Genomic DNA, 144,179 nt, shown 5'->3' on the forward strand with positions numbered 1-144,179 from the left:
TAAATGGAACTAAAGGTCATTATTCTCAATAAAATAACTCAGACACAGACAATGAAATACTACATGTTCTCACTTACAAGTGAGAGACAAACAATGGGTACACACTGACATACAGTGTGGAATAGTAGACATAAAAGACCACAAAAGTAGGAGGGTGAAGGAGGGGAAAAGATTTAAAAACTATAGGGCAGAAAGTTCACTATTCAGGTGGTAGGTGCACTAAAACCCCAGACTGCATCACTCTGCAATACATGCATAGGAGAAACTTGTGCTTGTACTCCCTGAGTACGTTGAAATGAATTCATTTTTAAAAACATTCTGTAATAAAACATATAAAATGACAGCTGATAAAAGTTGATTTACATGTTAACTCTTAAGATCTTGGTTACCTTTGGGGAGGAGGAAAGCAGAAAATGGTTGTTAGAGGCATCACAGTGCACAAAGAGGCTGGCAAATAACAAAAAGAGAAGAATTCTTACTCCACTATAGAGATTTAGTGGCAGCAGTAATAACTGCTTAATTTGCTCCCAACTGCACCCCTATTTCATCCTACCTGGACACATACATAAGACAGCTGCCTCTGTGAGAGACTAGCAGATAGACAACATCAGAATCCTGCCAGTAAGTTTTGGGATGAATATATGCACTAATGTGCAGATACTGCCATAAGATTGCTGCAGGTTTTCTCTTGCAAAAGGGCAAAGCAAACAGTCACCATTAATGGCTTGGAGTAAGTCAGCATCATGTATGAATACCCAAGATGTATTGATAGTGAGTAAGATACATTTCTTTGGACATAATATCCAAGGTTAAGCCATATAATCCCCAAGTAGGAAAATTTATTGAAAGAAAATAAATAGTATATTGAAGGCACAGTTGCAAGCAACCTCATTATGGAACACCTTGCATGAGTGGGTGAGATTTTTCAGTCAAGTCATTAGAAAATGTAATTTGGTTCAAAAAAATATAGAGCTGGCACCATACCAGTAACTGAGGACCACCATAGAGAAGGGCCTGTTCATCTTAGTGGTAAAGTTCAAACAGACACATTTCTACTGAAGCTGCTAAAAGGTTACTGGCAAAAGTTATTTAGAATTCCCCAAGATCTCAAGCCAGAGAAGGGGACATTTGAATGGGGGCTGTCCTGACAACTTCTCCCAGGTTAGATAAGTTATTTCTTGCCAGAGACTGAGGAACTGCCTGGCCAGAAAAAGTATTCTCCATTAATCCTGTTGGAGTTTGGGCCAAGATGCTCCACATATCAACACACTGGAACATGGTCCCTTTTAAATGGCACTCTGGTTGGCCATTTGATATAGTCCTTTTTAGTCCCTGTAACTTTACAAATATTACTAATACCTTCAGCCCCAAGGCAACATGTTTGCTATGCACCTTCCAACCCACAATCCTTGGGCTGCCTATGCCATAACAAAGATGAAACTACCACAGTAATTTCACTTGATGGAGAAGAATTGCTACAAGTCCCTACTTGCATTTTTAGTCTTTTTTTCTTCTGTGGCTCTGACTTACAAAAGGCTTCTCAGTTTGGATCCTGGGAAACATGGTGTCCAAAGACATTATTAATTTTGTGTCTTATACTTAATAAATATTACTGCCTTTTGATGTTTGTATTGTTGCTTTGACCTCTGTTTACAAGTAGAAAACAAATTGATGCAATGTGTCGCCCACACCATCAAAATAACTGCAGCACCTCTGCCCCTAGAGGCTCAGGAACCATCACTGAGTAGGTGGGTATGTGAGACTGCAAAAGCTTGATTAAAGAGGTGGAGTGGGCCGGGCGCGGTGGCTCACGCCTGTAATCCCAGTACTTTGGGAGGCTGAGACGGGTGGCTCACGAGGTCAAGAGATCGAGACCATCTTGGTCAACATGGTGAAACCCCGTCTCTACTAAAAATACAAAAAATTAGTTGTGCATGGTGGCGCGTGCCTGTAATCCCAGCTACTCGGGAGGCTGAGGCAGGAGAATTGCCTGAACCCAGGAGGCGGAGGTTGCCGTGAGCCGAGATCGCGCCATTGCCTCCACCCTGGGTAACAAGACCGAAACTCCGTCTCGGGAAAAAAAAAAAAAAAAAAAAAGAAAAAAAAAAAAGAGGTGGAGTCTGAACAGAAAAATGACTTTACCTACACAATGTTAACGTCTGGTTAGCCCAATCCTGTGAATGTCTCCTGATTTCTAGTGTCCCTAGTGTAAGAACATGTACTCCTGCTTGTGGACCAAAGCAAACGATGTTGTTGCATGAATTATAGGCTATGACACATAAAGCATTATTGCCAGTTCTGAATGGTTGACTTTGTCTTGCACAGAGCACACATATTTTTTAAATTATTGCATATATGCCTTTGGTCTGGAAAGTAATAGTGCAGAGATTTACCTGTCTTGTAATCAACAAAGACCATGCTTACGTATTTAACTTTTGTCAATAAATCCACAAACACTGACACAACAGATGTTCTGCCTCCTTTGGTTTCTTGGCATTTGGGGACCATTTTTGCATATATGTCCATTTCATGGAACATACAGTTAAGATAAATATGTTTCTTTACAGATACAGTTTTGTAGAAAGAGTAATAACCATTTAATCAACTATACAATGCTTTCATTATACAATCAGATGTATCAGATAGTTGATAACATATTTTACTCAGAAGAATCTGAGTAAATATAGTAGTTTTCAATTTTTCTTGAAAAATTGTGGCAACATAAATGGAAGTGAAGGTCATTATTCTCAGTGAAATAACTCAGACACAGAAGTGCTTCTGGATGTTTCCACTGTGTAGACAGAAAATTTTAACAGACCAGTACCAACAAGTTAAGTTACATCCCTTATTGCTGGGGGTGATGAGCTTTCCACCCAAAGCAGTGATGTTAAACCTAACAGGTTTCTTTCTTTCTTTTTTTTTTTTTTTTGAGATAGAGTCTCACCAAGGCTGAAGTGCAGTGATGCAATCTCAGCTCACTGCAACCTCTGCCTCCTGGGTTCAAGCGATTCTCCTGCCTCAGCCTTCCAAGTAGCTGGGACTACAGGCATGTGCCCCCACACTCGGCTAACTTTTGTATTTTTTTTTTAGTATAGTTGGGGGTTCAACATGTTGGCTAGGCTTATCTCGAACTCCTTACCTCAAGTGATCCACCCACTTCAGCCTCCTAAAGTGCTAGGATTACAGGCATGAGCCACCACACCAGGCCAACCTAAAAGGTTTTCGAAACAATCATCACCTTTAGGTTGATTTTTGGAGGCCTAGTCCCTTACATGTTTTGGTGAAAATGTCCCATCAGACACATGCCTGGGAATACTGGGGCTTTTCTCTCTGTTCTAAGCAGATCTTGGGCAGCTCAATGATTCTCCCTCAGGTCTCAGTTTCTACTTCCACCAGAAAGGAGCTGGTCAGGTTGACGTTTTTCAGGAAACCACAGCCCACGATACCCCCCCGGCAGAGCTGAAGTTCTGCATGGGGTGCCCAGGCAGCACATTTCTCCCAAAGGCTGTTGAACTGGCGCTCTGTCTGGAGTAAGCAGAGGCCAGTGGCACAATGTGCAGTGTCTCAGACAGACATCAGGCCAGTTTCTGTAGCAGTTTAGAAAAGCAGGTGTCTCCCTGGGCTGGCGGAGGCGCGAGGCTCAGGAAAGACCCTAAGGTAAGGGTAGAAGGGAAAACCAAGCTGCGCAGCCGGAAGTGGGAGACGCCAGACTTGAGCGAGGTGTACTTTGCGGGGAACACCATATGCACTGTCCAGCCCAGACTTTTCCCTCTTGTCCCTCACCCAACTCACTCCCATGGAGAGGGGACAGCAGGGGGTCAGCGGGCAGAATTAGTTTGCGAGGTGCATATTGCCCTGGCTCAGGAAACCCAGTGCCTGCTGGAATTGTAGTCTTACAGCCTTGTGACCAAAGCGGCAGAAGTCGTTAAGAGACTACAACTCCCAGCATGCGCGGCGAGGAGCGCAGCTCCCTACCCTACCCACCAGGGCTGTGCCCCGACCCCAAGCCCGGAGCATGCTGGGATTGCAGTCCTGTAGCTATGCAAACATGTGGCTGGGAGCGGCTAAGAGACTACAGATTCCAGCATGCGACTCTGCAGCGAGGCGCGATGTTTCGTCCCTCCCCCAAGGGTTCGCCCTGCCCCCTAACCCTGAGCATTCTGGGGTTGTAGTCCTGTAGCCCTGCCACCAACCGGCTAGGAGCGGTTAAGAGACTACAGCTCCCAGAATGCACGGTGAAGGCACCGATTAGGCTCTGCCTCTCTGCCCATCACAATCAGTTCCCCAGTGCCCAGGGTATCCTGGTTGTTTCCAAGTCTTTCCTGCCTGAGGGAAGTGAGTGTGGCCAGGGCAGCAGATCTCAACTTATGATTGTGACAAAGCCTTTCCCCGAAATGCCGGCTTCCTGACTTATGTGGAAGCTTCATTTCTCAAAAATCTGCAAGGGACCACGAGCCTCTCACAGCCTGCTCAAGGTTGCCATAGTTAGGTTTACCTCCGGCAGCTGGGCACACCCCTCCACTTCCCTCACCCCGTCATTTCCCTCATCCTTGCCCCTTCTCGCCCCTTCTTCTGTCCTACACCCCTTCAGACATGAGTAGTGTAGCCCCTCTGCATAGATGTGGCTAATGGCCCGTGGGCTTTGCACTTGGCATTTTGGGAGCCCAAGATGGAAGCCCCCTGGTGAGTGTCTGAAACCGTCTGTTTGATGCCTAAAATGAAAATACCCCATCTCTGGTAAATTTGCACTTGCCTTTTCAAAACCACATTTCCCTTCTCTCTGGGCTGTCACAAATCTTCCCCTGCACCCTAGCAACAACCCTTGGACCACCCCAGGCTGGCTGGATGCCCCACACCTGGGTCAGGTCTCTCACAGGGACTCTCCTGCCACGGTAATAAAGAGGAGAAAACCTCACTCTTAGGAACAAGCTGCCTCAGAAAACCTCCTCCGCGCAAGCTGACCCATTTCCCCTACTCTGATTGCTCTGCAGCTGCATTCCTGAACCCCTACCTAGGCGCCACATCAAGGCTGCCAGACTTACTACAATTAAGCACAGCCTGATTACAGACATCCAGGCAGCTCGAGGGAGGACGGAAAACGTGTGTTATCCATACTTGTAAATTCCTGTTTGACACATATCTGTAAAAAATCCTCGTTTCTCTCTTGTTTTAAAAAAAACTGCCGCCATAAAAGTCAAGGAATGATGTATCGTAGGTCTGTTATAAGTTGACAAACTATCTCTGTGCCTGTTACCAGCATATAGATTACCTCAGTCCTCAAACTCCCTTATGCCTCTCTCACTCCATATAAACCCCTCGTTTTGTAAGCTCGAGACTGCCTCCTCTGATTGTTATGGAGCAGCCCGGCAGGTTAATAAAACTTGCTTGCCTGACTTTGGGTCTATTCTCCTTTCTCTCAGCCACCCTTACACTCACAGGGGCAAGGCCTGACCCCTACTGCATCTACTCAGCAAACATAGCTGCACAGAGAAAAAACCGCCCAAGCCACTTTGGGGGCCACATCCACCATTTCTCTAACTCCCCACAGGCTTTTTCCCAGGACTTCGGTGTCCTAGTGTTAACACAGGCCAATAGGTCCAAACGTGACCCTTGGTCTTTCCCAAAACATTAGGAAAGTTGGTGTACTGAGGTAATGGACAATGCCTTTATGCCCTTAATAGGGATTCCTTGGAAACTCTTAATAACCCTTCAAAAATATCCCTTTGGAACCACTTTTAGTAATTTGCTGGTCAAGCACAACAGTAACAATTATCCTAATTCATATATATATATATACACATTTTTTGAAACAGTTTTACTCTTATCACCCAGGCTGGAATGCAATGGTGTGATCTCGGCTCACTGCAACCTCTGTCTCATAGGTTCAAGTGATTCTCCTGCCTCAGCCTCAGCCTCACCAGTACCTGAGATTACAGGCACCCACCAACACGCCCGCTAATTTTTATATTTTCAGTAGAAATGGTATTTCACCATGTTGGTCAGGCTGGTCTCGAACCCCTGACCTCAAGTGATCTGTCTGATTCGGCATCCCAAAGTGCTGGGATTACAGGCGTGAGCCACTGCACCTGGCCCCATATTTTCTTTCAGTTTTTCAGATTCACTCCAAGTAATTTATACTGTACATTTCTGAAGCTGGAGTAGGCACAGCTTCAATTCTGTGCAGGGAGGATGCAGGACAGAACATCCTGGATACATCTTTCCGGAGAATCAATTTTACCACAAGACTTGGAAGAAACAAATTTAAGTTATGTCCAAGATAAGAATATTGAACTTTAAGACAAGGCTAGAAAGTCATCTGCCTTCATTAACTGTCAGTCATCTGTGCCTGATATGTGAGACTTTCTCCAACATAAAAACTCTAAGGATAACCTATTTTCCCTTATTATAAATAGTAAAAATTAGAAATCACAGCAAGTCAATCAAAAGCCCTGTGGTACCAGTTTCCTAAATCACAATAGTCTTGGTATGGTTTTACTTCTGTTTTCTTTTTGGGGTTTGTTGACTGTTTGGATATATAGTTTGGGGTTTTGCCCGATTTTTTGCAAGTTTTTAGCTCTTAGTTGTTGATTTACTTTTCTATCCCATTTAATTTTTTTGTCTCTTCACTCTCTTTCTGGAATGCAATCTTTACACAGATCGCTAAGGCTCTGTTTATTATCTTCAAATTTCATTTACTTTTTTCTTAAGATTGAACTGCAATCTCTGCCTCCTGCGCTCTAGCAATTCTCCCACCTCAGCCTGCCGGGTAGCTGAGATTACAGACATGTGCCACCATGCCTGGCTAATTTTTTTTAATTTTAGTAGAGATGGGGTTTCATCATGTTGGCCAGGCTGGTTTCAAACTCCTGACCTTAGGTGATCCACCTGCCGTATCCTCCTAATGTACTGTAATTACAGGCATGAGCCACCACACCCAGCCTGGATTACCTTTTTGTGTTTTTTCATATGTCTCACAAATTTTAAAATTATATAATAGAAACTATAAATAATACTTATAGGGTATCTTAATTCTGTTGTATTCCTCTGAAGAGTGTTGTTATTTTTTGAAGAGGAAGTTAATTTGGCTGCATTAAAACTCAAATACCTGTCTCCCTTACAGTGGGCACAGCCAAAATTCTCATTCAGTTCTTATAACCATATATATAATATATTTATTATATATAGATGTGTGTTTCTATGTAACAATCTATAATATTGTATCCAGATTTTACCAGTATCTGTAAGAGTATTAGTTCAACAAGCTACTCCACCAATACTGAAAACTAAAACCTTTTTTTTTCTTTTTGGATTATATATAAATAAAATTATATAGTATGTATACTTTTACATCTACTTTCTTTTGTACATTGTATTTGTAATATTCATCCATGCTGCTACAGATAGCTATAGTTTGTTCATTCGAAAAAATATTTTTAGGCTGAACATGGTGGCTGCTGCCTATAAGCTCAATGCTTTTAGGGGCTGAGGTGGGATGATTACTCAAGGCCAGGAATTTGAGACCAGCCTGGGCAATGCAGTAAAACCTGTCTTTAAAAAATTAGTTAGGCATGGTGGCATATGCCTGTAGTCCCACCTATTCAGAGGGCTGAGTCAGAAAAATCAGTTGATCCCAGGAGTTCAAGGCCACAGGGAGCTATGATGGTACCCCTTCACTCCAGTCTAGAAAACAGAGCTAGACTCTTTCTCATCTATAGATATATATGTATGATATTTAAAATAATTTTAAACATCATGTTCAAATACACATAAAATTAACTATTTCAACCATGTTTACATGTGCAATTGAGATGAATTACATATACTCATTGTTTTGCTACCATGATTCCTATATATAGGGAATATTTGATATTTGGTAAAACTGAAACTCTATTCATTAACAACAGCTCCTTGTTATTCTCCCTCAAGCCCCTAGGAAACACTCTTTTATTTTGTGTTTCTATGAATTTCTATGAATTTTGTGTTTCTATGAATTTGTGTTTCTACTCTTAAGTACCATACATGAATGGAATCATATGGTTTAATCATGAGGAAGAATGATAAAAATGTATAGCATGTTTATTAATTTGAATAAACACACCAACAGAGATTAGAAGTACATGATGATTATAAATAAACAAATGAACAAGAAAAAGAAATTGGGAGGGTGCATTAAATTTATGACAATGGGGCCTCAATTGCCATGGCAGTGAGTCCTCTGCCCCAGTAAATACTGGTCAGCCGGGAGCCCGTGTAGCTGTTTGACACCCAGAGCCCATGCCTAGCCCAAATGTCACTAAGAGCTGAGGCATTCCACTCCTGCTGGTCCAGGCACTCAGTGTCATCATGGTATGCTCACCATGGCCTTGAGGGTGGTGTTGCTGGCCTACTGGTATGGGAGGGTCTTGCTGGCCTACTGGTATGGGAGACCCAGCTGGCAGGATAGGTTGTAGCAACAGGTCGAAGAGGCAGATATGCAGCTAGTAGAAGCCATACCCTAGGTTTCCCTCCCAGTGCCTGCCCAGCTCGAGTCCTGGGCCCCAGTCATGACAGTGCAGCAGGGTCTGACACTGACCAGGGAGCCATGGCCATAGGCTCTTGACACCTGACCCAAAATAAATACTCTCTGTGCCCCTCCACCAGTCTGCTAGGCCTTCACCTCTCAGTCTTACTGAGCCACTCTATTAACTGGAAGCAGACTCAAAAGTGTGTCATAGGCTGAATGTGATCATTGTCTGCAGCCAGCGGGAGCAGCTGCATCTCCTGGAGGACTTTAATCTCCTGCAGCTAAAGGGAAGGACAGGATGCTGACAGAGCCTGAGTGAAAGATGTTAAAGGGGTATTGTGGGAAAAAGAAGGGGCTGGTTTGGGGGGCTTTTCCCTCAAGGGGCCTCTTCCTCTTCTACAATCTCACACAGTTCCAACACGTCCTCAGAGTCAGATACAAACAGCTCCTCCCAGAACTGGTTCTTGATTTTAGTCCCCTACTCACATCCTCCATTGTGATGGGTCTCCTCCTTCTCTGTGTATCAAACCTTCTCGATAAATCTAAGATGGAGAGGATGGAGCCAGAGAGTGTCCTCCCCATGGGCATCTCTGTCTTTTATGTCCTTACCCTCCCCCATTGTTGGCCTATCCCCTGAAATCTTATAAGTCCCTGTCTCCTGGATCCCCACTACCCGGATTTCCTACTTGGAAGACACAAAGGCATTCAGCTGCCTCTTTTCAACTCTCTCCTCACTCATAGCTGGCCTCCAAGGACACCAAGCACCTCCTCCAAGCACCAAATTTATGCAGCTGCTTACCTTCCTCCTTCTGGGTGTCGATCATATTTCCCTTAAAGGCAAAGAGCCAAAATCCATCAGAAAGGCCTCTGGACCCTGACTAGGTCCCCTCCCCACTTCCTGTGTACTGCATTACTGCTAGGTTCACCAAGGTCAGGGGATGTTCGCAAAATAGGACTTGCGCCTGCATCAAGCTCTTGGGTATAGAGGAGGGGGCAGTGGGAGCTGAGCCTCAGGGACTTTCTGCCCCAACTCTCTGTGATGACAGGTGAGATACTCCTATCCACATAGGAGCTGCCTGCCCTTGGAGAGGCCTAAGTTTACTCTCACCTGAGGGAGAGTCTGAGTCTAGCTCAGGCCAAAGTTCACTGAGCTTTGCAAGCAGGCAGCTCTGCAGCTTCACCACTTGGTGAACAGGAAATGGTGGCTGATACACAGTCATAGGTGAGATGAGCCTGATGCTGCAGCTCACAGGGACAGCTGTGAGGCTCTCATGAGAGAAGGTCTGCCAAGTGCTAAGATCTAAGGGAGCAGTTCAGGGCTTCCTCTTCCCAAGCTTCAGTATCCTAGACCCAGCCCTGCCTGTCCCAGGCTCATTCCCATCCACATAATCCTTCCTGGCAGGGTCTACCATCACTAGATCACTGGAAAATGTGCCCAGGAGGGGGCAACACCCTGTGCCACTGAGGTGGTAATGATGAACACTCACTTTTGGGTGCCAATTCAAGGCCTATCCCCTGAAATCTTATAAGTCCCTGTCTCCTGGATCCCCACTACCCGGATTTCCTACTTGGAAGACACAAAGGCATTCAGCTGCCTCTTTTCAACTCTCTCCTCACTCATAGCTGGCCTCCAAGGACACCAAGCACCTCCTCCAAGCACCAAGCACCTCTGCGATTTTAACATGTCACAATGTTATGTGATCCCTGGCTTTAGAATTTCCCAAGTCCACTCTGAGCCCAACTCTTCCAGGCCTTTTCTTTGATTTCTCTTATAGAGGCATTTCAGGGACTGTGGCCATAGGAAAGAAGGGCTAGGGGAGGAAGGACCCCAGCTAGGAGGGAGGAGCTCTGTCCTTTGGCTCCCTGGAGTCCCTCCCCATCGCAGGGACACTGCCATTTTGTTGCATTTGCCACATTTGGGATTTTTGTGTTCTTCTCCAGAATGGCCAATTTAGAGGTCCCCACCTGCCAGGGTCAGGACAAGGTCAGTGAGACTATGCTCTCCTCAAGCAGTTACATCCCAGTCACACTGATCCTGGATAACTGGTGTGCATCAGCTGGTACAATGCTCCCACCACCTCCAATAAACTCAGATGCTAGGTTCACTTTCAGCTCCAACATTCACTGGGTGTGTAACCTTGGGCATGCAGCAGGGCCTCCCTGAGACTGTCTTTGCAGCTAAAGAGTATGATGGCGTATTAGTTCATTCTCATGCTGCTGATAAAGACATACCCAAGACTGGGCAATTTACAAAAGAAAGAGGTTTAATTGGACTTACAGTTCCACTTGGCTGGGGAGGTCTCAGAATCATGGTCAGAGGCAAATGGCGTTTCTTACATGGCGGTGGCAAGAGAAATAAGGAAGAAGCAAAAGTGGAAACCCCTGATAAACCCATCAGATCTTGTGAGATTTATTCTCTATCATGAGAATAGCATGAGAAGGACCGGCCCCCATGATTCAATTACCTACCCCTGGGTCCCTCTCACAACCCATGGGAATTCTGGGAGATACAATTGAGATCTTGGTGGCAACACACCAAGGCATATCATTCCACCCCTGCTTCCTCCACATCTCGTGTCCTCACATTTCAAAACCAATTATGCCTTCTCAACAGTCCCCCAAAGTCTTAAGTCATTTCATCATTAACCCAAAATTCCACAGTGTAAAGTCTCATCCGAGACAAGGCAAGTCCCTCCTGCCTATAAGCCTGTACAATCAAAAGCAAGCTAGTTACTTTCTAGATACAATGGGGGTACAGGTACTGGTAAACACAACCATTTCAAATGGGAAAAATTGGTCAAAACAAGGGTTACAAGCCCCATACATGTCCAAAATCCAGCAAGGCAGTCAAATTTTAAGTTCCAAAATGGTCTCCTTTGACTCCAGGTCTCATATTCAGGTCATGCTGATGCAACGCGTCAGTTCTAATAGTCTTGGGCAGCTCCACCCCTGTGGCTTTGCAGGGTACAGCCTCCCTCCCAGGTGCTTTCATGGGCTGGCATTGAGTGTCAGTGGCATTTCCAGGTGACTGGTGCAAGCTGTCGGTGAATCTACCATTCTAGGGTCTGGAGGATGGTGGCCCTCTTCTCATAGCTCCACTGGGCAGTGCCCTAGTAGGGACTCTGTGTGGGGGCTCCCACCTCACCTTTCCCTTCCACACTGCCCTGGCAGGGATTCTCCATGAGGGTCCTGCCTCTGCAGCAAACTTTTGCCTGGTCATCCATACATCTTCTGAAATCTAGACAGAGGTTCCCAAACCTCAGTTTTTGACTTCTGTGCACCCACAGGCTCAACACCACATGGAAGCTGCCAAGGTTTGGGAAGCCATAGCCTGAGATTTATGTTGGCCCCTTTCAGCCATAGCTGGAGCTGCTGGGACACAGGGCACCAAGTCTTCAGGCTGCACACAACACAGGGACTCTGGGCCCAGGCCACAAAACCACTTTTGCTCCTGGGCCTCAGCCATGTGATGGAAGGGGCAGCCATGAAGGCCTCTGACATGGCCTAGAGACATTTTCTTCATGGTCTGGGGGATTAACATTAGGCTCCTTGCTAGTTATGCAAATTTATGCAGCCTGCTTGAATTTCTCCGTTAAAAAAATGGATTTTTCTTTTCTACTGCATCATCAGGCTGCAAATTATCTGAATTTGTATGTTTTGTTTCTCTTTTAAAACTGAATGCCTTAACAGAACCCAAGTTACTTCTTGAATGCTTTGCTGCTTAGAAATTTCTTCTGCCATATACCCTAAATCATCTCAAGTTCAAAGTTCCACAAATCTCTAGGTCAGGGGCAAAATGACGCCAGTCTCTTTGCTAAAACATAATGAGAGTCACCTTTACTCCAGTTCCCAACAAGTTCCTCATCTCCATCTGAGAGACCACCTCAGCCTGAATTTTATTATCCCTATCGTTATAACCATTTTGGGCAAAGCCATTCAACAAATCTTTGAGAAGTTCTAAAGTTTCCCACATTTTCCTGTCTTCTTCTGAACCCTCCAAACTGTTCCAGCCTCCGCCTGTTACCCAGTTCCAATGTCACATCTACATTTTCAGGTATCTTTTAAGCAACACCCCACTCTACTGGTACTAATTAGTCCATTTTAATGCTGCTGATAAAGACATACCCAAGACTGGGCAATTTAAAAAAAAAAAAAAGGTTTAATTGGACTTACAGTTCCACAAGAGAAAATGAGAAAGAAGCAAAAGCAGAAACCCCTGATAAACCCATCAGATCTTGTGAGAGTTATTCACTATCACCAGAATAGCATAGGAAAGACCTGCCCCCATGATTCAATTACCTCCCCCTGGATTCTTCCCACAACACATGGAAATTCTGGGAGATACAATTCAAGTTGAGATTTTGGTGGAGAAACAGCCAAACCATATCAGACAGAGATCCCACCTACTTACTGGGCCTCTTGAGGACTCAGTTTCATGTAGCTGTCATCATTGCTGTCACCATCATCCCTCTCAGGAAGAGTCAGACATAAGCATTCTTAATTTTTTTTCTTTTTTGGAGAAAGAAATTCGAGTCTCTCATCCCCGTCTCTAGTGCAGGCAGGGTGCCCTTTAATGTGGAGGAGCAGGAGCAGTGCAGACAGAAGCAGCAGTAGGGGCCTGGCTTCCTGGGGACCTCCTGGACTAGTCTGGAGAAGAAAGGAAGCCCCATCTATCACATTCACTCAAAGCCACTTGGAAGCAGAATGGACCAGCATGGGATCCAGAACCCTACTAATTCTACAGCTTACTGTAACCTTTGTTCAACAGCCTAGCTGCTGTCAACACATCCCGTTACCAGGGCCTCCTGTTTCCACACCCACTGCCTGCCCATGATGAAACAAATCACTTTTCCTATTGGTCCAGACTAGATATTTTTCTTTTTCTAATCGCTGATATATTTTTTTCTTTTTCTTTTTTTTCTTTTTTGAGAGGGCGTTTTGCTCTTGTTGCCCAGGCTGGAGTGCAGTGGTGTGATCTTGGCTCACCACAACCTCTGCCTCCCGGGTTCAAGTGATTCTCCTGCCTCAGCCTCCAGAGTAGCTGAGATTACAGGCATGCAACACTACGCCAGGCTAATTTTGTATTTTTAGTAGAGAGGGTGTTTCTTCATGTTGGTCAGGCTGGTCTCGAAATCCAGACCTCAGGTGATCCTCCCACCTCAGCCTCCCAAAGTGCTGGGATTGTGTGAACCACTGTGCCTGGCATTGCTGATATTTTAAAACTGAAACACACACACACACACACACACACACACTGTGGCCCAGTATTCCTTTAAACCTCACCCCTGCCTGCCTCCCCAAACATTTGGCTTACCATCTCCCAGCCTCTAGATCATGCTCAGTGTGTTGTCTTGTTGACAGCCAGCTCCCTCACAAAAACAGAGCCACCTCATCAACTAATGACTGCCTACACATGCCTGATGGAGCCTAGCTGAGCCAAGCCTAAATAGCTGACCAACTTAATCATGAACTAGTAAGTTTGGGGTGGTTTGTTTTGCAGTGATAGCTAATTAACACATACACCCATTACAGAGAGAGTGCCAGGATTCAAGGAAAGTGTGGTAATTCTGAAAGGCCTCAGAAAAAAACCTGTCATGTTCACCTCATTCTCCCCAGTGTCTGATTGCATCTCCTGTCATTCAAGGACAGTTTGATGGCAAGTTACCTGACAAACAGTAGGCAATCTGAGGTACTAATTTTCTTTATCCCTTAGTTAAAGTTATATCTTTTGTTAGATGTTGTTGAGTTATTCAGAAATACATGCAGACATGTATCCATGTAATTGGTGCTTAAATGGAGAAAGTTCTTCACAGGAGGAAATACAACCACAGCCTGATGATTAGGGTTAAAACTAAATTACAAAATAAGAATTTTGCCTTTAATATATTTTCTCCACGTCTAAATTTTGGAGGGCAAAGTTGTGAACAGATCTAAAGACATGGTGTTTTTCTCTCACTGGAGCTCCACTATTCTATGTTCACTGTCTGCTTTCTGGAAAGTGAACAGGTCCCCACGAAGTAGCAGGTGGACACCTGTGGACATTTTCTGCTTGCAGCATTCTGCTCTATCTTGGGGCACAACCTTCCTCACCCTTGGGCCTTAAAGGAGAGATATTAATAGAGAGGGGGTGTTTTCTCATGTCTGGTAAAAAAAGGGGTTCAGGTCCTTTACCTTACTAAGTTCAGGGTATTTAGACACCTCAGAGTGACTGAGTACCTGAGACCCACCTCAGAGTGACTGAGTACCTGAGATACAGTTATTCGGAACCAAAGTACTGGAAGCTTAAAATATAGGGTGAATTTTGAAGACAGAGTACCAAAATTACTTCAGTAATAATTTTATATTGATTACATATTAAAATAATATTTTGGTTATATTGGGATAAATTATTCCTATCAATTTTATATATTTCTCTTTTGTTAGTTTTATGCAGCTCCTAGAAAACTTTATTTTATTTTCATTTTTATTTTAATTTTTTTGAGATGGAGTTTTGCTCCGTCACCCAGGCTGGAGTGCAGTGGTGTGAACTCAGCCTACTGCAACCTCTACCTCCCAGGTTCAAATAATTCTCCTGCCTCAGTCTCCCGAGTAGCTGGGATTGCAGGTGTGCGCCACCTCATCCTGCTAATTTTGGTATTTTTAGTAGAGATGGGGTTTCACCATATTGGCCTGGCTGATCTTGAACTCCTGACTTTGTGATCTACTCATCTCGGCCTCTCAAAGTGCTGGAATTACAGGCATGAAGCACCGTGTTGTTAGAAACAAAGTGCTTGTTCCTTGGTGCCACAAAGAAAAATTATTATTCAGACAAAAAGTTTTATCACCAAGGCAATTTTACTTTCTGCAGAAAGGGCACTGCTTGTCAGCAATCTTGCCATGAGAGCACACGGAACAAAGAAAGGCAGGAATATTTATCCCTTACACATTGGGGTCTTACTGCTGTGTCCTATCTCCATTGGTTGGAGCTGGACCTCACAGTCTAAGATAAACCCAATTGGCTAACAACTTAAAACTTTCCTAAATAGGTAAAGGCAATGGAGAACCAAAGGAAAAGAGAAAGTTACTTGCAAAAGGACTTAGAAAAGTAATAACATTTCCAAATAAGGAAGGGGCATAGGCTGAGAGTTAGTATGTCCAGCAAAAATATCTTGGTTAAAGTACAAGGACAAAGAATGCACTTACTCCCTTATATCTAACAGCTACATAGGACAGGGCTTAACAAGGAGTTATTAGCAAAAAGCAAGAAGGCTTTGAAGTAAGTTAGTCTTTAAAGGAAACTATTGTTTATAAGATTTATTATTTATTCTTTAACAAGAAGGGAATCTTTGAAGAGGAACTCTTTACTTTCTACATGTGCCCAGCCTAGAAAATTTTAAATGACACACGTGACTCACGTTTTATTTATAATGAATGTTGCTGCCTTAGGAGACTGCTTCCTTTTTATTTTTATTTATTTTTAATTTTTCTCTTTTTGTTTTCAAACACTTAGTCTTTTATTCAGTACACTCTCAAAAAAAATCTGTGTATCTAGTCCCAAGCTGGGTAATCCTGGGGCCCCAAAGGTACTAATGACTCTGACTGCTAGGAGAAAACACAGACCTCCCAGTTTGGTGGATCCTGGGTGAGCCAGACGTGAGGCTGGAAGCAGCAGGAGCCCCAAGGGATGTAGATTCTTTTTGAAAGATCAGAAATGGCTGCACGAAGAAGAAGGCATTGAAGCCAGCGCTCTGAAGGATGAACAGGAGCTTGTCAAACAGAGAAGGTGGGACACACACACCAAGTGGAGGGACTGTGGCCAGAATGCAGGGACACGTGGATGGAGGAGGAGAAAGAGATTGGAAGAGCAGGAAGCATCAGTGTGAGGCTTCTCCAGATACAAGATTAGCTGCCTGTCATTCAAGGCCAAGAAATGCAATAGTTCCACTTGGCCCTGTCAAGCCCTGTCAGGCCTGGAGCCTCCTCAAAGCATCTCTGACTACTTCAACGACTGTCATCTCTCCTCTTTGGGTCACAGGGACCATGCTGTTTGGTGCACAATGACACTCTGTTGGGGGTGCTTTCCACGGTGTGGCTGTGGGACTGCAGGCTCAGGCCTGAGTCTCCCAGTCTGAAGAATGGGCTGCTGGAAGCCACTTTTTCTGCTTATGTTCATCTCAAGCCAGGGAGGCCTTCAACAAATGATATGAAAGAGGAAAAGAGAAAAAAAATGGAAGATAGGGAGGGAGAGGGAAAGAAGCGGGGAAAGGAAGGGAAGAAGGAAGAAGAGATGGAGTAGGAAGAGAGGAGGGAGTAAGGAAAAGGCTGTGCACCTCCCCACTTAGGCCATCACCAAGGGATAGGTCCAATATTATTATTTCAGAGCAAGCCAGACCTGTTGAGACTTAAGAAATGGATGATGGTTTGCACACAATTTGTATGCGATTTGCCCACCGTTTGTTAAATATCAAATCGCCCTGAAAATGCTTTCTCTCACCTCCACCTAGAGTTGAGAAGCTGGAAACCCTCCCCTTTCCTCTACCAGCTCCCCACATGGGCTGGGACCCATCAGTTCAGAGGCTGCTGTGGCACTAGCTCAGAGGGCGGTCGCCTTTAAGCTGAAAGCTATTTGTGAAATGGGCTGTAATCCCAGCCTCTGAGCAGCAAAGCTGTCAATTTTGAGTTTGACAGGGCTCCCCAAAGATGTGCGCAGGGGCTGGCATGGAGAAGGGATGAAGGAATGGAATTCGGGTGATTATAAAATGCCCCATTTTCTTGCCAAACCCTGGCAGAGGCAGGTCCCCAAATGTTCACAGGGGAATGTGGTGGAGGGGACCCAGACTCAAGACATAAGCGTGTGACCCTGCTGTTGGCAGAGGCCCAAGCTACACATTTGCAGGGATCTGGGCTGCCTATCCTGTTCTGTGTCCCTGACAACCTTCTTGGGCCTCAATTTACCTACTGAAGAATAGGGGCTAGAAGACTCTGCTCTAGGAGGAGCCCCTTGGGCACACAGTGGGGTCTTTGGGGACAGGGTCCTGGGCTGGGCACCTATAGGGAGGGGTGGGGGGTACAGAAAGACTCCCCTTCAGGCACACCTTGGGGTAGGCGAGACTCGAGTCACTCTGCATAGCAGCTCCAGCAGGTCTGCCTGCAGGAGTGAAGTGTCGGGGGAGGGGGTCCCTCTCTGTCTTCCCCTCCATCTTTCCCTCCCCTCAGCCAAGTGGGAGTTGGAAGGCAGATGCCTGCAGTTCAGCGGATGCTCTGACGGGAGGCCAGAGGGAGCCTGGAGGACCTGGTGCTAACTACGAGATAAGCAAGTGCATTATCTGGGCGCGGCTGTCCCCGTGGTGGTAATTTACTATTTACCTGTCCACGCCCTGGGCCCTCTGGCCAACACTCTTAATTAAAACGTTATTTCTTCCCAGGCTCCAGTGCCTGTGCATCTGGAGTGCTTGGGGCGTGAACGTGGCCCTCGAGGACCTGCATAACCCCCGCCCTCCTCTCAAAAGACCCTCCCCGGGGGCTGCGCAACAGACCCGAGGTGACGTGGCTGCAGGTCAGAGGTGCAACAGAGGACCGGCATACTGCCCTGAAAGTCTCTACCCGAAATTTCTACAACACACGCCCCTGCAACGCCTCAGCCCAGTTCCCTTCTCCCAGATCTGCAGCCGCTTGGCCAGAGCCCTTCAGACCCCCTCCCTCGATGCCTCAAGATCCCATGCAGGTGGCGAGGCATCTGGATGTAAGAGGAAGCAGGAAGCCCCCCGGGGGGGGGCGGGGGACGAGTCCCTCCTGAGAAGGTATTTGGAGGTGAAGATGGGGCACAGTTGGAGAGCTAAGAGGGCGCTGGGATGACCATCGCCACCCTTAGTCATTTGAGAGTTGGGGCAGTAGTAGCTGCACCCCCAGCCAGGGCTGTTCACTGCACAAAGGGCTTGTGGGGGCCTCAAAGAGGGCTAGGTGCTCTCAGGCTGGGAAGGAGGAAGTTCTAGAAGACTTCCTGAAAGAGGCTGCAATTCCAAGTGGATTGGAGCTGCAGAGAAGAGATTGAAAAGTGCACCAGGGAGGGGGCATGGGTTGGACAAACGTGTGGCTGGGAGAATATCCCGGGCAAAGAAAAGGTGCCCAAGAGCTTCTCTCCCGTCCCCTCTGTATGTGATGCCTTCTGGTTGCCCATGAGAGCCTTCCAAGATGGCGTAGTGCTTCCCAATGAAGACAGGTCAATGGTGCCCCAAGAGGGGAGCGACAGCCTCAAAGTCACACAGTAGAGCTGGAAGGCTCAATGCTCCCTCCTGAAAGGCTAGGCAGAAGCATCATTGTCCTAGGTCAGTGTCAGGGGCTGGGGCTCCAGCAGGAATGTCCGAGGCAGTGTGCATCAGCCAGTCAGGCCAGTGTTCCACCGTCCACCTGGGACCTCAGACCCTGGAGTGATGTCTAGGCTCCCAGGAGGTGGGAGAAGTGCCTTCTCAAAGTGTCCCCTACCCCCAACTAGTCCTTCAGCCAGTACCCGGGTCCCCTCCGTCATGGATCTACGTCCTCCAGCCCAGACTACCTGGGGTCGCTGACGAACAGCACCAGCCTTCCTGCAAGCACGGGCGCACTGTCGGGTGGTCATCCAGCCGCGCGTGGTAGTAGTAGGCGCGCTCCCGGTAGCGCCAAGTTAAACGCAAATGTCCCTCAGGCAGGCCAGGTCCCAGGACCGGAAGAAATCTCAGTCTGAAAACACTGCAGCCGAAAACCTGCCACTCTCACTTTACTCAGCTCGGGGTCTGGTTACATCTCCTGTCACTCAGGGCCTGAAGGGGTGGGGCCTGGAGCTCTAGCCAATCACTGGTCCAGTGTAAAAACTGTCCAATCAGGAGCGCAGCCAGAGAGGAAGAGGCGGCCTCTACAAGCTGGACGGGTCTTTGTCTCCTAGCGACCAGGCTCTGGGTTCAGTCCATGTCTCCATTGTTTCGTCTCCTGTGCTCCAAGATCTCCTAGGTGACTCTACCACAGCCCCCGTTATCCTGTGACCTGCGAGTACTGGGAGATCCCTAGGGAGGACGCTGAAACATCCAGAGGCTGGAAAATGGTGAGTTCGAGGGGTTGGCGTCCGGAGAAGGGGGAAGAGGCTGTATGAATCCGGCGGGAACCGGCTGCGGTGGGATCTGGTCTTCGTGGTAAGCTCTGGAGTTTGCAGACCCAGGTTTGCTCCGGCACAGCTCGGCCCTCCGTTCCCTCCGTCTCAGATTAGGGACTCAGCCAGCAGCCAGATCCCGAGCGTCTTGCCCCGTCCATGAGCGTGAATTGCTCCCCAGCCTAGAGCCCTTTGTGGGCAGCTCTGTGCGCAACCTCGAGTCTCCTTCAGATTGTGCGGACATGATTGGAGGGAATAAGGGGAAGGAATCCCCATTTGGGGTCCGGAGTTTTTTCTTGAAAAAAGTAGTGGGCCCCGGGGCCCCCTAGTTCCTTCTTTCTCCTCTTAAAAATTAAATTGAGGATTTCTTTTTGAGATGGTGTCTCACTCTGCCGTTCACGCGGGAGTGCAGTGGCACTTTCACGGTTCACTGCAACCCCCAACTCCCGGGCCTAGGTGATCCTTTCACCCCAGGCCCCAAGTACGTGGGACTACAGGCGTGCATCACCACTCCCAGCTAAGTTTTGTATTTCTTGTAGAGACAGACTTTGCTTTGTTGCCCAGGCTGGTCTCGAACTCTTGAGCTCAAGTGATCCACCCGCTTCAGGCATCCTAAAGTGCTGGGATTACAGGCCTGAGCCACTGCCCTGGCCTAAATTGAGATATCTTTAAAATGTTAAGCAGTGATATAGTTTGGATGTGTTTCTGAGCCAAAATCTCAGGTTGAAATGTGATCCTCAGTGTTGGAGGTGGGACTTGGTGGGAGGTGATTGGATTATTGGGGCAGATTTATCATGAATAGTTTAGCACCACCCATCTTGATACTGTCTCTCCAATAGTAAGTTTTTGGGAGATCTCGTCATTTAAAAGTGTATACCACACCTCATCTCCCTTATCCTCTTTGCCACCTCCTACTTTGCCTTCCACCATGATTTTAAGCTTCCTATGGCCTCCCAGGAAGCAGATGCTAGTGTTTGCTCTCTGTACAGCCTGTGGAACCATGAGCCAATTAAACTACTTTTCTTACAGATTACCTAGTTCTGAGGTATTTCTTTATATCAATGCAGGAATTAATACAAACCGTTTATTTGCCCAAACAGCAGTTTATGAATCAGAGAGCATCCAATTATGGTTTGTTTGTGGGCTCAAAGGTGGGACTTGAAGAAAAGGCTTTTGTAAGAAGCATGAGAAAGCAAAGCGTATTAAATAATTGATTGGGTACAGTTGATATTGCATTTGCATGCATCAGGTGGAAATGTCCTGACTATGTAGTCAGAGTTTTATTGGCAGTTTGTGGTTGGTTAAGCATAACTTTTGTTTTTCTCTAAGTTAGTAATTCACAAGAAATGTCTTTGACATAGTTAGGTTTCCTCAGGTAGAATCCCAGGGCACCATGGCCATTTCAGTCAAATTGAGCTCCACAGCGGGGGTGATTTTCCTTGCATTTTTCAAATGTATAGCAAGCAGGGTCTCCAAATCCATACCTGTTCTCCCAGCCTAACTGTTGCAGAGCCTGTAGAAAATTCTAAATTTCCAATTTCTTTCCCAAATTCTCAATTGCCAACTGTCTCTCTCCAAATTACAGCATTATCAACTATTAGTTCTCTAGTTTTAAGACAACAGTATTTTAATTGTTCATTTCATTTCACAGAGCGGTGGTTGGGTCTTATTTTTCCATCTGTGAACATTTCACACAAAGAAAAGCAAAGAATAATTGCCTGACACTCTACTGTAACAAATCTTTGCACCCTCTTACCTTGCCATGGCACACACACCTTAACACAATGTCTTTGGGTTGAGTTTGCTTTTTTGGAACCTTTGCAGGGTGACGCGTCCTCAGCTACTTCTAACTGGTTCTGGGTTTTACGACTGTCTGGGGTTGACCTAAGATGCTCCCAGTGGCTCTGTCTCTTGGACTGTCTAGTGAGTATCAGCCCTTGGGTCTTCCCCTCCCAGAAGAAAGCCTGAGGTATTGGATGGAGCCACTTAAGGGAGCAGCTAGATGCCCTGGAGCTGAGAGCAGTTTCCTGATATATACTTCCTCTAAAAAGCTAACTGCTTGCATATTAAGATATTTTTCCCCCTCAGCCCCAGCTTCCATTCCTGTCAGACACATTGGTTCTGGTACTGAGGAGAAAAGGCACACATGCATCTTATCCTCTGGTTTCTCTCAGGCTTGTGAAGGGAGAATAACTATCCCAAAGTGCAAAGAAAACCCACCCTAATGAGGTAGTGTATGAACTTGCAAAACAAAATACTCATCAGGCACAGGAAGCAAGCAAGGACAGTGGCTCCTGAGAGGGTGGTGATTAATTACCTTAGCAGGATGGGGGTGGGAGAATCTCTCAAATGATTGACACACAAGTCCAATATGCCTGTGTTGCAGTCAGTACCACCTCTCCTTGTGTTTGTCACCTTGAATATATTTGTTCACTTATTACAGATTTTATTAACTGTATAATGTAGTTTATCATTAGAGCTTGAAAGACGAAAGACACAATTGTTTTCTAAGAGGAGGGAAAGGGACAGATTTCAGAGAAAATATCTCGTTTTATATTCCATTGGTTAAAAATTTTCAGCCGGTCACAGGTGGCTCACACCTGTAATCCCAGCACTTTGGTAGACCGAGGAGGGCAGATCACCTGAGGTTAGGAATTCAAGACCAGCCTGGCCAACATGGCCAAAACCCATCTCTACTAAAAATGCAAAAAAATTAGCCAGATGTGGTGACATGCACCTGAAATTCCAGCTACGCTGGAGGCTGAGGCAAGAGAATTGCTTGAACCCGGGAAGAGGAGGTTGCCGTGAGATAGTGCCACTGCACTCCAGCCTGGGAGACAGAATGGGACTCTGTTTAAAAAAAAAAAAAAAAAAAAAAAATTACCATTTTTATTTTGCAGAAAGAATGTAGACAGATTCTGAGGTCTGTTCTATTTTAGCATGATTTCAAACAGAATCCCAGGGCTTAGCTTTGGAAATGCTACCTGAGAAAAAAATAGAAAAAATGTTTCTCATTATGGCTGAGGGAAAATAAATACATTTCTGAAAAAAAATAGATTAACATATGAATTACAAACATTTATGAAAGCATCAGTTTCTCTCTTGTGCATGGGTAGAGAATTTTTGACAGTGGGTACCTCAGTTCTGTTGTCTGGGTTTCAGTTTAATGCTAAATTTGGAATGAAACTTGACAGCTACTAGAAGTTTCACATATTAATTGTTTACTATATGATTTGTTATTAAAAAAATTTGTTATAAAAATAATAATTAAATGACATGTTTACCTGGGAAAAGATAGGTACTTTTGTTTTTTTGTTGAGGTATAAAATATAAGTGCATCACAATTTCCTGCCCTTCTGTAACAAATACTGAGTTGGAGTACTTTTGCTGGATTTACTTATCACTAGGTATTTTTTTTTTTTTTTTTTTTTTTTGAGACGGAGTCTTGCTCTGTCACCAGACTAGAGTGCAGTGGCGTGATCCTAGCTCACTGCAATCTCCGCCTCCTGGGTTTGAGCGATTCTCCTGCCTCAGCATCCCAAGTAGCTGGGACTACAGGCAGGTGCCAACACACCCAACTGCTTTTTGTATTTTTAGTAGAGACGGGGTTTCAACATGTTGACCAGGATGGTCTCAATCTCTTGACCTTGTGATCCGCCCACCTCGGCTTCCCAAGGTGTTGGAATTACAGGCGTGAGCCACCATTGCAAGCAGTATTTTCTTCATTAAAACCAAGTGAATATTCTTGACTTGAAAGCAGAGACACGAGGTTAGAGAATCCAAGCAAATGTCCATCCTAATTCTGCAAAAGTTGGTCATTGAAAACCAAGTTCTTTTTTCCTCGGGAAGTCTTCAGTGCACGTGTTCCAATCTGTTTATGTCAAACATGGAAGGAGCTTTTTATGCAGAGTCCTGGAAAAATTGGGATCCACAGGGAAACTGGTGAGATTTAGGATGGAAGTAGTGAGTGTGATGCTTTTCCTGAGGGTGTAATTGTCATTGTCCTGGGCTATTTCTAGATAATGTCAAATAAAGTTAAGGTTAGAGGTAAGTATTCTAAAGGAGTATTGCAGTAGGAGAAAGCACCAAGTATGAGGTCTGCCAGCATCTCAGAGTTTAGGTAGAGAAGCTTTTTTTTTACCCTAGAGTAAAACAAACAAGATTAGAAAGAAGGTGGGAGGGAGAGGCCAGGATGGAGGGTGGCAATGTCAGCTTTGAAATCAGAATATGTTGCCCTGAAGTCAGCCTGTTCTTAGGAGGAGCAGAAAGGGGTTGTATTTTGATTCAGGCTAAGGTGAGTCAGAGTCCAGGAGCCTGGGGTAAGGAGAGAAACTTAAGCAAAGTTTGATTAATAAGTGTTTTGTTCTGACCAGTGAAGAGAAAACTGTTCAGCTAATTGTTCATGAGGCAAAAATAAAAATTTGTAGTGTCTGTGTCTGGTTTTGTCATAGGTAAATAAGGGAGCATCATCTACGTCATAATGGAAAGGGTGTGTTTTTCAGTAAGTTGCTCTTGCTGAACACAAATGATGGGGGATTTCCTTTGTTACATCTTTCTACTAGGGTCACTTACTTGTCCCATCTTTCCCCCACCACTCTCCCTTGGTTTATGCATCTCTTTCATTGGGCTGTTCCTGAGTTGTGTCCTTCATAATCAGCTGGCAAACAAGTAAAATGTTTTACTCAGTAAGTACTGTGAGTAGTTCTAACAAGTTACTGGACTGGATGAGTTACAGGAACCCCTGATTTATAGATAGTTGCTCACAAGTATAGGTGGCCCCTCGGACTGGCACCTGTAGTGCGGGTAGTTTGTGGGACTGAGCTCTGAACTTGTGTGGTCTGTGCTAACTCTGGGTGATAACAGAATTGAACTGCTGGACAAATTGTTGGAGAATTGTTTTGTGTTCAGCAAGCTCCACACATTTACTGCCAGAAGTATTTTCAGAAAAAAGCCATCAAAGGTTAGCACATTAAAGTGACTCCAGGTGGGTTTTGTCGCTGCTTAGAACTGATATCCTGAAGGAGAGAGCATTTTCACGCTGTGAGAAGGGGACAGTAGGGAGTGTGGAGCTCCCAGAATTTCGTTTCCCAGCTGCTCAGTTTTTCTCCACTCACCATCTAGGAGTGAGCCGCCCTGGGCTACCTTCACAGCGAGAGTGGACATCAAGCTCAGAAACATGTTTAACCTACTATGTGGTTTCTTGTGAAATGTGAATACAAGAGGCTGCTTCCCTGAGCTCTTGTATTCACATTTCCTTTTTTACAAGAATAAAATCTTGCTGCCATATAATTCCAGTGTGTCCAAGTATTTAAAAATTTTATTTTATGATTAGAGTGTAAGATTTTTATTTCATTGGTTGAAAATCTGCGTGGATTGTGTGATATGTGAAAAAGCAAAGATAATCCTTGGAATAAGTTATTTGTTTTGAGTTTAAATAGGAATGTAACCTTTTATAGAATCACTAGGGGAATAAACAGGGCTCCTGCAGTTCTGGTGTTTTCCTGATCTCATCTACCTTCTGCACCCAAAGGTGACCGTGACCACAGTTCTGACATTTTTTTGTTGCTTAACTATTTTTCATAAGCAGGGATTTGCTTGCTTTTACCTTTTTTGAGTTTTCAGTAACTTAATGTTATCTTTAACATTTCATTAATATTATGCTGAAGAGGTTTTTTTTGTTGTTGTTGTTTCTTTGCCTCAGTCTGTTGCGCATATGTTTCTGTTTAGGCCTTAGCTCACTCCCGTTGGCTTCCTGTTTAACCCATTTAGGATTTGAGTTGTTTTAATTTAATTTTTTGATGTTGGCAATGTTATTTTTAGTTTTATCCCTAAGTGCTAATGCTTTATACATTTGTTGACCCAAAGAAAGAAACTAAAGCATAAAATAGAATTTTAAAGGATTTACTTTAGCCAAGGTGATGACAGGTGCCTGGAATGCTTTAGCCAGGGTGATGACAGGTGCCTGGAAGTAACCTGGATATGAGCCCCATTTGATCTTTGTTACATGCAGGTTTTTAAAGACAAAAAGAGTGGGCCAATGCAAAGTTGTTTGTCAGGAATTTTTATTGGTTCACAGAAATAGTGCTCATTAGTGGTTTACTCTACATGGCTGAACTGTAGGTTATGAGTTATGGTGTACAGCATGTAGCATTGTTAGGTTCATTTATAACTACTTTTTGTGTCAGTCTGGAATTCACATAGCAAGCAGTTGCAAGAAATGATAATTTAGCTCAGCGGTCTGGAGGGGGAGTGGGACATGACTGCTTTCTTATTCCTTTGCTTCATTGGGCCTGATAATTTAGAGGGGCTTGCTTTCTTCAAATAAAATAGATTTTTATTTCTTATTTTTCTGTTTTTGATCAAAATCTTTCTTTTTGAAAGCATCAGTGATCAAAGTCTAAGTGTTAGGGTGTCTCTCTGACTGGGAAGGCTCCTTCCCTGATAGTCCTGACTCACATTGGGTGGGGAGGAAGAGCAGACGTCTCAGTGAGAAATGTTAAAAGTGTCCAAAAAGCCAAATTGTGATGGCATCACAGAGTGGCAAAAATAAAACTACAGTCAACTCGTTGATTTACAGAGCTGCTGTGGCTTGTTTTTATCTTCTCTAGTCTTTGTAATATCATGATTTAAATTTTTTTGGAACAAGTTAAACATGAAGAAATAAATAGCATTATAAAAGGAGAACTTTGTATGCCAGAATAATGACAACAACAAAGCTATTTCATTACGGAGCAAACTAAGTGCATTGGGGAGAAAACAAAATCCAGATTCTTCAGATATGTGGCAGCCAAATGGCTTCTTTCCTAATTTTTTTTTTAGGTGAGTTTCTACTTCATAGGAAGCATTATGTATACACTATAAAGAGGTATTTGCAACCATTCATACACCTCTTTGCCCACCTAATATGTAACCTAAAGCAGTATGATTGTCTAGTACAGTCTCACCTAGTGAATCAGTAGCCTTTTTGTTGAGTTGCAATGAATGCACCAGTTTCATCAGTGATTTTTTTCTAAGGTTATAGAAATATTCTTAATTATGTGTTCATGGGAAGTGACCACCTCACCAAAGGAAAGGCATTTTCCCAGTAAAATAAAACTGTTTTCCTGTAAGCCAGGCAGATAATTAGCAGATTTCTTCAAAATAGAATCCCCATCTAAAAGAGATAGGTGGCCATCCCTGGGGAAATGTTTGAGAGAATGTGTCCAGTGCTGGGTTTCTTCAGAGCTATTCATAGATAGAGGGGTGACCAAATACTCTAAAAGACATTGCCCTTCAATTTAGCAGCACAGATATTGGACAACAATATCTAATATTCCTTCCAACAGGTTTGGAGAGAGTCTTTTATGACATTTCCAATAAAATTTGTAGGTGGGAAGTCAACAAGAGAAAATGCAGAGGGAGAACATAGAGTTAGTAGGAGTTTAGGGTGAGAGAAATTCAGTCAACTAAGAAGCTTATATGGAAAAACAACAGGCCTCAAGCTAACCTACATATACAGTCTGAATATCGGTTTTAAGCTTATGGACTTTGCCAGAACTCTTACATTTCTTAAAATTAGATTTTAGCCACATAAATAGGAAACATTTATTTATGAGTCTTTTTCTTTCTAAAATTTACATCAAGAAGAAATTTTGAAGATGGGACATTTTTGTTTACTGGAGATCTAGGTTAATCACTATTTAAAGCTTTTTGTCTGAAATTTTTTAGTAAATGACTTTCTTTCTTCCAAACCACAGTGTATGATTTTACTTAGCACAGGAGAGAAGGCTAAGCAAACAAAACAATAGTTTCCATCACACTCTAAATATAAACCAAAATTTTAAATTGAAGGCATACCTGAACTAGTGATTCAAAACCAACAGAAATAAATATGCATCAGACTAATTCCGAGAAATCCTGTATGGCTTTAACTAAAGCTCCAAAGAGAGAACCAAAAATTGAAGCTCTTTCATAATCAAAACTTCTTCCAAGAACTGCTTGCTGCTAGTGGGTTGCAATCTGTATTTTCAGACCATATTTTCCAGTGTCTCAGCTTCTCAGCTTACCATCTACCCACAAAGGCCAGTCAGAAAATTAAAAGAAATGGTGGTAAAACAGGAGAAAAACAGCTGTTTATGGGCATGGAAAAGGTTACAGATATGTACTCCAAAAGGTTAAGAGTCACTCAAATAATAGAAAACAATTGTTATAAATGTTTCTTGCCTAAGATGGAAGTATTAACTGAAAAATAAAATTCTGAGGGTCTAAAAACCTTCAATTCATTTTCCAATTTTAACTCAGCTAGAATACTGTTTCGCTAATTCTCTGGATGTTAACATTTCAAATACATGGTAAGATTTACATCTCTGTGAGACTGAGAAAGGCCTGGGAAAGTTTAAAGTATGTGTTATAAATCTTGCAGCAATGTCAAACAAGCAGTTTGAGCATTGAAAGGGTTTTCTTGAGAAAGTAAAAGAAAAACCCTCTAAAAATATGCTTTCAATTTTTTTTTATAAGGATTTAGCCAGGCAGAAGAGAAAGTAGATGTTCCATTAAATTTCATTCTAAAACCTGCCTTTTCCAATTGTGCGTGCAAATATAGTAATTTAGAAATGTCAAAAGATCTCCATTTTTGCCATTGCGTTTTGGGGTCATCTCAAGTCAGTTTGGTTTCTTTACCTAGGCATTTGCAAGATGGAGCTCCATAGGTATTATACATAGATTTAGCTCATGTTTTTAAGGAATGTTACCCAGAAGGGAAAGCACAGTTGTGATGATCAGTTTTTTTTAAATTTAAAAAATTTTCAAAGGGGATCACGGCCAGAATAATGTACCAGATCTAAGTGTGCTGTGTATGAGCATCACTTCTCAAGGAGTCACCTGGGAGTTGCTAATCACAGTGCTGGGTGACCAGTGCTTATGTATCTTCCAGCTTAGCTAAAAGTCTCTGCAGGTGTTTTTCTTTTGGGGAGGCCCTGTGAGACTGGTATACACTACTGAAAAACATTCTAACACCTCTACAAAGTCTCTAGTTGCCTAGAGCAGCTAGATGAGTCAGATGGAGAAATTACCTTTTCTCTTTGGGGTGAGAGAGTACACTGTCATACACTATTTGGTTTGAAACTAATGAGAGCTGGTCACAAATAAAAAGATAAGTTCAAATTAGAATCAAAAGAAGCCACATTTTAAAAGCATGTTAGGTAATTTTATGTCACAAGAAGTGAAACCACCAGTGCTAGTCTACTAATATTATGACCCAGACCTCCTGTCTTGAGGTGGAAGTAGAGAAACCACCCCCCTTTTTTTTTTAATTTTGAAACCTAAATCTGACTGTAGCCAAAAATGGAAACCGTTTTTTTTTTTTTTTTTTTTTCTAGAAAGCAAGGGTTGAAAAGAACAACTCAACCAAAGTCTAGACCTCTCAAAATAGTCCAGAGATCTGAGTTTAGGAATACTTTAACCCTTACACTTGACAATGTACTAGAAGCCAAAAGAATACAAAGGGTTTTTATTGGTGAGTTGCTGAGTCCAGGAGGGGTGCTGGATGGTTGGAAGTGTCTCTCTGAATCCTGCTCACAGCACCAAAAATAATCTAAAAAAAGAAGCTGGGGCAAAACATAGAATTTTAAAGAATTTACTTGAGCCAAGGTGAGGACAGCTGCCTGGAAGACTCAGATACAAGTTACCTCAGATATGAACTTGGCCCTTTTTAATAAGATTTATAAAGTCAAAAGCAGGACAGGGAGTGGGCCAGTGTTGTCAGGAATTCTCATTGATTTGTAGAAATAACATTGATTGGTGATTGGCTGTATGTTGTTGAACTACTAATCTATAAATTACATTGTCTAATATGCAGAATAGTAAGGTTAATATATAGCTATCCATGGCATCAGTTAGATTCCAAACAGCAAGTAATCAAGAAATAATTATTTGGCTCAAGGATGTAGATGAGGAGTGGGTGGGACATGACCTGTTGCCTCATTTCTCTACCTCTTTGGGCCTAATAATTTAGAGGTTGCTCGCATTTCTCAGGTAAAAGAGTTTTTATTTATTACATTGTTAAGAGATCATGTGTTCCCAGCACAGAGGTGAGAGGGGTAATCATAGTGATTAAGAGTGAGGGCACAGGGCCAGATCATCGTGTTCAAATCTTGACTCCAACTCTGATTTCTCTGAATGTCTTTGGTTGAAGCTCTTAGGCTTTCCACCCATCAACTGCTTCAGGAAGGGCTGTTGATTTTTATATCAACAAGATATAAAAATATGTTGGGATTATGTGAAAAATAAGCATGTAAAGTGCTTAGAACAATGCCTAGCCCATCAGAGGCACTCAGTGATCCTATAATTACTATTATCATTTAATCTCTGCCAGATTCAGACATTTAAGAGTAGAGACCACAAGTAAAAATTTCACACCCGAAGAGATCCGATAGGCACATTGCATGATTGCATGACTGGCTGGCTGATCTAAGGAGAGGGAAGTGCCTAGCTAGCCAATTTGCAGCACTGTCACTAAATTAACAGTGCTTAAAAAACAATAGTTATTAATTAGCAAGTGCTTGTAATAGATGTAAAAGTGCTCTGTAAACTGTTAAGTGGCCTACAGATAGTAGGTATTATTATTAATACTACATGCTACAGTTGAGGGTATATGTTGGGGGGCAGGAGTGTTGAAATTCACCTAAGCTCATTTAATGAGAAAGCACTCCCCATTTTGGGAGGAATAGATCTTTATAAAACTTCCCACTTTTTTTTTTTTTAGACAGAGCTTTCAGGTTGGAGTGCAGTGGCGTGATCTCAGCTCACTGAAACCTCTGCCTCCTGGGTTGAAGTGATTCTCCTTGAGGGGCAGTAGGAAGCTGTCTCAGGCTCCTGAGAAGCTGGAACTACAGGTGTGCACCACCATGCCCAGCTGATTTTTGTATCTTTTTAGTAGCGATGGGGTTTTGCCATGTTGGCCAGGCTGGTCTTGAACTCCTGATCTCAGGTGATCCACCCGCCTCGACCTTCCAAAGTGCTGGGATTACAAGGCTGAGCCACTGCATCTGGGCTGGTGTTAGTGTTTGGATTTTTTTTTTTTTTTGATACCACAGGTTATCCAGCATGTTTATTATGAATTATTTCTCCTCCTTCAATTTCAATTTGCTCATACAGCCACTTGCGGTCACAGCGGCATTCAGCTCCACATTTGGTAGAACCACAGGCAGGACAAGCATAGAAACATTCTAAGCAGTCTTCATCTAGGCAGTCACAGAGGTCCATCCCACTAAAAATGAGGAGCCCCTGGCTATCATAGACTTTACTCTTCACTGGTATCACCTGTCTGTCTAGGCCTTGGGGCCATGGGGAAGGGAGGGAGGAGTGGCCTTTCACCCTGAGGCAAAGTGGACTCAGCCATAGTTGAGAGGCTGTAGGTCTAGCTCAGGGGTCTGAAACATGGGGCTGGGGCTTTGGGGTTTATGTTCTTTCTTTAGTTAAGGCAATTCAGGGATAAAAGGGGAAGGTATTTTGGTAAATAGAGTGTGGGAGTCTCAGTCTGGTTTGCAAATTGGCCCAAGACAAAAGTGACCGACCGGATGTCTGCCTGCCCAGAGAGTGGCCTGTGGCTGATGGGAGCAGGGGAGCTGAGACCTGTCCACTGTTTTTCACTCTGGGCTGGGCTTTACCACCATTCGAGTGGTGACCTTGAGGGTTGGCCAGACTCCTGCATGGAGTTGAGACCATTAGCTCTTAAAGCCTATTTGGGCTTTTTCCCTTATAAAAGTCTGAGTTCTTGGTACCACAAGCTGTTGGGTGGAAATAGTGGTTACAGATGACCGCAGACATTTGTCTCGGATTTCCATCTGCACTGCCTGTGGTGTGGAATGTAGACTTCGTAGCAGAATCTATTTAATGATTGTGTGTAGGTTAGGCTAACATAAAGTCACTTCTCTTGTGCACACTGATAGGAAGGCACTGCTCCAGGCAGCTGGCAGCAAACCTGCTCCCCATGCCTCCCAGGCCTGCACTCCCCATTCCCTCTGCCCAGTGGCCCCTTGGCGCTTCTTTCTGTCATCTGCACAGGCGATACATTATCTTGCCTCAGGGCCTTTTCATCTGCTGTTCCCTCTGTCTGGAATGCTCTTTCCAAATCCTTCATCCTCTGATGAATCCTTGTACCTCTTCATATCTCAGCTGGGGCATTACTTCCTCCGAGAAGCCTTTCCTGACAAAGCAGCTCAGCTTCTCTGTTACCGCTGGCAGGGATGGACACCTCTTCCACTTAGCCTTTTGTAGTTTTCTCTTTGATTTTGTAGTTTTCGCTTTGATTATGGTCTGTCTTCCCTAACTACTTAGAGTAGGTCAGCAAGGGCAGAGACTGTGCCTGTTTTATTTATCCTTGTTTCCCAGGGTGCAGCTGAGGAGCAGGTTCTCAGTAATCACTGTTGAAGGTAGAGTAGGGTGAGGTACTTGTGGAAGCGTGTGGGCAGGAGAGACTTGCTTTAATTCGGGAAACCTAGGAGCATCTTAGAGCAGGGGGGTTGGCCTGCAAAGGGCAGAGGCCCCATGCACGGGGAATACAGTCATGCACTGCATAACCACAATGAACTGCATGTAGTACAGTGGTCCCTTAAGATTAGAATGCTGTATTTTTCCTGCACCTTTTCTGTTTAGATGTGTTTAGATACACAGATGCTTAGCACTGTGTTATAGTTGCCTGCAATATTCAGTACCATGCATACTGCCCAGATTTGTAGCCTGGGGACAATAGGCTAGACTGTGGTTGATTGGTGGTCAGAGTGGTGGGAAAAACTAGTGAAAGGACGCAAACTTTCTGAAAAGTTGGAAGGTTCTGCAGAGCCCCTGGGGGGAGAATAGCTGAAGGCAGCTGTTCTATAACCCTGAGACTGAGTGGAAGGAGTAGGTCCAAGGGAATGTAGGGGAATATATCATAAACAGGCTTGTTTACTTATGTTGACTGGGAACTGACCTTTGATCATCTGTGTGCCTGAAGTTCCTTAAAAAGGGAACAATTAATGTTAATTACCTACAGGTCGTGTTTGCTCCAGACTTTTGGCATTATGCCTGCACTGAATAAAAACTAGCAGCTCCAGCTTCTCCGGGCTGCTCTCTGGCCACTAGAGCCAGGAAGTCACCTAGCTGCTCTTATACTGCATACTTGTGTCTGAGTACTTATTTCATCCGTCGGCCAGGATCTGCGGGACAGACCTGGCACTAGACCACATAGCCCAGATGTGGAGCAGAGCTGTTGTCTAGGTGTGTGTAAGTTCACTTTAGGATGTACTCACCACGATGAAGTCACCTGCTGATTACTTAGTGCCAAGACAAGGGGGGAAAGGTGCCTAGTATGTTCAGTAGAGCTCTGCCAGCTGGGAGAAGGTGAGGCTTGAGTGAAGTATGTGTGAGTGTGAGTGTATTTGGGAGAGTCTGAATGTATGTGAGAGTGTGAGTGTGTGTGTGTATGTGTAGTGAAATCTTCCAGCCCAGCAAGGGAGGAGATGGCCAGGGAGCACTTTCAGGACTGGGCCAATGGCTGGGACCTTAGCCTACATTGCACGCCCCAAACAGCCTTTCTGAACAGAGGAGTGGCCGTGGGCGTGGTGCAGTAGGGAAGTGGGTAAAGGCAGGGCCATTTGCGAGAAGACTTGGCCAGGCTCTGCAGAGGCAAGTGCGGGGCAAGCAGGGGGCTGGGAGCCTCGGGTGGAAGCTGGCCTCCCATCAGGACAGAGATCTGGCCCCTGTCCTAGTCCTTGCCACCCCTGCCCAGGGGTTTGCTCTTCTGTGCTGGTACATGTGCCAGCTCACTGGCGTTGGTGCCCAGACCAGACTGTGATGCTCCGTGGTGGCAGCAGTCATCTTTCTGCTCACTGTGGGATCTGGGAGTCTCAAGGGGTGCCTGATGTTTAGAGGGGCCAGAAAAAAAATGGCGTGCTGGGAGGCTGACGCTGCCACCTGCAGCGATGAGGAGGAAGGTGGCGTGGCACTGACCTGGCCCAGTGCGAAGGATCTTAGCGTCCTTGGCAGGGACCCACCACCCATGGCAAGGACCAAACCAGCAGGAGGCCAGACCCATCCTGACCTGAGTCCCAGGCAGCATGCTTCGTTAGGGGATGGCGGGCCAGGCCACAGAAGATGGCAGGAACATTGGAGTCAAAGAGTGGCTGATGCAGCAAAGAAATGTTGGGAAGGCTCAGGGTACAATTTGGAAAGTTAGGAGACTGCGGGAAGTGGACCCTCCTGTGAGGTGGTGGGTACTCCTTCCATGCAAGAGGCACTTACTGCTGAGTCATTGAGCCCCTTTCGGTTCCCTGAGTCTCGGATGACTGCTCTCCCATGCTCTCCAGGGAGATCGCTGATGGGTCTGAGAGAGGAAACAGATGGAACAGGATGGGACTGTTCTTTGAGATGCCCGGGAGAAGTGATCAGGGGACACAGGTCAGCAGCTGGGAGGGCTGCTTGAAGGCAGGGGCTGCTTTTGCTCTTAAGCAGCATTTTCAGGAGGAAGGGCTGGGATCAGCTCCCTTTCCACCTGGGCCCTGTTCCAGTTCCACCCCACCTGTCCTCTACGTGGCTGCATACGACCTTCCTGGAACCCTTTCCTACGCGCATACCCCTCGTTCCCTCCAGGACCCAGCTCCCCTGGTGTTACCTCTGGTGGAGCCTCCTCTTTTACTCTCCTTTGCAGCCTGCAGGGTTGCACAGCATTCTAGTGGTGGGGCAGAACTCAAATCCATATCCGCCTCGCAGTGCTGTTGACCTCCACATGGGACAGTTTCTCTTAGTGAAGCAAGATAGGAGAACAGAACCAATAGGCGTAGGTGGAGCCGGGCAGTCTCTCCTGGAGACCTTTGGGGTCAGCATAGTCATGCATCCTCCCCAGGCCTGTGGATCAGGATGGGAAGCCTGCTGTAGTGACCTTTATTCTTCCGCAGTTTCATTTCTGGAATGGTGAGCTCAGTGGCTCACACCTGTAAAGGGCTGGTCAGGGTGGTCCATATTCACATTCAGCAGAAGAAATTGCTGGCGTCTCTGGCAGAGAAGAACATCTAAGTGTTGGAAAGGGGAAGCTAGCTCATATTTTGGGTTTTATAAGAGTTTATTGTTTGTGAACCGCTCCTGTGATAAAGGACAGAAAAAGGTAGACTTGATCTGCAATTCTCGGTCATTCTGCCTTTGGGTTTGGTGATATAGGGGAAGGATTTTTGCTGATGCTTCAAAGCCGTATTTTCAAGATGTAGGTGTAATTTGTGAAGATTATCACACATGGCAAGGTATTACACAGAAGGAGGGAAAGAATGAAGAACTGGCTTATTCTGAGGTGAATGTGTCTCAGGTCAGGGACGGTGTCCACTTTTACTTCTGAAATGTCATGTCTGAAGAACTTGCAAATGTTTACTTCTCTACTTGTGATGTTCCTGCCTAATCAGTTTGTTTCAACTGTTTTCTCCTCTTTTTTTTTTCTTGTGATATTGAAGGGGCTCTGAAAAATACTTCTTTTTTATATATCAGAGCCTTCTCTTCATTCTCTACATCTCAGTGTCTAATTAGCCAAGAAAAGTTGTCACCATGAATTTATGAACCTGCAACATTACAGATGTTTCTTTTGAGGCTATTGAACATGAGAAGTTGTAGATGCCCAAAATCCCTGTTAGAGGTGGGATCAGGTCCTTGGATATCAGTGAGGAAAGAGACAATATACTGTTTAGTTTCCGTTACCTCTATGCAAAGCAAATTATAAAAATACGACTTTAATGAGAATGGCCTTTATAGCCCAGGAAAACTCAGTGCTGAATAAGAAATAATTGGAGGCCAGGTGTGGTGGCTCACACCTGTAATCCCAGCACTTTGGGAGGCTGAGGTGGGCGGATCACCTGAGGTCAGGCGTTCAAGACCAACCTGGCCAATATGGTGAAACCTCATCTCTACAAAAGTACAAAAATTAGCCAGTCATGATGGTGAGTGCCTGTACTCCCAGCTGCTCAGGAGGCTGAGGTAGGAGAATCTTGAACTCAGGAAGTGGAAGTTGCAGTGAGCCGAGATCGCACCATTGCACTCCAGCCTGGATGACAGAGTGAGATTCCATCTCAAAAAACAAAAATAATTAGAAGAGGCTGCCTCTCTAGGATGCTAAAAATAAACTTATTTATAGATACCACTAGAGATTACAGAACATGTGAAATATCTGTAGCTTAAACTTTGCTTAAAACTGATGTTTCTTTATGACTAGACTGAGACGACGTTGACTCTTTGGGTTAATAATAACACAGCAGTGTTGTATCCTCCTGTGAGAATCAGCATGTGACACAAATCTCTTTTTTTATAGTGATGTGAATTGTATTCACTTGGTGAACATACTCTCTGACAGATTTTTTTTCCACTCGAGTTACTTATTTTTTTATTATTAATAAATACCTTGGGAGATTTATCAACTAATGTGCAAAAAAAAAAAAAAGCCAGATTAAACCAAATTTAATCTGATAGCTCTTCTTCTTAGATTCTCTTGGCATATATCTTACTATAAAAAATAAAGGCTCTCATCTTTTTTTTACTGGTCCAATAAACTGAAAACCTAGGCTATACCACTTACTAGATTTTTGACCAGAAGCAATGACACCACTGGCAAACTTGTTAGAAATTCAGAAACTCAAGCTTCATTCTAAATCTCCAGAGTCAAAGTCTGCATTTTAACAAGAGTGCCTGTTCATTGTTGTACTCAATAAGATTTGAGAAGTATGTTTCTAAATAACAATGAAGTTTTCATTAATTAACTATAGACAACCTATCTTGTATTAGATAAATACAGCATTCAAAAATGTACATGTCTGTGTTGGTGCCCTTCATTTTATACTATACTATCAAGAAAAGTACTTGTATATACACTGGTTTTGTGAATGTTATATATCAGAGTTAAAGAATACATTAGAGAATATTTCTGTGCAAAAAAAGTATCTTATTGGGCTGGGCACGGTGGTTCACACCTGTAATCCCAGCACTTTGGGAGGCCAAGGTGGGTGGATCATTTGAGATCAGAAGTTCGAGACTAGCCAGACCAACATAGTAAAACCCCATCTCTAATTAAAATACAAAATTAGCCAGGTGTGGTGGTGCATGCCTGTACTCCCAGCTAGTTGAGAGGCTGAGGCAGGAGAATCACTTGAACCCAGGAGGCAGAGGTTGCGGTGAGCTGAGATCATGCCATTGCACTCCAGCCTGGGCAACAAGAACAAAATTCTGTCTCGAAAGAAAGAAAGAAACTATCTTATTGGATAATTCCAGTCACTCACGTAAGTCAGAACCAGTTCTCTTTACTCTCAGTTTACATAATGTAAAATCGAGAATTCTTTCTATGACCACTTGCTAAATATGTTATGTTTTTCAGGGAGTGTTGACATTCAGGGATGTGGCCATAAAATTCTCTCCAGAAGAGTGGGAATGCCTTGATTCTGCTCAGCAGTGTTTGTATAGGGATGTGATGTTAGAGAACTACAGAAACCTGGTGTTCCTGGGTGAGAATAACTTCAATATACAATTCACCTTCCACACAATTTGTTTTCTTCTGTTTTCTGGGGGTTTCTGCTTTGCATGAATGAGTTTCAGAATACTACTTAAGAAAAAAAAGAAAGAAAACAGGTATCTGTTGAGGTAGAAGATAAATTTTTCAAGATGTTTCATCTTAATAATCTTTCCCTTTTTTGAGCTGATCTGTATACGTCAGTGTAAATTAGTGGTAATACCAGAAATTTAGTGGCATAAAGTATTGTTGCCCACACCTTAAAATCAAATTTCACCACCAATTTGTCATTAAGTATTACTGAGTAGTAGAGCTATGAACCCAAAAATTCAAAACACTTTCTAAATATTCTAAAGTTCCGGTTAGGAAACAGTATATTGAGATTAATTTTCTAGAATCTTCTATAATATTCTGTCTTGTATACTGAGCACAGTACTAGATTGGTAATTAGATTGTTCTAGCAAGAGTCATGTTCTTTTTTTAATAAAACAGGTCTTGCTGTCACCAAGCCAGACTTGATCACCCATCTGGAGCAAGAAAAAGAGCTCTGGAATGTGAAGAGACAGGAAACAGTAGCCAAATACCCAGGTAAGTGGGAGCGAATGAGGCAAATGACACAAATGAGAGTTCCCTGTGTCAAGGAGGGAGCCAGACTTTGAAACATGGTTTGAGAGGCTCTCCACCAATGAAATAGCTTCTGAGTAACCTGCATTTCTTTCTCTTGCTTTCATATCAGGGCATCTCATGATGTGATTGTCTCATTCTCATTAACTTTCTAAGCACTGTACTTCCCCTTCAGTTATGGTTTTTGTTTGTTTGCTTGTTTTTTAGTTTATAGTGATAGTTTTACTCATGACTTAAAAGAATGTGTGATCTGAATACCCTTCCATTGCTTTGGGAGAAATAGTAATATCTGTTTTTTGAGAAACTATGTTAAACAATTTTTAAGGTTGGTTTTGGATAATGTCTAAAATGTATGAGAGTTTTGGTGATATTGGGATTTGGTTCAGAAATCCCAGGAACACCACAAAAAGATGAATGTTTCTGCTTTATAATTTGCTCTCCTACAGGGGTTTCAAATGGGATTTTATAGAAATTTATAATCAGTAATTTTACAAAACACTAAGCATCTCCCTAAATATAAGAAAGTATAAAATTATGTTACTTGAAAATGTTATACTTTTTATATAAACTAATATTGGTAAATTAAACTGTGTCCCCAAAATGCCTCAAATGTAATATAGTTCAGTGTATCAGCTTCATACATTTGTCAAACAGACTATGCCATTGAGGAGCTTAAAATATTGCTGAGCGTATATTAAACTCTCAATTTTAACTTTATTTTTAAATGACTGTAATTTTACAATATTGTTTTTGGATGAGGCTTACTGGGACTGTGTCATTCATATGTATATGTGTGTGTGTATAATACAAGTACATATATGTACAAGTGTATATATGTAGGTATTTGTAACGTGGATCTTTTCACAAATAATAACTGAATATATTTATTGTATACAATGTATTGATTTTATATGTATATACATAGTGAGATGGTTAATACAATCAAATTAATGAACAAACATATCTATCACCTTACATAGTTACCTTTTGTGTAGTGAGAACAAATATGATCTATAAGCAAATTTTCAGCATACATAAACTATAGTGATAAAGCTGTATATTAGGTCACAATAACTTGTTTTATAATTAGTAATTCGTACCATTTGAACAACATCTCTCATTTTCCCTGCCTCCAGCCAGGCCCTACCACCCATCTTTATACTCTCTGCTTCTAGGAGTTCAACATTTTTATATTCTTCATAAAAGTAGATCATATAGTATTTGTCTTTCTGTGTCTGGCATATTTCACTTAGCATAATGTTATCTGGGTCCATACATGTTGTCAAAATGGTAAGGTTTTATTATTTTTTAAGGATGAATAATAATCTATTTAGTGTATATAGCATGTTTTCTTTACTCAGTATCCAGAAACATTTTAGGTTTGTTTCATATCTTGGCAATTGTAAATAATGATTCAAGGAACATGGAGGTGTAGATGTTTATTTGAGATACTAAATTTATTGTATATGCAGAAATGAGATAGCTGGATTGTATAGTAGTACTGTTAAATTTTTTTTTAAGAACCTTTTTAGTGGTTTTCATCATGACACTAAAACATTACAAGTCACCAGTAATGTACAGCATTTAAAAAAATATACTTGTTAATACTTGTTAATAACTTTTATTTTTGATAGTAGCAATTCTAATGTGTGTGTAGTAATATCTCACCATGGTTTTAATTTGCAACGGCCAGATTGGTGATACTGAGCACCTTTCTCTATGCCTGTTGGCCAATTGTATGTTTTCATTGAAAATCATCTATATAGTCTTTGGCTTATTTTTCAATCTTGTTATTATTACAATTATTATTATAATTTTTGCCTTTGATTCATATGAGTTTCTTAAATATTTTGAATACTAACAACTTACCAGATATAGTTTTCTTATTTTATTGTTCTCTTGGTTGTGCAGAAGCTTTTTAGTTCGATGCAGTGCAACTCATTTGTATTTACTTTAATTGCACTTTTGCTGTTGTATCCAGAAATTAATTTTCCAGACCAATATTGAAGTTTCTTCATGTATTTTCTTTAAAAAATTTTAGGGATTTATGTCTTACATTAGAGTCTTTATATTTAGTTAATTTTCAAATATAGTGTCAGAAAAATGGTCTAATTTTATTTTTTTACATGTGGGTATTTAGTTTTCCCAGAAGCAAGTATGGAAGAGACTTGCTTTTTTCTGCATTGCATATGCTCAGTGCCTTACTGTTAAAGATAAGTTGATTTTATATAGATGGATTTGTTTCTGGGTTCTCCATTCTGTTCCATTAATTATGGTATGCATTGGTATGCACAGACCATCCTGTTTTTATTACAGTAGTCTTCAAATGTAGTTTGAAATCAAAAAGTATAATGCCCCCTGGTTTGTTCTTATTCCTAAAACTGCCTTGGCTATTCAAAGCAAGTCTCTTGTAGTTTCATATAAGTTTCAGGATTGCATATTCTATTAGTTTAAAAAATGTTGCTGGAATTTTGATAGGGCATGTATAGATTACTTTAAATAATTTGACACTTTAACAATATTTATTTTCTTAATCCATAAACATGAAATATTTTTGCATTTATTTGTATCATCTTCAATTTTTTTATTAATATCTTAAATATTTCAATATAAAGATTGTTCACCCTGGTTAAATATATTGCTAAGAAATTTATTATATTGATGCTATTTCAATGAGATTATTATTTTTACTTTTTTATTTGGCAGATTGTTGTTAGTGTATGGAAATACAAATGATTTGCACGTTAATTTTATATTTCTCTAATTTACCAAGTGTGTTTATTAGCTGAAAAAGTCTTGGTATACTATTCATGGTTTTCTATGTGTAATATAATGCCATCTAAAAACTGACATTTTTACAGCTTTCCTTTCAATGAATGCCTTTTCTTCTCCTTTTTTTCTACTGAAACCAGGTCTCTTTCTTCCACTCAGACTAGAGTGCAGTGGTGTAATCATGGATAACTGCAGCCTTAGCCCTTGGACTCAAGCAGTTCTCCTATCTTAGCCTCCCAAGTATCTGACAGTATAGGTGTGCATTTTCCATACCTGGCCAATACTTTAAAGTTTTGTAGAGATGAGATCTCACTAAATTGCCCAGGTAATCCTCAAATTACTAAGCTCGATCCTCCCACGTCAGTCTCCCAAAGTGCTGGGATTGCAGACATAAGCCACTGCATCTGGCTGGATGTCTTTTCAAAAATTTTCTTGCCTAATTGTTCTGCCTAGGACTACCAGTACTATGTTAAAAACAGAAGCATTAAAAATAGACATAATGTACCCCTGTATTGGTTTTTGTGCAACTGAAGGAGCAAATACCTCTTCCAGTTTTATAGACTGGTTTAAGCAGGTAAGATCCCCTTTTGATTGGCTAATAGGATCTCTTCTGGATTTGCAGTAGGGAGGGGTTGTATGTAGGTCACATAGCTGTTTTTGGTCTGCATTGGAGTTTGTCTTCAGTGTGTAGTTACCCATAGCCTGGATAATTGTTAATCTTGTCTTATTTCTTGGCAGACTAGATTGCTTTCAGGACTTTGATTTGCAGGGCCAGCGGCAGTTGGGTTAACATCTGGTGGACCTAATATGAGGTGTGTGCGTGAGTGTGAGCTTACTGAGTACCTGGCAGGATTTTTGTAGGTCACTCTGTGGGCTTCTAGGTGGGCAAAACTGGCTGCAGACTATGGCTAAAAGTGTGGAAAATGAGTTATTGAATTGTTTCAGAGACCACAGTAAAAACCAAGGTCTGCAGGCCTACCTCTATAATTACAAATAAGCATCTCCCTCCAGATCTCCACATGTGCAGGTACCACTGCTAGACCATGGCTGGAAGGAGTTGGAGATAATTACAGTTACTGCAGAATTTTAAGTGGCACCAACATAGGTGAATCATTTATTGTTCTTTAGCCAAGACCAGGGGTTCTCAAGTTTGCCACATGAATGAAGGTCTGCCTTCTCAAAATGACTCCAGTCAGACTTTGGCTTTAGCAAGTTATAAAAATGCTCTACTCTAAAGGTCTCTTCTTCAAGAAGGGGTCTCAGCATATCACCCAGGCTGATCTCAAACTGCTGGCTTGAAGTGATTCTTCTTCATCAGCCTACCAAGTTTCTAGGATTACAAGTGTGAACCACCATGTCTGCCAACATAATGTACTCCATGTGGTATTTCATATAAGACTTTTCTAGGGGTAATAAACACCCTTAGCTTTTTTAAATTATAGAATGTCTTTATTTATTTTTTCTTTTTCTTGAGATGGAGTCTCGCACTGTTGCCCAGGCTGGAGTGCAGTGGTGCAATCCCCGCTCACTGCAACCTCTGCCTCCCGGGTTTAAGCGATTTTCCTGCCTCAGCATCCTGAGTAGCTGGGATTACAGGCGTGCACCACTGTGCCTGGCTAATTTTTATGTTTTTGGTAGAGACGCAGTTTCACCATTTTGGTTAGGCTGGTCTCAAACTCCTGACCTTGTGATCTGCCCACCTCGGCCTCCCAAAGTGCTGCGATTACAGGCGTGAGCTGCAGCGCCCATTTTTTTTTTGTTTTTTGTTTTTTCTTATTTTTAAAGTAAATTTATCTCTGGTTAATAGTATTTTTTTCATCACTTTGAAATTGGGACGTTCTTAGTGAGTCCCTTTTCTCTTCAGGTAACCTCTCTACTACTTTTTACTTCCATCTTCAAAGACTTTTTTAATAAAAATATTGGTCTATTTGAGAAAATAAACGAAAGAAAAGAAAAAGAAAAAGGGGGAAAAAAAGCAAATATTGGTCTACTTGATACTATCCAGTAAGTTTCATATTCCATGTTCAGGTTTCTCAAATTTTTGGTTTTTTTTAATGCCTCAACATTTATAAATAATATTTCTTTAGTTTTCTGATTTACTTTTTCTAGTTCATTAAGTCTGTTGTTTGTCTAGTAAACTTTTCATCAATTGTGTTTTTTCAGTTTCACAATTTCTATTGTTTTTTATAGTCCTTATCTTTTTGTTCACTGATTTTTTTATGCATAGTTTTTGTTTTATTTTGTTTTCTTTTTGCTATAGAATATATTTAGTATCATTATTTCGACATCTTTCTCAAAATAGTTGTACAGATCTTCTTTTCTTAAGAAGTAGTTCTGGGGATTTATTTTGTTTCTTCAAGTGGGGTATGTTTTCTGCCTTTTTTCTTATGTCCTGAGATCCTTTGATGAAGTTTGGAAAGTAATAAACAGCTGTCTAATCTAATATTAAAAGGCTTGCTTAAAGACTAGCTATAGCAATCATCCAGGCTATAAATTTTTAATGTTTCACGAACATGTTCTGAATTGTGTCTTTTTACTTTTATATGTTATTTCTAAGTTAAAGAGATTTTCTTCTCATTTTCTTTTCAGATTCTATAATCTTTTGCTTCCCTAGTTGACTTTGGCATTGCAGTATTTCTGGTATTGTGACAAGCATTCGCCTTTCTTTTCAGCATTACTTTATCATTGTGTTGGTTGTGTTGGACAGTCTATAAGCTAGACCTGGTTACCTTGTGCAGCATAGAAAAATTCTAGGCATGTGTGAAGAGGGGAAAGAATAGCCATACGCTCAGTATGAATGATTTATCAGATAACACATGAAAGCTCCAAAAGTGAAGGAGAAAACCAGAGTTTAAAATATGGATTGGAATGCTGTGTTCCAATGGAATTGATTCTTAAAACCTAGGTTTATTTCTCTTATTTGATGGAGAACATTTTTCTGATGTATGCTTACTATGCTCTTAAATTCTCTTAAGTTTTCTGTCCATTCAATAATTTGTTGATGCATTCACAGTGAGAGACAAACTCCTTTTATTACGCTGTGAGTACTCATATAATCTTACTGCTCTTCCATTGCTTTAAGGTACATGGGAAAATTTTCACACGTTTTCAGAGACCACTGTGTTTAGCTGTTTTAAAAGATCTTTTTGTGCCCTACATTAGATATCTGTGAGAGGAGTAGGGGAAACAATAGAATTTGATTAAGAGATTCCAGAAGTACCAGGAACAAATGTCATATGTTCTCTGCTTTATAGTTTCCAGTCAGGTGATCATAGAGAAAATGAGACTGAGAACTTTCATCAGAGCACAAAGAATCTAATTTGAGTACAAGAAAATCTAAACATCTATTTCACTTTAAAAGCATTTTTTTTCTTAGTAGGAACTAAGTATAGAAGCATAGAGATTTAAATGCTGTATGACAACTCTGTGGTTAAATAGTTGATTTTATTTACTCACTTCATAGATTTCCTAAAAACACTAATATCATAGGTTACTTGCAACCCTGTCCAGCATATGGTAAACTCCCAAATATTACCTATTTTTTCATAACTATACTGTAATTTTTATTTTCTTTTCTATGAAGATTAGTAGGACTATGTCCTATATTTTGTTCTTTTTACTTTCTGATTCACTGTATGCCAACTTTGCCTGTAATTTCGGAAATTCTGAGGTAATGTGCTTGAATGTATATGTTATATAAAAAGTGTATTATATAATTAATAGGCACCTCACATTCATTAAAATCTTTTATATGTTTACTGAATATAAAAAGTTATTAGCATTTTCACTTTTCTCAAAAGATATTATGTAAAGGATTATATACACTTTTTTCTAATTGTTCATTTTGTATGTAAGTTTTTTTTTTTAATTGCATTTTAGGTTTTGGGGTACATGTGAAGAACATGCAAAATCGTTGCATAGGTACACACGTGGCAGTGTGATTTGCTGCCTTCCTCCACTTCACCTATATTTGGCATTTCTCCCCATGCTATCTCTTCCCCACCCCCTGCTGTCCCTCCCCTATATTCCCCCAACAAACAACAGAGTGTAGTGCTCCCCTCCCTGTGTCCGAGTGTTCTCGTTGTTCAACATCTGCTTGTGAGTGAGAACATGTGGTGTTTGATTTTCTGTTCTTGTGTCAGTTTGCTGAGAATGATGCTTTCCAGGTTCATCCATGTCCCTACAAAGGACGCAAACTCATCGTTTTTGATGGCTGCATAATATTCCATGGTGTGTATGTGCCACATTTTCCCTGTCCAGTCTATCATCGATGGGCATTTGGGTTGGTTCTAGCTCTTTGCTATTGTAAACTGTGCTGCAATGAACATTCATGTGCATGTGTCCTTATAGTAGAACGATTTATAATCCTTTGGATGTATACCCAGTAATGGGATTGCTGGGTCAAATGGAATTTCTATTTCTAGGTGCTTGAGGAATCGCCACAGTGTCTTCCACAATGGTTGAACTAATTTACACTGCCACTAACTGTGTAAAAGTGTTCCTATTTCTCCACATCCTCTCCAGCATCTATAGATAGAATGATCGCCATTCTAACTGGCGTGAGATGGTATCTCAATGTAGTTTTGATTTGCATTTCTCTAATGACCGGTGATGATGAGCCTTTTTTCATATGTTTGTTGGCTTCATGTATGTCTTCTTTTGTAAAGTGTCTGTTCATATCCTTTGCCCACTTTTGAATGGGCTTGTTTGTTTTTTTCTTGTAAATCTGTTTTAGTTCTTTGTAAATTCTGGATATCAGCCCTTTGTCAGATGGGTAAACTGCAAAAATTTTTTCCCATTCTGTTGGTTGCCGATTCACTCTAATGACTGTTTTCTTTTGCTGTGCAGAAGCTGTGAAGTATGATTAGGTCCCATTTCTTTATTTTGGCTTTTGTTGCCAATGCTTTCGGTGTTTTGGTCATGAAGTCCTTGCCTACGCCTATGTCCTGAATGGTTTTGCCTAGATTTTCTTCTAGGGTTTTTATGGTGTTAGGTCTTATGTTTAAGTCTTTAATCCATTTGGAGTTAATTTTAGTGTAAAGTGTCAGGAAGGGGTCCAGTTTCTGCTTTCTGCACATGGCTAGCCAGTTTTCCCATCACCATGTATTAAACAGGGAATCCTTTCCCCATTGCTTGTTTTTGTCAGGTTTGTCAAAGATCGGATGGTTGTAAATATATTGCATTGCCTCCGAGGCCTCTGTTCTGTTCCATTGGTCTATATCTCTGTTTCGGTACCAGTACCATGCTGTTTTGATTACTGCAGACTTGTAGTATAGTTTGAAGTCCAGTAGTGTGATGCCTGACACTTTGTTCTTTTTGCTTAGAATTGACTTGGCTATGCGGGCTCTCTTTTGGTTCCATATGAAGTTTAAGGTGGTTTCTTCCAGTTCTATGAAGAAGGTCATTGGTAGCTTGATGGGGATAGCGTTGAATCTGTAAATTACTTTGGGCAGTATGGCCATTTTCATGGTATTGATTCTTCCTAACCATGAACATGGAATGTTTCTCCATCTGTTTGTGTCCTCTCTTATTTCGTTGAGCAGTGGTTTGAAGTTCCTCGAAGAGATCCTTTACGTTCCTTGTTAGTTGTATTTCTAGGTATTTTATTCTTTTTGTAGCAATTGTGAATGGCAGTTTCTTCTTGATTTGGCTCTCTTTAAGTCTGTTATTGGTGCATAGGAATGCCTGTGATTTTTGCACATTGAATTTGTATCCTGAGACTTTGTTGAAGTTGCTTATCAGTTTCAGGAGATTTTGGGCTGAGACGATGGGGTCTTCTAGATATACAATCATGTCGTCTGCAAATAGAGATAATTTGACTTCCTCCTTTCCTAATTGAATACCCTTTATTTCTTTTTCTTGCCTGATTGCTCTGGCTAGAACTTCCAGTAGTATATTGAATAGGAGTGGTGAGAGAGGGCATCCTTGTCTAGTGCCAGATTTCAAAGGGAATGCTTCCAGTTTTTGCCCATTCGGTATGACATTGGCTGTCGGTTTGTCGTAAATAGCTTTTATTATTTTGAGATACGTTCTGTCAATACCTAGTTTATTGAGGGTTTTTAGCATAAAGGGCTGTTGAATTTTGTCAAAGGCCTTCTCTGCATTAATTGAGTTAATCATGTGGTTTTTGTCTCTGGTTCTGTTTATGTGGTGAATTACATTTATGGACTTGCATATGTTGAACCAGCCTTGCATCCCCGGGATGAATCCTACTTGATCATGGTGGATAAGCTTTTTGATGTGCTGTTGCAATCGGCTTGCCAGTATTTTGTTGAAGATTTTTGCATCAATGTTCATCATGGATATTGGCCTGTAGTTTTCTTTTCTTGTTGAGTCTCTGTTGGGTTTTGGTATCAGGATGATGTTGGTCTCAAAAATTATTTGGGAAGGATTATTTGGAATAGTTTCAGAAGGAATGGTACCAGCTCCTCTTTGTATGTCTGGTAGAATTCGGCTGTGAACCCATCTGGACCTGAGCTTTTTTTGGGTGGTAGGCTCTTAATTGCTGCTTTGACTTCAGACTTGTTATTGGTCTATTCAGGGTATCAAGTGTCCAGCAATTTATCCATTTCCAGGTTTCCTAGTTCATGTTCGTAGAGTTGTTTGTAATAATCTCTGATGATGGTTTGAATTTCTATGGAATCTGTGGTGATATCCCCTTTCTCATTTTTTATTGCATCTATTTGGTTATTCTCTCTTTTCTTTTTTATTAATCTGGCTAGTGGTCTATTTTGTTGATCTTTTCAAAAAACCAGCTTCTGGATTTATTGATTTTTTTAAGGGTTTTTTGTGTCTCTGTCTCCTTCAGTTCTGCTCTGATCTTAGTTATTTCTTGTCTTCTGCTAGGTTTTGAGTTTTTTTATCTTGCTCCTTTAGCTCTTTCAATTTTGACGATAGGGTGTCAATTTTAGATCTCTCCTTGCTTCTCACGTGGGCACTTATTGCTATATATTTTCCTCTACAGACTGCTTTAAATGTGTCCCAGAGATTCTGGTATGTTGTCTCTTCATTCTCATTGGTTTCGAAGAACATCTTTATTTCTGCCTTCATTTCATTGTTTATCCAGTCAACATTTAAGAGAAAGTTGTTCAGTTTCCATGAAGCTGTGCGGTTCTGAGTTAGTTTGTGAATTCTGAGTTCTAACTTGATTGCACTGTGGTCTGAGAGTCTGTTTGTTATGATTTCCATTCTTTTGCATTTCCTGAGGAGTGATTTACTTCCAATTATGTGGTCAATTTTAGAGTAGGTGTGATGTGGTGCTGAGAAGAATGTATATTCTGTGGATTTGGGGTGGAGAGTTCTGTAAATGTCTATTCGGTTTGCTTGTTCCAGGTCTGAGTTCAAGTCCTGGATATCCTTGCTAATTTCCTGTCTGGTTGATCTGTCTAATATTGACAATGGGATGTTAAAGTCTCCCACTATTATTGTGTGGGAGTCTAATTATCTTTGTAAGTCATTAAGAACTTGCCTTATGTATCTGGGTGCTCCTGTATTGGGTGCGAATATATTTAGGATTGTTAGCTCTTCTTGTTGCATTGATCCTTTTACCATTATGTAATGTCCTTCTTTGTCTCTTTTGATCTTTGTTGCTTTAAAGACTATTTTGTCAGAGACGAGAATTGCAACTCCTGCTTTGTTTTGCCCTCCATTTGCTTGGTAAATCTTCCTCTATCCCTTTATTTTGAGCCTTTGTGTATCCTTGCATGTGAGATAGGTTTCCTGGATACAGCACAACGATGGGTTTTAGCTCTTTATCCAATTTGCCAGTCTGTGTCTTTTGATTGGGGCATTTAGTCCATTTACATTTAGGGTTAATATTGTTATGTGTGAATTTGATACTGCCATTTTGATGCTAGCTGGCTGTTTTGCCCATTAGTTGATGCAGATTCTTCATTGTGTTGATGCTCTTTACCATTTGGTATGTTTTTGGAGTGGCTGGTACTGATTGTTCCTTTCTATGTGTAGTGCCTCTTTGAGGAGCTCTTGTAAAACGGTCCTGGTAGTGATGAAATCTCTGAGTACTTGTTTGTTCGCAAAGGATTTTATTTTTCCTTCACTTACGAAGCTTAGTTTGGCTGGATATGAAATTCTGGGTTGAAAGTTCTTTTCTTTAAGAATGTTGAATATTGGCCCCCACTCTCTTCTGGCTTGTAGGGTTTCTGCTGAGAGATCTGCTGTGAGTCTGATGGGCTTCCCTTTGTGGGTAACCCGACCTTTCTCTCTGACTTCCCGTAGCAGTTTCTCCTTCATTTCAACTCTGGTAAATCTGACGATTATGTGCCTTGGGGTTGCTCTTCTTTAGGAATATCTTTGTGATGTTCTCTGTATTTCCTGGACTTGAATATTGGCCTGCCTTGCTAGGTTGGGGAAGTTTTCCTGTATAATATCCTGAAGAGTATTTTCAGCTTGGATTTGTTCTCTTCGTCACATTCAGGTACACCTATCAAACATAGATTACGTCTTTTCACATAGTCTCGTATTTCTTGGAGACTTTGTTCGTTCCTTTTTACCCTTTTTTCTCTAATCTTGCCTTCTTGTTTTATTTCATTGAGTTGATCTTCGACCTCTGATATCCTTTCTTCTGCTTGGTCAATTCAGCTGTTGAAACTTGTGCATGCTTTGTGAAGTTCCCGTTTTGTGTTTTTCAGCTCCATCAATTCACTTATATTCCCCTCTAGGCTGTCCATTCTTGTTAGCATTGCATTGAATCTTTTTTCAAGGTTCTTAGTTTCTTTGCATTGGGTTCAAACATGTTCTTTTAGCTCAAAGAAGTTTTTTATTACCCACCTTCTGAAGCCTGATTCTGTCATTTTATCACATTCATTCTCCATCCAGCCTTGTTCCCTTGCTGGTGAGGAGTCGTGATCCCTTGTAGGGGGAGAGGCGTTCTGGTTTCGGATGTTTTCATCCTTTTTGCGCTGGTTTCTTCCCATCTTTGTGGATTTATCCACCTGTTGTCTTTGTAGTTGCTGACTTTCAGATTAGGTCTCTGATTGGACGTCCAATTTGTTGATGATGAAGTTATTTCTGTTTCTTAGTTTTCCTTCTAACAGTCTGGCCCCTCTGCTGTAGGACTGCTGAGGTCCACTCCAGGCCCTGCTTGCCTGGGGATCACCTGCAGCAGCTGCAGAACAGTAAGGGTTGCTACAAGTTTCATCTTCTGCTATCTTTGTCCCAGAAGGATACCCGCCAGATGTCAGTCTGATCTCTCCTTTATGAGGTGACTCTGGATATACGGGGGTCAGGGAGCTACTTGAGGAGACCGTCTGTCCTTTATAGGAGCTCGAATGCTTAGCTGTGAGCTCTGTTGTTCATGTAGAGCTGCTGGGCAGGTACATTTAAGTCTGCTACAGCAGAACTCATAACCCCCTTTTTTTCCCCAGGTGTTCTGTCCCGGGGAGTTAGGGCTTTATTTATGAGTTTCCTCTGTGCTGCTGCCTCTTTTTTTTTTTTTTTTTTTTTTCAGGGCTACCCTGCCCAGCAAGGAGGCAGCCTAGTCACTGTCTGCCTGCAGAGGCTTTGCTGAGCTGCTGTGGGCTCCGCCTAGCTGCCTTGTGAACTTCCCTGCAGTCCTATTTATATGGATGTAGTTAGAACTGCCTCAGCAATGGTGGCCCACCTCTGTAATGGCAGACTCTCTTTGTAATGGCGGACTCTCTCTGTAATGGCAGGTTGCCTCGGCAATGGCAGGCTGCCTCAGCAATGGTGGACTACCTCCGTAGTGGTGGAGTGCCTTGTTAATGGCAGACACTTCTCCCCCACATAGTTGGACCATCCTGTGTTCAGCTGTTCTTGCTGTGAAACTGTCAACCCAGAGCGTTTCCAATTGCTGTTTTTTGTTTGTTTTTTGGTTTTTTTGTGTGTGTGTGGGCGGGATCTGCCAAGCCTGATCACCTGGCTCCCTGCCTCAGAGCATTTTTGTTGTTGTTGTTGAATGGTTGACTCTCTCCCAGGTGTTCCAGTCACCTGTTGAAAAGGCACCGGGGTCTGTGTGATTTCCCATTTGTTAACCCACTGTGCCGGCTGAAACAGCGTTGCTGAGATTCGTGGTGCTTTTTTGCCCGGGAATCTCCTGGCCTGGCTCTCTGTTTCTGTCCCCTTTTTTAATCAGCTGAATGGGCAACTGTGCCTTCCTGGAGCTTCTCTTGCCAGCTAAAACAGCACCCAGACTAGAGTATTTTGTACGGAGAACCGCTGCGCCGGGGCACTGGCAAAACAGCCGCGCCAGCCAAATCAGCCGCGCTGGAGACCCGTGGGGTTATTCTGCCTGGGAGTCTCCTGGTCTGTGGGCAATAAAAATCCATCTGGAAATGCGGCATCCACTCACCCTCTGCGCTTTCGCTGGGAGGTGCAATCCTGAGCTGCTCCTAATCATCCATCTTGGATCTTTTGTCATGTTAGTGTTTTATACCATATTGTTTAATATTTATGTTGTTCATATTATTTAGAAATGTACTAGTTTGCTTTGCTTCTAAAGGTTGCATTATAACCTTTACATTTTGTGTAAAAATAGCAGCAAAATAATATTGATATAATATAGAAGATAATTCAGTACTATTTAACTGCTTGTTTCTTCCAATTTTCTTATAAAAGTATATGAATGATATTAATGCATTTTCTATGAAATGGTATTGCTTTAATTGTACACTAATGATTCAAAATTCATGAGCTTCAATAGCAAAGACATGGAATCAACATAGGTGCCCAATGGTGTGGATTGGATAAAGAAAATGTGGTATCTGTACACATAGATACCACATATCTATGAAATACTACATAGCCATAAAAACAGGACAAAATTTTTCTTTGTAGCAATGTTGATGCAGCTGGAGGCCATTATCTTAAGTAAATTAATGCAGAAACAGAAAACGAAATTATGCATATTCTTACTTAGAAGTGAGAGCTAAATACTGGGCATACATATATATAAAGAAGAAAACAATAGACACTAGGGACCACTAGAGGAGGAAGGAAGAGAAGGAAACAAGGACCAAAAAGCAAACTATTGGATACTGTGCTCACTACCTGAGTAGTAGTAGCACCCCAAAGCTTAGAAGTACATAATATAGCCATGTAGCAAACCTACACATGTAGCCTCTGAACCTAAAGTAAAGTTGAAATAAGAAAAGCCACCAAAATATGTGCTCTTTATGAATGTGTAATCATAATTGAAAGCTGTAGCTATCTAGAATAATAATTTTTTAGTAGTGCATTATGCTTAGCAATTTTTTTGTTAATTTTTTTTGTTAGTTTTTTTTGTTAGATTCTGCCAATTTTACATTCCTGTGTCTCATTTTAGAGCAGGCTATGTCACATTAATTAATTGTGTTTCCATTTTTATTTCTGTATTAAATTTTACATGCCAGTATTTAGCTCTGTACAAATTAAGACTGCTTGGACAGAAGTCAGATATGAATCAGCCGTATGTCTATTGCCAGTATAATTATTTTTGTGTTTGTTTGCCTGTATAAATATTGCCGCATTTTATGACTTATATACTTGCTTTTTTTTGGTTGGTGGTCAATGGTGGTTTTATTTTTAATTGTAAAAAGTACATAACAAAATTTATAATCTTGAATATTTTTTATAATTTTGTTATGTTAAATATATTGTTAGCCACATATCACTAGAACATTTTTATTTGTGTTAAAGAAATATGCAATACACGTGAATCCACTATTTATTTTTCCCATTGACTGGCCCTTTACAAATGTCATTCTATTTTCTCTTTTTAAGGGAGTAACTACTTTAGATATTTTGTGTAAGTATATTCCTACAGTATTTTTGTGTGTGTGACCGGCTTATTAAATTTAACATAATGTCTTCAAAATTTGTCTTTATGGTAGATAATAGAAAATTTCTTGCTTTATAAAAGCTGAATAATATTTTGTAGTCTTTATATTTCAAATTATATTTATGCATTTATTTGGTGCAAGGAGTTTAAATTGCTTTCACCTATTGACTTTTGTGGATAATGCATCAATAAATTGTGTGCAAGTAACTCGTTTGACCATTTATGCAAGAGTTTTTAATCTGTGCTTCATTCCATTTCATGCCTTTGGTGTTCTGCCTTTATACCAGTACTAACGTGCTTTGTTTATTGTAGCTTTGTTTGGTGTCTGGAAATTATTAAGCATAATGCCTCTGATATTTTTCTTTTCTTATCTTTTCTTTTTTTTTGTTTTTTTAAGATGGTCAAGTTTTTCATGGTCCCTTGAAATTTCATATAATTTTGTGGTGTTTTTTTTTTCTATTTTCAGAAAAATAAAATTGGGAATTAAAAAGGGTTATGTTTAATATGTGGGTCACTTTGGGCAATATGGAAATCTTCACAATATCATGTCTTCCAACCCTTGAACAAGAGCATACTCAAGAATGTGGTTTTTAATTTTCATAGTTTGTAAATTTTTAAATTTTCCTTCTGTTCCTGATTTGTAGTTTCATTCCATTCGGGTTATAAAAATAGTCTAAAATTTTAATTTTAAATATTTGTTAAGACTTGTTTTGTGGTGTCATAGATGGTCTATCTAGAAAATATTTCATGAGCTATTAAAAAGTATGTGTATTCTGCTTTCTGAATACATTTGTTAAATGTAATTACTTTATAGTGCATTCAAGATTTTGTTCCCTTATTTTTTTTTCTTGCTTAATTATTCATTATTGAAAGTGGATTATTGAAGTATCCTACCATTATTATATTGGTGCCTATTTGTTGCTCCAGCTGTGTCAATGTTTGCTTTATGTGTTTGGGAAAACTAGTGTCAGATATATTTATAGGTTCTCAATGAATGAACCCTCCTATAATTTAATATCCTACTTTGTCTATTGTGAATTTTGATGTAAATTTTATGAAATATGACAGGTTTTGATTTAATAGAATTGTTGTCTCCCATCTCATTTGGTTAACACTTATATGGAATGTTTTTTCTATCCTGCCATTTTCAGTCCATTTTTTAAATCGTATCTGAAGTGAGTCTCTTGGAGACATGGTATAGTTAGATCTTGTTTTTTTAAAAAAAAATTTTTAAAAATCCTTTTATTCAATATATGTCTTTTGATTAGTAAGCTTAGTACATCAATATTTAAATTCTTTTCAGAAAAAACTTACTATTACCATTCTGTTGTTTTATTTTGCAGTTTTAGATATTTTGTCTCTCTTTCTTTCTTTGTGTGATAACTAGTTGATAGTGGCATGCCTTGGCTTCAACTTAACTTTTTGTTTGTCTTCATAGGTATTTTATATGTGGTAAAGATAGGGATTACAGAAAATATCTTAAAGTTATCATTGATTTTAAACTGGTAATAACTTACTGTTTGTTGCACACAAAAATTTATACTCATTATATCTGCTTTCAACTTTGTTATCAATGTCACTAATATACTGTATTGCATATACATTAACAAATTTTTAAAATTATTTTTATGCTTTTATCTTTCTAATTTTTCTTCTGTTTAACAAATCAAGGACTAGCTCAAACATATCTTTTAAATTTTAGAGTATAATTCAAAGTGTTTTTTGAACTTTGATAATACTACTACACATTTTTATAGTTGTGTATGTACATATCTTTTCCAGAGAGTTATGTGTTTTTACATGATTTGGTGTTCTTCTTTAGTATATCTTATTTTCAATGAGAGAGACTTCCTTATGCATTTCTTGTAGATTAGTTCTGCTCATGCACTTATCTACATTTTGATTATCTTGGAGAGTCTATTCTTCATTTTAAGGAATACTTTTGCTGGACATAGTATTCTTGTTTGGAATTTTAGTTTGTATATTATATTATCCAGCTTTGTTCTTGCCTGAAAAATTTGTTTATACATCTACTGGTAATCATGCAGGAGCATGATATGAATGACACCTTCCTCTTCTCTTCCTGCATTCTATATTCTCTTCTTGTCTTTGACTTTCAATACTGTGTTATATTGTATCTTTTTAGGGATCTTTTTGTGTTAATCTTAGTTGAAATTTGCTGAGCTTCTTGCTTTTGTTATATATATATATTTTAAATGTTGGAGTGCATGTCAGTCTTATTTTGTACTTCTGCTTCACAATTTTTATTTTTGTGTTTCTTATTTTTTTGTTAATAGTTTTATTTTTGTTATTTCGTTTTGTTTTCTGTGTTCCCATTTCACTCACTGAACATCATTGAAATGACAATTTTAAATTTTTAAGGTTTTTTTTTATTTAAAAAATAGAGAAACTACAGGTATTAAAAATGTAAAAAAGCCTTAAACAGGTCCTCAATTTTTTTTTTTTTAATATATCAGAACAAATATCATATAAGCGGAATCACTATTGAAGGATATACCTATTCACCTGAATTCACATTGTTTCAGGTGATATTTAAATCTTTATTTTCCTCGGATTGATTTCTGGATACTCACTTTATTCCTTTGATTTAGCCATATAGTTCTGATGTTTTGTTTATGTTGTAATCTTTGGTTGTGATAAGCCACATGTCAAAATATTTATGACTTGGCTTTGGTCTTGGGTAATATGGCACCAATTTTTTAGGCTAGAGATTTTCGGAGTCTCTCAGACCTGTTCTATGGATGTGTCTTCTCTGGGCTTTTGCGTTTGTTGTTCAGTTAAAGAAGATTCCCACGTTTCTTATTGAGAGCCTATAATCACTTTCTATGCTCATTGTCTGTATATGGTACTGGAGTCTTTTTTCTCTTGTAACACTCATTTACCTCAGTTGACCCAACCTGTCATTCAGAGTATACCACCATTCCTTTCAGCACTGTCATGGAACCTAGAAATTAGTCTTTGGCAAGGCCACAGAAAGCCAAAAGCATGGACACATGTGGCATTATTTTCTTTATTTTTGGAAGGAGAAACCAGGAGTTGGGAGTTATATTGGGGATGAAGAATGGGTGTGGTGGGTAAATATAAAATACTTTTCTTCCACTTCGGTATTGTTCTTGGCATTTTGCTTACTTGCAGTGCTGCAAATACTCAACTGCTTTTCATATTTCTCAAAAAGGCATTTTGGTTAGTATATTTTTGTTAAGTTTGTATGTCTATAAGGAAATCAAAGTGTGTGGTATTTTATTGCCTCACTGTGTCAATGTGCTTAGGATAATTTTATGTTTGTAAAGTGTATTCATCTTAGTCAAATAAATGAGATAATTTGTTACTGTTTTCTTAGCTGGACCCTTGTTTTTTTCCCTGCAGAGATATTGCCAAAGCAGAACATAAAAGATTCATCTAAAAATGTAATACCAAGAAAATATGAAAGCTGTGACCTTGATAATTTATGCTTAAAGAAAGTCTGGCAAGATGTGAATAATTGCAAGGGGCAGACAAGTAGTTATAATTACCTTCAGCAATATTTGTCACCCATCCGTAGCAAAACATGCCAATGCAATAAATGTGGCAAAGCTTCTCAGTGGTGCTCAATTCTTACTGAAGATAAGAAAATTTGTAGCAGAGAGAAACCCTACAGTTGTGAAAAATGTGGCAAAGCCTGTAGGTCATTCTCATGCCTTATTAGACATAAGAGAGCTCATACTAGAGGGAAACCCTACAAATGTGAAGAATGTGGCAGAGCCTTTAAACGCTTCTCAGACCTTACTAAACATCAGAGAATTCATACTGGAGAGAAACCCTACAAATGTGAACAATGTGGCAAAGCCTTTACTCGCTCCTCAACCCTTGCTAAACATAACATAATTCATACTGGAGAGAAACTCTACAGATGTGAAGAATGTGGCAGAGCATTTACCCACTCTTCGACTCTTACTAGACACAAGAGAATTCATACTGGAGAGAAACCCCACAAATGTGAAGAATGTGGCAAAGCCTTTACCTACTCCCCAAACCTTATTAAACACAAGAAAACTCATACTGGAGAGAAACCCTACTATTGTGAAGAATGTGGCAGAGCCTTTAAAAGCTTCTCAGACCTTACTAAACATAAGATAATGCATACTTTAGAGAGACCATACAAATGTGAAGAATGTGGCAAAGTCTGTAGGTGGTTCTCAGAGCTTACAAAACATAAGAGAATTCATGCTGGAGAGAAACCCTATAAATGTGAAGACTGTGGCAAAGGCTATATGTATCCCTCAGACCTTTCTCAACATAAGAGAATTCATACTGGAGAGAAACCCTACAAATGTGATGACTGTGGCAAAACTTATAGGTGGTCCTCAGGTCTTACTAAACATAAGAGAACTCATGCTGGAGCAAACTATACACATGTGAAGAATGTGGCACAGTCTTTTCCTGCTTCTCAACCCTTTTTAAGCACAGGAGAATACATACTGGAAGGCGACCTTAAAATGTGAGGAATGTGGCAAAGCCTTTAAGTGTTTCTCAGCCCTTACTAAACATAAGAGAATGAATAATGAAGAGAAACTACAGGTATTAAAAATGTAAAAAAGCCTTAAACAGGTCCTCAATTTTTTTTTTTTTAATATATCAGAACAAATATCATATAAGCGGAATCACTATTGAAGGATATTTAACAAAAGACTTAAGAGTATACAATAATTCTTTTATTATTTATGAACCTTACAAATAAAAAGAGAGGTACAGTACTTCTACTTACATTACAGATTTTATTATACACAGAAAAATTTAAGCAAGAGGAAAACCTTATAAGAGTTCTACAAACTTTGCTAATTTTTAAAAATAATAATAGCTCCCAGATTTATTGATTTTTTAAAATAGCTTTTTATTTCTCAGTCTTTTTCAGTTCAGCTCTAAATTTTGTTATTTATTGTATTCTACCAGCTTTCAGATTTTATTTGCTCTTCTCTATTTCTTTTACTTGTAATGTTAGACTGTTAACATTACAAGTTAATCTTTGTTTATGTGTGAGCGTTTAGCACTATAAATTATTGTCTTAACACTGCCTTAGCTGTTTCCTAAAGATTTTAGTATGTTGTAATATATCTTTGTTATCATTAATTTTAAAAACTTCTTTCTTTCTGACTTAGAAGGAGTGTTCAGTTTACATGTAATTGTATGTTTCTGAGTGAATTTTCTTAGTCTCGATTTCTAGTATGATTGTCCTGTGGTCTGAGATGGCTAGGAAGTCAGTTATTTTGCATTTGTTGAGGAGGTTTTTATTACTGATTATGTGATTGATGTTATAGTATGTGTCATGTGGTGATAAAAAGAATGTATATTTGTTCGTTTTTGGTTAGAGTGTTCTGTAGATATCTATCAAGTCCATTTGACCCAGTGCTGAATTTAAATTGTTAATATCTTTGTTAATTTTGAGTCTCAATGATCTATCTAATATTGTCAATAAAGTATTAAAGTCCCTCACACTCTTATGTAAAAGTCTATCTCTAAGAACTTGCTTTATTGATCTGGATGCTTTTGTGTTAGGTGTATATTTATTTAGCATTGTTGGCCCTTTGCTATTATGTAATGCCTTTCTTTATCTTATAATCTTAGTTGATCTAAAATCTGTTTTGCCAAAAACAAGGATGGAAACTCTTTTTTCTGTCTTTTTATTTGCTTGGTAGTTTTTTCTCCATTTTTATTTTGAGCCTGTGTGACATAAGTGTCTTGAAGACAATATACCAGTGGGTCTTGATCCTTTATGCAGCTTGCCGCTTTGTCTTTAATTTGGGGCATTTAACTCATTTACATTAAAGTTAGTGTTAATATGTGTGTATTTGATTCTGCCATCATTATTTTAGTTATTTTGCAGACTTGTTTATTGTGTAAAACAAATGGTTTTGTTTTGTGGTTGCTTTATAGTGTCACTGGTTTATGTACTTTACTGTGTTTTGCCTCTCTTTCCTATTCAGTGCTGTCTTCAGCACTTCTTGTAAGGCAGGCATGGTGGTAACAAATTTCCTCAGTATTATCTGAATAGGATCTTATCTCTTACTTCTGAAGCTTAATTTCGTCAGATACAAAATTTTTGGTTAGAACTTTTTTTAAAATATGTTGAATATTGGCCTCTAACCTCTTTTGGTTTTTTGGGTTTCTGCTGAAAGGTTCATTGTTAGTCTGATGAGCTACCCTTTGTAGGTTACCTGGCCTTTTTGTTTAGCTGCCTTTAACCCATTTTCTTTCATTTCAGCCTTGGAGAATCTCATGTTTATCTGTCTTGGGGATGACATTCTTGAGTAGTATCCAACTGGAGTTTTCTTTATTTCCCAAATTTGAATGTCAGCCTCTAGCTAGCTTGGGGATGTGATCTTTGTTGATGTCCTAAAACATGTCTTTGAGGTTGTTTTCAGTCTCATCATGTCTTTCAGGCACACCATTCAGCTATAGATTGGCTCTTTTTAGATGATCTCACATTTCGTGGAGGTTTTACTTATTCCTCTTGATTTTTTGTTTTCACTCTTCTTGCCTGCTTTATTTTAAAAAGCCAGTCATCAAGCTCTGGGATTATCTCCTCTGCTTGGCATATTCTGCTACTAATGCGTGATTGCTTTATGGAATTTTTGTAGTATGATGTTTAGCTCTATCAAGCTGTTTATGTTCTTCTCTATATGGATTTTTTTTTCTGTCAATTCTTAGTGTTTTATCATAATTTTTAACTTCCTTGCTTTGGGTTACAGCTTAACTCTTGTAGTTCAGTGAACTTATTTCCTATCCTTATTCTGAATTCTACTTCTGTTACTTTAGCTATCTCTGCCTTAGTCCAGTTCTAAAACTTTGCTGACAGGTGATTTGGTCATTTGGTAGAAAGAAGCCACTCTGCTTTTTGAGTTGTCATCATTGTTGCACTGATTCTGTCTCATGTTTGCAGGCTTATCTACATTTAAGCTGTGAGGTTGTTGAACTTTGGATGGAATTTTTTTTTCTTTTACTTGGTGGCCTTAAGGGTTTAATTGAGGTATAAGGCAAATTCAGCAGATATGGTTTATTCCTGGGAAATTTTAAGGGGCCAGTGCTCAATTCACAACTTCTAGGCTGCATGCTCTAACTCTAGGACACTTGTATTAAGCCCTGAGTTAGTTCTCTGGTTTCTTGAGGTTTGAAGTCCACTGTGCTTGGGGGACTGAGATGATGCAGCTGCAGCAGAGTGCCAGTGGATGTGGGGTTTCGGCCTGTCTGTGGACATTCATCTCATTGTTAGAGCCAGAACATCTGGGTGGGAGTTGGGGGCCCCTGCTGGAGACTCTGGGTGCTGTTGTACTAGTGGTAGTGGCTTGAGACAGGGTTTTGGCCAGCACAAGTTTGATGCCTTCTCTATGTCTTGCAAGCTCTGTGTGTGGAAGCATCCTCCCTGTTCTCTGCACAGTGTCAGCACAGAGCCAGCCAAGGCTCCATTTGCAATTGCAGTTGCTTGGGGTTGGGAGTCATACTGCATTCCCATGGGCTGGTGAGCAAGTAAAGCAAAACATGCCCATGGAGACATGTGCCATCAGAGTGATGTGGGGAGTTGCTTGCCATGGACTTGGGGGAAGCTTCAGTAGAGGGGGAAACATGCATGCTGGTGCACAGCCATAGGGGTTGCTTTGCTGGAGCTGTTCATTAGTCAGGCAAGGTCCACCAGTGCAGAATGTATGGTATGGGTCTTTAGGGCTATTGAAACTGCCCTGTAAGCAGGTGTGACCAAGCTGTGCCTGGGGAGAAGCTATCATTCCAAGAAGTGCTCAGCTTGGACTGCCCTCTTCTGATGTGCAAGACCATCCTTCAGAGGTCAGGTCCAACAGTTTTTCTATGGCTAAAGTCTGTTACAGAAATAAGTTGAGCTTAAAGGGATGGCCATCTCTGGCTATGGTCCTCTACAGATACTCTCACACCAAATCCTCTGCTCCACATCACGTGACTTTCTTCCCCACCACTTTCTTGTCTTCTGGGAGTTACACCTGAGAGAGCTGTAGCTCAATAATCACTTACTGAAGTAAGTCCAGGATAAATGGCCTGTGTTTTAGGCCAAACAAGGGGTTGTTTCTGTCTGGTGATGAGCAGTGAAGTGTGAGTGGGACCCATTGGAGATAGACTGGCCTTTGGGCTCACTGCGTGCAGCTTGTTGGAAGTGTGGATAAGACACTTTGAGTTTTGGCTTTTTCACTAGTTGGAGGGTAACAAGGACAGTTCCAATATAGAGGCAGTGGCAGAGAGGCTTTTATTAGTTGCCCCTGGAGGCTCTTTCTAGGGAATTGCTAAGTTGCTAATAGCTCAGTAGCACTTGCGTTTGTTGGCTAGAGGCCCAGGCCTGGAGGACCTACCTAGTGAAAATATATGAGATACATGTGGGGTTATTATAATAATCTGGCTACTTTCCCATAGGACTATTGCAATTTGCTGGGTGTCCACTGTTGTTTCTAGTCATTTCACATTTTCCAGTACCTGAAGATATCACCAGTGAAGGCTGTAAAACAGAAAAAATAGTAACCTGCCCCTTTCTTTGGAAACTCTATCCTAGAAATGTATAGAACAATTGCCAGTCCAAAAGCACTGGCAATTGTAAAAGGTAACCTTGTAAAAGGTAACTGGAGGCTGCTAATGGGAGGTCTCACCCAGTGAGGAGAAGCAAGATTTGGCACCCCCTTAAAAAAACAGTCTGGTCACATTTTGTAGGGCAGCTTTGTCATGTTAGAGTACCACTTCCACCTCTGATTGACTTGGAATCTCCCTAGCCAGAGGCTAGAACAGCCTGGTCACCCAAACAGCAAAGAGGGTAACTTATCTACCATCCAGGAGCTTGTTCCAGGGAGTTTTTAAAACTCCTTCAGCTGGAGAACACCAGTGGTTATTTCTGAAGATCCTAGTTGAGACATACACTGTCCAGTGAGGAGGAATGAGACTAAAAACCTTTACCAGTCTGACCGTGTTTTTGTAGAGCAGCTGTGCTGTCATGAGGGATCCTTTCCACCCCCACTCAGCTCATCAAAGCCTAAAAGCTGGAATGGCTAAGTTGCCACAGCAGCAAAGGCAGCGGCCCACTCCTCCGCCTTGGAGCTGCATCTCTGAGAGGTGCAGTGCTGCTAACAGTGACTGCCTGGAATTTTAAGCCAGTGTGTTGGGGACCGGCATGATGGCACGTCTGCTGGTGGTCTCTCGACCTGCAAGAGGGTCCAAGTACCTGGAAGAGAGAGTGTGCAGATGAAAAGAGTGACAGATAGCTGGGTTCTGGAGGACTGACGAGGCAATGCCCCAGTCAGCAGTTTATTTTGTGCACAGGGTCTCATTATATACTTTTCAGCCCGCAATGGCTGACGTCAAATCATTACAACAAAGGGGAACAGAATATTGCAAGCCTGAGGATCAAGATAAAACTACTACCTAAAGATTGATCCAAAAAATCATAAACATGATATTTTCTACTTACAGGAATAAGATAACATTTTACAACTGTCAAAGCAAGCAATAAATCTTGAGGACAACAATTTCAAATGGCATGCGAATAATCATAAGCTTCAGTGAATACTTGGTGAACAAAGTGATAAAACTAGCCCAGTACAAAAACTTCAAGAAACACAATGTCTAATAAAACCACACAGCCTTCACACAGCCTTCATCCATCCGTAATATTAGGTCAGTGAACCAGAAATAGACTTTAGCAATATCAAACTCCTTTCAGTTCCTTCTTTCCCTCAGCTCGACTGTTTCCAGTGAGGAGAAACGTGTTTGGGCTCAAACTCCATTATGGCGGAGACACTTAGGGGTCTCAACGCTGGAGTGATCCTCACATTTCCCCCATTTTAGTTTTTAGCTCAAACATTTTGTGCTGCAAACGCTGGAGGGAGGAGAACACAAGGCGAAAGAGAAACAGCAGGAGAATGATAAGCAGAAGAGCACAACCAGCCACGGCCAGAATGGTGGAAAAAGATGGCAGGTGAAAACCATGGGTCCAGGAAAACAAAGTATTAACAATATTACGGGTGGCAGTATCATCCCGTGGAAGGTCCTGGCGGGAAAAATCAATGGCATGAATTTGTTGTTAAAGCCAGAATGTCCACTTTTGTCATTTATAGATATATTTCCAAATAGAATAGTATAAAGGGAGGCTACACAAGCCTGTTCATAAATGATTTGTAGGTCAAAATAGCTAACATGGCTATGAACATTACTGCCGGAGTTTTTGGGGTACTCTGTGAGTCTATAAGTTGGGTAGTTTCAGTGCAAAGATGTTTTATTTGGCCCATTGTAGGAACAGGAAGGCGCTCAGTGTTCTGTGTCACATGGCACTTCTTGTGGCGTCGGGGAACAGGAGAAGACAGGTACAGTCACCTCAGGTGAGGAATTAAGAACTCGGGGACTCTCCTTCGGTAGGGATCCATGTTTCACCATGCGCTCTGGGACCTACAACGGGCTTTCAGCAGATCTAGGAAAAACAAACATGCTTTCGTCCCCATATGAGGACGGGATTAGGACTATGCCATTTGTTAGTCAGTACATCCTTTCACCCAGCACCTCAGCTTGTTTTCTGGGACTAGGGTGCCAAAAACCGCTCAGCAGCAGAACGTCCTTCTGCATAAAAAGTCAAAAATTTTAAAACATAAAGAGCATGTCTGAGCCAAGTATGAGGAGTCTTATGCAGATTAGCTGCTGACTGCCCCTTTTTTTATCTTTTGTAAAGTTATTTTCAAAATTGTATGAGCGCTGGATATGAAATTGATAGCAAAAATGATTAAATCCTTTGCTGGTGTAAGCAGGAGTATTATGTTTTAAAAATTTTAGGGGAGCCTAGAATAGAAAAGACCAATAAGCAATGGGCTATAACATTTTTAACTGCTTTACCTATATGAGCAGAAGCCACTAAAAAATGAGAAAAAGTATCAATAGTTGTATATATTGAAATTTACCAAAAGGTATAAAATGAGTGACATTCATTTGATATACATGGCCACTCTGTAGTCCTCGAGGGTTAACTCCATAATGAAAAGGAAATGGGAAAAGGGAGTGATTGTTACAAAAGTTTACTTGATAAATATTTTAACAATCAAGGGAAAAACAACCTCTCCTACCAAAATTTTATCTTAACTTTGAAAACCACCTATGGGGGAAAAAACTATATAACCTTTCACAGTTCACAGTGCTCATACATGCCACATACCTTCTACAAGCTTAGGGTTTTCTCTCTGTCAATTCCCAACAAAATTCTTTACCACAACCTACAGCGCTCGTCCATGCCACACACCTTCTTCAAACTTACGTTTTTCTTTCTGTCAATTCCCAACAAAATTATTTACCACAGGCAAGCCACACACCTTTTACAAACTTGTGTTTTTCTTTCAACCTGCCTCTTCACTTTCTTTCACTTTCTCAGTTCTTTCCTGTCTTTCTATCTCTTTACCTTCTTTCACTTCCTCAATCCTTCCTGTCTTCCTACCTCTTTACCTTCTTTCACTTTCTCAATCCTTCCTGTCTTCCTACCTCTACCTTCTTTCACTTCCTCAATCCTTCCCATCTTCCTACCTCTTTACCTTCTTTCACTTTCTCAATCCTTCCTGTCTTCCTACCTCTTTACCTTCTTTCACTTTCTCAATCCTTCCTGTCTTCCTACCTCTACCTTCTTTCACTTCCTCAATCCTTCCCATCTTCCTACCTCTACCTTCTTTCACTTCCTCAATCCTTCCCATCTTCCTACCTCTTTCTTTAACTTTCTCAATCCTTCCTGTCTTCCTACCTCTTTACCTTCTTTCACTTCCTCAATCCTTCCTGTCTTCCTACCTCTTTACCTTCTTTCACTTTCTCAATTCTTTCCTGTATTTCTGCCTCTTTCCTGTTTCTCAGGTTCAGCTTCTGAGGTGGGGAGGCGAGAAAGGGTTCTCAGCCCAGGGAGCACTTGCTGGTGTTCTTTTTGTTGCAAGTTTTTAGGTCAGTACCGGGAGGCTTGTTGATTTTCTGCCTCCTCACTTGAGTAAGATGTCCTGGGCCAGGGAACTAAAAGCCTCATCCACATTCATACTTTGTGCCTGATTAAAAGCACAATCATCATAATCAGCTCTCCAAAGGAGATAATTCCCACGTGAGAGACAAGCTTTTGTGAGGCAGCCCCAATCATAAGGGGGCAGGGCTTCTCCAGTTAAATTTTCTAAACGGGAAAAATTATTTGTACATCCATAAGCTTAACAGCATTATCGCATAATTAAATAAAAGAATAAAGTAAAAAAAAAATGTTTTAAAGGCACACCCCTAGAGTTCATGCTTTTAAGCAGCCTTGAATGCTTCTGATGAGGCTACAAGTTTACAGTTTGCCAAGAGGTAACACTGCAGTGCTGAACAACAAGCTTGCAGAGTCCCTTATGTGGGACACTAAGGTGTAGGATGTTGTGTGACCAGGTTTGGGGAACAAAATCTACAGATTAAAAGGGGAAGGAATGTACTATTTACATCAGCAAATCCTTTCTTATTAGATCTTGTTAAGTTATGGGCACACTTCCAGTAGGATAATATTCCATGCCTATTTTATTTCTCTGTACTACAGGAAAGCACTGTTGATTAGCAGCTGCACAGGAGCAAAGTGAACGTAAATCCTGAAACTGTTTCAAAAACTCTGGAGGCAACGTAAGCGTCACAGGGCCAGGCTGCCAGGCAGGAGAAGCTTCAGAGGGAGCCTCTGCTTGAACTACCACCTCCTCCAGTGGCTTCTCATGTTCGGAGTAACTTATATGAGAACCACAATTACTCATTCTCTCATATACATTTTTCTCTATGATCTCCTCCTGCTCCGGAGGAACAGGAGGAAGCCCATGATTTATACAGGGAATACTTGCCTGCACTTGATAAGTAGGAGGCAAAAGTGGCAGCGGAGAAACTGGAAAAGCCGGCGCTGAAGGGGAGGGGGATGGACATACACAGCCCCTAAGCTTACTCCAAACGGTAGTTAACACAGCCATCTGAGGAAGGTTCTTATAAAGACAAAATTGATAAGTAAAGTAAATTATGTATTTCTCTGCACAATCTCCTCCTGTTCCGGAGGTATAGGAAGAAACTCAGGCCAAAATTCCACCTTCAGGGACCCAAGGACAGATTTCATAAACAGTGTGCACAAATTCCTCCACAGTTTTAAATTTTACATTATGACCATGAGACTTAATTATAGACTGTAAAAGCTGAATAAACATGTTATTTTCCTTAGACTCTAAATTCCCCATGTTTTACTCCAGATTGAACACTTGATTTAAAATCAAAACTTATATATGCAAGATTATAAATTGACCAGAACTCACTGCTGCAGCCTTACTCCAAATACCTTTGAGCGTCACTTTATCTCTTGTGTCCAGACCCCACGTAGTGGTTGCTAGATGTTGGGGACCGGCATGTTGGCACATCTGCTGATGGTCTCTTGACCTGCAAGAGGGTCCAAGTACCTAGAAGAGAGAGTGCGTGGAAGAAAAGAATGACAGATAGCTGGGGTCTGGAGGACTGACGAGGCAATGCCCCAGTCAGCAGTTTATTTCGTGCACTGGGTCTCATTTTATATACTTTTCAGCCTGCAATGGCTGATGTCAAATCATTACAACAAAGGGGAACAGAACATTGCAAGCCTGAGGATCAAGATAAAACTAGTACATAAAGATTGATCCAAAAAATCATAAAACAGATGACCTTTTCTACTTACAGGAATAAGATAACATTTTACAACTGTCAAAGCAAGCGATAAATCTTGAGGACAACAATTTCAAATGGCTTGCGAATAATCACAAGCTTCAGTGAATACTTGGTAAACAAAGTGATAAAACTAGCCCAGTACAAAAACTTCAAGAAACACAATGTCTAATAAAACCACACAACCTTCACACAGCCATAATATTGGGTCAGTGAACCAGAAATAGACTTTTGCAATATCAAACTCCTTTCAGTTCCTTCTTTCCCTCAGCTCGACTGTTTCCAGTGGGAAGAAACGTGTCTGGGCTCAAACTCCATTATGGCGGAGACACTTAGGGGGTCTCAACACTAGAGTGATCCCCACACCAGTGGGTCTTATCCTGTGGGGTGCTGTGAAAGTGGGGTTCACCCCTCTAGATTCCACCTCTTTCTTGTGGGTATGCACAGAGGTGTAACCTTCTGTTTTGCTGGAGTTGCAGCCGTGTTTTCTGGGAAACCCAGAAAGCCAGAGTATCTAAGGCCCATAGGTCTCTGCACAGGCCCAGGCCTCTGCTCTGCTGAGACTCCACATAGCTCTGTGTGTCAAACTGAAGGCCTTGGTAGACTTGGTTCATGCAGTATCTCCTGACCCAAGGGTTGCAGAGATCTGCAGAAGTTTGGGTTTCCACAGTGACTCATTCACTTGCTGCTTTATTGAGTGGGGAGGTGCTGTGTCTTCATTTCTTGGTATTTATACAAGATTTCATGGTCATTGGTTGCTACATCAGTGCTATGAGAAGTTTTTCTTTATTAGATGGACACATTTCCATACTTTTCCATGGAAGATTAAGAAAACTGAAATATAAGATGCGTGACAAAATTCTAAATGGGAAGGCCCTTAGTGGATGGTTTTCAACAGTGTCATAAGTGAAAGAATAGCAGTGTGGTAAGTGTTCAGAATAATATACTTCTGCATTATAATAAGAGAAACATTTTGAAGTTTAGAAGTAAATTGTTTTACCATTTGCATGTTAAGGTAATTAAAATACAGTGGATTTAACTATGCTTTTAAATGACAGTATGGGAACTTAATTCGTTTTAATAAAAATTGTTTTAATATGGTAAGCCTGTTTTACATTGAATGTGTATCTTGCCACTGATGTTAACATCCCATCTTGCCCAAGGTTGGGTAAGGTAACAGCATAACAATATACTATTGAGTGACATAATGGAATAACCTCCCTAGTGATTCTTTTTGTCAGTGGTCTTCAACTTCAAATACTTGGAGAGTATTGTTTCTACAGCTTACACTTTTTCTTTTAGTAACTACAGGTTGTTATGTTAGGAATAATAGGGATTATATGATTATGATGGAGCTATATATTTCTGAATGACAATTTACAAAATTTTAGTCTGTTAAACATGGGACTTCTGTGGTGTGCAAAACACAGACTTTTAGTTTTGATTTATGTGGATTTAAATATACAGACATATCACTGTAAAATAAACTTCAGGTTATAACAGATTAATGGAGAAAGCAATCATATTTGTGAATGGATGTATACCTACTATGAGAAGAAAAAAAAATAGTAGAATAAACCATAATTTTACAAGGATTGATAAGTTACCAGCAAACCAGAAACTTCAAAGATTTTGAAAGCAAAACAATTTTCTCTGCTTTATGATGAATTTATCTATCTCAAATATTATTACTTCTGGCTTAGAGTCTTCTTATGCAAATCTTCTGTTTTTTGTTTGTTTGCCTGTTACTCTAGACCTACTATATAATTTTCTTTTTGTTAAATTTCAGGAAGTATTTTCAATATAATCCCTTCAGGGATTATAAAAGTGACTTATAAAATTTAATGGTATTCACAACATAATTTTAAGATGTAATTTCACAGTGAGTGTATTGCATTCTATTTAGTGAGTACATTTTATTTTTTCAATTAGATAATGCTATTTAATACAATTTTTGTTTAGATATGAATCATTTTACTTTTTAGAATTGTCATAGTTGAGTTCATTGAATTTATTGGGCCAACTTATTTCACAGTTCGAGGCTCATGAAGTCTATTTGGCATACATGTGAAGTGAACAAACACCGAACAATGCTAGCTGTCTAATAGAAGCTGTATAATTAGTTATAAATATTCTTATTGAAATCCTGTGGCCTCTGGTGAATAATTGAAAATATCTATAGTGAAGAAATGACATTGATTCTGCCTATGAAGAGAGGATAACTGTACCCATGCTGCACAAGTGACTCTCTACATTTAGAAGAAAGTATTGTTTCTTTTATTTTCATAAATATTGCTTTTATTCCATATTTTTATGTTAATCTTCAACTACTTATGCATAAAAGCCCTTTGCCTTATTTGCCTGTATTATGGCTACGCTTTCTTACTTTTCTCCTCAGCCTGTGTCATTTTACACAGTACTCGTAGGTTTTTGTGAGATATTTGGAATTTTGTAATTAGTAAAATACTGTTTTATTTTAAAAAAAAAACTGGCAGAATCTTTTATCTTTGAGCGTGTATGTTAAATGTTAAACCAAAGAATAATCTGTAAATTTAAAATTAAAAAAATTTCCTTTTCCAGGTTGATGTTGAAATCTTGAGGATTTTCTCACTTTTGTATTATCTTTTTTATTTTAATGACTGCAGTTTACAGTTCACATTTTTATTCTTTTTAAAAAGTATGTCTGTAGATAAGTATTTTTTAGATGGAGTCTTGCTCTGTTGCCCAGGAGTGTAGTGGTGCAGTGTCGGCTCACTACAACCTCTGCCTCCTGGGTTCAAGTGATTCTCCTGCCTCAGCTTTTCAAGTAGTTGGGACTACAGGGAGGCGCCACCAATTTTTGTATTTTTATTAGAGACAGGGTTTCACTATGTTGGCCAAGCTGGTCTTGAACTCCTGACCTCGTCATCCGCCTGCCTTGACTTCCCAAAGTGCTGGGATTACAGGTGTGTGAGCACAATTTTTGTTCTTAATCACGTAACTATGGCAGCTCCTTGGTTATTTTCTTCAGAAAAGTTCCAGAAATCATAGCACCTTCAAAACTGAAACATTTCCATAGTAATTTAGTATGCAAACTGCTTTTCTGTATTCACAGAATGGGCAGAGGTGGGACCATTAATAGCACTTGCCTCTTGCATGACTTTCAAACCATCATCAATGTAATTCAAGGAGACAGCGCAGCAGAAATTTCACTGAGACTGAAAATAGCAGTGAAAATAAATGAAGACTAACAAAATGGAGACAATAAATGACTATGTATTCCAACTTCGCCCTAGCAGGGGAATTAGCACCATCACATCTGTTTGGTGGCTACTCAAAAATCAGAAGAAGAATGAGTGAGTTTTATAGCAAAAAAAATGTAGGATTTTAGATGTGTCCCTATTGTAGACTGTTGACATTGGGAAGATGTAGAAAGGCTCACCAGAAGCTGAATATCCTATTTTTTTGGTAAGTCTGTATGCGTGGTTTCTCAGTATAATTCTAATGAGATTTTTCTGTAGAGACTGGCTGTAATCCCTTTGCTTATTTATCTGTTCAAATAAAAAGAGAAGCCACCCAAAGCAATAAAATATATACACGTGATACATCTGATTGATAATGGGCTTCTCTCTAGACACAAACTTCTCTTACTGTTCATTAACAAAAGACAATCTATTGAAAAGGCAAACTGGGTATCTTCAAGGAAGATGTATAATTCAAATATGTACAGTATTATTAGTCATGGTTTTTCCCTACCAGGATTACAGTGCCATAGAACTTCACACCCACTAGAATGGCTGTTATCAAGCAAAAGACAACAGTAAGTGATAGCAAGAAGGGGCAGAATACAGACTCCCTGTACATTGCCCATAAAAATGTGAACGAATATAGCCACTTTGAAAAACAAGTTGGTAGCTTTTCAGACTGTCATATATAGAATTATGATCCAGCAGTTCTACTTAAATAATCGAGAACCCATATAAACACAGACTCATGTCAGTGCTCATAACAACAGTATTTATAGTAACCCAAAGTGGAAACAGAGCTAATGAGAAAAGAAAAGTATACGTATACAATAGAATACTATTCAGCAATCAAAAATGTAAAATGCGCAACACATTCAGCTCAGAAAGAGCAGATGCTACTACAATGTCAGCTGCCACAGCGAAGAAGGCAACCAAGGGGCAGTGTCTGGGACCCCACAGAGGTTGTCATTGTGGCATGACCAGCAGGAGCACAGAGTATAAACCCAAAGCCATCTCACTTCATTGAAGATGTGGTGGGCATCTCTGCATGCTCAGATGTTATGCTTGGATTCCAGGCCAATGTGGCTGGAGCTCATGGAAGCCCCTGAGAGTTGAGCTTTGGCAATAGCATGGCCAACTTAGAAACCAAGAAGCTCAGGGACCATACAAACAGAAAGCCCAAGGGCAGAAGCAGTGGCAACAGATGCTACATGAGGAAGAATGCCTGGAGCTGTAGAAGAAAGACCTAGAGCTTCAGGCAGCCTTTGCATGAGATCAGGTAGCCAGCTAGGCCATAGGCACTTTTCTGGTCATCATGGGACTGAGCACACCATGGAGCACAAGAAGCTTGACAGGTCTAAGCACAAATAACACCTTTTGGCTTGGGGTGCAACCAACTAAAACTTAATGGGTCAAGATGCACTTAAAGAAGGCACTGCAATCTCCATCAGATGTTGTAGGATCCTACCTGATCTGAGTGGATGCCTGTTGGGGATCTGGGTTCAGACAGTGGTTTGGTTCATGTGCTTCTCTCTGCTCACTCATCACCATGGAAGGGAAGGTATGTAGCTGAGTTGAAAACAAAGATAACTGAAACATGATAACATTAAGAAACTTGAAGCCCACAAATTTATAGAGAACTGTAGTCATTGGGTTATTGTATAAGCAGCATGTGGGTGAACCACACACTGGTGTTGATTAAAATTGCCTTCATGTTGCTGTGTGTAGAGAACAAGATGTAGCAGCTGGGCATCAAGCATCATACAGGTGCTGCTTCTCACCCTGCACAAATGGTGGATATGAGACTAAATTTAGCATGAAAATGGACTGCAAAGATAGCTATATGTTTTGAGAGCTCTGGATATTGTCAGCTGGATTACAACTCATAATGACAAGTTCATGTTCCAGGGATGGTGGATAGTCTGTGAACTGCTACCTAGGCAAGTTGTCATCTCTGAAAAAGAAAGATGGGCAAGTTTTTGCAAATACCAAATGTGGTTGTATAGATGTGGCTTGTTGAACTAACCACACATATGGTTAGTAAACACGTATGAATCCTAAACTCCCAGAAGTCTTCTCCTGGGACTCTGGTGGCTATGGTCAGCTGTACCTAGAATCAGAAGAATTAGAATTAGATGGCCACCTTCCCCAAGCTGTTTGACTTTTCAAGGTGTGGGGTTCCCCATATCTGTGCTGATTAAATCTGCCTTATTGTCAGTGAACAGGGTGATCTGTTTTCCTAAGAGGCTACCTGCACCTCTCATGAGGCTACCGTGTACCAGAAAGCAATTGTGAATATTTGTGGATAAAAAACTTGGGGCTTGGCTTTTGAAAACTGCGGCATTATGGTCATTTTAGATTGGTCTGGTGTTGGCTTTCGGGGATCACAAACTCACATCTTTCACTAGAGCCCAAGAGATAAAGGGCACTGCATAATATCTTAGAGCAGGCAGCCATTAGCTAATCATACTCCTTGATGATGACCAAAGATGAAAATGAGACCCAGAAAGAGAAGATAAAGTGTTAGCATACAACATTGAAACTCCGATTCTCCTGGAGAGCAGGTGTTATTTTTCTGTTCCCTGGAACATGAATTAAAATGAAGAATTATACAAAGCAAAAGTTGACTCTAACCGCATTTTTGTTAGACTACCTAAAGTTCAGTCTTACAAGTGATTTAACATTAACTACCTTTTTTGATATGCTTTTCAAATTTTTTGATCTTTTCATTAGAAGTTTATCTTATTTGGTAGTAATTTATTTTTGTTTACTTTTAATTTTTATGGATACATAAAAGTTGTACTTATATGCAGGATACATGTAATATTTTGATACAAGCATGCAATGTGTAATAAAGCTTAGTAATTGGGATATTCATCAGCTGAAACATTTATTTAAAAAAATTTTTAAGGCTGGGTTCCAGAACATTTACAATTTCTTTGTGTTGGGAACATTCCAAATCTTCTCTTTTAGCTTTTTTGAAATATACAATGAATTATTGTTTACTAGTTACTCTATTGTATTACCAAACCCTAGATGTTATTTCTTTTAACTATATTTTTCTTTCTTTTTTTTTTTTTTTTTTTTTTGAGACAGTTTTGCACTCTCACCCTGGCTGGAGTTCATTTGTATGATCTAGATGATTGCAATCTCTGCCTTCTGGGTTCGGCAGATTCTCGGGCATCAGCCTTCTGAGTAGCTGGAATTATAGGCACACACTACCATGCCAGCTAGTTTTTGTATTTTTAGTAGAAATGGCGTTGCACTATGTTGGCCAGGCTGATCTCAAACTCTTGTCCACCCACCTTGGCTTTCCAAAGTGCTTGGATAACAGCCATGTGCAACCATTTGCAGCCAACTGTATTATTATTGTTTAATAAGTATTTTTGTTAATAGTTGACTTACCATTTATAAAGAAAAAAAGAGGCAAAAGTATGAAGCAATGTAGATTTCTTTTTATTTTTTGCTCCTTAATACATTTTCTAATACATAAGAAAAAGAATAATCTATCTGTCTCAAATACATTATGGTAAGTGAAAGAAACCAGATTGAAACATGACAGGCTGTACAATTGCATAGATACAAAATGTCAATTATTCCACAAGAATACAGGTTTGTTGCTTTTAGACAGAGTTTTGCTCTTTGGTGCCCAGGCTGGAATGTAGTGGTGTGATCTTGGCTCACTGAAACCTCCGCCTCCCAGGTTCAAGTGATTCTTCTGTCTCAGCTTCCCAAGTAGCTGGGATTACAGGCACCCACCACCATGCTAGACTAATTTTTGTAGTTTTATTAGAGACGGGGTTTCACCAGATTGGCAATGCTTGTCTCAAACTCCTGACTTAAGGTGATCCACCCACCTTGACCTCTCAAAATGCTGGGATTACAAGTGTGAACCACTTAGCCCAGCCAATAATGCAGTTTTAAAAGAATATCCATTGATGGTGTGGTGGCTCAGCCTGTAATATCAGCACTTTGAGAAGCTGAGGCAAGTGGATCACCTGAGGTCAGGAGTACAAGACAAGCCTGACCAACATGGTGAAACCCTGTCTCTACTAAAACAAAAAATTAGCCAGGTGTAGTGGCACATGCCTGTGATCCCAGCTACTTGGGAGACTGAGGCAGGAGAATTGCTTGATCTCAGGAGGCAGAGGTTGCAATGAGCCAAGATGGAGCCATTGCACTCCAGCCTGGGCAACAAGAGCAAATCTCTGTCTTAAAAAAAAAAAAAAAAAAAAAAAAATCCATAAAATGCAAATCAATAGAGACAGGCAATAGATTAATGATTGTCTATTGGTGAAAGTGGAAATAGTTTAAAGTTATACTTTTAAGGTTTTATAATGATAAATATATTAGAAACATTCAGTGTGATATTATAAAGACATCTTTTTAAAAATAGGCATTCCATAGACTAAGATTTCTAAATCAATTTCTGGAAACCAGTTAACAGAATCTGAAAACAAAATTAATTTCTTTTTCTAGAAATGTGAAGTAGAGTTCTTGTATATGACTGCCAGGTCTAGTTAGTATATTTAGGTCAACAAATCTGATTGTATTTTTACTTCTGTCATTAACTCTTTTTTTGTTTGATATATTGGGATCTTTGTTAGGCATATATATTTACAATTGTTATATCTTATTGATAGGTTTATGTCTCTTCAATATATAATGTCCTCCTTTGTCACTTGTAACACTTTTGTCTTAACTTTTATTTTGCTGAAGTATAGCTACCCCAGCTCTTTCGGTTACTATTTATATAAAGTATCTTTAGTAATTCCTTTACTTACAATAAAGAGAAAACTAATGAGAGTCTCTTGTAGATAACATAAAGTTGGATTATATTTATGTTTTTTAAACCACTCTGTCAATGTTTGCACTGTAATCATCCAGTTTAATTTATTTCTAAAGTATTTCCAAAAATAGAAATCTAATATTTTGCTGCTTATTTTTCTGTTGTATATCTTTTTCAAATTCAGTCTATTACATTTTTATTCTATTGATATTTTTCTAGTCTACAGTTTTTATTTCCTTCTAAATTCCTTTTTGACTCTGTTTATTGTTTTAGTAATTAACGATTATAAGTAATCTCGTGAATGTATGACCATGTGTAATAAATTAATACCACTTGAAATTTGGTTTTATTAAAACAGTTGATTACATACAGATTTGTTTCTCCAGCTATATGTGTTTCCAGCTTATATAATTATGCACTGCATGAAATTAACAGATTTATAATTACTTTTATGCATTAGTCTTCTGAACATATATAAAAAGAATTTTAAGCTGGGCGTGGTGGCCAGCACATTGGGAGGCTGAGGCAGGTGGATCATGAGATCAGGGGATCAAGACCATCCTGGCTAACACAGTGAAACCTTGTCTCTACCAAAAATACAAAAAATTAGCTGGGTGTGGTGGCATACACCTGTAGTCTCAGCTACTTGGGAGGCTGAGGCAGGGGAATCACTTGAACCTGGGAGTTGGAGGTTGCAGTGAGCCGAGATCGTGCCACTGCACTGCAGCCTGTCCTGCTCCAGACAGAGCAAGATCCCATGTTGAAAAAGAAAATAAAAGAATTTTAAAAGATGAAATAAGTTATGGAATAGAAATATTTTAATAGTGGCATTTATGTTTTTCCATGTATTTCCTTTTACTGTTATTTGTTCATTTAATATGGCCTTCAGTTATTTTCTAGTGTATCCTTTTATTGCAGCCAAAAAGATAGCCTTTATCATGTATTGCAGAGCAGATCTATTAGTGATAAACTCTATAAATTTTTTTAAATGTAGAAATGTCTTGGTGTCTTACTTATCTTTGAAGAACATTTTGCTGAAAATAGACTTTTTTGATGGCTTTTTTTTTTACCACTTTAAATATGTCATCCTACTGTCTCATGACTATGATTTTAGCAAGAAATTAGCTGTCAATTTTACTATGAAACCTTTGTATATGATGGGTCTTTTTTCTAGTACTATTATTAAGATTCTTTTTTTGTTGTTAGCTTTTGAAAGTTTTATTTGTAATGTGTGGAGGTGTTTCAGCATATACAATTTTGGGCTCAGTTATGTTTTTGGATGTGTAGATTCATGACATTGATCATGTTTAGAAAATTTTCAGCCATTATTCCTTCAAATATTTTTTCTGACCCTTTCTCTCCTTTTTTGCTAGAGTTTGCATAATGCTTGTGATGGCAATTTAATTATTTCTCATTAGTGTCTTAGGTGATTCTAATTTTTGTTAATTCTCTTTCATCTCTGCTAGTCAGACTAAATAATTAAAATTGAATAGACTTAAACTTTGGTAATTCTTTTTCTTTTCTTCCTTTCTACCCGTATCTGCTGTAGAACCTTTCTGGTAATTTTTTTATTTCAGTGATTTTAATTTTTGACTTTAGATTTTTTTGTTTATCTTATAATTGTCTCTTGATACTTTCTATTTGATGAGACATCATCTTCCCATTTTTTTTTCTTTTTTATGGTTTACTCTGTTTTTCAGCATATTTAAGTTGGTTCTTCAAGACTTTTTTTTTTTAGGATGGAGTTTGGTTCTTGTTTCCCAGGCTGTAGTGCAATGGTGTGATCTTGGCTCACCCCAACCTCTGCCTCCCAGGTTCAAGCGATTCTCCCGTCTCAGTCTCCTGAGTAACTGGGATTGCAGGCATGCACCCCCACACCTGGCTAATTTTATATTTTTAGTAAAGACAGGGTTTCTTCATTTTGGTCAGACTGGTCTCAAACTACCAACCTCAGATGATCCACCTGCCTCGGTCTCCCAAAGTGTTGGGATTACAGGCATGAGTCATGTCACCCAGCCTAAAGACTTTTTTGTCTTTCAATGCCCAGGATACCTCTAGGACTGTTTCTGTTAATTTGTTATCTTGTTGATGAGTGATATTTTTTGCCTGCCTTGTGTTTTGCTGGTTTGAAAACTGTACATTTTGATATTGTAATATGGTAACTTGGAAATACATTATTTTTAATCCTTTGGGTTTTTGTTTCTCATGATTATTTATATTTGTTTAATGAGATTTTCAAGGCTATTTTTGTAAATATTCTTTGTTGTGTATGGAATAAAAGTCTCTGTTTCATTATCTTATCATGTACTAGTATAATGACAGAGATTTTCTCAAATACTTACTCACCCAAAACATCTTAACTATTTCAGCTGAGCTTACAAATCAGGAAGATTACAGCTTTGCCTTTTTTTCCTGTTTGTGCTGAGTTTTAGTGTGTATTAGTTTGTTCTCACATTGCTATAAAGAAATGCCTGAGACTGGGTAATTCATAAAAGAGATTTAATTGACTCACAGTTCTGCATGGCTGAAAAGGCCTTAGGAAATTTACAATCATGGCAGAAGGTAGAGGAGAGGCAAGTACCCTCTTTACAAGGTGGCAGGAGAGAGAGTGAAAAAGCAGAAAAAACTGCCATTTATAAAACCAATAGATCTCTTGAGAGTTCACTCACTTTGTCGAGAACAGCATGGGAGAAACCACCTCCATAATCCAATCACTTCTTTTTTTTCAACAGATGGGGATTACAATTCATGATTAGATTTGTGTTGGGACACAGAACCAAACCATATTAGAGGGTAAAGCCATGATGATTGATAAGGTCTTAGAGCTTTTCTGAACATTGACCTTGCCCATACCAAGTTCTGAGCATTCGTATGGGCTTCTAGATTTTCAGAAATATGTGGACAATTTTTAGAGCGATTATTCCTAAGCATTTTATTCTCCAGTCTTTCTTCCTATTCTATATGTCTCTTATATGCCCCAACTGATATTTTTTGTACAGGTTTGATGTGTAGTCAATTTGCCTTTATATGTTTGTGCCAAATATTAGCTTATTGATTTTAAATTATGTTTGTTCATTTTTAATATAGGTGTTTACTGCTATAAATTTATCTGAGCAGGTTTTTGCTGCATCTGATAAGTTTTGATATGTTGGAGCTTTATTATTTATCTAAAAATATCGAATTACTTTATTTTGACACGGTGGTAATTTATGGGTGTGTTCTTTAATTTCCACATATATGTAATTTTCCCAGATATTCTGCAGTCATTGACTTCAATTTTCTTTTCCTTAAGAGAGCAAACTTTGAATTATTTTAATTCTTCTATTTTGTTACTGTTTGTTTATTGTATGGCATAGTATATAGTCTATCTGGGGAATGGCCTATGTGAACTTCTAGTCTTGGTTAGAACATTATGTGTAAGACTGTCACTTCAGTGACAGTCTTTCAATTAGGTTTGTAGTGTTATTCCAGTCTTGTTGATTTTTTTTGTCTTATTTTTCTTTTTTCTTTTTCTTTTTTTTTTTTTTTTAAAGAGAAAGAGAGGAAAATAGGAAAGAGGAAAAAGGAAGAGAAAGAGAGAGACAGAATGGGGAGGAGGGAGAAGGAAAAGAGAGGGAGAGAGAATGGGAGTATTGCTTTCTTGCCCAGGCTAGAATGCAATTTAGTAATGGGTATTGAAAACCTCTTGTATACTGATAATTATACTTAATGATGTAGCCAGGAAGGAATAAGGGAAGAAGATAACAAACAAACAGCCAACCAATATTTAATTTAAACCTATGAAATGCTATGCGATTACTGAGGAGTGATTTACTTCCAATTATATAGTCACCTTTGGAATAGGTGTGAGGTGGTAATGTATGTTTTGTGTATTTGAAGTGGAGAGTTCTATAAATGTTTATTAAGTTTACTTGTTCTGGGTCTGAGTTCAAGTTCTGAATATCCTTGTTAATTTTCTATCTCGTTGATCTATAGAATCATTAGCTCTTCTTGTTGCACTGATCCTTTTGCCATTATGTAATGTCATTCCTCGCCTCTTTTGATCTTTGTTGCTTTAAAGTCTACTTTATCAGAGGCGAGAATTGCATCTCCTGCTTTTTGTTTATTGGTTTATTTTTACTCTCTGTTTGATTGGTAAATCTTCCTCCTTCTCTCTGAGTCTTTGTGTATTGTTGCATGTAAGATGGGCCCGGATGCAGCATACTGATGGGTTTTGGCTTTTTATCCAATTAAAATATATATAAGTTTAATACCGGCGTTTGATGCTAGCTGGCTGTTTTGCCCATTAGTTGATGTAAATTTTTTATTGTGTTAAAGTTCTTTGCTTTTTGATGTATTTTTGGAAAGGCCGATATTGGTTGTTCCTTTATATGTATAGTGCTTCTTTCAGAAGCTCTTGTAAAGCAGGCCTGGTGGTGGTGAACTCTCTAAGTACTTGTTTGTTCGCAAAAGATTTAATTTTTCCTTCGCTCATAAAGCTTAGTTTGGCTGGATAGGAAATTCTGGGTTGAAAGTTCTTTTCTTTAAGGATGTTAAATATTGGTCCCCACTCTTTTCTGGCTTGTAGGGTTTCTGCTGAGAGATCTGCTGTAAGTCTGATAGGTTTCCCTTTATGGGTAACCTGACCTTTCTCTCTGGCTGCCCTTAGTATTTTCTCCTTCATTTCAACCCTAATAAATCTGGCGATTATGTGCCTTGGGGTTGGTCTTCTTGAAGAGTATCTTTGTGGTGTTCTCTGTATTACCTGGAGTTGAATATTACCCTGCCTTGCCAGGTTGGGAAAATTTTCCTGAATGATATCCTGAAGAGTATTTTCCAACTTGGATTCATTCTCTTCATCACATTCAGGTACACCTATCAAACGTAAATTAGGTCTTTTCACATAGTCCCATATTTCCTGGAGACTTTGCTCATTCCTTTTCATCCTTTTTTCTGCATTCTTGTCTTCTCGTTTCATTTCACTGAGCTGGTCCTCGACTTCTGATATCTTTCCTTCTGCTTGATCAATTCGACTGTTTAGACTTGTGCATGCTTCGCGAAGTTCTCGTGTTGTGTTTTTCAGCTCCATCAATTCACTTATATTCTTCTCTAAATTGTCCATTCTCGTTAACAGTTCGTCAAACCTTTTTTCAAGGTTCTTAGTTTCTTTGCATTGGGTTAGAACAAGTTCTTTTAATTCACAGAAGTTTCTTATCACCCACGTTTTGAAACCTGCTTCTGTTATTGGAACACACGTGTAATCTATTAAGCCTTGTTCCGTTACTGATGAGGAATTGCAATCCCCTGTAGAGGGAGAGGCATTCTGATTTTGAGTATTCTCTACCTTTTTACGCTGGTTTCTTCCCTTCATTATATATTTGTCTGTCTGTCGTCTTTATAATTACCGACTTTCTAACTGGGTCTCTGACGTCCAACTTGTTGATTCCCTGTGCCGAAATCTGAGCAATCCACTGAGCCGGCCAAAACAGCGGTGTTAAGATTGATGGTGCTTTTCTGCCCGGCAATCTCCGGACTCTGCACCAAGAACTGGCGTGCTAAGGCACCAGCCAAACCGCCACGCCGGCCACAAGAGTCGCCCTGGCGACCCGTGGAGCTCTTCCACTGGGAATCTCCCGGTCTGTGAGCAACAAATATTCGTCTGAAAGTGTGGCGTCCTCTCGTTCTTTGCTCTTTCACTGGGAGGTACGTGCCCGAGCTGCTAATCATCAGCCATCTTGGATCTCTCTCCTTTTCTATTATTGAAATTGGGGTATTGAAGTCTCCATTTTTTTCCCCCTCCATATGCTTTTTATTTCAATTGGTTTTTTTGGGAAACAGGTGGTGTTCAATTACATTAATAAGTTCTTTAGTGAAGATTTCTGAGATTTTGATGCAGCCATCACCTGAGCAGTGTATTGTTCACAATGTGTGGTCTTTTATCCCTCACCCTCCTCCCACTCTTTCCTATGAGTCTCCAAAGTCCATTGTATTATTCTTAAGCCTTTGTGTCCTCATAGCTTAGCTCTCACCTACTGTTATTTTTGTTATCTCTTTTTTAAAAAATTTCTGTGTTTGCATTTTGAACTTTTATGTTTTTTTGCTAGGTGCTTTAATATTTATACTTTGTATTTCTTCATGTTGAATTGACACTTTTAATTATAAACTGTCTCTCTTTACTAACATTAAAAATTTTAATTTCCATTTTGTCAGATTTTAGTATAGCTACTCTTATAGTTGATATTTTTATTCATTTACTTTTATTCTATTTGTCTCTTGGATTCAAAAAGAGTGTCTAGTAGACAACATTTAGTCATATCTTGTTTTTGAATCCAGTCTTAAAATCTCTGCGATTAAAATTGATTATTTAATTCTTTCATATTTAATGAGTTCTCAGTAGAGTTGAATTTAAAGCTGATATTTAACTTTTTGCTTCCTGTATGTCTCATGTAGTTTTTATTTTTCTACCTTTATTGGTTTCTTTTGCATTAAGTAAACATTTTCCATGCAATGCTGTAATTTTTCCAATATTCTGTGCATATTTTATTTTCTTAGTCTTTTCTCCAGGGCTTATAATTGACATTTTAACTTATTAGAAACTGCTCAATATTTTTACTAATTTAATTTCAATAAGATATAGAAATGTAACCTTTATATGGCTTTTTTCTCCTTCTATGAACTGAATGGGTATCCCTCAAAATTATTGTGGTAAAACCTAACCACCAATATGATTGTATCTGGAGATAAGGTTTCTAGGAGGGGATTAAGGCTCAGTAAGTTCAAAAGTGTTGGATAATACTAACATGGAACTGTGGTCTTTTAACAAGAGGAAGAAATACACTCTCTCTCTCTTTCTGTCTCTCTGTCTCTTTCCTGTGAGACAACAGTGGAAGGTGGCCATCTACAAACCTGGAAGACAGATATATTAGCAACAAGTTATCTTCGTTTTTTAAAAATATATCTGAAATGTCTTTATTACTTAAATAACTTTGCTGTGAATAGAATTCTTTGCTGATGGGTTTTGTTTTTTAGCACTGGTTCAAAAAAGTTTAGAAGGAAGAAATAAAGAAGTTTCAAATCAACAAATTAAGACCTAAGAAACTACCCAAGTTGGGCAATGAGACAGTAGGGATGGCAACTGATGATAGATTAAAGTGGGTTTAATAGAGCTAGCAGAATTGTATTTGTGGACAGTGAACATATATAAGTAAAGATAGTTCTGACTGAGGCCAATTGAAAGATTTGTTTGTTAGCAGATCAGGTATGACACATGAGAACACACCATGCTGAACCTAAACAGGCTAAGCTGATGTCCTCTGTCAAGATCCATTGGTTTATGAAAAGAAAAGCTACCATTTTAGCCTTCAGTTCTAAATGTTTCTGCCACAATGAGGGTTAAGTTTAGAATAAATTTAGTTATATTACAGGTGTAGCTGATAAATGTTACAAAGCAAATAGCTTGGCAATTGCCAAAAAGTGGGTGTTCTGATGCTGAGTTTGTAAAATTAAATGCCCTGTGGCTGAAAATCATAGATAATTATTTATGATAATAAGTGCATGTCATGCATTCAGAAGCAAAGTCAGAAGGGAGGGACCTAAACTGATCCTGATAGATATACCCGAGCTACAGAGGACACAGCTGTCTTTTCTACCAAACTCAATTTTAGAGACAGTCTTGTCTTCATATTAGAGTGATTCACAGAGACATGATAGTGCAAAAACTCACAAGCTTTAAAAAAAGTGTTATATTTTTATTTTTCTCAATTATAGTCTTCATTCTAGATATTAAGACACAGGCATGTGCACACACACACACGTGCACACACATACACATTGCTTGGCAAAATTTTAGAACTTCCCCAAATTTGTAGCCCATGGCTTGTAACCAAACCCCTCAAGTGTTTTCTGTCTGCTGTTTCTTCAGTGACACTTTCACAGTCTATATGTTTTTTGCTCCAGGACCTGAGAATTAAGTGTCTTGAGATCATAAAAGTTTTTGTTAGCAAACATCCTAGCTGTTGCCAAAAAAAATTAAAATATATTTATTCAGTTATTATTTCATACCTAATTGTTTTTTTTGGCATTTCTGCATTTAACACTTTGTTTTTATGTAATAATCTAGGTTGAAAGGTATTTTTTCCTACAATGGTGATCTCTATTTTTAAGGTTTTCAGCCATTGCCACTAAATCAACCATCCCCCTCATTTGTCACCTGTGAGTCTCATAACCACTATATGTTGTCAGTGATCAGTCATAGGTCTTGTAATCCCATTCATAGAATATGATAAAATTGATAATGACCATGAAGTTATCAATATAATAAAAAAACAAGAGCATTGTTTTATTATTTAGGCTGTATGTAATTTTAATGTAAATCAGGTACAGTATAAAGATCTGTAGATAAGTTATGTCATTAATTTTAAGTATCTCTACCAATTAGACATTATAAAAATGAGGAAATAGACTTTAACTTTATTTTCTCCAAAATAGAATAACTGTTTTTTTTTCAGAGAAGGGTCTCTCACTCTGTCACTCAGGAGTGCAGTGGTGTCATTAGAGCTAACTACAGCCACAGTTTAATGAGCTTAAGTGATTCACCTGCTTCATTCTCTTTAGGAGCTATGACTATAGGCATGTACCACCACACCCAGTTAATTTAAATAAAAAATAAGTAGAGACAGGAACTCACTATTTTGATCAGGCTGGTCTTGAACTCCTGGCTTCAAGCTATCCTTTTATTTCAGCCTCTAGAAGTGCTGGGATTACAGGCATAAGTCACTTCACCCAGCCCAAAATAAAATATTATTTTATGCATAATAACACTTGGGTCACATGGCTGATGTCTTTTAAAACACTGTCTTTTTTAGACATATGTTCTAAACCTGCAAAATTTGTAGTCAGTCTTTTATTCTTGGTCCATTTAATGATATCTTCCCCACCATTGTGTGTGTGTGTTGGTGTGTGTTGAAACTTGTGCTATTTAGAAGATAAGTATAATGAGAATGTACTTGACCTATATTGCCTGTCTCTGAGATTGCTCAGGGTCTTTATTATCAGCCCAAGAATACCTGGTTGCCATGTCTCATAGTGAGAGCTCACATGTACATCTCAATTTATATTTTTAATATATTATTTAAGATGCAATTTTCTTTTACACTTTGAGCAATTCATATCGCCTGTACCATTTTTTTTTCTATTTTGTCTTCCTCAGGTCTTTACCATGTTATTTCAAATTTTATGGTAGATGTGGCAGATTTGCCAAATAAAAGTACAGAAAACACAGTTAAGCTTAAAATTAGAATAACAAAAAACATTTTTATATAGCTATGCAGTATTTGCATATTTGTGTGTAGTATATGTAAGCAATTCTTGGAAGATATTTACACAAAATATCTGTTATTTACTTAAAATTCAAATTGAACTGAATGTCTTTTACTCTATTTTTTTAACCCTTATCTGTGAAAACTACTTTTCTTTCCTCTAGACTCATTACCAACGTCCTCAAAATCCTCATTAGAGAAAAAAAAATAACAGATAAACTCTTTTGCAGTAGGTTGTAGTTATTTAACAAATGTGCAGCATGCATTATAAAATATGTGGCCTGAGTACGACATTGGGTAAGGAAAATCAATTAGAATTCTTATTTATGTCTTTTTTTCTAATTTTATTTGTTTCTGTGATGTGACTTATATGCGGTATATTTGTAAAGTGATTGTTACATATTTACTAAATATATATTAGTATAAGTAATAGTTCAAGTACAACTATTGTTTTGCTTGTACTAAACTGTTTTACTTTTAAGTGGAGAGATTATTATGCCTTTAATCTGATGTAATGCTGGAGCTTCTGGATATAACATGAAAGCAAAACCCACGTATGTTGAAGGCACCAGTATATGTTGGTGGCAACTGTCTGCTGCTGTTTGGTTTTGGACACTGAGATAAATGTGTACCTGCGCTAGATTATGCATTAGGAGATAAAAACAACAATGACTATATCAGTCACACAATTTCTATTTTGCAAACGCATCTACATCAGTTGGTATTAGAGCAGTGTTTTAACCCAGATGTGAATTTCTGAGTATAATCTAAAAATGTCAAATTATCTTCATTGTCTGACATGTTTATAAGTTGGTATAACTGTAAGTGGCCTTAAAATCATTGTTTAACATTTTTATGTTAAAGTCTGAGTAATTTATTTGATAATTTGTGTATGTGTGTGTATTACAAAACTAAATTATTCTGAGCCCTGGATTAACTTAATTGGATCCAATAAATATTGCCTATATCCAGGGACAGTAATAAGAGAAACTAATTGCAAAAGTATTCCATAAATTTATAAAGTGTTCAGATACACAGATATTCTCTTTAAGATATAGCAAATTATCTTCAGTATTAAAGACCTTAGTATTTTTCCAAGGCATGGAAGGGTATCTCTGTAGTAGCTGAAGTCTCAACAAAAGATCATCATGTAATCATTTTAATGCAAATATTTTGATGTCAAAAGGCAGAGAATGGTAATATAGGTCATCTTAATATTGAGAGCTGGATTTTAGCAATCTTCCTTTTTCTTCTTCCTCCTCCTCTTCCTTCTCTCCTTCTCCTCCTCCTTTCTTCTCCTCCTTCTTCTTCTTTCTCTCTTCTGCTTCCTCTTCTGGTTTCTTCTATCTTTTTCTTTTGAGACAAGTTCAAACTCTGTCACCCAGGCTGGAGTGCAGTGGCATGATCTCAGCTCACTGCAACCTTTGCCTCCCAGGTTCAAATAATTCTCCTGCCTCAGCCTCCTGAGTAGCTAGGACTACAGGCATGTGCCACCACGCCTAGCTAACTTATGTATTTTAGTAGAGACAGGGTTTCACCATGTTGGCCAGGCTGTTCTTGAACTTCTGACCTCAAGTAATCTGCCCATCTCAGCCTTCCAGAGTGCTGAAATTACAGGTGTGAGCCACTGTGCCCAGCCTCAATTTCCTTCTAAGATAAAAAATTTTTCATCAAGGTTCTCTGTGATGAAAACAAAAGTTGGACAGAGCCAGGATTATTTTAATAAAATATGGTTTTATGCATTGTGATAAATGAAATAATGCCCCACAAAAGTGTCCTTGTTTAAACCCCTGGGTTCTAGGAATATATTTTGGTATATGACACAGAAGAAAAGAGGCTGCAGATACAATCAAGGGTGATAATCAGTTGTCTCTAAAATAAGGAGATTAATTTGAATTATGAGTTTGGTGTCTACTGCCATACCACCCAGAATGCACCTGATCTTAAGTGAGTGTGAACCTAAGGTAATCACAATGTTCTTAAATGTGAAAGAGAGGCTGAGAAAATTAATGCTGTGATGTGAGAGTCAGTCAGATTATTTTTAATTATTTAAATTATGTATATACACATATTCTTAGGATATATATATTTATACACTATATAGTGTATAAAATAATGCTGAGGCTGTTTTAATTTATGTAGTAGAATTCAATAAAAGAGCTTTATAAGATAAAAAGGAGACTTTTTAAAAATTTATGTAATAGAATTATTCAAGGAAAGAATTTTATAAGATAAAAACATTGTTAGTGATGATTATGGACATACAATAAATAACATGATGTAAAGTCTGTTATTTTGAGATATTTGAAATATTTTTTTCTTTCACATTTTATACTATTACATTCTACTTATATTTTCATTGAAAAATGCCTCTTTTTTTCAAGCTGGCAATGGAATCTCAACCATCAGCGTCCCCATTTTCTTCCATGTCATCACACTTTTTCTGTATTGCAGGCCTAAGCCCACTGTCTGGCCATTTATCACCTGGCCCTCATCCACATAGTGATGCTCCTTGCTAAGGTGTCATTGTTGTCTCTAGGTCTATTTGAGTCACTGTATTTTCAGAATGATTTCAAGTGTAAAGTATTATTCTATCTCAACGAGGTGATGAGAAGTTTCTCCATCTGCACCACCTGCCTCCTTAGTGTGCTTCAAGCCATAATCGTCAGCCCCAGCAGCTCTTTGTTGGTGAGGTTTAACCACAATTCTACCATTTTCACCTGCCATTTCTTGTTCTTTTTATGTTTTCTCTTTTTTTCAGTAGTAATCTTATCTTGTACACTATAGCTTCTTTCAGTGTTACCCTGAGCATTCTTCTGCATATCAGTAAATGCTGTTCGCTTTTCCACCATGAACTCCATCATCAGCAGACTGTTCCTTATTCTGTAATTATCCAGAGATGTATTTCTTATAGGAATAATGTTGCTTTCAAGTACATATATGGTGGTTCTTTTGTTTAGGTACCAGAAAAAATCCAGTACTTTCATAGCACAAGTGTCTCCCCAAGACTGTCCCCAGAGAAAAGTGCCACTCAGACCATCCTGCTGCTAGTGAGTTTCTTTGTGGTCATCTACTGGGTTGATTTCATCATCTCATTCACTTCAACTTTGCTATGTGCATATGACCCTTTTGTTTTGGGTGTCCAGAAGCTTGTGGGCAATGTATATGCCACTGTCAGTCCTTTGGTGCTACTCAGATCTGATAAAAGGATAATCAATGTGATGCTAACTGTGGGACAGAAAGTTAACAAGTTATTTTATTAAAAACAGATGATTCTGCCACCAGTTAAATTATTTCAGTAGTACAGAACTTGCTATCTAATTTAAATTAGATGTATGAGTTTACACTTTCAATATGTCTAAATACTTTTGAAACTAATGCTGCCAATTCTTTTTTTTTTTTTAGTTTAATATACATGATAGATATTCCCATATGAGTGTCTTTTTTTATTTTGATTTTTAGGCCTTAATATGGAAAACATTTTTATTTATTTTTGAAGAATAATATTAACATCTTTCTGGTAATAAAATCTCTCTGTCTTCATGTATTTGAGAATGTTTTATTTTTATCCTTATTTATTAAAGATATTTGACTAAATATTAAATTATTATACACACTATTTACATCTCTTTGTTCTGGCTTCTATAAAGGCTGTGTGGATGGTGCCTACAAATTTGTGGCTTATGTGTTTGTTTTTTATCTCCCTACATTTTAAGATTTTTCTTTCTTTTTAGTTTTACAGCTTGCTTGTTATTTCTGTATAAATGATTACCTTTATCTTTTTTTTTAACTTTGCACTTCCGAATTAAATAATTTGTTTCTGGCTTTTAATTTTACAAAAAAAAAAAAAAAAAAAAAACCAGTTTCTTTTAAAATTATATTTGTGTTTTATTCTTTGTGTATATTTTAATGAAACAATTGAATATTTTATTCCTTTTTGTCTTTATAGATCTATAAATATATGTTTTCTTTTTATGTACATTCAGAATTTTTATTTAAAACAAAGTTAGTACTTGTAGAATTTGTGATGCAATATTTGTTGTTTTTCTGTTTCAGTCTCAATACTTCTTGGCATTTCACTGACCCTATAAATTAACCTCAATATCAATTTCCTCTTAAATTCAGTAGTTATTCAAATTGATATAAAGTTAAATTTGAATGTAGCTAGATATTATTTGTGGGTTATACTTTGACAGTTTCTGATGTCATTTCTCAGTGTCTAGAGTATAGGACCTATTGGAGATGGTCCAATTTACTTTCATTAAATTACTGACATAATTTTGGGTTAAAAATTTCAAAATTTTAAATATTTTTATTTGAATTTGAAAATAATTTATATGCTCCTTTTACTGACTAATAATGCTATTATTTTTGTCTGATATTCCAACTGTCTAAAAAAGGTAAAATTCATTAAGTTGACTTATTTGTTGTATATGAACAGTTTATTTCTATGACAGTTTTAATGTCACCTATTATTTTTAATGTTTCAATTTCTCACTTGAACAAATCTTGTGTTGTTTATTTTAGTCTCATAGACATTAAATCTGTATGTGCAAATGGCTTGGAACAGAGTATAATGCATTGTTTATTTTATTTTATTTATTTATTTATTTTTAATTGCTTTTTAGGTTTTGGGGTACATGTGAAGAACACAATATTGTTGCATAGGTACACACATGGCAGTGTGATTTAACGCATTGTGTATTTTACATGGTGTTCAACAATGTTTCATCACACTTTAATCTGTCATGCCATTCTTCACTTACTGTCATTTTGTGTTTGCCATTACTCAAATTTATGTTTGGGTCCTGCCTATGTATTAATGGAAGAGAAAAGGTAGACTCTGACTTTCATCCCAATTTAAACCAAAGACAAATGACATATTTTCTTTGTTCCCTCTGGATGGAATATTATTGTACAGTATAAATATGAATTGTTAAGTACAGCAAAGAAAATAATCTCTACCTTGCAACAGATGATCATGAGACATTGTGTCATTCATGAATCATCCAAAGCTTTATTCTTTCAACATTATTATTTCTTATTTTTACATCTCAACCTTCATGAAAATGTAGAGGCCAGAAATACTAGAAATTCAAAATAAATTCCCAGATAAGCACAAATAATGAAAGTGCATTTAAGTATATAAATATACCTATAACAGGTAAAGAGATAAAACCCTTCACACAAAAAAATGCTCAGATAGCTTCACTGCTAAATTCTCAACATTTAATGAACAATTAATACCAATTCTACACAAACACTTGCAAAATGTGAAAGGGGAAGAAAAACATTAATTCATTTTTTGAGGCCAGCATTACCCAGAAAACAGAAAGAGATGAAAGCATCAAAAGCATCAAAAAAAAAAAAAAAAAAAAAAAAAAAAAAACCAGACCATTATTTCTCATGAATATAGACACAAAAGTCTTTAAAAACTCTAGAAAACTGAACTCAGCAATACATAAGGATGTTAGACAATATGACCAAGTGGAAGTATCTAAAACATGCAAATTTATTTTAACATCCAAAAATCAATCAGTGTAATTCATAATATTAATAGAATAGAGGAGAAAACCATGATCATTTCAATAGACAAACAAAAGCATTTGTCAAAATCCACTACTCATTAATGATAGAACTTCCAGAAATCTAATATAAACTTCCTCAGGCTCTCCTACAGGGCATCTATATAAATTTCATAAATTCCAGTAAGATGTAATAGAGGACATATTGATGTTTCTAACTTGATGGTTTTAAAAATTGACACATAAGTATAATCTGTTCACCTAGCAAGCAAACATTTTTTTTAAAATGTTTCTATTTCTTATGATAAAAGTATAAATTCAGATTTTAAAGAAGTACTGTTGAGGATAAGATTTGGTATTGTTAATTTTATCCTTTTATTAGCAATGTAAATATAATTAACAATTGTAACAAGACACAGGTGTATTTTTCTCAGCAAAAGCATGATCACATAAAATTCTCATGTTGAACAAACTTTTATATTTGAAACATATGGTAACGTTATGGTAGCTATATTTTACTAAAAATGTCACACCATACATACTCCAAAAAATCATAACTTTCCCTGGAAACATATGTTATTTCTATAGGTAAGTGTATACATTATTCTGATAATGAATCTTCCAAAAGTAAGTGTGGCTATCTGGGATTCTAAGAATATTTTGAAGAATCACATATTCTCCATTTTTTTTTTTGACAAAACACAATAACTTCTGGACAATATAACATATGCTTAACTACACACATTAGTTCAAGTGATAAAGTAAAAATAAAGAAGCACCGGCAGCAGAAAGGAGGGAAGAGACAGCACAGCTGCCAGGGTGAAACTGCCCATAATAGGTTGATAATAATAAGGGCATCATTTCTTGGGTTTTAACAGCACTCAGGGGTACATAGGATGCCACAGCAGCAACAAAGTAAGGGAGAAGGGGCTGACCACCCTAACTAAAGCCCAAAGCCTAAAAATTCTGAAAGTCTAAGAAAAAGGGTAGAACATGCAGCCTGTAATCAAAGAGAGATAAATAATGAAGCTAGTCAGGATTTGTCTTGGCTGATTTGAATAGGAGGGCCAGCTCTGCTGTCACTTTGGGGTTCAAACTGACCCAGGCTTTTTGTAATAAATAAATAAAATATTTTCCAGGTGTATGTAGAGGAGAAAATAGAAAAATCCAAGTAATAGAAAAAATCAAATTTTACTCTGGAAGAAAACCCTTGAACCCAAAACACCAAATAGACAATCAGTTGAGGCTTGTCAAATATAGTAACACAATATAATATTTTATTATATAAATATGCAAAATGAAGGGCACCAAATTTAATTTTGTTCAGAAATAACAAAAAATAATCACAAGACACTTATACAACCAGACTTCAAGAAATTCCAAAATAGAGTTACAGAAAATTTATATGAAGGTTGGGCATTGTGGCTCTTCCCTATAATCCCAACACTGGGAGGCCACCATGGGAAAATCACTTGAGGTCAAAAGCTCAAGACTAGCCTGTCAACATAGGAAGACCTTGTCTCTACAAAAATACAAAAGGAAAAAAAAAGACATAAGCAGTTAAAATATTTGGATAAATTAGAGGGATATGAGCAAGAAAGAAATGAGCTAAAGTATGAGCAAAAGAATGAGCTAAAATATTAGGATGTCAGGACAAAGAGAAAAATGAGTGGAAGATATAAAATGGAGTTCAGAATAGAAAATATAATGAAAGTGCTATGTCTGATAGATTTTTGAAAAAATAGAAGAAAATATACTAAAACTATTTTTTTAAAACTACTAAAATGTCAGCCAAGAACATAATATATACATGCCTAAAGCATAATGTTAAATGAAAAGCTTAACACCAAAATGAAGTGATTTTAAATCATGTAAACATGAGATGTGAATTAACTGCAAAGCAATGACAGATCTTTAGCACATATTTTGACATCTTCATGGAATCAATAAATCAATGGATATTGTGTTCAAATTTCTGAGTTAAAATATGTCAGTCCTAAAACTTGAAAACAAGCATACTCAGAGTCACGTTGGGGCTTTCATTCTGTGCTTTGTGGAGTTCCATGTGTCTTGCACTGAATCAGGCCTAAGACGCTGGTCCAGTTGCTCCAGGTCATCAGTTTGTCCTATCATTGGTTAAGGTGGTATTATCTAGACCTCTACATTATAAAGCTCAGTGAATTTGTGACAGCCCTGGTGGACCTCTGAGAGGAGTCTAGCTGTTCCATCTGCCTGGAGTACTTGAAAGAGACAGTGACCATCAACTGTGGGCAAAATTTTTGTCACTCCTAACTCAGTGTATCCTGGAAGGATCTAGATGATGCCTTTTTCTGTCCTGTCTGCCATTTTTGCTCTTCATAAACACCTATCTTGGATAACACCTATCTCCATAATTTGACAGAAATTGCAAAGTGACTCCACATTAGAAAAGCAAGAAAAGGAGGCATAAAAAGAGAATGCTGTGTGTGCAGACACACTCAGTTTCTCACCCTTTTCTGTGTTAAAGATCTAGAGATCTTATGTACACTGCAGTTTCTCCACTAAGCACCAGAAGCACTAAATTTGTCCTGTTGGTACTGATTGGAGTGTCTGAAAGAGACAGGAAGAATGGAGCCAAATTGTAAAACACACTTCAGGATATTATTCAGGAGAACTTTCCCAATCTAGCAAGACAGGCCAACATTGAAGTTCAGAAAATACAAAGAACCACACTAAGATACTCCACAAGAAGATCATCAGATTCACCAAGGTAAAAACAAAGGAAAAAATGGTAAGTGCAGCCAGAAAGAAAGGTCAGGTCACCTACAAAAGGAAGCCCATCAGACTAACAGTGGATCTCTCAGCAGAAACCCTACAAGCCAGCAAAACGTGTGAGCCAACATTCAACATTCTTAAAAGAAATTTTATATTTGGCCAAATTTAGCTTCTTAAGTGATGGAGAAACAAAATCCTTTTCAGAAAAGCAAATGCTGAAGAAATTTATCACCACTATGCCTGCCTTGCAAGAGACCAATGACACTATGAAGAAATGGCATCAACTAGTGTGCAAAATAACTAGCTGGCATCATGATGACAGAATCAAATTCACATATAACAACATTAACCTTAAATGTAAATGGGCTAAATGCCCCGATTAAAAGATGCTGACCGGCAAACTGGGTAGAGTCAAGACCCAACAATATGCTGGATTCAAAAGACCCATCTCACATGAAAAGGCACAAGGAGGCTCAAAATAAAACAGATGGAGGAAAATTTATCAAGCAAATGAAAGCAGAAAATGCAGGGTAACTTAAACAAATTTACAAGAAAAATATGAAAAATGCCATTAAAATGTGGGCAAAGGATATAAATAGACACTTCTTAAAAGAAGTCATTTTGGTTTTTTTGTTTATTTTTTTGAGATGGAGTCTCACTCTTGTCATCCAGGTTGGAGTGCAATGGCATGATCTTGGCTCCCTGCAAACTCTGCCTCCTGGTTTTGTATGATTCTTCCTCCCTAGCCTCCCAAGTAGCTGAGATTACAGGTGCCTGCCACCACGCCCAGCTAATTTTATTTTTATTAGAGACAGGGGGTTTCACAGTGTTGGTTAGACTGGTCTCGAACTCCTGACTGTAAGGTTGGCTGCGTCGCTGAGAGTTCGGACACGCCCCCCTCCCCTCGTGGGGCGTTCGGACACGCCCCCTCCCCTCGCGGGGAGTTCAGACACGCCTCCCTCCCTTGCCGGGATCTCGGACACGCCTCCCTCCCTTGCCAGGAGCTCGGACACGCCTCCCCCCGCCCCCCGCCGGGAGCCCAGGAAAAAAAGCCCCATCAGGACTTACCTGATACCATTTTGTCCCATCCAGGCTCCACTCCCTGCCTACTATTTTGTCCTATCTGGGCCCCACTCCTCACCATCCAGGTCCCACTCCCCTCCATTTTATTTCATCCGGGTCCCACTCCCCTCCATTTTGTTTCATCCGGGTCCCACTCCCCTCCATTTTGTCCCACTCACCTTGGCCACAGCCAATCGGACGCCTCCAATCCCTATAAAACCCCATGCCTGAGAGGAGTCCGCGCGACTTCTCCGGCCCTTCCTGTCCGGGCCGCAGAACCTCGTCCGGGAGCCCGAATAAAACCCCTTGCATTGGATTATTTTCGTGCTGGCCTCAGTTTCTTCATTTCGTCCTCGGCGAGAACAGACCTTACAGATGGTGCATTGGCCGGGAAGGAGTTGTAAGACCCCTCCCCGGGGAAACTGACTCCTCCACACAGAGCCGGACCGGGAAGCTGCCGTTTGTTTCACCACAAGGTAAGACTTCTGGTACCCACTACCTCACCTGCTGCTTTCAGGGAGTCCCTGTCAGGAAACCGCTGCGCAGCGTCAGGGATTCCCACCACCACGGGGTCCGTGACCCCCAGCTTCCCTCCCCACGGGTCCGTGACCCTGGCAGGCCTCCCGCCGCGAGTCCGTGGCTCCGGCTTCCCTCCCTTCCTTCCCCACGGGTCCGTGACCCCAGGAGGCCTCCCGCCGCGAGTCCTTGAGGACTCCGGCTTCCTTTCCCACGAGTCCGTGACTCCAGTTTAGGACCTGAGTGTAAGAGGAGACGTCCCTACACTCTTGTTCTCTCCCCGTGAGGGGTATATTTAGGGTCAGGAATTTGAGGGAGACATCCCCACTTTCCTGAACCCTCACCAGCAACCGAGGTGTGGGTACTCAGAAGCCCTGTTTAAGCAGCCCTGCCTCATGGCAGAGCCAAACCCCCGGCTCATACCAAATTTGTTGTTGTAAATTAGCCCATTTGGCATAAAAGGCTCCCGTTTTCTAAAAAAACTGTATTTTCGGCTTTTTTCTTTTTCTGTCTCTCTCTTAGCTTTCTCTCTTTCTCCCTTTCAAAATGGTGGCTGTACTACGCCCTTAAGATGGTGGCCGCTTTACACTTTTAATCCTATCCTGTGCCTCGCCCTTAAGATGGTGGCCGCCTTACACTTTTAGTCATATCCTGTGCCTCGTCCTTAAGATGGTGGCTGCTTTACACTTTTAATCCTATCCTTCTTTCTGCCTAATTCCAATGCAAGTGAGTGAGTGAGTTTATGTGTAGTCCCACAGCGTAACAGCTGCGGGGCTTGTGTGGGCCTCAACCCACGGTTCCACAGGGACGTGACCAGGAAAGCATCAGCCTGGCCTCCCATCTGGGGGGCACCCACCCTTTGTTTGTCAGTCTTGCATGTAGTACTGTGTTTATTGTAGCCATGTGGCACATAGCCCTGGCCATGTCTTTTCTTGGTTTTTGCCTAATTATGATTATTATAAATGTGCAGGCTTTCTGGTATCTTCGTTCCCAACCCACCCTCTGTTCCTCTTGCACCACCACCAAGGCACTTCTAGCCAAAGAAACCTCCTCTCTGCCCTTAGCCCCTCCACCTTCCTCTTCTTTTTCTGACCCTAATGTGCCTGAGGAGCTCCTTTCCACTGGCCCAACCCAATGATCCTCCACTTTATGATAAACCTCAAACCCCTTCAGCTCCTCCACCTCCTAATTACAACCTGGCCTCACCTGTTAGTGCTCACACCCGCTCACACAGTGATCCCAACGACAAGGCCTCTCTCCTTTGCCCCCTCCGTGAGGTGGCCGGAGCAGAGGGCATTGTCCGAGTGCATGTTCTCTTCTCCCTCTCTGACCTATCGGCTATTGAGAAACGTCTAGGTTCTTTCTCCACCAACTCTACTGCTTACACCAAGGAATTCCGTTACCTTACTCAGGCATATGATTTAACCTGGCATGACACGTTTGTCATCCTATCCTCCACCCTCACCCCAGACGAGCGTGACCGGATTTTTACAGCAGCCCGGGAACATGCTAATCAGGAACATCTTACTGATAACCAGATGCCAGTAGGTGCGGCAGCGGTCCCAGAGGCCGACCCTAATTGGGACTATCAGGACAGTCGAGATGGCCGCCGCCACCGAGACCAGATGCTACGGTGCCTCCTGGCGGGCATGCAAAATGCAGCCCAAAAGGTAGTCAACTATGATAAGTTAAGGGAAATAACTCAGGGACCTGATGAAAACCCAGCCATCTTCCTTGACCGCTTAACTAACGCTATGATCCTCCATACACGGCTGGATCCGGCCTCCTCAGTAGGAGCTACGGTCCTAGCCACCCTCTTTATCTCCCAGTCAGCGGCTGATATAAGGAGGAAACTTAAAAAAGCTGAGGAGGGCCCCCAGACTCCCATGCGAGACCTGGTAAACATGGCATTTAAAGTTTTTAATGGCCGAGAGGATAAAGCTGAGGCCACCCGACAGGCCCACTTAAGGCGAAAGGTTGACCTCCAAACCCGAGCTCTTGTAGCGGCCCTGAGGCCGGCAGCCCACCGAACATCTGGTGAGGGAGGTCCATCGAAACCCTTCCGAAATGTTTTAAGGGTCCCACCCGGGTCCTGTTATAGATGTGGTCGAGAAGGACATTGGGCCCGGGAGTGCCCCTGTCCTTGACCACCCCCTGGACCTTGCCCAGATTGCAAACTGGACACTGGAAGGTTGATTGCCCGTCCCGGACCAAAGGCCCACTCCCTGCACCTCTATGTGGGGAGCAGGCCGGTCTGCAGGAGGCAGTCCCTTCACCTAAATTTCTTGGCCTTCTGGATGACTGATGCAGCCCGGACTCGAGGACCCTCATCACCCTTGCCGAGCCCAGGGTAACGCTGCAGGTAGCGGGTAAGTCCATTTCCTTCTTAGTGGACACGGGGGCTACCTACTCTGTATTACCTTCCTACTCAGGTCCTAGCATACCTTCCCAGGTCTCGGTCATGGGAGTTGATGGAAGGCTTTCCTATCCCAACCAAACCCCTCCCCTAACCTGTCTCCTCAAGGGACACCCCTTCTCTCACTCCTTTTTAATCATACCCTCATGCCCAGTTCCCTTGCTAGGACGAGATATTCTCCAGATTGTAGGGGCCACCCTCCAACTCACTAATCTCACATACACGAAGTCAAACCCCTCACATACACACCTCCTACTGTCTCTTCTAACGGAGGCTACACCCTGTCCTAACCCTATGACCCAACTCCCTATCCCTCTGGATGTAGTCAATCCCTTGGTATGGGATACTTCCAAGCCTGTAGTGGCAAGACATCACACACCAGTTAAAATACTTCTCAAAAATGCTACTCGTTTTCCCTCACGTCCTCAGTTTCCTATTTCAAAGACCCACCGTCAGGGCCTGAAGTCTATCATCGCTCAGCTCCTAGCCCAGGGACTCCTTATTCCTACCAGTTCCCCTTGTAACACTCCTATATTACCAGTCCAAAAGCCGTCCGGCGACTATCGCTTAGTTCAGGACCTACGCCTTATCAACGAGGCAGTAGTTCCCCTGCACCCGGTAGTCCCCAACCCATATACTTTGTTATCTAACATTCCCTCCAATACCTCCCACTTCACAGTTCTGGACCTCAAGGATGCCTTCTTTACCATCCCTCTACACCCTGAGTCGTATTTTCTCTTTTCTTTCACCTGGACTGATCCAGACACTAATCTGTCACAACAGCTTACCTGGACTGTTTTGCCCCAAGGATTCAGAGACAGTCCCCATATTTTTGGGCAGGCCTTAGCAACTGATCTCAGCTCCTGCCCTCTCCAACCCAGTTTCCTCCTACAATATGTGAACGACCTTTTACTCTGTAGTCCTTCCCTCTCCCTGTCTCAACAGCATACAGCCACTCTTCTTAACTTTCTGGGATCTAAAGGATACCTAGTATCCCCTTCCAAAGCGCAGTTGTCAGCCACCTCAATAGTTTACTTAGGCATACGCCTCACCCCTACAACCAAGAGCCTAACGACAGACAGGAAAAAGGCACTCCTTTCACTACAGCCTCCAGAAACAGCAGACCAAATTCTCTCCTTTTTAGGATTTGTAGGATTTTTCTGCCATTGGATACCTAACTTTGCCTCCCTGGCTAAACCTCTATATGTAGCGGCTAAAGACACACCCACAGGACCCCTCTCCCACCCTGGGGTAGTAAAACAGGCTTTTAAAACCCTACAAACTGCCTTGTCCACGTCACCTCCACTCCAATTACCCGATCTGAACTGCCCCTTCCATTTGTTCACTGATGAAAGACAGGGAATCGCAGTTGGAGTCTTAACCCAGCCCCTAGGCCCTGTATATCATCCAGTAGCCTATTTATCAAAGCAACTTAACCCCACAGTCGGGGTGGCAGCCTTGCCTGCGGGCTTTGGGAGCAGCAACAGAACTCACTAAGGAATCCCTAAAACTTACTTTAGGCCAGCCCATCTCGGTATTTTCTCCCCATCGGCTCACTGACCTTCTCTCCCATAAGTCTCTCGCACACCTAGGACCTTCCAGGTTACAAGAGTTTCATTTACTTTTCATTGAAAATCCTTCAGTTAGTCTTCATCCTTCTTCTCCACTCAACTCTGCTACTTTACTTCCCCTTCCATCCCACTCCCCTTCCCCAATTCATTCCTGTCCTGAACTAATAGAGGCATTTGCTAAACCACGAGAGGGTCTATCTAGCCTTCCACTCCCCAGCTCCGACTTTACCTTGTATGTAGATGGGAGTTCAGTAATAACAGCCGAGGGATGGCGAAAAGCAGCCTATGCTGTAGTTACAGATTCAGCCACCCTCGCGGCACGCCAACTCCCTGATGGGACATCCCAAAAGGCAGAGCTCATTGCCTTAACCCGAGCTCTCACACTGGCAAAAGGGAAACGGGCAAATATCTATCCAGACTCCAAGTATGCTTTCCTTATTACTCATTGTCACTCTGCCCTTTGGAAAGAGGGAGGATTCCTTACCATAAAGGGGACCCCCATAGTCAATGCCACCCATATCTCAAACCTCTTGCAGGCTCTGTTACTCCCCAAAGAGGTTGCTGTCAATCCACTGTCGGGGGCACTGGACCCAGCAGGATCCCATTTCTCGGGGCAATGCAAGGGCAGATGCGGTAACGAAGGCTCTAACCAGTACCAGGCCAGCTCCTGCTCCGGTCCTGTTCCTTACCACAGCCACGTTGCCAGTGTACTCGCCATTGGAAAGACAGGACCTTATGTTAAGGGGTGGAACCAAGTCTGAACAGGGCTGGATCTTCCTAAATAATAAGATCGCCCTTCCACGGGAACAGGCTCCTAAAATTATTGCCGAAATCCACCAATCCTTACATATAGGGCCCAAAGCGTTACACCGCTTTGTGCAACCCCTCTTTTATTCACCAGGTTTGCAACAGACAATTGAGCAGGTACACAAAACATGCGTTACTTGCTCTAAGGTCTCATCTCAGGGAAGCTTGAGACTGCAGTTTCCCACCCACCAAATGTGTGGCAATCTGCCGGCTCAGGATTGGCAAATTGATTTCACCCATATGCCCACTCACAAAAAACTTTGCTACCTCCTAACCTTTGTAGATACCTTTTCAGGTTGGATTGAAGCCTTCCCTACCTCTCGTGAAACAGCAGATATGGTAGCATCCATTCTTATTCAAGAGATCATCCCCCGCTTTGGCCTACCTGCCACCATCCAGTCAGACAACGGTCCAGCATTCATAGCCCAGGTAGTCCAGCTGGTCGTCAAGTCTCTCAACATCTCCTGGAAACTACACATCCCCTACCACCCTCAGTCATCAGCCAGCCCCTACTATGCCTGGCAATTCTACTTGAAGGAATCCTGGAAACAAGGCCCCACCACTAGAACCCAATACAGTGCTACCGGCTCGTATGCGAGAAGTTGGACATGTCCGACTCTTCAGTCGAGGTGCCAGCCGACTGACCTGTCTCCCTTACTTCGCCCCTATTCAGCAGGAAGTAGTCAGAAAGAGCGGCGCCCTCTATCTATCATCAAAAGGTCGGAATGTAAGGTTGGCTGCGTCGTGGAGAGTTCGGACACACCTCCTCCCCTCGCAGGGAGCTCAGACACACCTCCTTCCCTTGCTGGGAGCTCAGACACGCCTCCTCCCCCCGCCGGGAGCCCGGGGAAAAAAAAGCCCCATCAGGACTTACCTGATACCATCCAGGCCCCACTCCCTTCCATCCGGGTCCCACTCCCCTCCATTTTGTCCCACCCACCTTGGCCACAGCCAATCGGATGCCTCCACTCCCTATAAAACCCCGTGCCTGAGAGGAGTCTGCGCGACTTCTCCGGCCCTTCCTGTCCAGACCGCAGAACCTCGTCCGGGAGCCTGAATAAATTCCCTTGCATTGGATTATTTTCGTGCTGGCCTCAGTTTCTCCGTTTCGTCTTCGGCAAAAACAGACCTTACAATAGTTTTTAAGTGGACAAGTATATGAATGAATATTTTTCTTAAAAATGCAGTAGGAAAAACACAAAAATTAAATAGTTTTCTGTATTCTATTATAAGCACCTTAAAGACAAAAAACTATGTCAATTTCATCTTTGTCTATTGAAATTTGACACACTTAACTTATAGAAATGGTTTGATAAATATGCACAACATTTAAGGTGTCTTTATACAGTTCAGATTGTACAATGCATTAGGTCTTATATTTTTGTTATTGTGAACCATTTTTATAATTTTATTATAATTTTTTGAGCCTAGAGTTTGGCTATTGGAATATTTATTATGATCATCTTTTGCCTAATGATAACAGAGTATCTTTTTTTTTTTTCAGATGAAGTCGTGCTCCTATGTCACCCAGTACAGTGGCACAATCTCAGCTCACTGAAATCTCCACCTCCTGAGCTCAAGCAATTCCCCTGCCTCAGACTCCCAATTTTTAGTTGAAATGATAGGTGCCTGCCCCAGTGCCTGTATTTTTAGTAGAGATGGGGTTTCACCATGTTGGCCAGGCTGGTCTCAAACTCATGGCCTCAAGTGATCCACCTGCCTCGGCCTCCCAAAGTGCTGAGATTACAGGCATGAGCCACCATGCCCAGCCTGGCAACAGAGTATTTTTTCCAACAAAATCACTATGATTGTGATAATTATCAAGCACATATTAAAAGAAAAAAGCTTGTTCTAAGAAGTGAATATATCTCATGAGGTTCCAACTTATGGAGAATGAAGTAAAAAGTAGACCTTTTTTGTATAAGAATACATAACTTCTGCTTCTTGGAATTACCTTTCTGTCTTCAGAATTCAATAGGTATCTTCAAAAGCAATCTTCTATTTGTATGGATGAACACTGTTTAATGATTCTTATTCACATTTGTTTATGGTCTCAGAAAGAGATTGTTGAGTTCCCAGTTCTAAAGATAGTTACTTTCTTAGTGACAAAAATTCCTGTGTAATAAAGTTGACCCTTGAATAACAAGAGTTTGAACTGCAGGGGTTCACTTATATGCAGATTTTTCTTCTGCCTCTGCAAACCAGAGACAGCAAAACTGAACTTTTTTCTTTCTCTTCAGCCTAATCAACCTGAAGATGATGAAGATAAAGACTTTTGGGAGGATTCACTTATGCTTTATGAATAGTAAGTATATTTCTTTCTTATAAAAGCTTCATTCTTCTAGCTTATTTTATTGTAAGAACATAACATATAATAATGTAACACATACCAAATATGTGTTCATCACCTGTTTATGTTATCAGTAAGGCTTCCAGTCAACGGTAGACTATTAGTAAAGTTTGGAAGGAGTCAAAGTTATACTCAGATTTTCAACTGCACAGGGATCAGAATCCCTAACTCCCACATTATTCAAGAATCAACTGTAATTAATATTAATTTACTAAATACAAACCACTTATTATAAAAATTAAATAGAAAATCCATTTGCATAACAAGTCCAATTTGTAATAATGTGATTATAGAGAAAAATACAACATACTAACTTAAAAATCTAATTTTTTAAATTTATATTAATACAAAAACATCAGGTAGAATTTCAGGGATCATAAGTAGGTAAATAAATTTTTTTCATACAGTACTGTTTGAGATTATAAATTCGCTACAATTAACTTCTTAAATAATTCTAAATTCTAAACTACAGAAATTAAAAATTTATATATATACATAATTTTTTTAAACTGCTCTTTGATAATTAAAATTATGTAACCTTCCTTTTTTTTTTTGAAGATAGAATCTTGCTTTTTCATCCAGGTTGGAGTGTAGTGGTGCGATCTCAGCTCATTGCAACCTCTAACTCCTGGGTTCAAGTTATTATCCTGCCTTAGCCTCCCAAGTAGCTGGAATTACAGGCACCCACCACCACACCTGGCTAATTTTTGTATTTTTAGTAGAGATGGGGTTTTGTCATGTTAGCCAGGCTGGTCTCAAATCTCCTGACCTCAGGTGGTCCACCCAACTTCACCTCCCAAAGTGCTGGAATCACAGCCATGAGCCACCATGCCTAGCCTGTAATCTTACTTTTTAAAATCAATAAGACCACCAAGAAAAATGAGGAATTTACTATGAGAAGTTTTACCTTGATTGTCATTTCGAAGATGATTTTTAAGTATCTTATTTTTATGTTCCAAAATTTGTTGTTGAAAGCTATACATAAAAAGTGAAATTACTATTTTAATAGCAATATAAAAAAATTTACCAAACATAAATTCTTAAAGCATTTCAGACAATAACAGAGCTAATATCAGAACTCTAATGTCCCATACACTTTAAAATTTTAAGCTCTATAAATTTATTAAGCTTCTAATAAAAGAATAAAAACATAAACTACTCATAAACAAAGAGAAGCATAGCTCAGTAAATTAATTCTAGTCAGCTTAACATCCTGGAAAGTGTCCTGCACTCAGAATAAGTCCTCACTCTATAACCAATAGGTGTTTTGTGTTCAGACCAGTTGCTTCTCTTAGGCTCCATGACTTCTTCTAAAAAATAAGGATTTTACTATTTTTCTTCACTAAGCTGTGAGGAGGATGTAATGAGATAACATGTTTAAATATTCAGAAAGAGTAAAGCAATGTAATAATTTATTCTTGAATTGGATTGCTGAAATAATTTTGAAATCTCAAAACCTGATGATGTTTTTTCATAGGTTCTAATATTTAAATTTCAGTTTTTGGAAAATGATATTAAGTGCTAATTTTGATTATTTGTTCTATAAATTGTGGCTTGTAGTTCAGAGCATTTTTGCTAATTCATAACTTGTAACTAAATTTATGTATAAATATATTACCTCATCAAAATAGATTACCTAATTGTCCTCTATTACTGAGCTCATCAATCACACCAAGGGCAGAAAGCTAATAGATGTCAAAACCTGGCTTGGACAGCTACCATTTATTCTCTGTCTACTCAAACTCTGAGCCAGCAGATCTGTTTTAGAGGGCTGGATCTTCTTGGTCCTCTCCAACTGACATACAAGACAAAATCCTGCTTGTATTGTTTTCTCAGTTCAATGAAAGAGAGGCAAGTTGATGTTTCCTTATTTCCAAGTCATGTACTAACAACATATTTGCATGTAACATCCCATATGTTACTCAGCTCTGTTCTCATTTCACAGATCACCTTATCTAAATGCTTCTTCTTTTTTTTCTTTTTAATTGAGATGAAGTCCCACTCTGTTGCCCAGGCTGGAGTGCAGTGGCATGATCTCCTCTCATTGCAACCTCTGCCTCCAGGGTTCAAGCAAATTTCCTGCCACAGCTTCCTAAGTAGCTGGGACTACAGACACATGTCAACATGCCCGGCTAATTTTTCATATTTTTAGTAGAGACGGGGTTTCACCATGTTAGCCAGGATGGTCTCAGTCTCCTGACCTCGTGATCTGCCCACTTCGGCCTCAAAGTGTTGGAATTACAGGTGTGAGCCACGGCTCCTGGCCCAACATGAATACTTTTATAATAATAATAACAATTTCAATATTGGGAGTCTCCTGTTTTGGTTTGATTCATATTGTTTCCCTGGAGCTAGTTAACAAATAGTCAAATGACATTCTAGGGATTGTGCAAAATATGGAATGCTTTATGAATTTGTGTGCCATCCCTGGGCAGCAGATATGCTTATCTGCTCTGTATTGATTGAATTTTAGAATATGTGCTACTGAAACAAGTATTAAAGCCCTGTTTTATACATGGGTACTCATGAGTCATGAATAAAGCTTAGCTCTGTTAAATAGAAATTACCTACTTTAGATACACAGAATTCTATTGAATGACTTCCTGTGAAGTAGAGTTTTTAAGTATTTTAAAAACTTGTGGGGGGGCTGGGCGCAGTGGCTCACACCTGTAATCCCAGCACTTTGGGAAGCCGAGGCGGGTGGATCACGAGGTCAAGAGATCGAGACCATCCTGGTCAACATGGTGAAACTCTGTCTCTACTAAAAATACAAAAAATTAGCTGGGCATGGTGGCACGTGCCTGTAATCCCAGTTACTCAGGAGGCTGAGGCAGGAGAATTGCCTGAACCCAGGAGGTGGAGGTTGCGGTCAGCCAAGATCGCGCCATTACACTCCAGCCTGGGTAAAAAGAGCGAAACTCCGTCTCCAAAAAAAAAAAAACTTGTGGTAGAGATGCAAGTATCCTGAGAGATTTTCATTATGGAAACAGATCACTTGAGGGGCCAACTACAAGTTGGTGCCCACTACTTTATTGAAGGATAATGTGGAACCTTCTGCTATCTCGCAAAGGCTGTTACACAGGACATAGAAAAGTCTCAAGGTACAGATGTAATAACAAAAGGGAAAGGGAACTCTGATCTCTTCCTACAACATTATTAGAACATTCCTGACTGTTGAGTACAATCCCAACTAATATTTGCTAAAGAAAAGATGAACACATGACTCAAAGGATAACTTACCATGAAGGTCTAGGCTAAGCCTAGCTAAGAGGTGGGCCACAAATAAGGTATTTAATGTTGGAGAGGGTCAATTTACTTACTATGTGTGTGGGTAAAGCCTGGAGGCCTTGGCCTCACTGCCAGAGCAGGGTGCTGGGAACAATGGCTGAGCATATGTACGTGAACTAAAAAACACTGTAGCTGTGAATTCTGTGTATAAGTCACCATAAAAACTGAGGAATTTGAATCACTAAAGGCATCTGGTGGCAAAGGTCAATCATTATCAGATTGCAGGATCAGTTACAATGAAAGCAAAACAGCAAGTGAATCAATGGAAACAATGGAATGATTAGAGTGGATTTCTCCCCCTTCTTCTGACTTGTAAAGCAAGACTGTCTTCCTTGGACTTAGGAAACTCCTTAGCTTTTTTAAAAATTCAAAGCAGAATGGCATAGGAGATAGCCCCAGAAGACAATACAAGATTGTCTGCTAAACTGGACATTTCAAGACCCAATAACTACTTAGAAAAGTCAGGCCAGGCAAGGTGGCTAGCAGTTTGGGAGGCCAAGGCAGGAGAATCACTTGAGCTCAGGAACATGGGCAACATAGTGAGACCTTTTCTCAAAAAAAGAAAAAAAAAAAAAAGAAAAAATGTAAAAGATGTGACACTATTTATATCTCACATATAGGGGTTATACTTGGAATAAAATGAACAGCATTGAGATCCCTAGGGATAAAGGTTTTTAAAAGTCCCAAAAGAATCTTGCACTCACTGCTACTTATAACTGATGTAGTTTTCTGTTTGATTTCTGGCTAAAAAGTGGACTAACTTGTTGCCATTCCAAACTACCTCAATAAAACTATGAACTGTCACCTAATGTATCGATGCAATATTTTGTAATTATTTTAATTTAGTATTAACTGGTCTTTTAACATAAGCACTTACCTTATCAAATCACAACAAACAGCATAATCTTCTGCAGTTTGTCCAAACATATCTTGACAAAAGATGGGAGAAGGCTGACTGTACTTGAAAAGTTATGATGTACAGCAAGCATGAGGGCTGTTCTAAAATAATAAAGAAATAACTCCACTCAATAACTTTAATAAAGATATTTAGCAAATTTGATACACTTTACCAATCAGTATCTTGCCTGTCAGTATAGACATAATAACTATTTACATGCTCTAGCTTATGCCTACAAGCATCTTGGGTGCTCAAGTGTTCATCTTTGTAAATTACCACCAAAGCTAAAAGGCAGAGACAACAAAAAAGCCTCTTGTCCCACTGGGATATGACATAATACATGTGGCTAACTTACAGTTTTTTGATGTCCAAGAAACTATGCTGAGGTCACTTAATGAAAATAGGTAAAGATTTAGATGAAGATTTCCCCATTGCTTTCCTAGTCTGCTATATTGTAATTCAAAGTCAGCTAGGGTTCTGATAAATAAGAGCTATCTGCAGGCTGAAAACAGCAATAACGATAATAATAATAATAGCAGTAGTTGTAAATTGAAAGTTAAAAAATTCAAAGGAGGAAGGCACAGGATACTATAATAATGGTAACAGTAGTAGTTGTAAACTGAAAGTTAAAGTCTACACTTTATAAAATTAATAAAATATGAAACCCTTTTAGCTAATATAAGATTACAGGACCAAAAACATCAGATTACAAATAACAGTCTATCAGAGAAAATGAATCCTACTATATACTGTTTTTATGTTGCTCAGTCCAAATAATTTCTTTTCTACCTATTGTGTTATTTTTCACTGTATGCCAATAATTATATGTTAACCTTCTTATTAATATTTCTTGAGTGACTGTTACCACTCTAGACTTGAGTGACTGTTACCACTCTAGAACAGTCAGGTTTTTATTTTTTTAAAAAAAGAACTACTGTACCTTCTGAAACTAACAACAGCATGTACATTTGCCTGGTTTTTCACTAAAAATTCCACCATTTGCTGTCTCTTGCAAATTATAGCAAGCGAAAAATAGTGTGTTTCCCTTCTGTAAGAAAGCAAAAACAATTTATAATTTGTAAAATTACATATTTCTCAACTGAACTAAAAATCTTCTATAAGATGCCATGAACTTAAACATACAATATAGAAAAAAAGTAAATGCAAAGCAGTCACTTCCTTCTCCCTCCTCTGTGCTTTCCCATACAATGCCTTGCAAACACCCCCAGATTGTTAACCAAATAGATAATTAGTTCATAGGACTGCTAAAACTAAATTATTAAAAGAATTCCTATTGTATTCTCACTGACTTAATGGATTTCAGTGTTTAAAACTGACATCCTGATTATGCCAAAGCTCTGTAAACTTAACAGACATACTGAGATAGTCCATAAAACAACTTCAATTGAAAAAAAAAAGAGTTCAGAAACTGCTACTAATCTAATTGAGAAAACCTCACTTGTAATGATCATTTTTTGACACATAATCACCTGACTCCTGACAAAGGAACATGAAATAGTGAAAGGATCCACCTCTACTTATTGAAAGATAACCCACAAGCAAATTCCTAGACTCTCTAAATCACAGTAAATAATTCATGATGAGAAGAAAAAAGGTGTTATTCTATAAGCTGAGAGATATTACCCATAATATTTCCTTTCACTTCCCAGTCACAGACGTAGAAAAAGACAGATAAATCAGGTTAATATTATTGGAAAGAAGAACTTTGAAGGAAGTAACCCCTATCAAATGCCAACTCTTTTAGAGATTTCTTATGATTTGGAGAATCATACACTGCACTCATCTATTCTGTCGTTCTTAATCAGGAGTGTATTCAAACCTAGAGGAATTTTTTGTTTGTTTGTTTTTGCTGTTGTTGTTAGAGACAAAAGTCTCACTATTTGCTCAGGCTGGACTCAAAATCCTAGCATCAAGAAATCCTCTCACCTCAGCCTCCTAAGTAGCTGGGACTGGGAACATGCCACTGTGAATGGCTTCAAAAATATTTTTAATCATACATGCTCAGGCCTTATTAGATCTATTACATCAAAATCTTCAAGAGAAAGCCTACACTTGTAGAGTTTTTACAAAATTTCCCCAGGTCCCTGTAATGCACAATTCTAGCTGAGAACTAATGCAGCAGACAATCAATTCAGTTTCATTGCTCACCCACACAGTCAATAGTCTTATCAGTTTGGAATGTGGCCAAAAAGAGAAAAGAGTAAGAATCATTTATTAAAACTTCAGTTAATTTTCCTGGGTATGGGTAGAACAGGGACACACAAACTCAAAATCTCACTTGATTTTGCTATTTATAAGATCCTTATCTCCCACCTTCCCACCAAGACGTTCAAATTTGAGAGGAGACTTACCTAAGTGGCTGTTTCTGCTAGGATGGGTAATAATACAATTACTAATTTGTTTCACCCTTTGCTGAAGTGTTTCTCACTTTGTCACCACCTATTCACTGCCATTCTGGTTTCCTCAGAGTCCTCTAAAACTTGATCTTTAGGCGAGTTTTAATCATTCCCTTTACCAAACCAAAAATGATTACCCCAAAGCCGAAGAGCACTTTGCCTTAATACATAAACCAAAAAACAACAAATTAAAAAACAAAACTTCTTCTTTGCCTTTTCCCTCATTACCTAATTTCTAAGTGACCTGTATATTTCTGATTGCTCTCCTTTTCCCTTCCCATGTTTTCCTCTTAAGCCTTGCTACTGAAAGATACATGAGTTTTTTTTTAAGAAAATTGTCAGCATCACCAAGATTTCCATTTATGGTAAGTTGCTTTAATTTTGTTTGAGTTTTAAGATAAAGCCTATTTCTAAGATAATTTTTTTCCTGTGTTTTTTGACACTAATTAGAAAAACAGAACAACCCTGGGGTATTTAAAAAAAAATTTTTACCTTGAAAAAATTCACAAATAATTACCATAAATGCACTAAAAACCTTCTTTAAAAGTATCAATATTTAAAGTAGAATCTGAGACAAGTTATTTCAAAATATTTTCATTCAGGGAATGCTTGAGATTCCAAACTTGAAAAATCAACTCTTACCTATTTCAATGTTAGAACAAATATTTTGAAAAGAAAATTGATTGATCTATACCTTGCTTATTGCTTCAATATTTGCATGGTGGGAAAGCAGTTTTTCTGCCAATAAAATCCCTTTATTATACACAGCATAATGAAGAGCAGTGTTGCGGTACACATCTTGAATGTTTCGATTGGCTCCATGTTCCAGCAGAAATATGGAACAAGTCTCTTCCTGGCAATGTACAGCCTATCAGTATTAGATAAAAAATTAGACTGTAAATTCTAAGCATTCACAATACATATTCCACAGGTTCCACCAACTAGTTATATTTAAATGAGATAAATTTATTTCTATGTATTTAAATCAAATCCATTTCATGTTGAAAGAGTTGGCTACTATACACCTTTATTAAAGGTCCTGTTTAGTCTGTCACCGATGTCAATCTGGCATTTTCTGCTCACTAAGAGACTGACCACTTCCACATGGCCATGGACACAGGTCAAATGTAGAGCAACCCTATGAAAGTGAGAGGAGTTTTCAGGAAATTGTAATGCAGTATCTCAAAACTTATAATGATTCATGTCATTGTAACCATTGAATAGCATGTTATTCTTCTGTCTTCAAAATAAGTAATTTTCTTTTGAAGAAAGAACATTTATTAGCTCTTACTGCTCACTACCTTAATGAAAACAGCAGCCTATTTGGATAGAATGAGCTTGGTCTATGGATTCAGTTCAACTAGGGCCTGAGTTCTACTCTGAACTCTACCACTTACCAGCTATTGCTTAGACTTTCTGTGCCTCAATTTCCTCATTAATAAAAGAAAGATGACAATAGCAGCTAGCTTGCAGGACACCATTGTGATGCTTAAATAAGAATCTATACAAACTATTTAGAACTGTTCCCAGAACAACCAAAAACTCAATAATTGTTAGATTTTAGTTTTTTGAGATAGGGTCTCTCTTTGTTGCCAAGGCTGCAGTGCAATGGTGTATTTATACTTCACTGCAGCCTGAAACTCCTAGGCTCAAGCAATCCTCCTGCCCTAGCATCCTGAGTAGCTGGGTCCACAGGAGTGCACTAGAATGCTCAGCTAATTTTTAAGAATATTTTGTAGAGTAGGAGTCTCACTTTGTTGCCCAGGCTGGTGTCAAACTCCTGGCATCAAGGGAACCTTCCACCTCAGCCTTCCAAAGTTCTTGAATGACTGGTATGAGCCACTGCACCCAGCCAGATGTTATAATTATTACTAGTACTTGAAGAAATTTTAATTAAGTAAAATGATACAATTATTCCTATTTTGCAGGATGATTTAAAGTTAGGTCACATTTTAACATATCTGATACTGGAATGGCATTTATAATTCATAACTTTTTATAACTGTAATTGGTAGCATTTTAAAATAAACAATATAGAAAATAAGCGGGTATCAAACAATCCATGAGACCTTACATTAAGTAAAATAAAATACAGTATACGCGGCAGGTCTAGGGCAGTTCTAGGCACCTAACTGGCACTCAAGTACATTTTGGTTCTTAAAAGTACCGTAGGAAAAGAGTACTGAAATAACAACAACTTTTTTTTTAAACAAATTACTTCTTACTTTGATTTTTGGCCAAAGAAAACTCATGATTGAAATAAACAGGTATGGCTCATTTTAGTCAACACTTAGATTTACAGAATAAATGCAAATCAGACTTTCCAATGATTCATATTAGTATTTAAAACTGATAAATTTTCAAAAGAGTAGTTAGGGGTTATCTTTTACTATTTTCTACCTTCAGAAATGCTTTTGTTTGAAAGGTGGGAGGAAAAGCTTCAATGAGATTAAGACCTAATATTCCCATTTTAAATCTCTCATCTTACTCAGGCAGAGCAGGTAAACATGAAGTCTTTAAGTATGCAAGGGTCCTGAGAGTACAATTTGTCTGCTACATAACAGATATTCAGGTTATGTTTGATGAATAAATGGATTGAAAGAATGGATACAGTTGGGGAGTTTAATATTTTAAAATATAACTTCTATAAGCCAATATTTTTGTGATAGTAATTATATTTGCTATTTGTTATTTTCATAAGACTAATCTATCATTGTTCACATATATGTAAGAAATCTGTACGTAAGAAAAACCTATGTACATAATAAAATCTGCAAGCACAGATAAAAAGATTCCCTTTTTACTTCTGAAGAAGCTAAAAGTTCAAAGATAACCCACAAAATAAAAATGATAAAAAATAGACAGTGAGAGATTATTTTTATCTGTATAAGATTCATATTTCTCTTCCCAAGGATTATTCCATTAATAATAAATTTTACTGGAAGTTTTATAGATACTCACTGCAGAAATCACAAATAAGAAAAAGGAACAAAAAACTTTACTTAAAATACACATGCTTAGAAATTTTATCCTATTTTGTACACAGTTTTGGCTAACAAAAGACCATAGTATGTTTCTGTGTATGTGCAAGCAAAGTATTTTTTTCCTCACTGGCTATGACAAAATATATCTTCATACATCAACATACTTCTATACTTACTGCCACCTTCAATGGTCGCATATCCATTCTATGGGTTCTTGTTAACATAAATGCTGAGAAAAACAAAGTGCATGTATCTCTATTTTCTAAAGGTATTTTAATATAATGGAATTGATGGGTAAAAGGCATATACATTTTAAAAGTAGGGTAATTACCACCAAATTATCTACTTGAAAAGTCATCAGCAACTTAAACTTTAAGCAGCAGGGTTAAGTATCACTGTGTTTTATTTTCACAAACATTGTGGATAGAAAACAGTCTCATTCCCCTTTTAAATTCTCTCACAAGAAACACTAAGGATTTTTTCCTATGTACATAAATAACTTGTGGGTCTGCATATAAGTAGTTTGTTCACTTTTAGAGTTCTTTTCTTGTGAATTTGATTTGAAAGAGTTCTCCGTAAAATAAAGATGTACTTTTTATCTGCATATATATAACTGATATATATATAACATATTATATTAGTAATATATACAATTTGTTATATAATCAGTAATATATATATTATATATAATAAGGAATAAATTCCCTGTAGGATGAAGATACAGTTTTCATATGAATATAGATTTAAATATATTAGTAAAAATATAAATATTTTTCAAGTATGTTATCTTTTGTTAATTTTTTTCTGATAAACAGGAGGTTTTAATTTTTAGTTGGCTAAATTAACCTTCAGAATGCCTGCTTGTGAAGTCATTCTTTGGAAGGCTTTTTGTCAACGTAAAATGTATCTGTATAAATAAGAATTTGTGTTTTCTTCTGGTACTTTTCTCATTTTGCATATGTAAAAATTTCAATCTGTATTCCATCAGGAACTCATTTTTGTGCCATAAAATTTCATTAGTTTTCTTCACACAGCAGGCATTTTATTCATAACTCATCCTTTGCTACTCATCTGAAAATCTACCATTATCAGTCCCTACATCTATATCTTACATATATTTCAGTGTTTATGGATTTTCTATTCTGTTTCATGTATTTATCTATCTTTTCAGCTGGTAGTAAATAATTAATTGTGGGAATTAACAGCACATTTTGGTATCTAGAGGAGCAAGTCTTTTTTCACTCCATGATAAAAATTTTTAATGTCATCACAAAAGATAGCAAGTGTCATGCAAAAATGATAAAAGCCTGATATTTTCATTCGGTTTATGTAAAACTGATAACCATAGAGCTCACATTTTGAGAAAACGGAGTCTTCCCATTCAAGGAACCCATCTCCCACTTCCAAGTTTCCCTCTAAGAAGCCCCAGTAAAAAATCTATCTACATCTGTGGATTCGGATGTAAAACGGACACTACTGAAAATGACTTATGGTATTTTCGACGTGGAAATGAGTTCTCATTAGGCATCTCCCTATCATGTATGTGACCCCATGTTTTAAACCTGTATATGCTTAACTTTGTGAGTTAAATCACTCAAATTCTCTACCAAGTGCTCCAGGCGGGGAATTGCCAGGGATAGAAAGTATCTGAGGCTCCGTCTGGCTCCGCTGCTCGGAGGCTGCCCGGGGCCCTCAAAGGCCCCCGCCCCAGGGACTGGGGGGCTGCAGGGTTGCGGGTAAGCCCGGCCCGAGGATCCCCCTCCGACCCCAGGCTGGGTCCCGCTACCTGTTCTTCCTGTCGCCGGCGTCCACGTCCGGCTCCCGCGCGTCAGGCAGCGTTCCACCTCCGCGGCATCGCCCTTTAGGGCCGCCCTGTGGATCTTCCTCACTTCCGCGTCCCGTCTGCGGAACCCGCGACCCGCCTACTCCTCATCGAGGTAGCCCCTGACCGCCAGGCCCAGGCGTCTCCCGAAGCTGAAAGAGCTTCCTCATGGTGGCCACTTCTCCTCAGACGCCCACCGCCCGCTGAGCTGCCTGTTCTCCTCGTGGCCTTTTCACCCCCACCCAGCCCCAAATCCGCGATCCACCCCGCCCCAAATCCGCGATCCACCCCCAAACCCCCAATGTAGCTCAGAATCCGCGATCCAGCCCGGTTCACCACAGCCTTCAGCAGCGACACTCGCAGCCTCCGACCTCTCAGACAAAGTGAGCCCAGTAAAACCGTTAGGCGCGCGCCTGCGGGTCAGACGCGCGCGCGAACTCTGGAAGCCGCTCCCAAGCCCGCGCCGGACAGGGGGCGGGGCGCAGGAGCAGCTGACTTGCGGGTTCTCCTGGGCTCGCCTGGGACTTCCGGAAATCGCGGACGCGCAGCGCTCCGGGCCTGAGGGCCGGCCTGGCTCCGGTTCCGCCCCGCTCCTCCTCCGAAGAGAGATCGGGGCGCTGGCGGAAGCCCTCCGAAGCCCCTGGGGATGGGGCTGAGAGCCGGTTCCCGACACAGTGTAGCAGCTACTGGGCAGACTGCCCGGCTCGGCTGCAGCCACGGTGACATCTGGCCCCGGTTCTGTGAGGCTGGGAGCGCCAGCGAGCTTGGGAATTGCCAGGCGACTGCTGCGAGCAGGCAAAGGGCGACTGCAGCTTGGGCGCCCAGGCAGCGGAGCATTGCCTGGGAGGCCTCTGGATCGTGTGTTATCCTGGCCTGAGAGCCCTCCAGGTCCTGCCCCACGCCCGGCTCCTCCGCCGAAGCTTGGGACCGCTAGCCAGGGGCCCTCTACAGCCACCGAAGATGGAGCTGAGGGACGAACCCCACTCCTGTGCAGCCGCTGCAGGGCAGACCGCCTGGCTTGGCCGCAGTCACTGGGACATCTGGCCCGGTTCTGAGATGCTGGGATTGCGGTCGGGCTCTGGGGTTGCCTGGAGGCTGCTGCTGCCTGCACACAGAGGGCGGCTGCAGCTTGGGTGCCCCTGGCATTGCCTGGGCGGCCTCGGGATCGCCAGCGCGCCCAGCCTGAGGGCCCGCAGGCCGTGCCTACCGCCCCACTCCTCCACCGCAGGGAAATCGAGGCCGCTGGCATGGGCACTCGGCAGTCACTAGAGATGGGATTGAGCGGCAAGTTCTCAGTTCTCGCCCCTGTGCAGCCGCCACCGGACAGAATCCCTGGCTTGGCCGCAGCCACCGGGACACCTGACCCTGGTTCTGCGATGCTGGGAGCGCCAGCGGGCTCGGAAGTTGCCAGGCGGCTGCTGCCTGCACACAGAGGGCGACCGTAGCTTGCGCGCCCAGGCGGTGGAGCATGGTCTGGGTGGCCTCCAGAATGCGTGCGCGCCAGGCTTGAGGGACCCCCTGATGATGCCATCCGCTCCACTCCTCCTCTGCAGGAGCCTGGAGCAGCTGCAATGGCCATTCTGCAATCAGCAGGGATGAAGTTGTTTTCTTATCCCACGCATGCACACAAAAAGGTAATTATTTTGTGAGGTAATTAACATGCTAATTGACTTCATTTTGGTAATCATTTCAGAATGTGCATATAAACACATCACACTGTACATCTTGAATATGTACAATTTTTATTTCTCTATTATACTTCAGTAAAGCTAAAAATATTAACAACATTGAAAGGATAAAACCACAGTTCTATAGCAATAGTTGGACACTTCAATACCTCATTTTAGTTAATGGATAGAAAAACCAGACAGAAGCTTCAAGAGAAATAGAAGACTGAACAACAGTATAAGCCATTTAGAGCTAATACGCATATACAGAACAGCCCACCCAACAACAGCAGTATAAACATTCTTTTCAAGTGGATATGGAACTTTCTCTAGGGCAGGCCATATCTTGGGCCACAAATTATGTCCTAATTATTTTTAAAAGTGTGAAATTATTCAAAATATAATTCACAACCACAATGGAAGAAACAACAGATACAAAATGAAAACTGGAAAATTCACAAATATGTGGAAATTAAACTACAGTCTTAAACTACCAGTGAGTGAAAGAATAAATCACACGCAAAATTATAAAATATCTTGAGACAAAGAAAAATAAAAACAAAGCATACCAAAACTTATTGAATGCAGTGAACATAGAGTTCAAAAAAAATGTACGGATATAAACAACTACATTTAAGAAAAAAATCTCAAATCACTAACCTCACTCTATACCTAAAGGCAGTAGAAAAAAAAAAAAGACTAAATGCAAAGCTAGCAGAAGGAAAGAAATAATAAAGATTAGAGCATAAATCAATAAAATAGAAGGTTGAAAAGCAGTAGAAGAAATAAACATAGCTAAAAGTTGATTCTTTGAAAGATCAAACCTTTCACTATATTGACTGAGTAAAAGATGGAAGACATATTAAACTCAGAAGTGAAAGTGGAGCCGTTACTACCAACTTGACAGAAATAAAAAAGGATTATAGGAGTATACTGTGAACAATTGTATAACAACAAATTAGGTGCTCTGGATGAAAAGGATGAATTGCTAGAAAGACAGAAACTACCAAAATGACTCAACCAGAAAGAGAAAATGTGAATAGAACTATAACAGACGAGAAGATTGAATTAGTAATTGAAAGCGATTTAACAAAGAAAGGTTTATGACCAAACAGCTGCATTAACTGGTGAGTCTACCTAACATTTAAAGAATAATTAATACCATTTCTTCTCAAACTCTTCTGACAAATTTATGAAAAAGGAACACTTGCTTATTCATTTTTTGATAACAGCATTATCCTGATACCAAAACCAAATAGAGACAGCACAAAAAAGAGAACTACAGCACAATATCCCTTATGAATATATAAGCAAAAATCTCAGCAAAATACTAACAATATTAGCAAAATGCTAGCAGCAATACTGCATAATCAAAGGATTGTAAACTATCACCAAGTGAGATTTATCCCAAAAATGCAAGAGTGGCTCAACAGATTAAGAGTCAATCAGTATAATATACTATAACAATAAAATGAATAAGCACATGATTATTTCAATTGATGCAGAAAAAACTGATGAAACACAACACCGTCTTATGATAAAAATACTCAATAAACTAGGCATAGAAGGGAACTTCTGCAACATGACAATGGGATATATAAAAAACAGACAGTTAATATTGTGCCCAATGATGAAACACTGAAAGCTGTTTTCCTAACACCTAGAAAAAGACAAGGACAGTGACTTTGCCACTTTTTTTTTTAAGGAAGAAAGAAAGAGAGAAAGAAAAAAAAAAGAATGAAGGAGGAAGAAAAAGGAAGAGAAAGAGGGAGAGAGAATGGGAGTATTGCTTTATTGCCCAGGCTAGAATGCAGCCTAAAAATGAGAATTGAAAACCTCTTTTATGCCAATAATTGTGCTTAACAATGGAGACAGGAAGGAATAAGGGAAGAAAATAACAAACAAGCAGCCAACCAATATTTCATTTAAACCTGTGAAATGCTATGCAATTACTGATGAGTGATTTACTTCCAATTATGTAGTCACTTTTAGAATAGGTGTGATATGGTACTGATAAGAATGCAAGTTTTATGATATCCTTGTTAATTTTCTGTCTTGTTGATCTGGCTAGTATTGACAATGTGATGTTATAGTCTCCCACTATTATTGTGTGGGAGTCTAAGTCTCTTTATAAGTCATTGAGAACTTGTCTTATGTATCTGGGTGCTCCTGTATTGGGTGCGTATATATTTAGTATCGTTAGCTCTTCTTGTTGCATTGATCCGTTTACCATTATGTAATGTCCTTCTTTGCCTCTTTTGATCTTTGTTGCTTTAAAGTCTATTTAATCAGAGGCAAGAATTGCAACTCCTGCTTTTTATTTGTTTATGTATTTTTGCTCTCCGTTTGGTTGGTAAATCTTCCTCTGTCCCTTTGTTTTGAGTCTTTGTGTATCGTTGCATGTGAGATGGGTCTGGATGCAGCATACCAATGGGTTTTGGCTTTTTCCTGTCTGTATCTTTTGATTGAGGGATGTAGTCGATTTAAATTTAGGATTAATAATAATATATGTGAGTTTAATACTGCCATTTGATGCTAGCTGGGTGTTTTGCCCATTAGTTGACATAGATTCTTCATTATGTTAATGCTCTTTACTTTTTGATATATTTTTGGAAAGGCTGATACTGGTTGTTCCTTTATATGTGTAATGCTTCTTGTAGAAGCTCTTGTAAAGCAGGCCTGGTGGTGGTGAAATCTCTAAGTACTTGCTTGTTTGCGAAAGATTTTATTTTTCCTTCGCTTGTGAAGCTTAGTTTGGCTGGATGTGAAATTCTGGGTTGAAAGTTCTTTTCTTTAAGGATGTTGAATATTGGCCCCCACTCTTTTCTGGCTTGTAGGGTTTCTGCTGAGAGATCTGCTGTAAGTCTGATAGGCTTTCCTTTGTGGGTAACCTGACCTTTCTTTCTGGCTGCCCTTAGTATTTTCTCCTTCATTTCAACCCTAATGAATCTGATGATTATGTGCCTTGGGGTTGGTCTTCTTGAGGAATATCTTTGTGGTGTTCTCTGTATTACCTGGAGTTGAATATTGTCCTGCCTTACTAGGCTGGGAAAGTTTTCCTGAATAATATCCTGAAGAGTATTTTCCAACTTGGATTCATTCTCTTCGTCACATTCAGGTATACCTATCAAACATAGATTAGGTCTTTTCACATAGTCCCATATTTCTTGGAGACTTTGCTCATTCCTTTTTATCCTTTTTTCTCTAATCTTGTCTTCTCATTTTATTTCATTAAGTTGGTCTTCGACCTCTGATATCCTTTCTTCTGCTTGATCATTTCGACTGTTAAAACTTGTGCTTACTTCGTGAAGTTCTTGTATTGTGTTTTTCAACTCCATTTATTCACTTATATTCCTCTTTAAATTGTCTATTCTCGTTAGCATTTTGTCAAACCATTTTTCAAAGTTCTTAGTTTCTTTGCATTGGCTTAGAACAAGTTCTTTTAATTCACGGAAGTTTCTTATCATCCACCTTCTGAAGCCTACTTCTGTTAATGGAACACACTCATTCTCCATCAGTCCTTGTTCCATTGCTGATGAGGAACTGTGATCCCCTGTAGAGGGAGAGGCATTCTGATTTTGGGTATTCTCTGCCTCTTTAGGCTGGTTTCTTCCCTTCATTATAAATTTATCCATCTTTCATCTTTGTAATTACTGACTTTCTAATTAGGTCTCTGAGTGGATGTCCAACTTGTTGATTCCCAGCGCCGAAATCTGAACAATCCAATGCGCCGGCCAAAACAGCGGCATTAAGATTGATGGTGCTTTTCTGCCCAAGAGTTTCTGGTCTGGCTGCTTTTGACTCTGCCTCCCCAGAGCTCAAAACATCGACCAAAAGGGGACCAAGTCCCACTTACTCTGCACCAAGAACCACCGCGCTGAGGCACCGGCAAAACCGCTGCACTGGCCACAAGAGTCACGCTGGTGACCTGTGGCGCTCCTCCGCTGGGAATCTCCTGGTCCGTGAGCAAGAAAAATTCATCTGAAAGTGTGGCATCCTCTCGTTCTCTGTGCTTTCACTGGGAGCTACAGTTCTGAGTTGCTAGTGATCAGCCATCTTGGATCTCTCTCTGCCACTTGTATTCAACATAGCACTCACTGGCAGTTCTAGGCAGAGCAATTAGGCAAGACAAAGAAATAAAAGGCATCTAAATGAGAAATGAAAAATAGAAGTAAAATTATATCTACACATGATTTTGTGTGTAAAACTCCAAAAAAACAAAACAAAACAAAACACAGAACCCATTAGAACTAATAAAAGAGGCAGGATGCAAGACAAACGTATGCAAATTAGTTATATTTCTATATAGTTGTAATGAACAATCTAAACATTTTTAAAGTTCCACTTACAACAGCATCAAAGAATAAGATATTCAGGCATAAATCTAACCATGGTGGTATACACAAAACTTTGCTGAAAGAAACTAAAGAGAGTTTAAATAACTGGAAAGACATTCTGTGTTCATAGGTTATAAGACAATATTGTTAAAATGACAATACCATCTAAAGTAATCTACAGATTCAATGGGATACCATCAAAATCCCTAAGGCATTGTTTTGCAAAAACAGAGAAATATCCGTCTCTTGAACAGCTGGATATCAGTGCACAACAGAGAAGTTCTTTAAACTCTATTTTCACTGCATTCAATAAGTTTTGTTATGTTTTGTTTTTATTTTAATTTGTCTCAAGATATTTTATAATTTTGCTTGTGATTTATTCTTTCACTCACTGGTAGTTTAAGAGTGTGTGAATTAGCAAGTATTCCTTCTTCATACATTTTGTTAGAAGAGTTGAGAAGAAATGGTACTAATTCTTATAAAAATTTTTAAATATAATCACAATAGTAAGATAGCAGGTGTCAAGCAAGAATGATAAAAGCTTGATATTTTCATTCAGTTTATGTAAAACTGATAAATGTAGAAAGAGCTCACATTTTGAGAAAACGGAGTCTTCCCATTTTTATGAAAGCCATACTAGTGGATGCAATGGATGCAAAGTGGTATCTGATTTTGTTTTTGTTTTGCATTTTATTAATGAATAATGGCTTTAGATTATAAAGTAATTTTGGTATACTACATTTCTGCCAGAATTGAAAGAATGCCACTCAAATGGAGAAGAAATAATGTTAATTATTATTGTGAAAGGAGAAATTATTTTCTTGGGTGAAGATTCTACTTAATTCTGGAATGTGTCCTTTTCAGGTATGTGTGACTTCTACTGTAAGTAACATGCAGAATTTTATCTCTCTAATCTTTATGGAGAAAAAGAGCTGGTGTGATAAATAATCTGACAGTCTGGTCTGCAAGCAACATGCTACTTCTTATTTTTCAGTAAATGGTTTTTTACAGCTTCAGATATCAAAGGAATTGATTAGATTCTTAAGTTATTTATACATGCAAAGTTAAGTGGATAATTTGATACAATTATTCTGATTATTAAGAGGCAGTAAAACAAGTTAAAAGAGCTTGGTCTCTGCAGCTAGACTTCCTAAATTCTGATCAGAGATCTGCCAGTGTTATCTTGGGCAATTTACTTAGCCTCTCTGTGCTTGAATTCTTCAACTATAAAATAGGGATGTTAATTAAAATTAAATGAGTGGGGGGTTAGGGGAAGATGGCCTAAAAGAAGCTTCTCAGGAGTGCAGCTACCACCGAGTGAGACAGAACCAGATCAATATCCGTGTCTCCGAGCGAGGTACCGGTTTTGTTTTAAAGGGACTGGTTGAACGGTGGGATTAACCCCCAAAAAACAAAGCGAAAGCAACCCAAAGGCATCCAGCCCAGACAAGGTGGGGCACTGCCCCACCTGAAAAGTGTATCAGGCATGGAGGATCGAGGACATCACCTCCTTGGTTCTCTGAATCAATATAGCAATTCACTCCAAGACTTTGGCAGCACACAGACAAGGAAAATGCTGCCTTGCTGAGAACCGTCCGGAGTCGCAGACCTGGGTGACAGCCCAGGCCAGCAGCCCCAGCCAGACCAGTGCCTTGTTAGCACAGACCAGGGCAGAGATTTGGTCTAATACAGGGAAAGCTTGGGAAAAGGAACTGCCCATCACACAGAAAGGAGAGTTGAAAGCAGGGAGGGCGATACGACCAGACAGACTCCTCCCCAACAAGATCCAGCATCCAGAGTCCGTCTCCCAGGAGAGTTTTGCAGTTAACACATCCTCTACCCAGGAACAGGTGGCCGAGGGAAAGAGCCCGCCATTGGGAAGGCTGGGCTCACCCCACCAGTACCGAAACCAGGCGAAGAATAAACAGCAGCCTGGCTGAGACTGAGGCAGCCCAGGAGAGCCTCCACAGGCAGACAATGGACAGACTGCATCAAGTGGCACACTGACACCTGCGTTTAAAAAAAAAAAGCCTCATACAGGAGAAATAACCCCAACTTTAGCAGAAAGGACGTCCACTCAGAGAAGATGGGAAGAAACCAGCACAAAAAGGATGAAAACATTAAAGTCCAGAATGCCTCTCCTCCCCATAGAGAGCACAATGACTCACCAGCAAGGGAACAAAACAGGTCAGAAAACGATTTTGATGAGCTGACAGAAGCAGGCTTCAGAAGATGGGTAATATAGAACTTCTCTGAGCTAAAAAAACAGGTTTTAACCCAATGCAAATAAACTAAGAACTTTGAAAAAAGATTAGATGAAATGCTAACTAGAATAACCAGCCTAGAGAAGAACATAAATGACTTGATGGAGTTGAGAACTTTCTGAAGCATACACAAGTTTCAGTAGCTGAATCAATCAAACTGAAGAAAGGATATCAGAGATCAAAGATCAACTCAATGAAATAAAAAGGAAAGGCAAAAAAAGAGGAAAAAAGAGTAAAAAGAAATGAACAAATCCTCCAAGAAATATGGGATTATGTGAAAAGACCTAATCTATGCTTGATCAGTGTACCTGAAGAGGATGGGGAAAATGAATCCAAGCTGGAAAATACTCTTCAAAATATTATCCAGGAGAACTTCCACAACCTAGCAAAGCAGGCCAACATTCAAATACAGGACATACAAAGAACACCACAGAGATACTCCTCAAGAAGAGCAATCCCAAGGCACATAATCGTCAGATTCACCAGGGTTGAAATAAAGGAAAAAATGCTAAGGGCAGCCAGAGAGAAAGTTTGGGTCACCCACAAAGGAAAGCCCATCAGACTCACAGCAGATCTCTCAGCAGAAACCCTACAAGCCAGAAGAGAGTGGGGACCAATATTCAACATCCTTAAAGGAAAGAACTTTCAACCTAGAATCTCATATCCAGCCAAACTAAGCTTCATGAGTAAAGGAGAAAGAAAATCTTTTAGGGACAAGCAATTACTGAGATTTCATCACCACAAGACCTGCCTTACAAAAGCTCCTGAAGGAAGCCCTAAACACAGAAAAAAACATCCAGTACCAGCCACTGCAAAAATGAACCAAATGGTAAAGACCAGCAACACAATGAGTGAGAATTGATAAATGACAGGTAAAAAGAAGAGAAGACCTCCAAGTGAGATCTAGGGAGATAAACAGTGGAAAGTTCAGTTAGAATGTGTCCGAAAGCATCAGGGGAATTAAGTGGGAACAGAAGTGAATAGAAAAGATTAAAAGGTAAGTAATGACTTTTCTCCATATATTTGTGGAGGGCAGGTAACAACACTCATAGGGGAGTAAAAGCTGCTGAATGCAGAAAAGGATTGCAGCAATTGTCATCCCAAGTAGTAAGCAAGTGTCTGGAGCTTGTATAAACTCAAAGATGGGTTGAATTCCCCATTATGTAAGTTACAAGAGGATATTTAAACTGACAATATGCGTAAGATTATGGGCTGGATAATAACAGTTCAGAAGCCTACTGAATAATGGCTGTATGCTTGCTTACTTTAAATGCTTACTATATATCCATTACATTAAATTGTATAATTTTTAAAACTTTAATTATGTGTATATATATTTAAACATACAAATATTTAAATTTAATTATTTAAATGATGATTTTAAATTTAAATTTAAAGTGATGATTTAAATATAAAAATCTTTAAGTAACTGAACTTTTGTATGTAACAACTTTCAGGAATGAACCTGAATGCTGTGGCTTGAACTATGTCCCCCAAAAAGGTGTGTTGAAGGCTTGATATCCAGCATCTCAAAATGTGACCTTATTTGGAAATGAGATCATCACAGATGTAATTAGCTAAGATGAGGTTATACTAAAATAGGTTGGGCCCCTCATCCACTATGGGTGATTTCACATAAACAGGCCTTCAGCTTCTTTAGTTGGGATGTGTGTTCGGGAGAGGAGGGTCTCCCTTTCCCATTTCTGCAGTTGGGGCACTCACAGTATTTGGGGTGTCTCTAGGATCATGCAGAAGTCTGCTTCCTTCAGAGGGTCTGCGGGTCCTCTTGGGATTGCTGGTTTGTTCTTGCCAGTCAACTTGGAGCTAAAATTCACAATGCGAGCCTCTGCACACTGTTCTGTCTGGAGTTGCAATCTAGTCTTGCCTCCCATCTGCCCTGATGATCCATTTGTTCTATAGTGCGGATTAAATCTAAGGCTTCTTTGTTGATTTTCTGTCTGGAGATCTGTCCAATGCTGAAAAGGTGTTGAAGCCTGCAGCTGTTATTGTCTTGGAATCTGTCTCCCTCTTTAGCTATAATAATATTTGCTTTATATATCTGGGTACTTCAGTGTTGGATGCATATATATTAAAAATTGTTATATCCTCTTGCTGAATTGACCCCTTTATCATTAGATAGTATCCTTTTTTGTCTCTTTTTATAGCTGTTTTCTTGAAATCTGTTTTGTCTGATATAAGTATAGTTACTCCTTCTCTTCTTTGGTTTCCACTGGTATGGAATATCTTTTTCTATCCCTTTATTTTTAGTCTATATTGATCTTTATAGGTGAAGTATGTTTCTTGTAGGCAGTAGATCAATGAGTATTACTATATATCCATTCAGCCAGTCTGTGTCTTGATTGGAGAGTTTAGTCTATTTACATTCAGTGTTATTATTTATAAGTAGGGACTTATTCCTGCCATTTTGTTATCTGTTTTCTGGCTGTTTTGTGGTCTTCTCTTTCTTCTTTCTTCCTTCTCTTCCTGTCTTCTTTTTTGGTGAAGATTTTTTCTTTCGGTGATATTATTTAGTTTCTTGATTTTTTTTTTTTTTTTTTTGTGTCTGTTGTATGGGTTTTGGTTTCAGGTTACCATTAGGCTTTCAAGCACTATCTTATAGCCCATTATTTTAACCTGACAACAACTTACCTCTGTTTGCATAAACAAAAACTCTTTGTCTCAACTCTTTCCCCCGGCTTTTTAACATTTTGTTGTTTCTATTTATATCTTACTGTACTATGTCTTCAAAAGTTGTTGTAATTATTATTTTTGATTTGTTCACGTTTTAGTCTTCCTACTTAGGAAAAGAGTAGTTTATAAACCACAATTACAGAGAGTTCTCTGGATTACCAGGCAGAGACTCTTGTTCTCTGCCCCTACTTTCTCCCAAACAAATGGAATCTCTTTCTGTTCTTAGCCACCTTCAAGTGGAGTGACACAAGTCCCCCTGTGGCCACCACCACTATGAATGTGCTAGGCCAGACCTGAAGCCAGCATAGCACTGGGTCTCACCCAAGGCCTGCTGTAACCACTCCCTGGCCACTGCTGATCCTCAAGGCCCTGGGGCTCTACAATCAAGCAGTAGGAAAGCCAACCAGTCTTATGTCCTTCCCTTCAGGGCAGTAAATTACCCAGGCCCCAGGTGGGTCCAAAGGTGCTGTCTGGGCATCAGGGATTCGAGTCAAAAAACTTAGAAGTCTACCTAGTGTTCTATTGTTCTGTGGCTGAGCTGGTACTGAAACCACAAGATGTGGTCTTTCCCACTTTTCTCTCTCTTTTCCAAAGGCAAAGTCATTCTGTAGCCACTGCCATCACAGGCCATAGGGAGTACTGTCAGACTACTGCTGATGTTCCTTTAATGTCCAAGGGCTCTTAAGTCAGAGGGTGATGGGGTAGTGTCAGCAATTCAAGACTGAGGTGAATGCTGCCTGGCCTGTGACTCACCCTTCAGGGCAGTGGATGCCTCTCTGGCCCAGGCCAGGTCCAGAAATGCCATCCATGAGTAAAGTCCTGGAATTGGGGACCCCAAGAGCCCACTTGTGCTCTACACCCCAGTCTCAGTGCTGGTACCTAAAGTGTAAGACAGAATTCCCTTTACTTTTCCCTCTGTTTTTCTCAAGCAGAAGTTTTGCCTCTTTGCCACCACAGCTAGTAACGTGCTGAGTCTCACCTGGAGTCAGCAAGTTGCAGAGGCGCACCAAGGCCCTCAATGTAGTTCCTGGGTATCACTGCTGGGTATTCAGGACCCAAGGGTTCTTTACCAGGACTATGTTTCCCTCAAGGAGTGTTTTGTTTTGTTTTTCTGGCCTAGGTTGTGTCTAGAAATTTTGTCTGGGAGTTATGCCTGGAACATGGGCCTCACAAGGGTGGCCAGTGCCCTATTCTGCTGTGGTTGAGCTGGTATCCAAGATGTAAGACCAAGTCCTCTTCACTCTTCCCCCTCCTCTCCTGAAGTGGAAGGAAGGCATCTCTTTTGGAGATGTGAGTTGTGCAGCCTGGAGTTAGGGGAGGGCTGATGCCAGCCCTCCTTTAGCCTAGCCACTCCAGCTGGTTTCTCAGTAGGTCATATGCTCCTCAGTCCCGTGGCTGTGCTCCTCAGCACATTGTTAGGACTCCCCTAGGTGCTGCAGTTGTTGTGGCCTAGACTGTCTTTCACATTTATTTAGAGTCCCATAGTACTTTATCCCTGGTGGTGAGACTTGAGGGAACTCAAGTTCAGACTGCTGGATCAGAGATTCCCCTCTAGCTAGGGCTGGTTTAAATGCTCCCTCAGTGGGTGGGTGTCAGCTGAGTTTGATTTGGTTTTCCTTTTTGCTCTAACAGGATAGCACTGAGTTCAATGTCTCACAATTGCTGTGCTCTTCCTGGCCCTGGACACAGAAATGCTCTTTGCACCATGTCACCACTGCCTGGGAGTGGGGGTGGGGTTGTGTCAGTAGTAATTCAAGACTTTTTTTTAACCTTTTCAGTGCATCTTTTATCCATACAAAGTTAAAATTAGATACTGTAAGTGCTCACCTGATTTTGGGTTTGTATGGAGATGCTTTTTTCTGTAGATAGTTGTTTAATTGGTATTTTTGCTGTGGGGACAATTTGTGGATCCTTCTATTTTAGTATCTTGCTCCTTCTTTTCCACTTTCACTGGGGCAAGATAATATCTTTCTGCAGTATTTATTTGTGTTTTTCTGATTATCAATGATGTTAAACACATTTCCATACACGTTTGCTATTTATGTGTTTTCTTTTGAGCATGTTTATTCAAATCTTTTGCCCATTTTTAACTAGATTATTAGATTTTTTTTTTCTATAGAGTTGTTTGAGCTCTTTATATTCTGATTAATCCTTTGTCAGATGGGAGGTTTGCAAAAATTTTCTTGCATTCTGTGAATTGTCTCTTCACTTTGTTGATTGTTTTCTTCTTTGTGTAGAAGCTTTTTAATTTGATGTGATCCTATTTGTCCATCTTTGCTCTGATTGTCTGTGCTAACGGGGTATAACTCAAGAAATCATTGCCCAGTTCAATGTTTTGGAGAATTTACCCTATGACGTCTTAGATGTAAGTCTTTAATCCATTTTAATTTGCTTTCTGTATATGGAGAGACATAGGGGTATAGTTTCATCCTTCTGCATATGGATATCTGGTTCTCCCAGCACCATTTGTTGTAGACTGTCCTTTCCCCAGTGTATGTCCTTGGTACCTTTGTCTAAAATGAGTTTGCTATAGATGTGTGGGTTTGTTTCTGGATTCTCTATTCTGTTGCATTAGTTTATGTGTCTGTTTTAATGGCAGTATTATGCTGTTTTTGTTACTATATCTCTGTAACATAATTTGAAGTCAGATAATGTTATTCCTCTAGTTTTGTTGTTTTTGCTCAGGATAGCTATTCTGGGTATTTTATGGCTTTATATAAATTATAGGATCTTTTTTCTTTCTTGTGAAGAACATTATCGGCATTTTAATAGGGATTGCATTAAGTCTGCATATTGCTTTGGTAGTATGGACATTTTAAAATTATTGATTCTTTCAATATATGAACATGAAATATTGTTTCAAAATTTGGTGTTCTGTTCAATTTATTGCATCAGTATTTTACAGTTTCCATTTTAGAAATTTATTTTCTTGTCAAGGTCTTTAATAGCTCTTCTTTTTGTGTGCATGCGTGTGAGTGCAAGTCACTATGATTGAGACTGTCAGGATCCATTCGTAAAGTCATCAGTGTTTAGAGCTTACCCTGAAGTGATAAGATAAAAGAGGAAATGGACTTTGTATGTGTTATTTTTCATGTAGTAACATGTAGATTTTTAAATTAAATCAAATGCATATCACACACGGCCTTATGAATGCTATTGACCTTTTTCTGTTCTTTTACTTTTCTTTTCTTTTCTTTTTTCTTTGAGATGGAGTTTCACTCTTGTTACCCAGGCTGGAGTGCAATGGTGTGATCTCAGCTCACCGCAACCTCCACCTCCTAGGTTCAAGCAATTCTCCTGCCTCAGCCTCCCAAGTAGCTGGGACTACAGGCGTGCGCCACCATGCCCAGCTTATTTTTGTATTTTAGTAGAGACGGGGTTTCACCATGTTGACCAAGATGGTCTCAATCTCTTGACCTCGTGATCCACCCTCCTTGGCCTCCCAAAGTGCTGGGATTATAGGCGTGAGCCACCGCGCCTGGCCGCCTTTTACTTTTCATATAGGCAACTATGGTTCTGATATTTAATTTATAGGAAACTCTGAGCAGGTTACTTTGCTTCTCTGAGTCTTACTATCATTGTCTGCAAAGTAAGAATAATGACATCGGGCCAGGCGTGGTGGCTCACGCCTGTAATCCAAGTACTTTGGAGGCCAAGGCAGGCAGATCATCTGAAGTCGGGAGTTCAAGACCAGCCTGATCAACATGGTGAAACCCTGTCTTTAAAAAAAAAAAAATTTAAAAAAAAAGAAAGAATAATGACATCAGAAGTGCCAAGTGGGCCGGGTGCTGTGGCTCACGCGTATAATAATCCCAGCACTTTGGGAGGCTGAGGCAGGTGGATCACGAGGTCAGGAGATCAAGACCATCCTGGTCAACATGGTGAACCCCCATCTCTACTAAAAATACAAAAATTAGCGGGGCATGGTGGAGCACGCCTGTAGTCCCAGCTACTCGGGAGGCTGAGGCAGGAGAATTGCTTGAACCCAGGAGGCGGAGGTTGCAGTGAGCCAAGATCGCGCCATTGCACTCCAGCCTGGGTAACAAGAGTGAAACTCTGTCTCAAAAAAAAAAAAAAAAAGTGCCAAGCGGCTTTTGTTGCATAACACAGTATATCCAAGGCTTATAAGAATACACATTTATTCCAGCTTACAAGTCAGCAGGTCAGCTGGGGTAAATCTAGGCTGGGCTCAGCTGGGCTTGTCTTCAGGCTCTAGGTTGTGTCTAGGTCTGCTCCACATGTCCCTCATTATTCTGGGACAGTTTTCTGGGACATGTTCTTTTGTGGCAGTGGCAAAAGCCCAACTATGCAAGCATATTCCAAGTCTTTGCTTTCATCATGTCTGCTAATAACCCATAGATCAAACCAAGTCACAAAGTTCAAAATCAATGGGCAAGGAAGTGTTCCTTCTACAATGTGGGATGGGTTAGTAGCAAGACTCCTTTTGATTTTGACCTACTAACCATTCCATAACCTTCTACTAAGAAAAGGCATATACAATGCTTGTTAGCAGCTGTTAACTTAGAGTAATAAGGTGTCATTGCACTTTATTATAGTGGGAGGCTAAAAATCAGGAGTATCTATTACAGTCTAGGATGCTTAAACTACTTCTTGGCTTAGCATAAGACTTTAAATTCAAGGAGAAAGGAAACTAAGGAAAGAGGATTACGCTTGAGCAGTCTTCATGATAAAATAGTAGTAATTAGTTTGAGCAAAATCCCATAGTAGTTTTTTTTCTTTTTGCACTTTGCAGGAAACCAACTGGCAGACAGATAAAACAAATTACTTTACTCAGGGTAATTAGCAAGAGATTATAAGGTTCTGCCTATGTTCTCTCAAGAGTACAAAGATCATGCCCTGCTTTTCAAAGAACTTTATTCTGCTCAATACCTAATCCACGTAAAATTACTGCAAGATCTGACAGCAACCTCACCACAAACATTGAACCACACTGAATACCTGGGAGACCACAACAATGCTAATTGAATGATAAGAGGGAGGAGGAAAGAAGAAACATAATGTTTTCCTTTTCTTTTATTGTTAATTTATTTTGCCACATTTATTAGCCCCCAATTTGCATTTTTCTTCATGTAGACATCACACAATTCCTAAGAATTAAGAACTACATGTTTATGTACTGTTATCTAGGACTGTGAACTAAAATATTATTGTGTCTTTAAGTCTAGAGCATTTCAATTAATTTCTAATCAAAGATGAGTCAGGAAAATAGTTCACATAATGTTTTGATTGAAGGACACTGAGACAAAACATTGAAGGACACTCTTCCATAAGTAGGAGAATATAACACAGCAATACAGCATTTCATTTAGACATAGAAGCTGTATGACCTATCTGCATTAAATACGGTGAACTCTTAAGACAATCTAGTTTATTTATTGACATACATCATTAAAAATCTCTATATATTGATTCCAAAGGAAAATATACACATAGAGTTCATACACGTGGAAAAATGTACACATTTTGATGGGATTAATTTGCCTTTTCTTTTTTGAGATGGAGTCTCACTCTGTCGCCCAGGCTGGAGTGCAATGGTGCGATCTCAGCTCACTGCAACCTCTGCCTACTGGGTTCAAGTGATTCTCCTGCCTCAGCCTCCTGAGCGGCTGGGATTACAGGTGCCCATCACCACACCCCACTAATTTTTTCATATTTTAAGTAGAGATGGGGTTTCGCCATGTTGGCTGGGCTGGTCTCAAACTACTGACCTCAAGTGATGTGCTCACTTTATCCTCCCCAACTGCTGGGATTACAGGCATGAACCACCACTCCTGGCCTGTCTCTTTTTTTATGTATAAAATCCTGAGAATAGTTATGTCATGACTTAATTTTTAAATTCTCAGTTATGGAACTTATTTTTTCAGTAGAATGATTTTTTTCTAAGTGTTTATTATGTTTTTGTTTTTACAGACAGTCATATTTGGAAAAATTTTGTAACTTATTTTGGATATTTGTAGACACAAAGTTTGCCTCCATTCCATCTTGATTATCAAATGCTCTATGTTATATACATGCTGATTTGCTTTTTTATTTAATGAGAATCAGAAGTGTTGGATTCCCAACATATGAAACCATTTGAGAAAGAAGAAATGTCTAATAAGATTGTGGAGCCCTGAATATGCTTGACCTGACATTTCACAGAGTGAGTGTGAATGCATGATTCTCCACCAGATAGACACAGTTTTGTTTAGGGTTTAAGACCTGAGTTCAAGTTCAAGCTCTGTCACTTTGTTTGTGTTTTGTAAACTACATGGGCAAGTTATTTGATATTACTAAGACACAATTATTTTCATATGCAAAATTTAGCCAACGACACTACCTATATTATGAGGCTGCTGTGGGCAGCATCAATGGGTTAATGTACATAAAATAACACTGAGTTAATATGCTGTAAATTTTATTTTTTTTTAAATTTATATATATATTATTGCACTTTAGATTCTGGGGTACTTGTGCAGATGATGCAGGATTGTTGCACAGGTACATACATGGCAATGTCGTTTGCTGCCTCCATCTCCCTGTCACCTATAACTGGCATTTCTCCCCATGTTATCCCTCCCCAACCTCCCTACCCCCGCTGTCCCTCCCCTAGTCCCCTACAACAGACCCCTCTGTGTGATGATGCTTCCCTCCCTGTGTCCACGTGTTCTCATTGTTCAACACCCACCTAAGAGTGAGAACATGCAGTGTTTGATTTTCTGTTCTTGTGTCAGTTTGCTGAGAATGATGGTTTCCAGATTCATCCATGTCCCTACAAAGGACATGAACTCATCATTTTTTATGGCTGCATAGTATTCCATGGTATATATGTGACACATTTTCCTTGTCCAGTCTATTGTTGATGGGCATTTGGGTTGGCTCCAAGTCTTTTCTATTGTAAACTGTGCCGCAATGAACATACATGTGCATGTGTCTTTATAATAGAATGATTTATAATCCTTTGGGTATATACCCAGTAATGGGATTGCTGGGTCAAATGGAATTTCTATTTCTAGGTCCTTGAGGGATCGCCACACTGTCTTCCACAATGGTTGAGCTAATTTTCACTCCCACCAACAGTGTAAAAATATTCCTATTTTCTACATCCTCTCCAGCATCTTTACCTCCAGATTTTTTAATGATTGCCATTCAAACTGGCATGAGATGGTATCTCAATGTGGTTTTGATTTGCATTTCTCTAATGACCAGTGATGATGAGCATTTTTTCATGTTTGTTGGCCTCACATATATCTTCTTTTGAAAAATGTCTGTTCATGTCCTTCGCCTACTTTTGAATGGATTTGTTTATTTATTGTAAATCTGTTTGAGTTCTTTGTAGATTCTGGATATTAGCCCCTTGTCAGATGGGTAGATTGCAAAAATTTTTTCCCGTTCTGTTGGTCGCAGGTTCACTCTAATGATTGTTTCTTTTGCCATACAGAAGCTCTGGAGTTTAATTAGATCCTATTTGTCTATTTTAGCTTTTGTTGGCAATGCTTTTGGTGTTTTAGTCATGAAGTCCTTGCCTATACCTATGTCCTGAATGGTTTTGCATAAGTTTTCTTCTGGGATTTTTATGGTGTTAGGTCTTACTTTAAGTCTTTAATCCATCTGGAGTTAATTTTAGTGTAAGATGTCAGGAAGGGGCCCAATTTCTGCTTTCTGCACATGGCTAGCCAGTTTTCCCAACACCATTTATTAAACAGGGAAGTCTTTCCAAATTGCTTGTTTTTGTCATATTTGTCAAAGATCAGGTGGTTGTAGATTTGTGGCATTGACTCCGAGGCCTCTGTTCTGTTCCATTGGTCTATATCTCTGTTTTGGTACCAGTACCATGCAGTTTTGATTACTGTAGCCTTGTAGTATTGTTTGAAGTCAGGTAGCATGAGGCCTCCTGCTTTGTTCTTTTTGCTTAGAATTGTCTTGGCTACGTGGGCTCTCTTTTGGTTCCATATGAAGTTTAAGGTGTTTTTTTTCCCAGCTCTGTGAAGAGAGGGTCATAGGTAGCTTGATGGGGATAGCATTGAATCTATAAATTACTTTGGACATTATGGCCATGTTTACAATATTGATTCTTCTTAACCATGAGCATGGAATGTTTTTCCATCTGTTTGTGTCCTCTCTTATTTCCTTGCTCCTCTCTTATTTTCCTTGAGCAAAGTTCTCCTTGAAGAAATCCTTTGTATCCTTTGTTAATTGTATTCCTAGGTATTTTATTCTCTTTAAAGCAATTGTGAATGGCAGTTTGCTCTTGCGTTGGCTCTCTTTAAGTCTGTTATTGGTGTATAGGAATGCTTATGATTTTGTATCCTGGGACTTTGCTGAAGTTGCTTATCAGTTTCAGGAGATTTTGGGCTGAGATGATGGGGTCTTCTAAATATACAATCATGTTGTCTGCAAATAGAGACAATTTGACTTCCTCCTTTCCTAATTGAATATGCTTTGTTTCTTTTACTTGCCTGATTGCTCTGGCTGGAACATTCAATACTATATTGAATAGGAGTGGTGAGAGAGGGCATCCTTGTCTAGTGCCAGATTTCATAGAGAATGCTTCCAGTTTTTGCCCATTCAGTATGATATTGACTGTGGGTTTGTCGTAAATGGTTTTTATTATTTTGACATACATTTCATCGATACCTAGTTTATTGAGAGTTTTTAGCATAAAGTGCTGTTGAATTTTGTCAAAGGTCTTCTCTGCATCTATTGAGATAATCATGTGGTTTTTGTCTTTGGTTCTGTTTGTGTGGTGGATTATGTTTATAGACTTGCATATGTTGAACCAGCCTTGCAACCTCTGGACGAAGCCTACTTGATTGTGATGGAAAAGCATTTGATGTGCTGTTGCAATCAGTTTGCCAGTATTTTGTTGAAGATTTTTGCATCAATGTTCATCATGGATATTGGCCTGAAGTTTTCTTTTTTGTTGAGTTTCTGCCAGGTTTTGGTATCAGGATAATGTTGTTCTCATAAAATGATTTGGAAGGATTCCCTCTTTTTGGATTGTTTGGAATAGTTTCAGAAGGAGTGGTACCAGTTCCTCTTTATATGTCTGGCAGAATTTGGCTATGAACCCATCTGGACCGGGGCTTTTTTTGGTTGATAGGCTATTAATTGCTACCTCAACTTCAGCCCTTGTTATTGGTGTATTCAGGGTTCAGCTTCTTCCTGGTTTAGGCTTGGGAGGGTGCAGGTGTCCAGGAATTTATCCATATCTTCCAGGTTTACTGGTTTATGTGCATAGAGTTATTTGTAGTAATCTCTGATGGTAGTTCGTATTTCTGTGGAATCTGTGGTGATATCCCCTTTATTATTTTGTATTGCATCTATTTGATTCTTCTCTCTTTTCTTTTTTATTAATCTGTCTAGTAGTCTATTTTATTGATCTTTTCAAAAAACTAGCTCCTGGATTTATTGATTTTTTGAAGGTTTTTTTTGTCTCCATCTCCTTCGTTTCTGCTCTGATCTTAGTTATTTCTTGTCTTCTAGTAGGTTTTGAGTTTTTTTGATCTTGCTCCCCTAACTCTTTCAATTCGATGATAGGGTGTTGATGTTAGGTCTTTCCTTGCTTCTCATGTGGGTATTTATTGCTATAAATTTACCTCTAGACACTACTTTAAATATGTCCCAGAGACTCTGGTACATTGTGTCTTCATTCCTGTTGGTTTCAAATAACATCTTTATTTCTGCCTTCATTTCATTGTTTATCCAGTGGTCATTCGGGAGCAGGTTGTTCAGTTTCCATGAAGTTGTGCAGTTCTGAGTGAGTTTCTTAATCCTGAGTTCTAATTTGATTGCACTGTGGTCTGAGAGACTGTTTGTTATGATTTCCGTTCTTCTGCATTTGCTGAGGAGTGATTTACTTCCAATTATGTGGTCAATTTTAGAGTAGGTGTGATGTGGTGCTGAGAAGAATGTTTATTCTGTGGATTTGGGGTGGAGAGTTCTGTAGATGTCTATTAGGTTTTCTTGGTCCAGATCCAAGTTCAAGTGCTGGACATCCTTGTTAATTTTCTGTCTTGTTGATCTGTCTAATATTGACAGTGGAGTGTTAAAGTCTCCCACCATTATTGTGTGGGAGCCTAAGTCTCTTTGTTCATTGTTTAGATCTTGCTTTATGTATCTGGGTGCTCCTGTATTGGGTGCGTATATATTTAGGATCGTTAGCTCTTCTTGTTGCATTGATCCTTTTACCATTATGTAATGCCCTTCTTTGTCTCTTTTGATCTTTGCTGGTTTAAAGTCTATTTTATCAGAGACTAGGAGTGCAACTCCTAATTTTGTTTTTGCTCTCCATTTACTTGGTATATCTTCCTCCATCCCTTTATTTTGAGCCTATGTGTGTCCTTGCATGTGAGATGGGTTTCCTGGATATGGCACACTGATGGGTTTTGACTTTTTATCCAATTTGCCAGCTGTGTCTTTTGATGGGGGCATTTAGTCCATTTATGTTTAAGGTTAATATTGTTATGTTTGAATTTGATCCTGCTATTTTAATGCTAGCTGGTTGTTTTGCCCATTAGTTGATGCAGTTTCTTCATTGTGTCAATGCTCTTTACCATTTGGTACCTTTTTGGAGTGGCTGGTACTGGTTATTTCTTTCTATGTTTAGTGTTTCTTTCAGGAGCTCTTGTAAGGTAGGCCTGGTAGTGATGAAATCTCTCAGCAACTGTTTGTCCCTAAAGGATTTTATTTCTCCTTCACTTATGAAGCTTAGTTTGTCTGGATATGAAATTCTAGGTTGAAAGTTCTTTTCTTTAAGTATGTTGAATATTGGTCCCCACTATCTTCTGGCTTGTAGGGTTTCTGCTGAGAGAGCCGCTGTGAGTCTGTTGTGCTTCTCTTTGTGGGCAATCAGATCTTTCTCTCTGGCTGCCCTTAGCATTTTTTTCTTTCATTTCAACCCTGGTGAATCTGATGACTGTGTGCCTTGGGATTGCTATTCTTGAGGAATATCTTTGTGGTGTTCTCTGTATTTCCTGGACTTGAATATTGGCCTGCCTTGCTAGATTGGGGAAGCTCTCCTGGATAGTATCCTGAAGAATGTTTTCCAGCTTGGATTCATTCTCTCTGTCACATTTGGGTACACCTTTTAAATGTAGATTAGGTCTTTTCACGTAATCCCATAGTTCTTGGAGGCTTTGCTCATTTCGTTTCACTCTTTTTTCTCTATTCTTGCCTTCCATTTTATTTCATTAAGTTGATATTCAATCTCTGATATGCTTTCTCCTGCTTAGTCAATTCGGCTATGTGTATGCTTCACAAAATTCTCTTGTTTTGCTTTTCAGCTCCATCGAGTCATTTATATTCTGTAAGCTCTTTATTCTCATTAGCATTTCATCAAACCTTTTTTCAACATTCTTAGTTTCTTTGCATTGGGTTAGAACATGTTTTTTTTTAGCTCAGATAAGTTTGTTATTACCCACCTTCTGAAGCCTGTTTTTGTCAATTCATCAGACTCATTCTCCATCCAGTTTTGTTCCCTTGCTGGTGAGGAGTTGTGATCCCTTGGAGGAGGAGAGGCATTTTGGTTTTGGGTGTTTTCATCCTTTTTGCACTGGTTTTTCCCATCTTTGTGGATTCATCTACCTGTGGTCTTTGTACTGGTGACTTTTGGATGGAATCTGTGAGTGGACATCCTTTCTGTTGATGATGAAGTTATTTCTTTCTGTTTTTTAGTTTTCCTTCTAACAGTCTGGCCCCTCTGCTGTAGGAGTGCTGGAGGTCCACTCCAGACTCTGCCTGCCTGGGGATCACATGCAGTGGCTGCAGAACAGTAAGGGTTGCTGCCAATTTCTTCTTCTGTTATCTTCATCTCAGAAGGATACCCACCAGATGTCTGCCTGAGCTCTCCTTATGAGGTGTCTCTTTGGATATATGGGGGTCAGTGAGCTGCTTTAGGAGACAGTCTGTCCCTTATAGGAGCTCAAGTGCTGACCTGTGAGCTCTGTTGTTCCATTCAGAGCTGCTGGGCAGGTACGTTGAAGTCTGCTGCAGCAGAACTCATAACCACATTTTTTCCCAGGTGCTCTGTGCTGGGAAGGTGGGGCTTTATTTATATGTTCCTGATGTGCTGCTGCCTTTTTTCAGAGATGCCCTGCCCATCCAGGAGGTAGCCTAGTCACAGTCTGCCAATAGAGGCATTGCTGAGCTGCCGTGGGCTCTGCCCAGCTGCTTTGTAAACTTCCTTGTGGTTTTGTTTATAGAGGTATAGTTAGAACTGCCTCGATAATGGTGGTCTGCCTCAGTAATGGCGGACTGCCTCTGTAATGGCAGACTGCCTCAGTAATGGCAGATTGCCTCAGTAATGGCAGACTGCCTTGGTAATGGCAGACTCCCTTAGTAATTGCGGACTGCCTCAGTAGTGGTGGACTTCCTTGGTAATGGTGGATGCCCTTCCTCCCACCGAGCTGGACCGTCCGGGTCCAGCTGCACTTGCTGCAAAACTCTCAATCCAAAGTTTTTCAGATTCCTGGTCTTTGTGGGGTGGAACCTGCCAAGCCAGATCACCTGGCTCCCTGTTTCAGCCCCCTTTTATTCAGTTGAATAGGCGGCTCTGTCTCCCAGGCATTCCAGGCGCCAGTTGAAACGGCCACCCAGATTTGTGTGTTTTTGTGTGGAGACCCGCTGCTCTGACTGAAACAGCTGTGCTGGAAACTCGTGGCGCTTTTCAGCCCAGGAATCTCCTGGTCTGTGGGCAGTAATAACTCATTTGGAAATGTGGTGATCACTCACCTTCTGCATTGTTCTCACTGGGAACTGCACTCCAGAGCTGTTCCTGTTCAGCCATCCTAGATCACCCTTCTGGTAAGGTTTTTTTTTTTTTCTGTAGTCCCAGTTACTCAGGAGGCTGAGGCAGGAGAATCTATTGAACCTGGGAGGTGGAGGTTGCAGTGACTTGAGATCATGCCCTGCACTCCAGCCTGGGTGACAGAGAGAGACTCCATCTCAAAAGGCATAAATTTTATTATTAATACATAAGAGTAAGAGATATTGGCATATACTGTACTGAAAAATCAAACGGTGTGGTGATGAAGGTAAAGGAAGAGGCCAATAATCTAAAAAAATACAAATTTAAAAAAAACAACCCTGGCAAAGACGACTAGAAACAGAAACAACATTGTCCTAGTCAAACAAAGAAATGGATGTTGAACACTTTTGCCTTTTAAAAGTTAGAGTTGAGATTGGATTCTTTAGTCATTGTATTTGTGAGTGTTTTCCAGAGGGACAGGACCAGTAGGATAGATATACATATGAAAGAGAGTTTATTAAGGAGTATTGACTCACACAATAACAAGGTGAAGTCCCACAATAGGCTGTCTGCAAGCTGAGGAGCAAGGAAGCCAGTCTGAGTCCTTAAACCTCAAAAGCAGGGAAGCTAACAGTAAAGCCTTCAGTCTGTGGTCAAAGACCCAAGAGCCTCTGGCAAGCCACTGGTGTAGGTCCAAGTGTCCAAAAACTGAAGAACTTGGAGTCTGATGTTCGAGGTCAGGAAGCATCCAGCATGGGAGAAAGATGGAGGCTAGAAGACTTAGCTAGTCTGGTCTTTCCGTGTTTCTCATCCTGCTTTTATCCTAACCATGCTGTCAGCTGATTAGATGGTGCCCACCCAGATTGAGAATGGGTCTGCCTCTACTAGTCCACTGACTCAAAAGTTAATCTCCTTTGGCAACACCTCATAGACACACCCAGGAACAATACTTTGTATCCTTCAATCCAATCAAATTGACACTCATTGTTAATCATTACAGTCATTAAAGTGAATTATGTTTCTATGTTAAATCCATGAGCCACATTGTAAAACAGTAAAGTTAAGTTTTGCATTGGGTGCTCATGGTCATAAATATGGCAACAATAAAAACTGGGGACTACTAGAGGAGGGGGAAGGGAAGGGTTGCAAAGAAACAAACCTGCACATGTACTCCCTGAATCTAAAATAAAAGTTGAAATTATTTTAAATCTATCTATAATTTAAAAAATAAAATTTTGGCTTTTTTAAAACTTATTTTAGATTCAGAGGTATATTTGAAAGTTTGTTATATAGGAAACTCATGTCACAATCTCACTCTTGTACAGATTATTTCATCACCCAGGTACTAAGCCTAGTACCCAATAGTTATTCTTTTCTCATCCTCTCCCTCCTCCCTCCCTCTACCCTTATGTAGACCCAAGTGTCTGTTGTTTCCTTGTGTTCTAAGTTCTCATCACTTAGCTCCCACTTACAAGTGAGAACATGAGGTATTTGGTTTTCTGTTCCTGTGTCAGTTTGCTGAGGATAATAGCCTCCAGCTCCATCCATGTTTCCACAAAGACATGATCTTATTCTCTTTTATGGCTGAATAGTATTCCATGGTGTATATGTACCACATTTTCTTTCTCCAATCTGTTATAGCTGGGCATTTAGGTTGAGTCCATTCCTTTGCTATTGTGAATGTTGCTGCAGTGAACATTCACATGCATGTGTCTTTATGGTAAAATGATTTATGTTCCTTTCGGTATATACCCAGTAATGAGATGGCTGGGTTGAATGGTAGTTCTGCTTTTAGCTCTTGGAGCAGTCACTATATTGCTTTCCATAATGGTTGAACTAATTTACACTCCCACCAACAGTGTATATGTTCCCTTTTCCCTGCAACCTTGCCAGCATTTTATTTTTTGACTTAATAGTAGCTGTCTGACTGGAGCAAGATGGTATCTCATTGTGGTTTTTATTTCATTTCTCTAATGATTAGTAACATTGAACTTTTTTTATATGCTTGTCGGCCATCTCTATGCCTTTTTTTGAAAACTATCTGTTCATGTCCTTTGCCCACATTTTAATGATGTATTAGTCTGTTTTCAAACTACTATGAAGAACTACCTGTTACTTGGCTGAGGCAGAAGAATTGCTTGAATCTCGGAGGTGGAAGTTGCAGTAAACCACTGCACTCCAGCCTGGGTGACACAGTGAAACTACATCTCAAAAAAAAAAAAAAAAAAAAAAAAAATTTAACTCCAAAAGGCAAAGATAATATGGTAGTGTAGAAGGAGCACAGAAAAAATTCTGGCTCTGGCTTCAAATCTTGACTTTTTAAAAAAACTACTATTACCGTGGGACAGTAATTTCACACCTCTGAAGTACTATCTTTCCATCTTTAAAATAAGGGAAATAGTTTTGACCTAATAGGCTTACTTTAAGCATTAAATAACTTTTATAAAGTAAGTACTCAATATAGCTAGTAGTATTTTTAGAATCTTGAATTGTGTCCTGGCCATAATGAGTGCTCAATCAAGTCTAATAATGTTCAAGTCACTGTTTAACTCATTTCCAAAATTACACCATGGGAAGCTTTTGTTGGACTTTCCCTGGCTTCTCTTTCTTGGAGGACTGGAGATTTTTTAAAAGAGCCATTCCTAGGAAATGTGTTACTGTTCTTCAATTTGGGATTCAAAGGAGTCAACATTTGGGAGCATTCTTCTATCATTTTTACTCCTAAAGGTGTATGTATCTCAACAATGGTCTCAAACTGTAGTCTGACAGGGCCTCTTATTTTTGTAAATAAAGTTTCACTGGAACAACAACAACAACAATGAAGAACTACCTGAGACTGGGGCCAGACATGGTGGCTCTCTCCTATAATCCCAGCACTTGGGAGTCTGAGGTGGGTAGATTGCTTGAGGTCAGCAGTTCAAGACCAGCCTGGCCAATATGGTGAAACTTCATCTCTACTAAAAATACAAAAATTAGCAAGGTGTGGTGGTGCTCACCTGTAATCCCAGCTACTCAGAAAGCTGAGGCATGAGAATTGCTTGAACCCAGGAGGTGTAGGTTGCAGTGAGCTGAGATTATGCCACTGCACTACAGCCTGGGTGACAGAGTGAGACTCTGTCTCAAAAAATAAATAAATAACTACCTGAGACTGGGTAATTTATGAAGAAAAGGGGCTTAATTGACACACTCCATGGGCTGTACTGGAAGCGTAACTGGAATGCCTCAGGAAACTTACACTCATGATAAAAGGTGAAGGGGAAGCAAGCACCTTCTTCTCATGACAGCAGGAGAGAGAGAGAACAAAGGGAGAAGTAACACATACACATTTAAACCATCAGATTTCAGGATAACTCATTCACTATTATGATGCCAGCAAGGTGGAAATCTGCCCCCATGATTCAAACACCTCCCACCAGGCCTCTCCCCTGAGAAGCAGAGATTACAATTCTAGATGAGATTTGGGTGGGGACAAAAGTAGATCCCACTTGTTAATTTTTGCTTTTATTGCAAGTGCTTTTGGTGTCTTTGTCATGAAATCTTTGCTTCTTCCTATGTCCAGGATGGTATTGCCTAAGTTGTCTTCCTGGGATTTTATAGTTTTGTGTTTTACATTCAAGTCTTTAATCTATCTTGAGTTGATTTTTGTATATGGTATAGTGAAGGGACCCAACTTCAATCTGCATATGGCTAGCCAGTTATTCCAGCGTACTGGAATAACAAAAGACGTATTGAATAGGGAGTCTTTTCCCCATTGCTTGTTTATGTCAGCTTTTTTGAAGATTGATGGTCATAGATGTTTGGCTTTATTTCTGGGCTCTCTATTCTGTTCCATTGGTTTATGTGCCTTTTGTATCAGTAACATTCTTTTTTGGTTACTGTAGCCCTGTAGTATAGTTTTAAGTCAGGTACATAATGCTTCAAGTTTTGTTCTTTTTGCCTTGGCTATTCATGCTCTTTTTTGGTTCCATATGAATTTTAAAATAGTTTTTTCTAGTTCTTTGAAGAATATCATTGGTAGTTTGATAGGAAAATCACTGAATCTGTAAATTGCTTTGGAAAGTTTATTCTGTTGTTTTTGGGTGGAGAATTCTGTAGAGATCCATAAGATCCACTTGATTCAATGTTGAGTTCAGGTCCTAAATATCTTTTTAAATTTTATGCCTCAATGATCAGTCTAATACTGTCAGTGGTGTGTTGGAGTTTCCCACTATTATTGTGTGGGAATCTTGGTCTCTTTTTAGGTCTCTAAGAACTTGTGTTATAAATCTGGGTGCTCCAGTGTTGAGTGCATATATATTTAGGATAGTCAGGTCTTCTTACTGAATTGAACTTTTCCCATTATGTAATTCCCTCTTTGTCTTTTTTTTTTATCTTTGTTAAAGTCTGTCTTGTCTAAAATTAGCATTTAAACCCCTGCTTTTTTTCTGTTTCCATTTGCTTGGTAGATTTTCCTCCCTCTCTTTGTTTTTTATTTTTTTTATGTTTTTTGAGACTGAGTTTCACTCTTGTTACCCAGGCTGGAGTGCAATGGCGCGATCTCAGCTCACTGCAACCTCCACCTCCTGGGTTCAGGCAATTCTCCTGCCTCAGCCTCCCGAGTAGCTGGGATTACAGGCATGTGCCACCATGCCCAGCTAATTTTTTGTATTTTTAGTAGAGATGGGGTTTCACCATGTTGACCAGGATGGTCTCGATCTCTTGACCTCGTGATCCACCCACCTCGGCCTCCCAAAGTGTTGGGATTACAGGCGTGAGCCACTGCGCCCAGCCCCTCCTCTTTGTTTTGAACCTGTGGGTGTCATTATGTGTTAGATGGATCTCTTGAAGACAGCATACCATTAGGTGTTGCTTTTTTATTCAGCTTGTCACTCTGTGCCTTTTAGGTAGGCCATTTAGCTCATTTACATTCAAGGTTAATATTGATATGTGTGGATTTTATCCTGCTATTGTGCTATTAGCTGGTTATTATGTTGGCTTGTTTATGTGACTGCTTTGCAGTGGCACTGGTTTGTGTTTTTAAGTGTGTTTTTGTATTATCTGTTAGCAGTCTTTCCTTTCTATAGTTAGTGCTTCTTTCAAGATCTCTTAAAAGGCAGGTCTGGTGTTAACAAACTCCATCAACATTTACTTGAACATCTGAAAAGGATTTCCTTTTCCTTCGCTTAGGAAGCTTAGTTTGGCTGGATATGAAATTCTTAACTGAAGATTTTTTCTTTAAGAATGTTGAATATAGGCCCCTAACCTTTTCTGTCTTGTAGGGTTTTAGCTGAGAGATCTGCTGTTAGCCTGATGGAGTTCCTTTTGTTTATGCAAAAAATGCCAATGGGATTTTGATAGAGATTGCATTGAATCTGTAGATTTCTTTGGGTAGTCCATACGTTTTAACAATTTTAAGTCTTTAACCTGTGGACATGGAATGTCTATCTATTTGTATCTTGTTTAATAGTTTTCAGTATACAAGTCTTTCACCACCATAGTTAAATTTGTTCCTGGGTATTATATTCTTTTTGTTGCTATTGTAAATGGCATTATTTTTCTAATTTATTTTTATTGTTCATTGGTTCATTGTTAATATAAAGTTTGCATCTTGTGAATATAAAGTTAATATAAAGTTTGCATCTTGTGACTTTACTGAATTCAATTATTAATTCTAACAGCTTTTTAATGAAATCTTTATGGTTTTCTATACATGAGATTATGATATCAACAAACAGATGCAATTTTACTGCTGCCTTTGTGATGGGACACATGTCAGGATGGCTATGATCAAAAACAAAAAGATAAATGTTGACAAGGATGTGGAGAAATTGAAATCTTTGCACACTGTTGGTTGGAATTTAAAATGGAAAACAGTGTGGAAGGTCCTTATCCTCAAAAAGTTAAAAATAGAACTACCATATACTCCAGCAATTCCAGTTCTGGGTATTTATCAGAAACCACTGAAATCAGAATTTTGAAAATATAACAGTACTTTGATGTTAAGTATATCACTATTCATGAGAGCCAAGATGTGGAAAAATCTTAAATATCTACCTATGGATGAATAAAGAAAATGTGGTCTATACATATAATGGGATACTCTTCAGCCTTATAAATAAACACATGGATTCACCTTGAGGACATTATTCTAAGTAAAATAAGCCAGACATAGAAAGACAAATACTGCATGATTCTACTTATATGAGATGTCTAAAATCACTTGTATACAATCAACTGATCTTTGACAGGGTACCAAGACTACATAGTGGGGAAAGATAGTCTTTTCAACAAATGATGTTGAGAAAATTGGATGTCCACATGCAAAAGAATGAAATAGGACTTTTATCTTACACCATACACTAAAGTTAACTCAAAATAAATTAAAGATTTAAATGTAAGATCAGAAAATATAAAACTCCTAGAAAAAAAATGAAGGGGAATTCTTTCTGACATTGATCTTGGCAATGATTTCATAGATATAACACCAAAAGCACAGGCCACAAAAGCAAAAATAAATAAATGGGATTATGTCAAACTAAAAATCTTCTGCAGTCAGCCTGTCTCTACTAACAATACAAAAATTAGCTGAGCATGGTGGTGCACACCCATAATACCAGTTACTAGGGAGGCTGAGGCAAGAAAATTGCTTGAATCCGGGAGGCAGAGGTTGTAGTGAGCCAAGATTGTGCTACTGCACTCCAGCCTGGGCAACAGAGTGAGACTCTATCTCAAAAAAAAAAAAAAAAAAAAAAAAAAAAAAAAGTTGCTGCACAGCAAAGGAAACAATCAACAGAGTGAAAAGCTAACCTACAGAATGAGGAGAAAATATTTGTAAACCATAGAGCTGATAAGGGGTTAATCTTCAAAATATATACAGAACTGCTACAACTCAATAGTACAAAAGCGAATAACCAATTAAAAAATGGGGTAAGGGTTTGAATAGACATTATTTCAAAGAAGACATATGAATGGTCAACAGTTATATGGAAAATGCTCAATGTTACTAATGCAAATGAAAACCAGAATCCAATGAATTTGATAAATATTTCTGTTATACTTTATATGAATATGTTATTGTATTACATTTTTTTCCCATGAAAACACTTTAGATATTATTCCACTGTCTTTTGGCATTAGGAGATAGCAATCTGGTTTCTCTCATTTGTGGACGATTTCCTTTATCTACTGAATGCCTACAGGGTTCTTTTATTTCCTTGAAGTTTAGTTATTACATCAGAGCATGTCTTTGTGTTGATTATTGTCTATTGTGTTTTTCAGAATACATTTTGTCATTGATTTGTAGATTTGGTTCTTTGTTTATTTCAGAATGAACTCCTGTTATTCTGTTTATTCTGCTTTCTTTCTGGTCCTGTTATCATCGTCATCTTGACATTGGATTTTCTTTGCCTGCCTTTATTCTGCTGGCTTATTATGCATTTGCCTTTATCTTTTGGACTTTGGGTTATTTTCTCATATTTTTTCATATTGACTCTTTCTCAGCAGAATGTATTTTACTTGCCATTATTTTTATTTTCAAGTTGCTTTACAATTCTTTTCCTCAGTTTTGCCAGATCACTTTTCATCTCTTGTTGTTTTATGTAGTATTTGAGCTATTTCTTCTAAGAATTCATAATCCTTTACTTTTTTGAGATTATAAATATGCTTTACTGAGCTTTTCTTCAATTTCTTGAGGCTAATGTATCTGAAGTATATTTTTCATTCTGTTTGCTTGCTATGTTAATTTATCCCTTTTTTATAGTGTCTGTGTATTACAGGCTGAGTTGAACTTCACTTCTTATCTGTGAGTGGTGTAAGACTGCCAGATTTAGCAAATAAAAACATAGGGTGTCCAGTTAAGACTGAATTTTAAATAGACATGGATACATTCTTAACGTTATAAGTATGTTCTATGCAGTATTCGGGATATTTTGATACTAAAATTAAATTTAGCATAATTCTAAAGGGTACTTTTTCACTAAATATGCTTTTGTCACCTTCCTCGAGAGCACATTTCCCCCCCAGAGAACTTAGCCACTATATAAGAGATCAACATTAACCAAAGTAGAGCCTCTGAGCTCATAGGCCTTTGATTATTTAGTGTTTATTCATCTTTGTTGATAAGACTGCTGCAGAACCGATCGGTGTTTTCTCTTTCCTCCAGGTCTCACTTCTTCCAATTTGTAGTTTGGGTCAAAAATAACATAGTAAATTTGTTCAATAGCTTCATCAACCCACCTCCCATGACATTTTATGGCTTGGAACTGTTTGGACCTGAAGTTCCTACATAGCCTACCCATACCTGTGATCTTCATTAGTCCTGTGATCTTCATGAGTTTAAATCCAGCTTCTCAAGATTCTGTAAGGGAATCAAGGGCAGTGGAACTGACTTTTGGCTTTCAGCATCCTTCCTCATTCACAGTCCAAAATTCATGGTATTTTGGCATATATTGTTCACAAACTGTAAGTTGGGGTTTTTGCTATTTACTAAATTTACATAGATTGAATTTTTAAAAACTTATTTTGTTTTGGAATTTTCAGAAAGAGCTGTAGAATAAACATACTTTTATTATAAAATACATCAGAAGTCTTTTAGATGGGTTCTGAAGGTGGATTTTGGTATCTCCAGTAATAATAATACATATTTGTTATTTCACATGAAAATCACTAAATTAAGCAAATTTACATAGGTTTATGCAAAACCATTCTATTATTGTACTCATCAATTTACAGATGAGGAAACAAAAGCTTGGAGAATTTAGATGACTTCTCCAAGGTTGTACAGCTCTTAAATGCACAC

At 39.6% G+C, this 144,179-nt stretch overlaps 1 protein-coding gene, 1 non-coding gene and 1 pseudogene across 2 annotated transcripts; 1 reads left to right on the top strand and 2 right to left on the bottom strand.

Annotated features, from left to right (window-relative positions):
* Positions 1-3,947: 3,947 nt before the first annotated feature.
* Positions 3,948-67,081, top strand: LOC105705635 (zinc finger protein 736-like). The gene is made up of 8 exons (XM_064378925.1): positions 3,948-4,131; positions 16,187-16,265; positions 17,908-18,292; positions 18,975-19,163; positions 21,426-21,524; positions 36,961-37,087; positions 37,585-37,680; positions 55,670-67,081. The coding sequence occupies exons 1-8, from the start codon at positions 3,948-3,950 to the stop codon at positions 56,782-56,784; spliced, it is 2,274 nt and encodes a 757-aa protein (XP_064234995.1). The 3' UTR covers positions 56,785-67,081.
* Positions 67,082-93,280: 26,199 nt separating this feature from the next.
* On the bottom strand, positions 93,281-113,275 carry LOC105705570 (uncharacterized; annotated as a pseudogene).
* LOC135275945 (U6 spliceosomal RNA) lies at positions 102,678-102,780 on the bottom strand. The gene has a single exon (XR_010343531.1). It is a non-coding gene; the product is annotated as a U6 spliceosomal RNA (small nuclear RNA).
* Positions 113,276-144,179: the final 30,904 nt, after the last annotated feature.

This window comes from Aotus nancymaae, unplaced genomic scaffold (genome assembly GCF_030222135.1).
Source record: "Aotus nancymaae isolate 86718 unplaced genomic scaffold, 86718_ANA_hifiasm-v0.15.2.pri h1tg000019l, whole genome shotgun sequence".
NCBI lineage: Eukaryota > Metazoa > Chordata > Mammalia > Primates > Aotidae > Aotus > Aotus nancymaae.

Excerpts from the sequence above, each read along its gene's own strand:
- LOC105705635 (XM_064378925.1), top strand. The coding sequence starts at position 3,948 with ATGCGCGGCGAGGAGCGCAGCTCCCTACCCTACCCACCAGGGCTGTGC. Across the intron at positions 4,132-16,186 it reads GTTTCGTCCCTCCCCCAAGG|ATCAGAAATGGCTGCACGAA; the intron begins GTTCGCCCTGCC and ends TCTTTTTGAAAG. Across the intron at positions 37,088-37,584 it reads CAGAAACCTGGTGTTCCTGG|GTCTTGCTGTCACCAAGCCA; the intron begins GTGAGAATAACT and ends TTAATAAAACAG.